A 110,864-nucleotide genomic window follows, 5' to 3' on the forward strand; every position below is an offset into this window, starting at 1 on the left:
CGGTTTTCTCCTATCTCAGTAAACAGAGCATACAATCGGGTTTTACACCGAGATGTTCCATTGCCCAGGGACGGGCAGGATTTTTAACCAGCAAGCTGCCTTCAGGTACTTGTTTAACAAAGACACATCCTGCGCAGCCCAAAATCCATTAAACCTTGAGTCACCACAGCACATGTCTCTTGCAAGGACAAGGTTGGGGGTAGGGTCACAGATTAATAGCATCTCAAATACAGAACCAAATGGAGTCTCTTATGTCTACTTCTTCCTATATAGACACAGTAACAGGCTGATCTCTTTCTTTTCCCCACACTTCCTATTATCAGGAAACAAAAATTAGCTGGGTGTGGTGGCATGCGCCTGTAATCTCAGCTACTCGGGAGGCTGAGGCAGGATAACTGCTTGAACCCGGGAGGTGGATGTTGCAGTGAGCCAAGATCACACCACTGCACTGCAGCCTGGGTGACAGAGCAAGACTCTGTCTCGGAAAAAAATTAAGAAAAAAGAAAATAAATCTGCACAGCCATCATCTTGTTGATTCCCTATTAAAAACTCCTCACTGGCCGGGTGTGGTGGCTCACGCCTGTAATCCCAGCACTTTGGGAGGCTGAGGTGGACGGATTGCCTGAGGTCAGGAGTTCGAGACCAGTCTGGCCAACATCGTGAAACCCCATCTCTACTAAAAACACACAAAAAATTAGCCGGGCGTGTGGCATGCGCCTGTAATCCCAGCTACTCAGGAGGCTGAGGCAGAGGAATTGCTTGAACCAGGGAGGTGGAGGTTGCAGTGAGCCGATATTGCGCCACTGCACTCCAGCCTGGATGACAGAGGGAGACTTCGTCTCAAATACAAACAAACAAAACTCCTCATTATGTACCTATCACTGACCAAAGGAAGTTACCCATTCTCAAAATACTTTCTTCATCCACTGCCTCCAGTTTTGGCTGGCAATATCTCCCATACCAAACCGTTAACACCCAGATCCTTTTACACTACCAGTCCCATAGCAGGCATTAAAAAGTTAGTTATTTAACTTTTTTCACCAGGGACAAAAGTCCTTAAAACAGGAAAAAAACTGGAAAGGATTACAAATCACCATGTGAAGTTTAAGTATTAGAGCACCTAAAGAGGATTTACAAGATAAGTTGTCTGCAGGGCAACCACTCAGACGACGAATCCACCACCAAGAGAAGGTTTTTAGTCAAATATCCTTTTTTTAGTAAAATATCCTTTTTTTTTTTTTTTTGAGATGGAGTTTTGCTCTCGGTGGCCCAGACGAGTACAGTGGTGTGGCGCGATCTCGGTTCACTGCAACCTCTGCCTCCCAGGTTCAAGCGATTCTCCTGCCTCAGCCTCCCAAGAAGCTGGGATTACAGGCATGTGCCACCACGCCCAGCTAATTTTGTATTTTTAGTAGAGACGGGGTTTTCGCCATGTTGGCCATGGCTGGTTTCGAACCCCTGACCACAGGTGATCCGCCGGCCTGGGCCTCCCAAAGTGCTGGGATTACAGGCGCGAGCCACCGCGCCCTGCCTAAAATACCCATTTTAATTGCATTTCAATGACGTTACTCGGTCATTGACCTCTTACGCAAGGAGGGCGGGGTTAGGGAGACAGCTGGACTTCTTCCTCGCCCTCCCTCCACTGGACTGGCTGGCGCAGGGAGTAGCCCTGCCCTTGGTCGATTTGGCATCTTCATTGGTCAATTTTTTCCTAGGAGGCGGTCGTGTGTTGATTCCGCCCACTATATAGGCGGGGTCTCTCCGCCACAGGGGCTGGGATGGTGGGGCTGCTGAAGCCGCCATCTTGGATTCCGCGGTAGCGGAGGCGCCGCTTCTGGGGAGTGGCCTTTCTCTTCCCCTCCCTCCCGGTTCGGTGGCGGCGGCTCCTCCCACTGGGGGGGGGGGGTGGCGCGGCGGCGGTGGCATCTACGGCCATGGCGGCGACTACTGCCAACCCCGGTGAGGAGACGGAGGACTGGGGCGCCTCTAAAGGGGAGGGGCTGAAGGGGCTGACAACTAAGGAGACCCAGGGCTGAGGGGACGCAGCTGGAGCTGAAGGCGCCGGGGCGGGGCGGAGGCCGCGAGGGACGGTGGGGGAGCGGTGACCTGGGGAGGGGCGCGATCCTGGGGACTTGGGTAGACTCAAGGTGGAGGGAGCGAGGGGGCAGGTGGGAGTTGGGGGCTCCCTCTCCTGACCTCCGTTGGAGCGGCGGCCAGTGGGGGCTGGCTCGCCCTCACTCCTCGGGCGGCGTCTGGTCTGTGATGTGGTCCTCTTTTAACCCTCTGCCCGCTGGAGCCGCTTGATGCCGAATACTGTAGGCAGAGTGGCTCCGTTTACTTTAAGAGTAGTTTGGATTCATAAACCCTGGAACATATTGCTCTTTAGTTGACGTGTTGCTTCCAAACATTTAAAGGTTTAGATTTTAATTTTAAAAATAAAAAATTGACGTTCTTTGATATATACGACATCTCTTTAGGCTGTTACCTCCCACCCGCAACCCCCGTCCCCGTCCCCGGACTATACTTTGAAACTTAGATCTTGTGTTAAGAGGGCCTGTCTGCCTGCTGAGGGCAGGGGTTTGTGTAATGGTTGTGGTTTCGGACAGGTCTTTAGTCCACAGCCCCAGGTTTAAATCTTGTTAGGCCTAGGTCCAGGCAGTTTCCAAACTCTTTCAGAAAAGTTTGATTCCACACCATTTCTCAGTTTCAAAAAATAATCAAATATCGAAAAGATCTAGTCTGTTTTGTCTAAGAGATGGAATAGGGTGTAGTGCAGTTCTAGAGAGATCAGATCTTCAAATTACTAGTCCCACCCTGCCCTCTTTCCTCTATGTTACAGTTATTTCTCCTTAGAAGGTATTTCATTTTAGGGGCCTAGTTTATCTTGCAGACTTTGGTCATTCTTGCAAAATAAAGTCTATCCGTTTCCAAAAACCAATATATTTGATAGCCTTAAAAAGAAAGGGCCTTGAGGTGTGTGTGTGTGTTGCGGAGAATTTCTTGAAAATACAACAGTGGGAGTGATTACCCCCATCCCCACATTGAAATTTAGATTTTTTTTTCCTGTTACTGAAAGGCAGTATTATTTTGCAATATCCAGATTTTGCTGGACAGTTGAATCACTGAAATTTCTTTTCTACCATGTTTCTGGGAACAGCTATTTTAAGAAATGATTAATTTGTCACATGTCATTATCTGTATTTAATTTTTAAAAATTTTTTTTAAAGGAAAGAGAGGTAAAATTAATGGCAAAAATTACATTGCGGGAAGTGCTGAGTGATAGAATAAAACTATAAAACAGGAAAAATGCCATTATGGCAAACCTGACCTTGTAGTAATATAACCTATCTGTGAACTATGGAATAAATAAACAAGATTTTTAACTGATCACACATTGCAAAATACTTATATAACCCTAGTTAAATTGCAAAGCATTTCTCTTATTAAGAAGTCGCCTGAGTAAACAAGTTTTAGTTCATATGTCAGGAGCTTTTTTCCAGCTGTGTGGGTGGGGTTGCTTTATTTTGTTTTGTTTTTTAAACAGCAGCAACCAGAATGACAGCCTCTTGACCATATCTTCATAAGCTGATCAATATCAGCTTAAATCTCAGCAGAAAATAGCATGTGTTTGTGTGTATGTGTGTATGCAGAATCCTTGTTAATGAAACGCTTTGTTTACTATGCTTTGGCTGCTTGGTTCTGCAATTTTTAGATTTCCTTTTTCTTTTTCTTTTCCTTTCTCCTCTCCCCTCTCCCCTCTTTTTCTTTTGATGCAGGGTCTTGCTTCTTGCTCTGTCGCCCGGTCTGGAGTACAGTGGCAAGATCACTGCTCACGGCATCTTCCACCTCCGGGGCTCAAGTGATCTTCTCACGATCAGCCTCCTGAATAGCTGGGACTACAGGTGCCTTGCCACCATGCCTGGTTAATTTTTAAATTTTTTTGTGGAGACAGATGCCTTGCTATGTTGCTCACGCTGATCTTGATCTCCTGGTCTCAAGCAAGCCTTGCCTCAGTCTCTCAAAGTTGGGAATACAGGTGTGAGACACTCTACCTGGCCAGATATCTTTTTTGATATTAAAAAATTCTTCCATCTCTTCTAACTTATCGATTCCATGTTCAGTTCAATCAAATCAGAAGATATGTTTTCTTTTTTCTTTTCTCCCTTTGCACTTTTATATCAAGAGGAAGAGAGCATAGATACATTGTGGATTTTTTCAGTAGTCTATTGCATTTTGGGAAATGAGATTAATGAATGGAGGGACATTAGGTGGAAATGTACTGTGCTTAGTGAAAGTAAATGTTTTCAGGTCAGAATTCTTTGCTATACTGTCATACCTTCTTTCCTTAGAGCCATTTTAAGGACTAGGGACACCATGCCTATTTCTTTGAGTTTTTTCTACTTTGTATTTTTGCTGGAGTACTAATTTTTTTTTTTTTTTTTTAACAATTCTTGTTAGTTTTGTCAAGACTATTTAAAAAAAAATTTCACTCTTTAAGCTTCACTTGAGTTAATCCTTTTTAAAAATATATTTATTTTTATTTTTGAGACAGGGTCTCGCTCTGTCTCCCAGACTGTAGTGCAGTGGTGTAATCACAACTCACTGCAGCCTTGAACTCCTGAGCTCAAGTGATCTTGCAGCCTCAGCCTCCTGAGTATCTGGGTCTACAGACACACACCACCACACCTGGATACATTTTTTAACTTTTTGTAGAAATGGGATCTTGCTATGTTGCCCAGGCTGGTCTTGAACTCCTGGCCTCAAGCAATCCGCCCACCTCACCCTCCTAAGCTGCTGGGATTATAGGTGTGAGCCACTGATCCGGCCAAGTTAATCCTTAGGGTTAGTAATAGCGCTTAAACATGTTAATTGTGCTGGTGGCCCTGCAGTGTTTTTCAAGGGGACCAGGTTCTTCTGCATTTTTCACTGTGGTGCTGCATTAGAAGAAGAGCAAAATATGGTTGATACTCTCTAAGAGTTGTGTTGAAGTAATAGTTCTAATGTGATTTTTTTTTGTCAAATTGATAATTCTTCATATTCTATCATTTTTCACTGGTTCTACTTATCACTGGCAAGTAGAACTCCGTGGGTAGGTGGTCCATGAAACTTTAGGCTATTTCTTTCTTGTCTATGGACTACTAACAGTTTTGAGGAACACATTTTTTTTCCCCATAGGAGAGGGTCTTGCTCTGCCACCGAGGCTGGAGTACAGTGACACAATCATGCCTCACTGCAGCCTTGACCTTCTGGGACCATGTGATCCTCCCACTTCAGCCTCCTAAGTAGGTGGGACCACAGGTGTGCACCACCATGGCTGGCTAATTTTAAATTTTTTTTAGAGACAGGGTCTTGCTATGTTGCCCAGGCCCGTGTTTAACTCCTGGCCTTAAGTGATCTTCCTGTATTGGGCCCCCGCTAAGAGCTGGGATTATAGGCATGAGCCACCATGCCCAGCCAAGGTGGAACACTTTTTAAATTGAATGTGTGATTTGTAATGCATTGGCTGAGGGAATAGTTGGGAGGAGATTCGGTATTTGATTTACAGTTCCAAATTCAGACTAGAGACGTTGAATTAGTTTGTAGTAAATGTAGGTTTTTTTCTCTCTTGATTCTGGTATTCTCATTAGTAGAGAATTCTTTTTGTGCTATTATGTATAAGTTACGGTGGATGGAGAATGTAGTAGAAGGAAAAGGGTAATACCGTTTGGGTTTGCAAGGCTGTCATTTAGGAAGAAAATTTTTTTTAGCTATTTTTCACCTATGTAACTTACAGTTTTAACTGCATCAATTAACAAAATTCTTTTTTTTTTTTTTTTTTTTTTTGAGATGGAGTCTTGCTCTGTTGCCCTGGCTGGAGTGCAGTGGCCGGATTTCAGCTCACTGCAAGCTCCGCCTCCCAGGTTTACGCCGTTCTCCTGCCTCAGCCTCCCGTGTAGCTGGGACTACAGGCGCCTGCCACCTCGCCCAGCTAGTTTTTTTGTATTTTTTAGTAGAGACGGGGTTTCACCGTGTTAGCCAGGATGGTCTCGATCTCCTGACCTCGTGATCTGCCCGTCTCGGCCTCCCAAAGTGCTGGGATTACAGGCTTGAGCCACCACGCCCAGCCACAAAATTCTTACCTGTTACCTTCATTTACCTTTTTCAGATATGGGAAAATAGGAATTCATACAGTGTAAAGTTAAGATGTCAAGATATTCTTTTATGGCCAGGTGTGGTGGCTTGTGCCTCTAATCCCTTTGGGAGGCCGAGGCAGGCAGATGGCTTGAGCCCAGGAATTTGAGACCAGCCTGGACAACATGACAAAACCGCTTATCTACAAAAAATACAAAAAATTATCCAGGCACTGTGGTGTACTTTTATAGTCCCAGCTACGTGGGAAGCTAAGATGGGAGTATCACCTGAGCCTGGAAAGTTGAGACTGCAGTGAGCTGTGATCATGCCACTGTACTCCAGCCTAGGTGTCACAGTGAGACCCTGTCCCCCAACAAAAAAAGAGATATTATTATATTGCAAAGGCCTTTTTTTTTTTTTTTTTTTTTTTGAGACAGGCTCTGCCTGTGTCACCCAGGCTGGAGTGCAATGGCGTGATCTTGGCTCACTGCAACCTCTGCCTCCTGGGTTCAAACAATTCTTCCGCCTCACCCGAGTAGCTGGGATTACAGGCACCTGCCACCACGCCGGCTAATTTTTTATTTTTAGTAGAGACGAGGTTTCTCCATGTTGGCCAGGCTGGTCTTGAACTCCTGACCTCAGGTGATCCGCCCGCCTCGGCCTCCCAAAGTGCTGGGATTACAGGCGTGAGCCACTGCACCTGGCCACCATCTTTTTTTTTTTTTTTTTTTTTTTGAGACAGAGTCTTGCTTAGTCGCCCAGGCTGGGGTGCAATGGCGCGATCTCGGCTCACTGCAAGCTCCGCCTCCCGGGTTCACGCCATTCTCCTGCCTCAGCCTCCCGAGTAGCTGGGACTACAGGCGCCCGCCGCCTCGCCCGGCTAATTTTTTGTATTTTTAGTAGAGACGGGGTTTCACCGTGTTAGCCAGGATGGTCTCGATCTCCTGACCTCGTGATCCACCCGCCTCGGCCTCCCAAAGTGCTGGGATTACAGGCGCGAGCCACCGCGCCCGGCCTTTTTTTTTTTTTTTATTATTATACTTTTAAGTTCTAGGGTACATGTGCATAACGTGCAGGTTTGTTACATATGTATACATGTGCCGTGTTGGTGTGCTGCACCCATCAACTCGTCAGCACCCATCAACTTGTCATTTACATCAGGTATAACTCCCAATGCAATCCCTCCCCCCTCCCCCCAACCACTGTCTGTTTTTAAGAATACTGCCTTGGCTGGGCGCGGTGGCTCATGCCTGTAATGCCAGCACTTTGGGAGGCCGAGGCAGGTGGATCACCTGAGGTCAGGAGTTTGAGACCAGCCTGACCAACACGGCAAAACCCCATCTCTACTAAAAATACAAAAATTAGCCGGGCATGGTGGCAGGTGCCTATAATCCCAGGCACTTGGGAGGCTGAGGTGGGAGAATCGCTTGAACCTGGAAGGTGGTGGTTGCAGTGAGCCGAGATCATGCCACTGCTCTCCAGCCTGGGTGACAGAGCGAGACTCCATCTCAAAAAAGAAAAAAAATAAATAAATAATGCTGCCTGATATGCCATAATGACTTTAGTAAGTAGACATCAGTGAATCTTCAGGTTGGAAATATGACAACGCCTATCATTTTACACTTAAGGAGACACCCAGGGAAAGGAGTGGATAATTAAGTTCCTTCTGTATGCCAGGTTACACTTTCCTATTTTGTTGACTAATCTTTATGTCTAGTCTGTAGCAACTGTCTCCAACTTTTCACATAAGTTCTTCAAATTTAGGTCACTTTTCATAATTTTGTCAATGTATTTTCTTACTTGTTTTAAAGTTTTTATTATTTTACGTAGTGTCTGGGTCTCACTATATTGCCCAGGCTGGTCTCAAACTCCTGGGCTTAAGCAATCCTCCTGCCTCGGCCTCCCAGTGTGCCGGGGTTACAGGTGTGAGTCACCCTGCCAGGCCCGTTTTATATTTTCCCTCCATCTTTTCATTGCAGTTGAATGGAGAAGTAAGTTTATGGGTTCAGCAGTATACTTAGGGCTGGACGTGGTGGCTCATACCTGTAGCCCTGGCACTTTGGGAGACTGATGTGAGTGGATTGCTTGAGCCCAAAAGTTTGAGACCAGCCTGGGCAACATGGTGAAACCCAATCTGTACAAAAAAATACAAAAAATTAGCAGGGTGTGGTGGCATCCCCTGTAGTCCCAGCTACGCGGGAGACTGAGATGGGAGGATGACCTGAGCCTGGGAGGTCGAGGCTGCAGTGAGCCGTGATTGTGCCACTGCACTCCAGTCTGGGTGACTGGGAGACAGCGTGAGACCCTGTCTCAAAAAACAAAACAAAACCAGCATACTTAGGATGTAAGTTCCATGAGAGCAGAACTTTTGCTTTCCTTGTTTGCCAAAGTACTGCAGTGCTTACAGTGGGTGCCTAGTATGTTGGATTAGAGTTCAATATATGTTTGTTGAATAAAAATGAATGTAAAACTCACTGTTAATATGAAATACCTTTGAAGGGATAAGACTAATTAAGCCATTGACATCATGAATTTGTACGAACTATAATAATATCTAATATTTATTAGTAATATGTACTAACTGTTCTCATTTAATTTTTATGACAATTGTATTAGGTAAGTATTATTATCCTTGTTTTACAGATGAGGAAACTAAGGCACAGAGAGTGAATATGTAACTTGTCTGAAGTCACATAGCTACTAGAAGGTAGAGACAGAATTTTATTGTTGGCAGTCCATCTACACAGTCATCATTCTTAATCTCTAAGTTATTATTTTTTCCATTGGGACCTAGAGTCATCTTCCTACTGAAATGTAGTACAATGGGTATCTTTTGAGAAGGAGGTAGGTGGAGTATTGTCTTTTTTGCAGATGAAAAGGGTGGAATACCACATTAGATAGCCTGGGGGCAAGGTATTGCTTGGTTGGAGAACCAAGTGCAAGGTGCTGAAAAAAGGAGCTAGAAGAGTAGTTTCCAGGCTGAGTGTGGCGGCTCACACCTGTAATCTCAGCACTTTGAGAGGCCAGGGTGAAAGGACTGTTTAAGCCCAGAAGTTGGAGACCAGCCTGAGCAATATAATGAGACCTTGTCTCCACAAAAATATGTATATAAAAAATTAGCTAGATGTGGTGGTGGATGCCTATAGTCCCAACTACTTGGGAGGCTGAGGTGGTGGGAGGATCTCTGAGCTTGCTAGGTCAAGGCTGTAGTGAGCCATGATCACGCCACTGGACTCTAGTCTGGGTGACAGAGTGAGCCTGTCTCTAGGAAAAAAAAAAAAAAGAGTAGTTTCTTAAAATCTTTTCTGTAACATTCTATATTTGTTTTGTTTTGTTTTGTTTTTTTGAGACGGATTGTCCCTGTTGCCCAGGCTGGAGTGCAGTGGTGCGATCTCAGCTCACTGCAAGCTCCGCCTCCCAGGTTCATGCCATTCTCCTGCCTCAGCCTCCCCAGTAGCTGAGACTACAGGCATCTGTCACCACGCCCCGCTAATTTTTTGTTTTTTTTTTTTTTTTTTTTTTGAGACAGAGTCTCGCTCTGTCACCCAGGCTGGAGTGCAGTGGCGCGATCTCCTCTCACTGCAAGCTCCCCCTCCCGGGTTTTATGCCATTCTTCTGCCTCAGCCTCCCGAGTAGCTGGGACTATAGGTGCCTGCCACCACGCCTGGCTAGTTTTTTGTATTTTTTAGTAGAGACGGGGTTTCACTATGTTAGCCAGGATGGTCTCGATCTCCTGACCTCGTGATCCGCTTGTCTCGGCCTCCCAAAGTGCTGGGATTACAGGCTTGAGCCACGGCGCCCGGCCAGTTTTTTGTATTTTGAGTAGAGACAGGGTTTCACCATGTTAGCCAGGATGGTCTCGATCTCCTGACCTCGTGATCTGCCCGCCTCAGCCTCCCCAAGTGCTGGGATTACAGGCGTGAGCCACCGCGCCCGGCCTAACATTCTATATTTCTTTCTCCTAGTTCTGTGTTTCAATTCTTTAAATACTTTTAAGGTTTTTTTTGAGACAAGGTCCTGTTGTGTCAGCCAGGCTGGAGTGCAGTAGCATGACCATAGTTTGCTGCAACACCTCCAATTGCTAGGCTCAAGTGATTCTGCCTCCTCAGTTTCCTGAGTATTTGGGACTGTAGGCATGCACCATCATGCCCAGCTAATTTTTTAATTTTGTAGAGACAGGATCTCGCTATGTTGCCCAGGCTGGTCTTGAACTCCTGTCCTCGAGTGATACTCCTGCTTTTGGCCTCCCAGATTGCTGGGATTACAGGCATGAATCATTATGCACTGCAGCTTTTAGGGTTGTTGTTAGAATCCTCTCCAAGTTCTTGGTACTCCACAATTGAGCCTCTCCTAGAAACTTGGTTTCAGAGACACTGTGTTGCTTGGTCTTTATCACTGATTGTTCCTTCTTTGTCCTTTTTGCTTGTTTTTCTGCTTCTTTCTTTTTTTTGTTCAGTGTGCTTCTACTTTTCTCTTCTCATGCTTGAGGCGAGAACTGTTTTTTGAGTCAGGGTCTTGCTATGTTGCCCAAGTTGGTCTTGAACTCCTGAGCTCAAATGATCCTCCTGCCTCGGCTTCCCGAGTAGCTGGGATTAGAAGTGTACACCACAGTACCCGGTTTGGGGCTAGAATTAATAGTAAACCAGGCAATTTCCTTCATTTCTTCCCATTTGCCTACCTACCTGCCTTCCTAGCTGCTTGCCTTCCTACTTCAGTTTGACATTCACTTGGTACCTACCATAATCCCCTTCGCTTTGTATTAGTCCATTCTCACACTGCTATAAAGAACTACCAGAGACTGGATAATTTATGCAGAAAAGAGGTTTAATTGACGAGCAGTTCTGCAGACTGTATGGGAGGCATGGCTAGGGAGGCCTCAGGAAACTTGGAATCATGGCGGAAGGCTAAGGGGAAACAAGCATGTCTTCATATGGCTGGCAGGATAGAGGGAGAGAAGGGGAAGGTGCTACACACTTTCAAACAACCAGATCTCTTGAGAACTCTATCATGAGAGAGCACTAGGGGGATGGTGCTAACCCATTAGAAACCACCCCCATGATCCCATAACCTCCCACCAGGCTGCACCTTCAACACTGGGGATTACAATTTGACATGATATTTGGGCGGAGACACACAGAGCCAAACCATATCACCCTTCATTTATCTTTTATGTATAAAAGACTCCAAAAATTTCATTCCTGGCTTCTCACATAAACTGCTTTCCTATATTTTTATCTATTTAAAAGATCTCTCTCTTTCTCTCTTTTTTTTTTTTTTTTTTTTTTTTTTTGAGACGGAGTCTCGCTCTGTCGCCCAGCCCAGGCTGGAGTGCAGTGGCGCGATCTCGGCTCACTGCAAGCTCCGCCTCCCGGGTTCACGCCATTCTCCTGCCTCAGCCTCCCGAGTAGCTGGGACTACAGGCGCCCACAACCGCGCCCGGCTAATTTTTTGTATTTTTAGTAGAGACGAGGTTTCACTGTGGTCTCGATCTCCTGACCTTGTGATCCGCCCGCCTCGGCCTCCCAAAGTGCTGGGATTACAGGCGTGAGCCACCGCGCCCGGCCCTCTTTTTTTTTTTTTTAAGTTGAGACAAGGTTTTACTATGTTGCCCAGGCTCATCTTGAAATCCTGGACTCAAGCATTCCTCCCACTTCAGCCACCTGGACTACAGGTGTGTGCCATTGTGCCTGGCTGCATCTCTGTTTGAATAGTTTTTTTTTTTAAATTTATAGAAACGAGGTCTCACTGTATTGCCCAGACTGGTCTTGAACTGCTGAGCTCAAGTAGTCCTACCGCCTTGGTCTCCCTAGTAGCTGGAATTGTAGGTGTATGACACCATGCCCGGCTCTATTTGAGTAATCTTTTTTTTTTTGTTTGTTTTTGTTTTAAAGACAGAGTCTCTCTGTGTTACCCAGGCTGGAGTGCAGTGGTGCAATCTTGGCTCGCTGCAGTCTCCGCCTCCTAGGTTCAAATGATTTTTGTGCCTCAGCATCTCGAGTAGCTGGGACTACAGTGTGCCACCACGCCTGGCTAATTTTTTGTATCTTTAGTAGAGTTGGGGTTTCACCATGTTGGCCAGGCTGGTCTCGAACTCCTGTCCTCAAGTGATCTGCCCGCCTCGGCCTCCCACAGTGTTGGGATTACAAGTGTGAGCCATTGCGCCCAGCCTCTATTTGAATAATCTTTAACATCCTATATATGTATGTTCTCACCAGTATTTCCTTCAAATCTGCTGTCTTTCCTACCTTTCGGTATCTTTCATGACTATCAAAATTGAGTTTTTCATTTCCCCAGTCTAAGGAACTGTAAGTGTTTGGATTTTACTTTTTATGTGTTTATCTGGGTTATTACCTCTTCTCAGGTCTTTTGCCAAATATTTGTGTGTGTGTGTGTGTGTGTGTGTGTGTATGTATGTATGTGTGTATACATACATACATAAAAATTATTTAAATCGGGCCGGGCGCAGTGGCTCAAGCCTGTAATCCCAGCACTTTGGGAGGCCGAGACGGGCGGATCACAAGGTCAGGAGATCGAGACCATCCTGGCTAACACGGTGAAACCCCGTCTCTACTAAAAAAACAAAAAACTAGCCAGGCGTGGTGGCGGGCGCCTGTAGTCCCAGCTACTCGGGAGGCTGAGGCAGGAGAATGGCGTGAACCCAGGAGGCGGAGCTTGCAGTGAGCTGAGATCAGGCCACTGCATTCCAGCCTGGGCGACAGAGCGAGACTCCGTTTCAAAAAAAAAAAAAAAATTATTTAAATCAAAACTATACATGCATATTTTAATATTTAAAGACTTAGTTTTATGTTTGTTACAAAAATATTATAAGGGAGTCCTCTGCTCCCTTTCTCTCATTTCCTTCTCTCCAGTGGCATCATTTTTATTTCTTTTAACATAATTCTTTATTTCTGTTTAAATAAAATGTCCCCGTGAAAGACATTAGTTTCCAGATCGAAGGGGCCATGCACACATCAAGGCCCATTATGCTGAAATTTCAGCATCAGATAGAAAGAGAATATCCTATACGCTTCAGAGAGAATAAAATTATTCACATTCAGAAGATTCAGGAATCAGATTGGTCTTTTTTCTCAGTAGTCATGCTGAAAAGTAGAAGACCTTGGAACAGGCTGGGTGTGGTGGCTTACGCCTATATTCCCAACATTTTGGGAGGCTGAGACGAGTGGATCACCTGAGGTCAGGAGTTTGAGACCAGCCTGGCCAACATGGTGAAACCCCATTCCTACAAAAATACAAACATTAGCTGGGCATGGTGGTGCGTGCCTGTAGTACCAACTGCTTGGGAGGCTGAGGCAGGAGAATTGCTTGAACCTGGGAAGCGGAGGTTGCAGTGAGCCGAGATCACGTCACTGCACACCAGCCTGGGTGAAAGAGCAAAGACACTGTCTCAAAAAAGAAAAAAAAAAAGACTTTGGAGCAATGCCTTCAAAATTCTGAGGGAAAATAAGTTCTAATTTAGAATTCCATACCTGGGCAAACTATCAATTAGTGAAATAGAGTAAATATTTTCATACCTCCAAGGCATTTCTTACACCTTTTCAGGAATCCACTAGAAGATAGGCTCCACCAGTAGGAGAGAGTAAACCAAGAAAGTGGAGATACGAAATATAGGAAATAGGCAGTATAACAGAAGAAAAATGAAGCATGTAGTATACATACGTTGGTGTTAGCTTTCCTGTTTTCAATATGGCTCCCTCACTTCACCTTTACCTGGTGTTCACTAGACTGTAAGACCTTTGATTTACACTCTCCACAGAGTAAATCTGTCTTTTGACAGAATGGTGAGGGGTAGTTGCCTTGGTTAGAAGGAATAGAGAAAAGGATCTAGGAATCCATCTCTGTAGTAAACAGATGCTGAACGAATTCTCCTTATTTTCACTACATTCACCCTACCCTGCATACCCAGAGTTACCTGGACTCACCAGCTTCTGAGACTTTGGGGGAATTCCATAGTGTAAATTAAGTTGGTTTTCTACTTTTTCCCTTGTCACTTTAGGATTTAGTTTTTGTCCATCTCCCAAGGCAATAGTCCATTTTATCTCTAGTTTCAAAAAAATTATTGCTCTTCCTTTCCATCCTTGTGGTTTTGTCTTATGTAAAAATTTTTTCTCTTTTAAAAAAAATTTTCCTGTGTATGAGTGAGGAGAGAAGAGAGTAGAAATAGATAGATACATTTAATTCATTATCCTTACTGAGAAGTTGCATAGTTTAAAATTTTAAAAGTAACTACCTTTTCGTCATGCCATCCTCATTTAGGCCTTTATCACTTTGTTTTTGATTAATCTTGTCTTCCTGCTTCTATTACTTCAAACTTTAAATCTGTCAGATTAATTTTAATTTATATTTTCATCTTGTTACTCAGACTTAAAGTTGTATGTTTGTCTTTGTTCAATCTGATCCAGGTGTTTCATCGTGGCATTCAAAGCTTTCTCTCAGTTAGCACTTCACATCTTACCTTTTTAGGTCTTTTTCTTTACGGCTCTTCACAGTTGCTGTTATGTGTCACCTAATGACGCCTTGCTCATCAAAGGACTGCATATATGAATGGTGGTCCCATAAGATTATAATGGAGGTGAAAAATTCCTTTTGCCCAGTGACATGTAGTTGTCATAAGGTCTTAGCACAACACATTACTTTTTCTATGTTTAGGTACATAAATAGTTACCACTGAGTTATAGTTGCCTACCGTATTCAGTATAGTAACATCTTGTTAGGACGGTTGGGAGTACTAGGCTATTACTGGGAGTAATGGGCTACATATAGGTATGTAGGCTATACACCTACATACCTAGGTGTGTAGTGGCTATACCATCTAGATTTGTGTAAGTATACTCAATGATATTCACACAATGTTGAAATCTCCTAATGACACATTTCTCAGAACGTATCCCTGTTGTTAAGTAATACATAACTGTATCTTCATGTCTCCCTTTAGACTTGCTTATGTACTTTTATCTATGTAGAATGCCTTTTTCTTCTTCTTTACTTTTTTTTTTTTTTTCCTGAGACAGAGTGTTGCTCTTGTTGCCCAGGCTGGAGTGCAGTGGCACGATTGGCTCACTGCAACCTCTGCCTCCTGGGTTCAAACAATTCTCCTACCTCAGCCTCTTGAGTAGCTGGGATTACAGGCGCCCGCCACCACGCTCAGCTAATTTTTTATATTTTTAGTAAAGACGGGGTTTCACCATGTTGTTCAGGCTGGTCTTGAACTCCTGACCTCAGGTGATCCACCCTTCTCGGCCTCCCAGAGTGTTGGGATTACAGGCGTGAGCCACTGCTCCCGGCCTCCTTTACTTTTTTTAAGGCCCAGCTTGATGTACCTTTTTGAAACTTCCCCATGGGCTGGTTGCCTGCCTTCCTTATTTCCTTCAGTTTCCTCTTCATATTAAACATCTTCTCTGCAAGGGACTATGCCAGGCCTTGATTTAAACCAGGATTACCTTTTCTTTCTCTGAATTTCCCTGGCACTCTTTTTTTTTTTTTTTTTTGAGACAGAGTCTCATTCTGTTGCCCATGCTGGAGTGCAGTGGCGTGATCTCAGCTCACTGCAACCTTTGCCTCCCAGGCGATTCTCTTGCTTCAGCCTCCCAAGTAGCTGGGATTATAGATGTGCACCACCACACCTGACTAATTTTTGTATTTTCAGTAGAGACGGAATTTTACCGTGTTGGTCAGACTGGTCTCGAACTTGATCTCAAGTGAAAAGTGCTGGGGTTACAGGCATGAGCCACTGTGCCTGGCCTCCATGGTAATCTTTTTTTTTTTTTTTTGGAGACGGAATCTCACTCTGTCAACCAGGCTGGAGTGCAGTGGCACGATCTCGGCTCATTGCAACCTCCACCTTTCGTGTTCAAGCGATTCTTCTGCCTCAGCCTCCCGAGTAGCTGGGACTACAGGTGCGTGCCACCGTGCCCAGCTAATTTTTGTATATTTAGTAGAGATGGAGTTTCACCATATTAGCCAGGCTGGTCTCAAACTGATGTCGTGATCTGCTTGCCTCGGCCTCCCAAAGTGCTGGGATTACAGGCGTGACTCCATGGTACTCTTATATCCTATATAAACCTATTACTAAAAGAATGAACTTTTTTTTTTTTTTTTTTAATAGAGGCAGGATCTCACTGTGTTGCCCAAGCTAGTTTTGAACTCCCGAGCTCAAGCAATCCTCATGCCTTGGCCTCCCAAAGTACTGGGATTATAGGCATGAGCCACTGCACTTGGCCCTGAACTTTTTTTTTAATGGAAAAAAATGTTTTTTCTTAGGAAAGTATCATATGCTCACTCAAATTTATAGGCTGAAATAGAAAAATTAGCAGTAACAAAAATATGCTCAGCCTTAATGTGTGCTAAACTAACAGCAATAATTGTCTTTCACCAAGAAAATGACCAGAAATTTGAAGGATTCCCAAAACACAATGCTGTTGGAGGTGTGGCTAAATTGATGCAGTGGATGAGGCTCTAAATTGGTATAACCTCCTTGGCAGGTAATGGGCAATCAAAGTTTTAAATGTGTCTACCCTTAGGCCCGAGGAGTCATTTTCAGAAATAATATGGAAGTACTGGTATGAAGTACTGTGCATGAAGATACACAATGATGTTCACTGAAGCATAATTTATGATAGTGAAGGTTTGAATGTTGTAGCTATACATTTATAGTACAGAGTACTATGTAACTGTTAAAAAGAATGATCTACATGTATATTTATTGCCATAGCAATATATTGTTACGTGGAAGAGAAAAAGTTCAGAATAAGTACAGATGCTCCTTGACTTATGGTGGGGTTATGTCTTGATAAACCCATTGTAAATTGAAAATATCCTAAGTCAAAAATACATTTAATACACTTAATCTATTACACATTATAGCTTAGCCTAGACTACCTTAAACATGTATAGAGTACTTATATTAGCCTACAGTGGGCAAAATAATCTAACTTAAATTCTACTTTATAATAAAGTGATCCTCCTGCCTCAGCTTCCCAAGTAGCTGGGACTACAGGTGGGTACCACCACACCTAGGTGATTTTATTTTTATTTTTATTTATTTATTTTTTTGTAGAGACAGGGTCTCACTATGTTCCCCAGGCTGGTCTTGAACTCCTGAGCTCAAGCAATCCTCCCACCTCAGCTTCCCAAAGCACTGGGATTACAGGCATGAGCCACTGAGCCCAGCCTTGAGTATATTTTATCTCTTATTTTTTAATCTCAGTTTATATATACCTAACTCTGTAATCAAAAAGAGGTGCAGGCTGGACATGGTGGCTCATGCCTGTAATCCAAGAGCTTTGGGAGGCCAAGGTGAGCAGATTACTTGAGCCCAGGAGTTCGAGACTAGCCTTTGCAACACTGTGAAACCCCATCTGTACAAAAAATACAAGTTAGCCAGCATGGTGGCCCATGCCTGTAGTCCCAGCTACTTAAGAGGTTGATGTGGGAGGATCACTTGAACCTGGGAAGTCGAGGCTGCAATGAGCTGTGATTGCACCACTGCACTTCATCCTGGGCAACAGAGCAGATCCTGTCTTTAAAAAAAAAAAAAAAAAAGTGCATTTTTTTCTTAGTGAAAATGGAGGCCTGATCTTCAACTTGCTCGTCATTTTAATATACGTCATGAATATTTACACACATATCTCATTGTTTTTTGTTAGTTCATACTGTATGATGTACAATATTTTGTGCATCAAATAACACTACCAACAGAGTGAAAAGGCAACCCATGGAATAGAAAAAAATTTTTCTTTTTTTTTTTTTTTTTTTGAGACAGAGTCTTACTCTGTCACCCAGGCTGGAGTGCAGTGGTGCGATCTCCACTTCCTGCAACCTCTGACTCTCAGGTCTAAGTGATTCTCAAGCCTCAGCCTCCCAAGTAGCTGGGATTACAGGCATGCACCACCACGCCCAGCTAATTTTTGTATTTTTATTAGAGATGGGGTTTCCCCATGTTGGCCAGGCTGATCTTTAACTCCTGATCTCAAGTGATCCGCTCACCTCAGCCTCCCAAAATGCTAGGATTACAGACGTGAGCCACCATGCCCAGCAGAAAAAAAAATTTCGAATCATATAAACAACACAGAGTATCCAAAGTATATAAAGAGCAGCCAGACACAGTGGCTTACACCTGTAATCCCAGCACTTTGGGAGGCCAAGGTGGGCTTATCACCTGAAGTCAGGAGTTCGAGACCAGCCTAGCCAACATGGTGAAATCCCATCTCTACTAAAAATACAAAAATTAGCCGGGCATGGTGGTGGGCGCCTGTAATCCCAGCTACTCGGGAAGCTGAGGCAGGGAGAATTAATTGAACCCAGGAGGTGGAGGTTGCAGTGAGCCAAGATCATACCACTGCACTCCAGCCTGAGCGACAGAGAAAGACTCTGCCTCAAAAAAATAAACAAAAAATAAAACAAAATATATAAAGAACTCCTACAACTCACTTGAGCCCCGGAGGCTGAGGCTGCAGTGAGCTGTGATCATGCCACTGTACTCCAGCCTGGGCTGGACAAAGTGAGACCCTGTCTTTAAAAAAAAAAAAAAAAAAGTACTCAGCTGTTAGTAATGGTTACTGCTGGGGGATGAGATTGAATTGGAAGGAGAGAGGAAAGGTACAGGGAGGCAGGAAAGGGAGACAATGATGAGGGACTTTCAGTTTTACTTTACATAATTTTCTTTTAAGTATTGGAATTTAGGTGATTTTTCCTTTTGGGTTTTTCTGTATTTTCCAATCACGATAAATAAAATAAATTATAAATATTTGTTGCATGAATGAAATGTATAAACCCATTTATATATGTTTTTTAAATTAGTGTATTATTAAGTGTATACAATATTAGTATATTGTTAACTATGTACAAGCTTTTTAACTTGAAGGTTGCAGAATATAGTACTTCCAAACTCTGTGATGTGGGGAGAACTGAAGTATGGGGATATCTTGTACCAGTGTAAGAATTCAAGAAGAGACCATGTGTGGTGGCTCATGCCTATAATCCCAGCGCTTTGGGAGGCCAAAGTGGGACGATCACTTGGAGCTAGGTGTTCAAGACCAGCCTGGGCAACATATCCAGACCCCATCTCTAAGGAAAAAAAAAAAAAAAAATTTAGCTGGGTGTGGTAGTGCGGGCCTGTAGTCTTAGCTACTCCGGAAGCTGAGGTGGGAGGATTGCTTGAGCCCAGGAGTTTGAGGCTATAGTGAGCTATGATTATACCAGTGCACTCTAGCCCAGGCAACAGAGTGAGACCTGGTCTCAAAAAAAAAAAAAAAAAAAAAAAAAGAAATCAAGTAAGAGCAATCTGGATATGAGCATTTGGGATTTTTAGCAAACTGCTGAGATTTTGTCTATAGCTTGAACATTTCTTTTAGCTAACTTGATACTGCTGATACGCAAGGACCATCTTTTTAAAAATGTTTACTTCATTATTTTCCTGACAGAAATGACATCAGATGTACCATCACTGGGTCCAGCCATTGCCTCTGGAAACCCTGGACCTGGAATTCAAGGTGGAGGAGCCATTGTCCAGAGGGCTGTTAAGCGGCGACCAGGGTGAGTTTGAGTGTAGTGTGTTATGAATGTCTCTCCTATAAACCAACTTTAGTTGCTGAATTTATTTAGTTGCTGAACTCACTTGGCTATTTCTGACCGTCTCACTTCAACTTGATTACTTACTACACTACTGTCATATAAGTCTCCTTAGTCCCTGAATTTTTCTTTATGAAGAATTTATGTTTTTATCCAAGTTTTCCATAAGCAGTTCTTTTTTTAAACCAAAATTTCTGTAAGGTAAAGGACTGTAGCTAAGCCGGGAGATTTTACTGTGCCTGAGAAAACTGTTTGCTGCTTTCATTAAGCTTTGTTTCTGTTTTCCCAAAATCATTTTGATAGGCTGCTTTTCTGAATTTAGAGAATGCTGAGCTCTAGAATAGCTGTCTTCTAAGTTATTGATATGTTGCTTGGTTTGGAATGCAGAGTCTATTGAGCTCCAAAAGTATTTATTAAATTCCTAATTAGCGTTATGGCATTGTGCTGATTGCAAGTAGGATGCAAAGATGAGTAAGTCACAGTCCTTCTTTCTAAGTTGGTTGTGTTCTGATAGAAATAATTATTATACACACGAATATATGATAGAATATGCCTAGTTTTGTTAGAAAGGAATAAATTTGGTGCTATGTTTTTCTGTGTGTGGAAATAATACATTTATTGGTAAACATTGAGAAAAGCTTCAGAAAGGAGGTTGCCTTAGAGGGGCCTTGAAGAATGGGCACTATTTTATTTACTTTCTGGTATTAAATTTTCCTTTTTCTTTCTTTTTCTTTTTAAAAATTGTGCAGCTAATTATAACCAGTCTTTAATTTTTGTCCCACCAATAGTAATGGAAGAGTGATGCCTAGGCTCAGTGGTAACATGAGTAACATATTAAGACTTGCTATGTGTTCAGTAGCTTTAAACATTTGAACCATTTGCTGAAGTGTAAGCTAAATAAGTAACTTTCTAAGATTGTAAAGCTGATAAATGTCAGATACAGGATATGAACCTTGGGGGTTTGGCTTTGTAGCTTACTCTTTAAACACTGTGTTATGGTTATGTATAGTAACAAACAATTAGAAGTATTATAAATACCAAAATTAGGGCATCACTTGAGAAAGTCATAGTATATTTAAAATGGAATGCTATGTAGTTAGAAGTGACAAATATGTTTCAGTATAGAAAAATGTTTACAAGCTATTAAGAAAGGTTACAGTATTATGGTATTTCACTGTCAAAAAATATGTATAATATGTACACAGGAAAAAACTGAAAGAATATATATCAGATTTCTGGGTAATAGTATTATGGGTAACTTATGGTTTCTTTTGTTTTTGATGTTTCAGATTTTCTGAAATGAACATTTATGATTGGTAATCAGAAAAAATATATTAAAGGAAGTCTTTAAAAATTTTCTTTTTGGTTTTTTTAGAGACAGGGTCTTGCTCTGTTACCCTGGCTGGAGTGCAAAGGCACAATCATGGCCCACTGCAGCCTCAAACTCCTGGCCTCAAGCAGTCCTCCTGCCTTGGCCTCCCAAAGTACTGGGATTACAGGCATGAGCCACTTCACCTGTCCTAAAAGAAGTCTTTTAATATTTCTTTTATTTATTTATTTATATTTGAGATGGAGTCTTGCTCTGTTGCCAGGCTGGAGTGCAATGGTGTGATCTCGGCTCACTGCAACCTCCGCCTTCCTGGTTCAAGGGATTCTCCTGCCTCAGCCTCCCGAGCAGCTGGGACTACAGGCGTGCACCACCACACCCAGCTAATTTTTGTATTTTTAGTAGAGATGGGATTTCACCATGTTGGCCAGGCTGGTCTCGAACTCCTGATCTCAGGTGATATGCCCACCTTGGCCTCCCAAAATGCTAGGATTATGGGCATAAGCCACCATGCCTGGCCTAATATTTCTTTTAAAGAAAGATTGGAAAATACCGAAAGTTAGAAAGAACAATACAAAGGCCAAAATCTACCGTTTTTAAATTGTATTTCCTTCAGTCTTTGTATGTAAATTGTTTTTAATAGTTATGTAATTATATAGTTTTATATAGCCTAGTCTTTTCACCTTATATAAATAATAAGCAATATACACACACACACATTTTAAGCAATACACATACACACATTTTGGCACCTTATATAAATAATAAGCAACACACACACACACACACACACACACACACATTTTGGAGACAAGAGTCTTGCTCTGTTGCCCAGGCTGGAGTGCAGTGGCACGATTATGGCTCACTGTAGCCTCAACTTCCTGGGCCCAAACAATCCTCCCACTTCAGTTCTCCAAGTAGCTGGGACCACAGGTGCATGCCACTATACCTGGCTAACTTTTTTTTTGTTTTTAAAGACAGGGTCTCACTACATTGCCCAGGCTGGTCTAAAACTCCTGGGCTCAAGCAGCCCTCCCATCTCGACGTCCTGAAGTGTTGGGATTACAGGCATGACCTACTGTACCCGGCCCTTTAAAAAAAATATTGTTACATATTCTATATAAACATACTTTTTTTTTTTTTTTGAGGCAGAGTCTCGCTCTGTTGCCCAGGCTGGAGTGCGGTGGTGCGATCTTGGCTCACTGCAAGCTCCGCCTCCGGGTTCACGCCATTCTCCTGCCTCAGCCTCCCGAGTAGCTGGGACTACAGGTGCCCGCTACCACGCCCGGCTAATTTTTTTTTTTTTTTTGTATTTTTAGTAGAGACGGGGTTTCACCGTGTTAGCCAGGATAGTCTCAATCTCCTGACTTCGTGATCTGCCTGCCTCGGCCTCCCAAAGCACTGGTATTACAGGCATGAGCCACCACACCCAGCCATAAACATAATTTTTAATGGTTGCATGAAAGGATGTACTTAACTTCCTATTTTGTGACATTTAAATTGTTTTGAAGATTTTGCTGTTATATATAATGCTACAAATAACTTCTTTGTACCTAAACCTTTTTTTCCTATTTCATATTATTTCTTTAGATTCTTAGAATTGGAGTTATTGGGCTGAGCACAGAGGCTCATGCCTGTAATGCCAGCACTTTGAGAGGCTGGGTAGGAGGATTACTTGAGCCCAGGAATTTGACACCAGCCTGGGAAAAATGACGAGAGTTTTTTTTCTTTGATTTAGAAATTATCTTTCTTTTCTTTACTTCCTTCATTTTTTTTGTTTGACTTAGCAATTACCTTTCCCTCCCTCCTTGCCTCCCTTCCTCTCTTTCCCCTTCCCTTTTTTTTTTTTTTTTTTTGAGACATAGTTTTGCTCTTGTCACCCAGGCTGGAGTGCAGTGGCGCAATTTTGGCTCACTGCAACTTCCACCTCCAGGGTTCAAGCGATTCTCATGCCTCAGCCTCCTGAGTAGCTGGGATTACAGGTGCCTGCCACCATGCACAGCTAATTTTTGTATTTTTAATAGAGACGGGGTTTCACCATGTCAGCTGGGCTGGTCTTGAACTCCTGACCTCAAGTGATGCACCTGCCTCAGCTTCCCAAAGTGCTGGGATTACAGGTGTGAGCCACTGTGGCTGGCTCCTTTTCTTTTTTGAGACGGGGTCTTGCTGTGTCACTCAGGTTAGAGTGCAGTGGCCCAGTCTCAGCTCACTGCAGCCTTGACCTCCCAGGTTCAAGGCCTGCAGCCCCTCCTGCACCCCCCAACCCAAGTAGCTGGGACTACACATGTGCCACCATGCCTGGCTAGTTTTTGTATGTTTTGTAGAGACGGGATTTCACCGTGTTGCCCAGGCTGGTCTTGAACTCCTGAGCTCAAGCAGCCTGCTCACCTTGGCCTCCCAAAGTGCTGGGACTACAGGTGTGAGTGACCATGCCCAGCTGAGATTTTTTAAAATAAAAAAATTTAGTTGGGTGCAGTGGCGTGCTTCTATAGTTCCAGCTAGTTGGAAGGCTGAGATGGGAGGATCCCTTGAGCCAAGGAGCTCAAGGCGGCAGTGAGCTATGATCATGCCACTGAACTCCAGCCTGAGCAACAGAGTGAGAGCTTGTCTCTTAAAAAGAAAGAAAGAAGGAGAAGAAATAAATAATTTGAGATACTGGGTAGATAGGTAAGATTTTACAGGTGATCAGATTAGGGGATTCAGGAAGGAGGAAGAGGAACAAACACTTTCAGGATTGATGCTATATGTGTACTTCAAATGCGACCCATGTAGAGGCCCATAATATCAAGGTATCCCACTAGTAAAAGTAAAAAGAGTGATCGCTAGGTTAAGGTGGTAACATGAGCAATATTTTAGTTCAGTAGTGTACAGAGATCAGCCTATTTTATTATTATTATTATTATTTTTTTTTTTTTTTTTTTTTTGAGACGGAGTCTCGCTCTGTCGCCCAGGCTGGAGTGCAGTGGCCGGATCTCAGCTCACTGCAAGCTCCGCCTCCCGGGTTCGGGCCATTCTCCTGTCTCAGCCTCCTGAGTAGCTGGGACTACAGGCGCCCACCACCTCGCCCGGCTAGTTTTTTGTATTTTTTAGTAGAGACGGGGTTTCACCGTGTTAGCCAGGATGGTCTCGATCTCCTGACCTAGTGATCCGCCCGTCTCGGCCTCCCAAAGTGCTGGGATTACAGGCTTGAGCCACCGCGCCCGGCCTATTTTATTATTTATAATCCTTCCTAATCTCCTTAAATGAAATTCACTTCTTTCACTGAATGTCTGTAACATGTTGATTGTACCCCTTATGTGACACTTTCCTATTCTCACTTGTTTTATATTTGTATTTCTCTAGGTGAAGAGCCCCTTGAGGGCAAGGTTCTAGTTTTTACCTCACCTAGCACAGTGTCTTGAATGTAGAATATATTTCATGTTTATTAGATCAATGAAGGAAAGAAACATTATCTAACAATCTTCGTAGTTGTTAAGTTACTCTTTTATGTAAGATCACTGCTTTGAAAGATGTTTCAGAAATTCGGTAACATGGCTTAGAGCAGGCTATAGAAATGAAACATGGATCTGAATTATTTATGTTAATTTTTTTCTTACCTTTTCTGAGTGGATTCCTGCTCCCTTTATAGAGGTTGTAGTCTGATGCAAAACTTTGGCAAAAATTGACTGCTACTCTAGGAAAGTGTTAGGGTAGCAGAAGGTACTTTTTTCTATTACCCAGTTTTGTACTTTTTTTTTTTTTTTTTTTTTGAGACGGAGTCTTGCTGTTGTCACCCGGGCTTGAGTGCAATGGCGCGATCTTGGCTCACTGAAACCTCCACCTCCCAGGTTCTAGCAATTCTCCTGCCTCAGCCTCCTGAGTAGCTGAGATTATAGGTGCCTGCCACCATGCCCAGCTAATTTTTGCATTTTTAGTAGAGACGGGGTTTCACCATGTTGGCCAGGCTGATCTCGAACTCTTGACCTCAGATGATCCACCAGCCTCAGCCTCCTAAAGTGCTGGGATTACAGGTGTGAGCCACCACGCCCGGCCCCAGTTTTGTTCTTCTTTGCTTAGTTTGGGACTATGAAGAAGAGGTAATGTAGCTTTGTTTGACTTCTGCGCTTCCTCTTTTCATTATTCCATTTGGGTGGGTGTACACGTAGCTTGTGTTGAGAAATTTTAACTTGTTAATGTTTTGTATTATCAGCAGGCTTAAAGTATTTATTGTTGGCTTTCCTCAGGCTGGATTTTGATGACGATGGAGAAGGGAACAGTAAATTTTTGAGGTAAGAGTCTGAAAAACTTTCCTTAGATGTCTGATATTAAAAATTAGTTTATGATCTTTATACTTCTGACTTGTAAATTTTTGTCCTTAGGTCTAAGAAGAGTACTTCATCACAAAACTATAAATATTCCTATATCTCAGAAAATTTTTAAGCATTCTGTTAATATATCTAGAGAAAGGATCTCAGTGAGAGAAAGGATCTCAGTGAGGATAGGACAGCATTTACAAACCCTCTGTATCAGTTCTGTATTACTTCATAGCTTAAAAAGAACAATAGTTTGTTATTTCTCAATTCTGTGGATTGACTGCACGTTTATTCTGCTTATCTCACCTAGACTCATAAGACTGCATTCTCAGCTGGTCTGCTGAGAACTGGACTCAGCTGGGATGGCTGGGTATTTCTGTCTATGTGGTTTTTTTATCCTCAAGGAGGCCAGACTGAATTTTTTCATGTGGTGATAGCTACAATCTACAGCACAAATCCCAGTGTGCAAGTGCTTATCAAACCTCTGCTTATATGACATTTGCTTATGTCCCATTGGCCAAAGCAAGTCATATGTTCCAGTTGTGAGTGTATGAGGGTGTTACACAAGGGAGTACATACTGAGAGGTGTAATTCATTGGTTGAGGTGTCATTAATCTCTGACTCTGTCATACCCTCTGACACTGTTGACTCCTCTTATAGGTAGCAGGAATTGGAATTTGTATTTTTTTTTTTTTTTTTGAGATGGAGTCTTGCTCTGTCACTGGGAGTGTAGTGGCACGATCTCGGCTCACTGCAACCTCCCCCTCCCGGGTTCTAGCGATTCTCCTGCCTCAGCCTCCCGAGTGGCTGGGACTACAGGTGTGTGCTACCACACCGAGCTAATTTTTGTATTTTTAGTAGACACAGGGTTTCACCATGTTGCTCAGGATGGTCTCGATCTCTTGACCTTGTGATCCGCCCTCCTTGGCCTCCCAAAGTGCTGGGATTACAGGCATGAGGATTTTGTATTTTTGAGTAATTAATGTTCTGTAGTTTTTAAAATGGACTATTTGTTTGTTTTTTTTGAGACAGTCTTCCTCTGTCGCCCAGGCTGGAGTGCAGTGGTGCAATCTTGACTACTACAACTTCTGCCTTCCAGGTTCAAGTGATTCTCATGCCTCAGGCTCCTGAGTAGCTGCGACTACCACACCTGGCTAATTTTTGTATTTTTAGTAGAGACGAGGTTTCACCATGTTAGCCAGGCTGGTCCAGAACTCTTGGCCTTAAATGGTCCATGCGCCTCAGCTTCCCAAAGTGCTGGGATTATAGGCGTAAGCCCCCATGCCTGGCCTATTTTCTTCTTCTTATTTTTTTGAGACAGGGTCTTACTCTGTCATCCAGACTGGAGTGCAGTGGCATAGTCTTGGCTCACTACAGCCTTGACCTCCAGGGCTCAAGCAGTCCTCCCACCTCAGTCTCTTAAGTAGCTGGGTCTACAGATGTGAGCCATAATACCTGGCTAATTTTAAAATTATGTTGCCTAGGCTGGTCTTAAACTCCTATGCTGAAGCGATCCTCCCACCTTGGCCTCCCAAAGTGTTGGGATTACAGGCATGAGCCACTGTATCCGGCCTTTTTAATGGACTTTTTAATGTATTGATGAAGGAGTTCTTTCAGAAAAGGGGGATATTCTTGCTGAAGACCGATTGTTTGTCTTGTTTTCAAGTAAGGAAAACAGTAAGACTCAAAGAAAGGAAGAATATTACCCCGGAAGCCTGTACATTGCTGAGTAACAGACATTTGATAAAGGAGCCCAATTCAAAAAAAATGATTTGATTATGTGGGTGCCCAGATTTAATATCATTTATTTATTTTCCTTCCTTCTTTCTTTTTTTTTTTTTTTTTTTTTTTGATTTTTGCTCCTGTTGCCCAGGCTGGAATACAATGGCGTGATCTCAGCTCACCACAACCTCTGCCTCCCGGGTTCAAGCGATTCTCCTGCCTCAGCCTCCCGAGTAGCTGGGATTACAGGCATGCACCACCACGCCCAGCTAATTTTGTATTTTTAGTAGAGATTTTTAGGGGTTTCTCCATGTTGGTCAGACTGGTCTTGAACTCCCGACCTAAGGTGATTTGCACACCTCGGCCTCCCAAAGTGCTGGGATTATAGGCATGAGCCACTGCACCTTAAACTTATTTGTTTGTTTTATTAACTAAGTTTTTTCTTTAATTGGGAAAGTAATATAAGTGTATTTTATTATAGAAATTTCAGGCTAGGCATGGTGGCTCACACCTGTAATCCCAGCACTTTAGGAGGCTGAGGTGGGTGGATCGCTTAAGCTCAGGAATTCAGGACCAGTCTGGACAACATGGCAAAACTCCACCTGTAAAAAAAAAAAATTACAAAAATTAGCTGGATGTGCTGCTGTGTGCCTGTCGTCCCAGCTACTCGGAAAGCTGAGGTGGGAGGGTGGTTTGAGTCCTGGAAGCAGAGTTTGCAGTGAGCCGAGGTTGTGCCACTGCTTTCTAACCTGGGTGACCTTGCTTCAGAAAAGAATAAAAAAACAAAAACAAAATTTCAAATAGTACAGAGTTATATACAGTGAAAGCACATCTTCTTTTCACTTTGGACCTTCGGAACTCTTTTTTTTTTTCTTTTGAGATGGAGTCTCGCTCTTGTTGCCCAGGTTGGAGTGCAATGGCATGATCTCTGCTCATTGCAACCTCCGCCTCCCGAGTTCAGGCTATTCTCCTGCCTCAGCCTCCTGAGTAGCTGGGATTACAGGCACCTGCCACCACGCCTGGCTAATTTTTGTACTTTTAGTAGAGACAAGGTTTTGCCATGTTGGCCAGGCTGGTCTCAAACTCCTGATTCACCTGGCTCGGCCTCCCAAAGTGCTGGGGTTACAGGTGTGAGCCCCTGCGCCTGGCCTGGACCTTCAAAACTCTTCAGACAACTGCAGTTTCCAGTTTGTTGAGTATCCTTCCAGAAATATTTAGTGTATACACCATTATATATAGATGTGTATATGTGAACATACACACACTCATCTCAGTTTTTGTTTTTACACAAAGGATGTCCATACTGTAAATTGCTTGCCATTGTTTAGTTTTATAATGCTTCATACAGTTAATAGCATCTATCTTCTTTTTTTATAGTAGCATTTAAAGTTAAGGCTCATATTTCTGGCTACTGACTAGATGAACCTTGCCAAATACTCTTGAAAACAACAACCGTGACTTGGCCATCACAAAGAAATAGTTGCAAGTGGAAGTATAATTCTCTAAGAGGTCTCTTGAGACTTAATGAGTCTCAATAAATGTGAAGAAGGGAAGAGATTTCAATTTCTGGAGAAGACAGACTTTTTCAAACAACTTTATTGAGAATTCCTCCTATTTTAATCCTGAATTATAATGATATATGCTATTAGTGGAACTTCACTGTGTGTATGAAAGATATGAGGGTAACCACTAGTCTTTTTTTATACCTGTGAATTAGCTCTAACCATGAGTCATTGCTTCCACAAAATCCAGTAGTCACAACTACATGCAGATCCAAAGAGAAGTTCATTTATCCTTTTCCTAGTCATAAAAAAAGACTATCATAGTTTATCTTACCAAGTCGGGTTGTTGTGCCTGAGAAAAGCACCACCAAATTCACTTTCCCCCTTCTCTTTTTTTTTTTTTTTTTTGAGATGGAGTCTTGCTCTGTCACCAGGAGTGCAGTGGCATGATCTCAGCTCACTGCAACCTCCGCCTTCAAGTGATTCTCCTGCCTCAGCCTCCCGAGTAGCTGGGACTACAGGCGCGTGCCACCACGCCCAGCTAAGTTTTGTATTTTTAGTAGAGATGGGGTTTCACCATGTTGGCCAGGATGGTCTAGATCTCTTGACCTGGTGATCTGCCCAGCCTTGGCCTCCCAAAGTGCTGGGATTACAGGCATGAACCACTGTTCCCAGCCTCCCCCTTCTTTTTTCTGGGTATATATATACAAAATAACTGAAGGCAGAGTCTTAAAGAGATATTTGCACACTCATGTTTATTGGCCCATTTTGTGCAATAGATAAGAGGTCGAAGTAACCCAGATGTCCACTGACAGATGAATGGATACAGAAAATGTAGTATGTACCCACAAGGGAATATTATTCAGCCTTAAAAAGAAAGCCTGTCATATGCTGCAAGATAGATGAATCTTAAGGACATTATACTGAAAGAATAAGCCAGTAACAAAAAGACAAATGCTGTATGATTCCACTTACATGAGTTATCTACAAAGTAGTCAAATTCATAGACACAGAAAGTAAAACGGTGGTTGCTAGGGGTTGGGGTGAAGGAGAAATGAGAAAATGGTGTTTAATGAATATAGAGTTTCAGTTTTGCACGATGAAAAACTTCTAGATATCTGTTGCACAACAATGTGAATATGGTTAACACTAAACTGTACACTTAAAAATGGTATGTGGTAAGTTTTATGTGTTTTTTGCCATAATTAAAAAAAAATCCAAAGCTATCCCTTACTTTAGAATTGTGCTGACAGACCAGTCAGCTGTGTTGTCATTAGATCATCATCTTTTTTTGGTGTGTCTGGTAAGGGTAATGGAAATACCAGAAACCTGACAAATAATAGTTGTGGGTCTTTTAAGTTCTGTGGGGTGCTGCTATTTCTATCACTTTGTGATGCTTTTCCATTAGCTTTTTTTCTATTGAATAGTTTCATCCCTTTCTAGTTTTCATTTCAGAGTGAAATAGATATAACAAGTGCAATGCTTTGAAACAATCCTTTTTTTCTCCTTCAGGTGTGATGATGATCAGATGTCTAACGATAAGGAACGGTTTGCCAGGTAATATAGTAGTAGGTAATATATCATATAATATGATCCATGTTGTAGAACCAGACAATCCTAGCATATTAACTTTTAATTTTTTCTGGATGAGACTGAATTTCTTTGTCCAATCTCTTTCCTGTTTGGAAGTATGGGAAACTTAGTATTGTAACTATCATTTATGTTCAGGTGACATGGCTTCAGACTGGCAGTATATTTTATACAATGTTTTTCTGTGTATGTGATAACTAAAGCAATGTGCTTGCAAGGTTTCCATAGGAACACAAATTATGGATTTTGTGTTTGCATTTATTATTAAATAGATTTACAAAAATAGGAATACAGATAATGGTTCTGTTATTTTATTTAATTAATTAATTTATTTTGAGGCAGAGTCTTGCTCTGTTGCCCATGCTGGAGTGCAATGGCGCCATCTCGGCTCACTGCAACCTTCACCTCCCAGGTTCAAGCGATTCTCCTGCCTCAGCCTCCTGAGTAGTTGGGATTACAGGTGCCTGCCACCACGCCCAGCTAATTTTTGTATTTTTAGTAGAGATGGGGTTTCAACATGTTGGTCAGGGTGGTCTTGAACTCCTGACCTTGTGATCCGCCTGCCTCAGCCTTCCAAAGTGCTGGGATTACAGGTGTGAGCCACTGCACCCAGCCTATTTTATTTTTTTGAGATAGAGTCTCACTCCGTCGCCCGTGCTGGAGTACAGTGGTATAATCTCAGCTTACTATAACCTCTGTCTCCTGGGTTCAAGTTGTTCTACCACCTCAACCTCCCGAGTAGCTGGGAATACGGGCATGTGCCACCATGCCTGGCTAATTGCTAATTTTTGTAATAATTTTTTTTTTAGCAGAGATGGGCTTTCACCATGTAGGCCAGGCTGGTCTCGAACTCCTCACTTCAAGTGATTCACCCATCTCAACCTCCCAAAGTGCTGGGATTATAGGTATTAGCCACTGTGCCTAGCCTATTATTTTATTTTAATATGTGTATATTTTTAGAGACATTTAATATATGTATATTTTTAGAGACATTTTAGAGACATTGTTTTCACTGTGTTTCCCAGGCAGGAGTACAGTGGCATGATCATAGCTCACTGCAGCCTCAAACTCTGGGGTTTCAGTGATCCTTCTACCTCAGCTTCCCAAATATTGGGATTATATGCATAGCCACCATGCCTGGTTGGTCCTGTTCTTTTAAAAATGACAGTAAGAGGCCAGGAGTGGTGGCTCATGCCTGTAATTCCAGCACTTTGGGAGGCAGAGGCGGGTGGATCACTTGAGGTCAGGAGTTCAAAACCAGCCTGGCCAACATGGTGAAACCCCATCTCTACTAAAAATATAAAATATATAAAAATATAAAAATTAGCCAGGCATCGTGGTGGGTACTCTTAATCCCAGCTACTCTGGAGGCTGAGGCATGAGAATTCCGTGAGCCTGGGAGGCGGAGGTTGCAGTGAGCAGAGATGGCACCATTGCACTCCAGCCTGGGTGACAGAGCAAGACTTTGTCTCAGAAAAAAAAAAAAAAAAAAAAAACGACAGTAAGGAAACAGTTTTTGTGGCAAGTAAAGTTTTGAGTGAAAAAACTTAAATTTGTTTAAATTGCCTATCAAGATGATGAAATATACTGTTTTTTATTAAATTCTTCTTAACTCAACTTAAATTTGTTTAAATTGCCTATCAGGATGATGAAATATACTCTGTTTTTTATTAAATTCTTCTTAACTCAAATGTCAATTTTCTTTTTAGAAAGTTTTTATTAAATATTAGGCAATAAATTATTTCTTTTTTATAAATTAAGTTTGCAGCTACCTCAGAAAAATGAATAATCTGTTATTTCAAAATCCAGTGATTAACTGAGCACTTAGCATTTAGTATTTATTCATTGCTGATGCTCCTGGTCTCGGGAACATACTTTGAGAACCATTGATGTAGAGACATAAGAAATATCAGGGGAAATAGTTAAAAACTATTCTGAAATGGTGAGATGCAATCTCAGGCTTTGAATTAGAGGATATTATATAAAATGCATTGTAGGGATATTTCTCTGGTAGCAGTTATAGAATTGATTAAAGGGATGGACTGTTGGACTATAAGGAGATAGATAGGAAGCTGCTGAAATAGTAAGACAGCTATAAAATCTTGAGGGCCGGCCGGGTGCAGTGGCTCAAGCCTGTAATCCTAGCACTTTGGGAGGCCGAGACGGGCGGATCACGAGGTCAGATCGAGACCATCCTGGCTAACACGGCGAAACCCCGTCTCTACTAAAAAATACAAAAAAACTAGCCGGGCGAGATGGCGGGCGCCTGTAGTCCCAGCTACTTGGGAGGCTGAGGCAGGAGAATGGCGTAAACCCGGGAGGCGGAGCTTGCAGTGAGCTGAGATCACGCCACTGCACTACTCCAGCCTGGGCAACAGAGCCAGACTCCGTCTCAAAAAAAAAAAAAAAAAAAAAATCTTGAGGGCCTGGGCTAGATTGGCAGTGGCAACAGGAAAGGAGTGAAGTTAAGAGGTTTTTGAAGAATAATTTGTTTATCAAAGTTAATTGAAGTAGACACTTGTCTTTAGAATGTGAACCATCTCTAAAATGAGAAGTTAATCATAGATATTTGGAGGATAGTTTTTCAACCTTCATTAAAAAGTCAGACCATCAATATTATTGGTAGTAAAGGTCCACAGTATCTTGATGAAATTTCAAAAAGCCATGAAAACATGGCGTGAATGATTTTAGTCTTCGTTTGTCCTGCTTAATGTGCATATATTTCATTCAGAAATACTGGGGTGGATAAGGGATTGTGGATCTGTAGTAGTAGGGGCAGTAGAAATAGGAATTTTAGATGCTTAACTTTTTTTCAAACAACAGAATTCATTCATATGATTTGTTAAGGTAGTGCATCTCACATATCCTCCTTGGGAATTCAATAGAGGGTCTTTTTTTTTTTTTTTTTTTTGAGACGGAGTCTCGCTCTGTCGCCCAGGCTGGAGTGCAGTGGCCGGATCTCAGCTCACTGCAAGCTCCGCCTCCCGGGTTCACGCCATTCTCCTGCCTCAGCCTCCCGAGTAGCTGGGACTACAGGTGCCCACCACCTCGCCCGGCTAGTTTTTTTTTTTTGTATTTTTTTAGTAGAGACGGGGTTTCACCGTGTTAGCCAGGATGGTCTCGATCTCCCGACCTCGTGATCCGCCCGTCTCGGCCTCCCAAAGTGCTGGGATTACAGGCTTGAGCCACCGCGCCCGGCCAATAGAGGGTCTTAAAAGCTGAAAATTGCTCAACTTTTTGAAAAAAAGAAGTTTGTAGTTTGTTAAGGAACTATCTAGAAGAAATAACCCAAGGAATGTAAAACTCTAAACTGCTGAATATCACTTATTTCTCCTTCTCTTGTCCTCAGAATATATGCGTAAATTTTTACATTCTTCTTCCTTGTTACTGTGTTATTTTCTGTCTATTGACCATTTTATAAAAACATTCCCATATATTGATAAGGCTATTGTATTCGTCATTTTTAATAGCTAAATAATCTTTTAGCTTGTTAACCTGTCATACTTAGACATTTTATTCGAGGCTTCTTTATCTATATAAATGTATTTAAAATGGAATTGACACATTCCTGATACATTGGCCTGCTAACACCTTGCTATTTCTTCAGTTGCCACCTATCATTACAGTATCTCAGTTTTCTGGAAAAATTTAGTGATGGTTCTTTGTATCCTTCTCCAGTGGAGGGGGAATTGTTACTTTTGATCCATTCCTGTGTGGCTATACTGCAGAGAAATGGCAAAGGGACTGAATCAAAGTTAAGAATTACTTTAGGAACAAATCAATAATAGAAGACATGCCAGAAACCTAGTTCTTAGAGTTATTTATATAATTTCTCTAGTGAAGTCTGGTTGGTTATTTTGTCATTGTGTGGCACATGCATGTGTTGTTTGTGTGAGAGACAGAGAGACTGTATTTGTGATCACTTGTTTGATACTATCATCTTTAATTTACTCTGTCTTTAATTTTGTCATTATAGAATAGCACATGTGGCTATCATTTTCTTTCCAGATTGGGAGCAGTGTATGAAAATGGTATTCCTGAATTCCCTTTGTTTGTTCTTGTTCAGACTCTGTATATCTTTGGTTCCTACAGAGATCGATTGGCAAAATGCTTCCTGTGTTTAGATCATGTTAATTTACAATATATATTGGCTTTGCTTTTATGTTGACCTTTATCTTGTAAGTTACTTTTTCTTTATCCTAACAGATGACTTTGTAGAGTTACAGGCAAGGTTCCTGCCTATAATTCATTTCCCTCCTCTCTTCTCTGCATCTGTTTAGTTCTATATACTTTTCTCTCTTCTTTCTCCTTTTCTTTTTTTATCCTCCCTCCATTTCCTTTCCCTTCCTCCTTTCTTTTTTCCCTTCCTCCCTCCCCCCTTCCTTCCTTCTTTTTTATTTTGATTTTAGCTTAGTTCATTAATTCTATTTTTAGGTCGGATGATGAGCAGAGCTCTGCGGATAAAGAGAGACTTGCCAGGTAGGAGAACAGTGTCTTTTAGCATGATGAAGCAGATGCTGCTGCTTTTTCTATCCTTTTTCTTACTCTATCTTTTCTTCCCCTTTCTCTTTGTATTTTTCCTTATCTGTGGCAAGAGAGGACAATATTTTTTAGAAGTTTGAGTGTAACAGGAACTTTGGCTTTCCCCATCAGAAAGTGGGTGAGTTGAGGGAACTTTGCTTAGGGATTTAAGAAATTGCTATTAAGTTTTTTTCTTTTTTTCTTTATGTCAGTACTAAGTTTCACAGAACAAAAAGCTCTTAGAAGTAATGCAGCTGTGCCAGTTGGTGCTTTAACAGGGAAATACTCTTTTTATCAGAAAACCACAAATATATCTGTATTTGTGATTAGCTCCCAGTATTTAGGCCTCAGCATTTACTCCACACCTCTAGGAAACTCACACCTATTTTCTTATGAAGACTCACAGCCTAGATTATTCTCACAACAGAACTAGTGTTGCTTTGGTGATCTAATCCTTTCTTGTGGTAGTTTTCTAGAAAAGTTTTAGTTTCCTTGATGTGGCTATTTAAAAGACCAGGTTTCTGTACTTACGTGTCAGAAATCTGTCAGATACTAGGAAGATGAGTGCTTTATGTTTGAGAGTAGAATTTTATGTCTTAGGCAAAGTGTAACTAAATATGGGCCTATGTGTTGAGACCCTTTTTGCCATTTAGAAAGGAGACTCTGGAATTCTCTTTGGAGACTGTTGTTTGTAATGCAGAAATACTGCAGAAGAAATATGCATAGACTTTTCTGTTTTCTAGTATCCGTGATTTGGGGGTGACTTAGGAAATAGATCATTGATGCTGATACCTATTTTTACTATTTTCCCCCTTTTTTCTACTATTTCCTCTTTAATCTGGGCCACAAACTCATTTTGCTGCCAGTTTAACTCGAGCTTCTTACTAACCCTTTCACTATTCAGAAAATGGATTTGGCATGATGTGGTGGAGAAAACATCATATTGGGAAGAGAGTAGCCTAGGGCAAGTCACTTACGTACTTGACCTCCCTTTGCTCTTCTCAGAAAAAAGAGATTTATGTTAGATTTTTAATTTTCTTTTTTTTTTGACAAATAATTTTTGTTCAAGTAGAATTCTTAGGTGGTAACAGAAATAAATAAAAGAGATAAAGCAAGCCGGGCACAGTGGCTCATGCTTGTAACCCTAGCACTTTGGGAGGCTGAGGCGGGCAGATCACGAGGTCAAGAGATCGAGACCATCCTGGCCAACTTGGGGAGACTCCATCTCTACTAAAAATAAAAAAAAAAAAATAGCTGGGCGTGGTGGCGTGCACCTTTAGTTGCAGCTACTCTGGAGGCTGAGATAGGAGAATTGCTTGAACTCAGGAGGTGGAGGTTGCAGTGAGCCGAGATCCCGCCACTGTACTTCAACCTGGGTGACAGAGCGAGATTCCATCTCAAAAAAAAGAGAGAGAGAGAAAATATTTCTAGCAAATACTTGAGTAGAAGCAGAAATGCAGCATGTTGCTTGGTTATCTCCTTGAGGCATCCTGATGGAGGACACTGAGAAATTTAATGGGCTTTAAAAAATTCCTGTTGGAAAACTACTGGATTCCTGTTAACAGTGATATCTTTCTGTCTTAATTTTGAGGAAGTCAGTGTTGGAGCTGTGGTCTGTTTACCTGGGTGAGATTCAAATTGTCTCTTGCCAGACCTTTAATCATCCTCCTCTCCACTCTACTCCTGCTCTCCAGTTAACTTCGTCCCAGACGGGGGACCCATATAGGACTTTTAGTAGATGGTGTATCTTAAGTCTTGTAAGAAGTTGAGTGCACTGGCAGCACACCCAGATAAAGAAGGTAGGACTTTGTGCATTAATGGGCCAAATAAAACTTCAAAATCTTCAAATTCTGCCTTTTAATGTTGCAAATAAGAGAGAGACTTACCATATTTTATAGACCAAGGAAATCTATACCATCAATTCTTGTATCAGCTGTGGAGCTACATACTGGAGTTGGCAAAAATTGATCCTTTTATTTTCTGGCCTTTAAATAGTTGAATTAGTCAACATGGGAGTTAACCAAGCTGAGGTTATATGTTCCAATGGAACTTAAGTGAGTAAAATCAGCATTTAGAAATATTGTCATTTCTTTCTTTCTTTCTTTTTTCTTTTTGAGATGGAGTCTTGCTCTGTCACCCAGGCTGGAGTGCAGTGGTGCAATCTTGGCTCACTGCAACCTCTACCTCCTGGATTCAAGTGATTCTCCTGTCTCAGCCTCCTAAGTAGCTGGGATTACAGGGGCATGCCACTGTGCCCTGCTAATTTTTGTATTTTCAGTAGAGACAGGGTTTCACCATGTTGGCCAGGCTGGTCTTGAACTCCTGGCCTCAAGTAATCCACCTTCCTCAGTCTCCCAAAGTGCTGGGATTACAGGCGTGAGCCACTATGCCTGGCCTGTCATTTCTTAAAACAGCTTTTTTTCTGAGGGAGTGGTAATTTGCAAATGATGTGAAGTTTCCAGGAAATAGGGGGAAGGGAATTGTATTATCTGCTTGTTCTCTGTCTGCCTTATTAGTTCTGTTTCATGCTTGCTTTGCATGAGAAGGTTGGCAAACCTTATTTTAACTGCTGAGACTTAAGCATCACTAAATCTGAATACCACATTCTTCAGCAGCACACTTGGTGTCCATATCACTCTCCCTGCTACCAAATGACCAGATGTGACCACCTGGATGGGGCTTCTCTCTCTTTCCATGCAGGGAAAATCACAGTGAAATTGAACGGCGGCGACGGAACAAGATGACAGCCTACATCACAGAACTGTCAGATATGGTACCCACCTGTAGTGCCCTGGCTCGAAAACCAGACAAGTTAACCATCTTACGCATGGCAGTTTCTCACATGAAGTCCTTGCGGGGAACTGGCAACACATCCACTGATGGCTCCTATAAGCCATCTTTCCTCACTGATCAGGTCTCTGGGACTTACAGTTCTGAGAAAGTCTAGAATCTGGGTGAATCTCTTGAAAGTTTTCGTTTTTTGGACAAGAATTCAGCTTTTCAGGAAAAAGTCAGACAATGGGAAAATGAATTTCAGTTCTTAGTTATAACATTAATTAGCATTGGGACAATGAGAAGTAGAGAAGAGTTGTGAAAACCATTTAACAAACTAATAAGTATTAATATTTGAGAACTTGACTCATGAATATAGCATATAGGATGGAAGAAGAACAGTGGACTCACAGAGGGAATGACTATGTCCATGGAACCAGTTTTCTTCCTTGCCTTTAGGGTTATAGAAGATGGAAGAAATCTATTTCTTATCCCTGAAGCAGCTTCTAGTTTTAGTAATAGAATGAATCTGTCCCTCTTTTGGTGATACAATAACTGAGAGTCTAATTGTTGCTTGGGATGTGCTCTGTTACATTTGATGCACTATGAAAAACAGAAGGCATAAAGATTTTCTGCCTTTTAGGAGCTTCATCTGAATATGAAGTACGTGAGTGGCAGGATACAACAGAAAATGACAGAAAAATGCATAAAGAGAGGAATTGTATTTTTTTTTTTTTTTTTTTTTTTTTTTGAGACGGAGTCTCACGCTGTTGCCCAGGCTGGAGTACAGTGGCCGGATCTCAGCTCACTGCAAGCTCCGCCTCCCGGGTTCCCGCCATTCTCCTGCCTCAGCCTCCTGAGTAGCTGGGACTACAGGCGCCCGCCACCGCGCCCGGCTAATTTTTTGTATTTTTTTTAGTAGAGACAGGGTTTCACTGTGGTCTCGATCTCCTGACCTTGTGATCCGCCCGCCTCGGCCTCCCAAAGTGCTGGGATTACAGGCTTGAGCCACCGCGCCCGGCCAGGAATTGTATTTTTTAATTAGTAATTTTATGTGGGACTAGATAGACATATACCAAAGGGATGGCTAAAGTGAATAGAATGGCTAGACTTGAGTGAGGATGGTTAGGGAAGACTTCTGAGGGTAAGGAAGCCATGTTCTATTTTGGTTATTAAAATAACATGATCATTACAGAAAAATTTGGAAAATGTAGGAGGTATAAGAAAGAAAAAAATTTACTTCAGTATCAATCAAGTATGCCCTTAATGTCACCAATTTAATCAAATGATTAGAAAGGAGGAGAGAATATAGTTTGAGAAAATGGAATAAGAATTTTTCCAAATAGGATGGTCTACTTAAAAGTACATGCTTTATAGTTACATACATTGAAATAGTTAATATGCTTTAACAGTACATGTGCAGGTATTCAACAAACTCCAGTTACGCACCTTTTGTGGGCAAACCAGGTGTGTTGTGCTGTGAGAAATAGAAAGAATGGTAAGAGAAATGGTTTTCTGGTGGAAACAGACATGTAAATAAATAAATTAAACATAGAACTAGTTCTATAACGGAAGTGCAGTAATGAATCCTGTAGAAATGCAGATATGGAAAATGAGTTGGGGAGTAGTGTTGAGGATTTTGGGAATCACTTGAGCAAAAACTTAGAAGTGTGGAATAGGGCCGGGCGCGGTGGCTCAAGCCTGTAATCCCAGCACTTTGGGAGGCCGAGGCGGGCGGATCACAAGGTCAGGAGATCGAGACCACAGTGAAACCCCGTCTCTACTAAAAATACAAAAAATTAGCCGGGCGCGGTGGCGGGCGCCTGTAGTCCCAGCTACTCAGGAGGCTGAGGCAGGAGAATGGCGGGAACCCGGGAGGCGGAGCTTGCAGTGAGCCGAGATCGCGCCACTGCACTCCAGCCTGGGCAACAGCGTGAGACTCCGTCTCAAAAAAAAAAAAAAAAAAAGAAGTGTGGAATAATTGGGTTGTGCAAAGAAAGTCAAGTGTTTTAGCATGTTTTTGGGAGGTAATAGGAAGGCAGGCTGGGATCTAATGATGGAATGTTTAGGTGTTAAAGAATTTAGATTTTAATTTTTATGCAGTGGGGAGACATCAAAAATGTATTAGCAGATCTGGTAGCATTTTAAGGATGGATTGAAAGCAGGGCAATTACTTAATTAGTTTTGGCAAAAGATGACTAGGACAGTGACAAAGCATTGGAAAGTAGAATTGATAAAACTGAGTTATCACTGGAATGTGAGAGAATAGTTAGATTTTGAGGCTTCCAGCTTGGGAGGGTGCTGTTAAGAAAGAATATTGGAAGAGCGTGGCAGGTTGTTTTTTTAAGAGGGAAATAATGATTCAGGTTTTGGAATGTTGATGTTGAGTTGCTAGTAGAATATTTATAAATGTTTTGCAGATACTTGAAAGTCAAGTCTGCTGAAAGCTCAGGAAAAAAAAATTAGTCAGGTCTAGGGATATAGACTTGGATATTATTTCGTAGTGGGGAAGAGTGAATATGATTTCCCAGGAAGAAAGTATGGTGTTAATAAAGAGAACTTAAGATGAACTTTGGAAATGTCTACATTTAAGACTTGAACAAAGGAAAGGAAGTCTGAAACAGAAGAGGAAGCAAAAATTGGAATACAGCCTCATAGAAGGAGGTAGGAAAAAATAAAATGTAAAGGATAAGATGGACAAGATTGTCAGATTCTGCAGAGAGGTTGAATAAAGTGATGAAGACCCAGGAGAAGGGACTTGAATTGGTATTTAGGAGGACATTAGTAACCTCCTTAAAAATATATGTATGCTGTTCCTGGCAGAACAAAAACCAAACCGAACAGGAAAACAGTAGTTTAGAGTGCAGATTGACGTGGGATTGAGAAATAATTGAAAGGTAAGAGGATAAAGCCAGTGAATATAACATTATTCTTAGTATAAGCTTCCTGCTGAAAAAGAGAGATGAGATGGGTCAAAGTGAGGGAAGATTTACATAGAATTGAGAAAACCTGATCATTTTTATAGGCCTCAGGGGAAAGAGAGAAAGTTGGAATATTTGTCAAGCAAGGTCCTAAAAAGAGACCAGACAGTATGGAATTAAGAAGTCAATTATTGTTCATGGTAAGCCTTTTTTTTGAGACAGGGTCTCTTGCTCTGTCACTCAGGCTGGAGTGCGGTGGTGTGATCTCAGCTCATTGCAACCTCTGCTTCCCAGGCTCAAGTGATCCTCCCACCTCAGCCTCCCGAGTAGCTGGGACTACAGTCATGTGCCACCACACCTGGCTAGTTTTTTTTGTTTGTTTTGTTTTGTTTGTTTGTAAAGACGGAGTTTCGCCCTGTTGTCCAGGCTGGTCTTGAACTCCTGGATTCGAGTGACCCTCCCACTTTGACCTCCCAAAGTGCTGGGATTACAGGCGTGAGCCGCTGTGCCTAGCCCAAGCCTTTTTATTCTTCTTGAATCCTGAGATAGAGAGGAAGAGGTGGATAGTGACAGAGAAAGTGAAGAAATATGTATTAGAAAAAACTTTCTTATTTTTGAAGGTAACTACGTTTAGGGTGGAAACCTGTGACTGTGGATCAGGTGTGAGCCAGCAGTTGCTTATGGAGAGATGCATATGGCCTGAAGTGTCTTACTTCTTCCTGTGAATAGAAATACTTGTTTTTTCAGAGTTCAATATTAACTTCTATTTCTTTTTCTTGGGCAGGAACTGAAACATTTGATCTTGGAGGCAGCAGATGGCTTTCTGTTTATTGTCTCATGTGAGACAGGCAGGGTGGTGTATGTCTCTGACTCCGTGACTCCTGTTTTGAACCAGCCACAGTCTGAATGGTTTGGCAGCACACTCTATGATCAGGTGCACCCAGATGATGTGGATAAACTTCGTGAGCAGCTTTCCACTTCGGAAAATGCCCTGACAGGTGAGAGTTATGTGTATGGGAAATGAATGAGAAGCCCTTTCTTCTTTTTTTCCTGAGGCTTAAGAGATGTTTTAGCCTTTAAATTGGTTTGTTGACTCTGGCAAGACTTCAAGAATTTTCTCCTTTAATGAATATAAAGGAGTTCTTTTTATCCATATGAGATTATCTACTTTGTGGCTCATCCTTAGAAAATATTTCATTAATGATAATATTTTACATTTATCTTAATATTAGTGTAAATAGAACAGTAAAAGCCAAACTTACAGTACTTTTTTTTTTTTTTTTTTCCATACTAAGGGAATTACCCATGCTTTTATCTCATTTGTATGGATAATTATCTGGTATTTTTTCTACCTCCTAGTGCTTGGCTTTGTGCTAGGTTCAATGATAACAGCTTTTTATTCTATAGATATGGTCATTGGTCGGTGTACAAGGTGTTTTATGTTGTTGTTTGTATCTGTACTGTTGTTCTTTTTTTCTCCCCTATTTTATTATGTTCAGTCTTTTGGCCAGAGTTTGGCTAGAGGAAACAAGTCATATCTATTCTTGAGCAACTCTAGAAAAAAATTTAAAGTGGAAGCAGATAAAAACTGGTAGTTAAAATGCAAGAAATTTCAATATACTCATATTAGTGTTGTTGATCTTTAGTTTTTCTCCTTTTTTTTCCCCCCAAAAAGAAACAGGGTCTCACTCTCTTGCCTAGGCTGGAGTGCAGTGGTGCATCATAGGTTACTGTAATCTTGAACTCTCCTGGGCTGAAGTGATCTGCCTTCTTACAGCTTCTTGAGTAGCTAGGAGTAGTTCATGTCACCACACTTGGCCAATTTTTAAATTTTTTGTAGAGACAGGTTCTGTCTGTTGCCCAGACTGGTCTCAAACTCCTGGTCTTCAGCATTCCTCCCACCTTGGCTTCTCAAAGTGCTGGGATTACCGGCATGGGCCACTGCACTTGACCAGTTTTCCCCTCCTGTATGTTTTTATGATTTCATTTTTCTAGTTCTTCCTTTTCCCCAAAAGTTGTTCTTCGTTTCTATATAATAAAGAAGACAAACAGATATATATGTTTCTATAACATATAAAATTACTTGGTTTTTTTATTTGTAAAATTTTTTATTTTTGTTTTGTTTTGAGACAAGGTCTTGCTTTATTGCTGAGGCTGGAGTACAGTGACTCTTCACAGGCACAGTCATAGCACACTATAGCCTCAAACTCCTGCGCTCAAGCAGTCCTCCTGCCTCAGCCTCCTGATTAGCTGAGACTACAGAAAATTACTTGTTTTTCAACCACTGACGTTTACTCTGTATGTATGTCTGTATGTGTATACAAATAATCAGGCATGAGAATATAGCCTTGCCTCTTGTTTTCTAATACTACTTTCCACTCCTACTTTTCCTTGCACAATGTTATTTTCAGTGCTGCCTTTGAACTTAAGAGTGAGATTCATTGATGATAATTGAAGTATTTTAGACTTAAAAAAAAAATCATCTCCTGCTTGGTCAGTTCTAAGCAAGGAGATTAAGGGCATGAATAGGATGCTTACTTATCTTTGCCTTCAGTGTCTCTCCCCCTCTTCCCCACACACAAAAATGCACTCCAGACTGCTCTTCACATCCTCCTTCAGGGCGTATCCTGGATCTAAAGACTGGAACAGTGAAAAAGGAAGGTCAACAGTCTTCCATGAGAATGTGTATGGGCTCAAGGAGATCATTTATTTGCCGAATGAGGTGAGTGTCAAGCTGAGGATTGTGATTTGGTATAGGAAGGATCAAGAGCTGAGAGTTTTATTTCTGTTGGAGTTAAGTTGGATTAGCTCCAGTGGATTAAACTTAACTCTCCCTACCCAGATGGATTGTAACACAGAATAAAGTATTTGGTAAAGGAACTAATGTTTCTGAACTTGCCAGACACTATGATAGGTGCTTTCTGTCATCTTATTTCATCCTCACAATTGCCCTGTAGTGTAAGATTGATGGTTACCGTTTTGCAGATGGAAAAACATATATAAAGAAATGAACTTGGCTGGGTGCGGTGGCTGAAGCCTCTAATCCCAGCACTTTGGTAGGCTGGGGAGGGTGGATCACCTAAGGTCAGGAGTTCGAGACCAGCCTGGCCACCATGGTGAAACCCCGTCCCTACTAAAAAAAAATACAAAATTCGACGGGTGTGGTGGTGTGCACCTGTAATCCCAGCCACTCGGAGGCTGAGGCAGGACAATTGCTTGAACCCAGGAGGCAGAGGTTGCAGTGAGCCGAGATTGTGCCATTGCACTCCAGCCTAGGCAAAAAGAGTAAAACTGTCTCAAAAAAAAAAAAAAGAGAAAAAGAAATGAATTTCCCACTATTACATAGTGTTTGATACAGGATTTTGTTTTAATTCATAGTTGTCTGACTACAAAACCTGTACTTTTTCCCCATTAAAACACAAGGCAATATCCATTTACTCAGACCATTTCTTCTTTTTGTTTTTGGTTAGAAATTTGAGACTTCCTATGTCTTTCAGTTAGTGTTTAGTGTTTATAAATGATATACTGTATATTTTAGGATTCTGTAGAAAAGATGGTGGTCCTTTCTAAACAGGTACAAAAGACATCTTGGGGTCACAAAATTCAGGTTATATAATGGAAATTGACTACATTGTACTAAAAGGATGGTTGCTAGAAATTATGGGTAGGATATTAAAGGTTTGCTTGGAGAGGCACAAAATTGAACATTATGTGGTTTAGTGATTTATTTTTATTTTTATTTATTTATTTTTTTGAGACAGAGTCTTGCTCTTTTGCCCAGGTTGGAGTGCAGTGGCATGATCTTGGCTCACTACAACCTCTACCTCCTAGGTTCAAGCGATTCTCATGCCTCAGTTTCCTGAGTAGCTGGATTGCAGGCGCATGCCACCACAGCTGGCTAATTTTTGTATTTTTAGTAGAAACAGTGTTTCACCATGTTGGCCAGCCGGCCTCAAACTCTTGACCTCAAGTGATTCGCCTGTCTCGGCCTCCCAAAGTGCTGAGATTACAGGCCTGAACCACTGTGCCCAGCTTGTAACTTAGAGTAGCTTCTAGACTCAGACTGCTGGATTTTGTTTTAATCCATATTCTGTGGATTTGAATTCTAGCTTTGATGCTATCTTCTGAAACCTTGGATGATTACATGACTATATTGTGCTTTGATTTAATCATCTCAATGGCGATAATGTTAATACTGACTTTATAAAGTTGTTATGAAGATTAGATGAATTAATATATGTAAAGATATTTAGAACAGAGCATGACATGTATTAACCCTATGTAACTTTTATTTTTATTTTATAGAATGGGGAGAGGGAAAGTAGCATTGGCAGGAGTATCCCAATATGTGGACATGGCTAATGCAAAGACATAGGCAAGAGTGAGATAATAATGAACTATAGCAATTACATTAAGTTGTGGTTAATGTAGAGCAGGAGTAAGCAAACCACAGCCCTTTGTTTGTAAATAAAGTTTTATTGGAACATAGCCATGCCCATATTTTTACATATTATCTATGGCTACTTTCATGCTATAATGCTAGAGTTGACTAGTTGCAACAGACCTTCTGGCCCATGAAGCTGAAAATACTTACTATCTGGTACTTTACAGAAAAAGCTTACCAACTCTTGTTGTTGAGAATATTTGCATTTGAAGAATATATGGAACATTTTGACTTCAAATTCTAAAAGTTCTAGAAATACTAAACCTGACTTACCTTTATCCTTCATTCTTAGAAGCATTACCAATTTTCTATGTCTAATTGTATCCAGAGCCTGTTATTCTGCTATTACTGTGGAAAGTTCTTTGATAGTGCAGCCTGATTGCTTTTAATCTCTTTGTTCTTTGAAACAGGTGTGGCAGTAGCTCTGTGGACCCAGTTTCTGTGAATAGGCTGAGCTTTGTGAGGAACAGATGCAGGTGAGATCCTAAGTGGTGAAAACCAAAGGGATGGCCAAATACCTGTAGAGATCATCACATTTTTACCTATCTTACTGTAGTTGTTCCTTCAGCAGCCCTCACTTTCATCCCTTACCTCCCAGTTACTTTTTTTTCTGGCAATATTTTCCTAAACTTCTAAAACTTCTCTTGAAAATCCTGTTTAAGGAAGTTGCTATGCTATTTTACCTGCTTTCCTCCTACTGCATACCTTTTGGTTACTTTACTTTGGCAAGGGTAAAAATGTGGTGGTCATTTTTGGGTGGGAAAGCTGATTATCCTGTTTTGTAAACTCCTAAGAGCCTAAACTTAAAGGTACTAAGCCAGCATTGCCCTTTGAGTTTTACTGGGTAGATTTTTTTTTTTCTAATTCCTGTAACTCTTCTAGGAATGGACTTGGCTCTGTAAAGGATGGGGAACCTCACTTCGTGGTGGTCCACTGCACAGGCTACATCAAGGCCTGGCCCCCAGCAGGTAAGAAAGTGAAACAGTAGATATTTCCCCTTAGAGCCGTTGGTTTCTCACAGAGTCCATGAAAACTAATATTTATTATATACCTGGTATATGAAATGTACTTTTGTATAATATGAAAGAAAATAGGAAAGTAAAATACACAATCTTTCCCTTCCGTTATTGAGCTTTTATTCCAGTTGAGGAGATAGATAATTCAGGCTGGAAAATGATTCAGTGTTGGCTATGTCACAGAATGTGGTCTTTAAATGCACAAATTTATACTGAACGTATGTGTTCTAAGCATTTCTTGCAAAGAAGCATAGACATTGAATGCAGTTAATTTGAGAAAGCTTTCTAAACTAGGAACAAGACTTTGAGGGAAAAGGGGGAAATGCCTTTATTGTAATAACTTATTGAGGATATTCTCTGCAAAGGCTTTAAATCAAGCTTTGAGCAGATTGGCTTTACTAGAACTTGAGGTCAAACACGGAATGTGAGAAAGGTGATTGGGTTGCAGGGATCAACGTTTTAAGTTGGCTTGTCAGAGTTTCCAAATCTTAGCAACTTTATTACTTCCCTGCCGCATGGATATTATTGGAAAGTAGGGATTTGGGGGAGACAGAAACTAAGAGAAAAGAGAAGCAAGGTGATGTGTTTCAGAAAGAGGTTAAACTTTGGACGTGGAAAAACCTGGGTATGATTCCTGTCATTGTTATTTATTAGTGGCATTGCCTAGGGTAAGTTGCTTGACCTTTATAAAGCTCAGTTTTCTCATCTGTAATTTGGAGTTAGTACATCCTGTATAGGGGTTTTGTGAGGATTAGATTTAATTTAAGGAAAGCATCCAGCCCAGTGCCTGGCATGTGGCAGGTACCCAATAAAAGTAGTTAATGTAATTAAAAAAAATTTCACTGAAGTAGTAATGACATTTGAATTAGTCTATATACTACATAATCCATACATTTAAAGTATGTTATCTTTCGTACCTCTGTGTAGCATCAAGGAGTACTATTTTTCTGGATAAAAAGAAACTGTGCAAACAATAGGGGAGAAATGCAGTCTTCTTCCTTTTCTCTGTAAAACATTGGTTTCTCTCTTTTCCAAGGGACATGAATAACTATTGATGGTTGGTATAACTTCATTTTGGGTTGCTTGCTAACTTTAAAAGTCACAGATGAGGCAAAGCATACATTTTCTGCCTATAACATGGTCATAGAATGGATGTCTTCATATATGCCTTATTTGGCCAGCATAGTTTTTTAGAATACTCTGGGTAGGACTTGTATTTCCAGTTTACTATAATTAACATGGGTAAAAGGTAGGAATCAATATATATGTAAATACTTAAAACAATGACTGGCATATATGGTAAATTTTACGTAATTGTTTATTTTTATTCTTATTTATCATTCTCTATTGCTTTATGCTTAGCCTCTTCATAACTGGATGTATTTTGTTTTGTTTTGCTTTTTGTTTTTTTTTTTTGAGAGGGAGTCTCACTCTGTCTGTCACCCAGACTGGAGTGCAGTGGCGCAATCTCGGTTCTCTGCAGCCTCTACCTCCTGGGTTCAAGTGATTCTCTCACCTCAGCCTCCCAAGTAGCTGAGATTACAGGCGCATGCCACCACGCCTGGCTAATTTTTGTATTTTTAGTAGAGATGGGGTTTCACCGTGTTGGTCAGGCTGGCCTCAAGCTCCTGTCCTCAAGTGATCTGCCCACCTCGGCTTCCCAAATTGTTGGGATTACAGGCGTGAGCCACGGTACCTGGCCCATAAATAGGTCTATTTTGAATCTTTACTTGTCTGAGTTTTGAAGGCATTTGAGTTGGAGGTCCCTGTTAAACCTTTTAACCTCACCTTTCTGAAGGTGTTTCCCTCCCAGATGATGACCCAGAGGCTGGCCAGGGAAGCAAGTTTTGCCTAGTGGCCATTGGCAGATTGCAGGCAAGTATGAATTTTCCATATGTATATCCCCTTTCAATTAGAAAAAATCTTCAGGACTCATTCCTGTTAATTTTCTTTTACTTTCTGAATACAAATGAAGAATTCCACAAAACTGTAAAAATTTGAAGGAATATGGCATTTATAGTGACCATTGCTATTCTTGGACTTAAGTAGAAGTTGAAAAGCATGAGAGGAGGGAGATCTTTTTCCCCTTGTCTTAATTTTAGCTTTACTATGCTTAATTTTCAATTGCCAGTTAATCTCCTTTCCCCCTGTACAAAAGAAGAAAGATCCTTTTCATTTTATCATTACCTGACTAACATTAGAAAAGTGGAATTATTTTGATTTTTTTTCATAAGTATAGATAAGTTTCTTGGTTACTTGTACCATATCAGCCTGAGTAATGAGCTCAGCCTAGCTAGATGAAAGTATGTGGATTTTGGGTTGAATAAACTTTATTCTTACTTTACTAACTTGGTAAAGTGTAAATGTTTGGGAGTAGAGCTAGACCTTATGCCTTGTCTGATTGTGATTGTCATTTTTTTTCCTTTTTGGATAAAATGTGAACGTTTAGAAAGTCCTAAAACGGAATCTTATGTGTATGCAAAAGACCATGAGGAGATAGGAAATACATCTGTAAAGACTGGTGTCATTTTACCTCATTTTTATCTCTTCACTCTCAGGTAACTAGTTCTCCCAATTGTACAGACATGAGTAATGTTTGTCAACCAACAGAGTTCATCTCCCGACACAACATTGAGGGAATCTTCACTTTTGTGGATCACCGCTGTGTGGCTACTGTTGGCTACCAACCGCAGGTGAGGAGCTGGAGCTATTACATCACTAATACCTAGGCCTCCATTTTCCTTTGGCTGTTTTGAGATTATGTAATCATGTAGTTCCTAAGATAGCCAAAACATACCAACCTCAGTTGAGAAAAAGAGATCATCATATTCTGTTAGTACCTAACATTATTTTCAGCTTCCTATTAGGACTGTCATCTCATGTAGAGAAATACGGCTTGTCAAACCAGGTGGGAGCAGCAGGTACAAATATGTATTTATTTTTTGTTATTCATATTAATACAGATAATGATTCAAAGGTACTCATATTAATTAGTTACACCAGTATAGCCACATTTAGATAATTCACGTAATTACCTAAATGAATAATGGCCCATAAAACATGCAGATTTAGCACCAGTTATTATAATTTACTCATGCAACAGACCAGTTAGCCATCTCTGAATTGACTCATCATATAAACTTTTAAAAGGGTTGTGGGAAGGAAAGACTTCTGGCTGTGGCTATGTGAAAGAGGTTGGTGAAAAAGAGGTCTTGAAAACAAAGAACAAAGAGAATGTACACTACCTGATTCAACACTAACTATAAAGCTATTACCAAGACAGTGTGGTGTTGGTGTAAGGATAGATACATAGATCAATAGATCAGAATAAGGTCTATTCTTATACTTGTCAACTAATTTTCAGCAAAGGTGCCAAGACAATTCAATGGATAAAATAAATATTTCTAACAAATGGAACAATTCGATATCTGTATGCAAAAAAAAATAAACCACACCCAAAAATAAAAACACATAGATCTTATCTTATACAATTTACAAAATCAGCTCAAAGGCCTAAATGTGTAAGAGCTAAAGTTACAAATAAACTCCTAGGAGAAAATCTCTGTGATTTTGAGTTAAGCAACAGATTTCTTACATGACACTAAAAGCATGATTCACAGAAGAAAAAAAATGATAAATTGGATTTAATTGTAATTAAAGTTTGCCGTCTTTAAAGGATATTATTAAGAAAATGAAAAAAACCAGACATAAATGGAGAGAAAATAGTTACAAATCATATATCTGAAAGAGGCTTTGTACCAGGAATATATAAATAACTCATTAAGACAAACAGCTGGTAAAAAAGGGCACAAGACTTGACATTTGACCAAAGAATAAATATGCATTTATGCACATGAAAAGATGCTCAACATCTTTTTACCCTTAGGAAACTGCAAATTAAAATCACAATGAGATACCCACTAGAATGGCTATAATCAAAAAGTATTGTTGAAAATGTGTAGAAGCTGGAAGGAACCCTCATACATTGCTAATAGACTTGTAAAATGGTATAGCTACTTTGCAAAAGCATTTTGGCAATTTCCTACAAAGTTAAACATACTCTTATCCTATAACCTAGCAATTTCATTCCTAAGTATCTACCTAAGAGAAATGAAAACATGTTCACACATAGATTTGTACATAGTTGTACACAGTTCATATCTGTATTATTCATAATAGCCAAAAAATGGAAACTATTTAAACGTCCATTAACATTTTGTAAATGAATACACAACTGTGTTGTATCCATGTTAGAATACTACTGAGCATAAAAAGGAATAAACTACTGATAATGCAACCATGTAGATGAACTTCAAAAATACCATGCTCAGTGAAAGAAGTTAGACCCAAAAGACCACATACTGTTTTGTTTTATTTATATGAAATTTGTAGAAATAGCAGAACTAGAGAGGCAGAAAGCAGATTTGTGGTTGGCTGGGGAGGGGAGTGGGAACAGAGAGTGACTGCAGATAGTCCAAGGGAACTTTTTGAGGCAGTGAACGTGTTCTAAAACTGGATTGTGGTAATCATTGCACAATTGTATAAATTTAGTAGAAGTCATCAAATCATAAACTTAGAAAGGCTGAATTATGAATATAAATTATACCTAAAATTTATAATCTCATTAAAATAAATATATAATATTCTGAAAAAGAAAAATGTTTTAGAAGCCAGCTCCTTAACAGATTCTGTCTTCTTTTAGCATATTTCATCTTTTGTTTATTGTCTTATTTTTCCCTCCATGCTTAACTATAATCTTAGGATCAAAACAGAAGAAATAAAATCCAGGTCCGCAGCTGATGGGCCAGGCCAGTTAGATGACCATAAAAGTATATGTCTTGGCTGGGTATGGTGGCTCACACCTGTAATCCCAGCACTTTGGGAGGCCGAGGCAGGTGGATCACTTGAGGTCAGGAGTTTGAGACCAGCCTGACCAACATGGTGAAACCCTGTCTCTACTAAACAAAAATACAAAATTAGCCAGGTGTGATAGCACATGTCTGTAATCCCAGTTACTTGGGAGGTTGAGGCAGGAGAATTGCTTGAACCCAGGAGGCGGAGGTTATAGTGAGCCAAGATCGCGCCATTGTACTCCAGCCTGGGCAACAAGAGCAAAACTCCATCTTAAAAAAAAAGTATATATCATACTTTTCTTTCTCTCTTCTAGGAACTCTTAGGAAAGAATATTGTGGAATTCTGTCATCCTGAAGACCAGCAGCTTCTAAGAGACAGCTTCCAACAGGTAACTTTTTTCCTGGTTTGGTTCCGAATAAATATGTATCATATTCACTCCATAAATATTGACTACTGATTAACTGAACACTGTGGCAAGCACTACAGTTTTATGTTCTTTAGTACTTAATCTGCATTTTTAAGAAATAGAAAAGGATTAGGCCGGGCGCGGTGGCTCAAGCCTGTAATCCTAGCACTTTGGGAGGCCGAGACGGGCGGATCACGAGGTCAGGAGATCAAGACCATCCTGGCTAACACTGTGAAACCCCGTCTCTACTAAAAATACAAAAAATTAGCCGGGCGAGGTGGCGGGCGCCTGTAGTCCCAGCTACACGGGAGGCTGAGGCAGGAGAATGGCGTAAACCCGGGAGGCGGAGCTTGCAGTGAGCTGAGATCCGGCCACTGCACTCCAGCCCGGGCGACAGAGCGAGACTCCGTCTCAACAAAAAAAAAAAAAAAAAAAAAGAAAAGGATTAATACTTTGAAATTATGGATAATCCCCAAGGTATTTCTGTTTGGCTTTGGCTATTTACTGTCTTGTATTCAATTAACTGTATCCAAGGAGCTGTCTTTAAGGTATTTAAACTATTGGGCCAAGCATGGTGGCTCATGCACCCAATCTCTGTAGATGCTGTGAAAATAGATGTTCTCATCTGGGTGCCGTGGCTCACACCTATAATCCCAGCTCTCTGGGAGGCTGAGGCAGGTGGATCACTTGAGGCCAGGAGTTCAAGACCAGCCCGGCCAACACAGTGAAACCCCATCTCTAGTAAAAATACAAAAAATTAGCCTGGTATGGTGGTGCATGCCTGTAATCCCAGGTACTCGGGAGGCTGAGGCACAAGAATCACTTGAACCGGGGAGGCAGAAGTTGCAGTGAGCTGAGATCATACCACTGTACTCCAGCCTGGATGGCAGAGCTAGACTCTGTCTCAAAAAAAAAAAAAAAGAAAAAAAAAGAAAACGGTATACTTCACTAAGCTTGTAGTAGAAAAATTCATTTTATACAGTTAATTTTTTTTTTTAGGAGTCTAGCTCTGTCGCCAGGGTGGAGTGTAGTGTGTGATCTCGGCTCATTGTAACCTCTGCCTCCCGAGTTCAAGCGATTCTCCTGTCTCAGCCTCCCAAGTAGCTGGAATTACAGGCATGCGCTGCCACGCCCAGCTAATTTTTGTATTTTTAGTAGAGACAGGGTTTCAACATGTTGGCCAGGATGGTCTCAATCTCCTGACCTTGTGATCCACCCGCCTCAGCTTCCCAAAGTGCTGGGATTACAGGCATGAGCCATTGCACCCAGCCTAGACGGTTCTTTTATGGATCAGTGAGAGTTGTAATGAATTATATAAGCTGACTGTTATTGTCATTCTCAGGCTTCAGCTTCTGAAAATATCTGGTGAATTTTATAGACGGCTTTCGATAACGGTTTTTACTTTGTATTAGACAAGTTAATTAACCTCTTTAAGTCTCAGTAGTGTCCTTACTGATACAATGAATATATTAATAGTACCTTAATTCAGATGGTTGTTGGGAAGATTAAATAAGGTAATGAATATAAAACACATCACCCAGTATTTGATACATAGTATTACAAAATAGGTGGTTGGCTTCTAATACTGGTTTTTTATTTTTTATTTTTTAATTTTTAGGAATATAGAGTTAAAAGATTATTTTCTATTCCATGAGACTAGTATGTAAAATAACCTAAAATTGGCTGGGCATGGTCACTCACGCCTGTAATCCCAGCACTTTGGGAGGCTGAGGCAGGTGATCACTTGAAGCCAGGAGTTTGAACCAGCCTGGCCAACATCTTGAAACCCTGTCTCTATTAAAAATACAAAAATTAGGCCGGGCGCGGTGGCTCAAGCCTGTAATCCCAGCACTTTGGGAGGCCGAGACAGGCGGATCACGAGGTCAGGAGATCGAGACCATCCTGGCTAACACAGTGAAACCCCGTCTCTACTAAAAAAAAAAAAATACAAAAAACTAGCCAGGCGAGGTGGCGGGCGCCTGTAGTTCCAGCTACTCGGGAGGCTGAGGCAGGAGAATGGCGTGAACCCGGGAGGCGGAGCTTGCAGTGAGCTGAGATCCGGCCACTGCACTCCAGCCTGGGTGACAGAGCGAGACTCCGTCTCAAAAAAAAAAAAAAAAAAAAAAAATTAGCCAGGTATGGTGGCTCATGCCTGTAGTCCCAACTACTTGGGAGGCTGAGGCACGAGAATTGCTTGAACCCAGGAGGCAGAGGTTGCAGTGACCCAAGATTGCCCCACTACACTTCAGCCTGGGTGATAAAGCAAGACTGTCTAAAAATAAAATAAAATAAAAAGTAGAATAACTTAAATTACTTTTAAAAAGCAAAACAAGACTAAAGCCAACTTAATTTTATTTATGGAAGCCTCTGTAGATACTGTGAAAACAGATGTTGTCTGGGCGCTGTGGCTCATGCCTATAATCCCAGCACTTTGGGAGGCCAAGGCAGGCAGATCATTTGAGGTCAGGAGTTTGAGACCAGCCTGGCCAACATGGTGAAAACCCATCTCTACTAAAAATACAAAAATTAGCTGGGTGTGGTGGGGCACACCTGTAGTCCCCAGCTACTCAGGAGGCTAAGGCAGGAGAATCACTTGAACCCGGGAGGCGGAGGTTGCAGTGAGCCAAGATTGCACCACTGCACTCCAGCCTGGGCAGTAGAGTGAGACTCCATCTCAAAGAAAAAAAGAAAAAAAAGAAAAAAAATGAAAACAGATGTTCTCAGATTTCAGGGGAAAAAATAGGACTGAAGAGCAACATGTAAGCTATATTCAGTGTCATTAAACTTACCAAATTTCTGGTATAGACTTGTAAAGGTAGCTCAGAGTATTTTTAATGGATTTCCCAAGGGAAGTAGGGAAACAGTCTTTTCCTTCCTGGAAATAAGTATTATTCCTTTTTGACTAGAATAGTAATAGGTTGGTGGAAAAGAAATTGTGGTTTTTGCCATTTTTTTTTTAATGGCAAAAATGCAATGACTTTTGCACCAACCTAATAAGAAAGCTTGAGTCTCTGGCCGGGCTCAGTGGCTCAAGCCTATAATCCCAGCACTTTGGGAGGCCAAGGCAGGCGGATCACGAGGTCAGGAAATTGAGACCATCCTGGCCAACATGGTGAAACCCTGTCTCTACTGAAAATACAAAAATTAACTGCGCATGGTGGCACGTGCCTGTAATCTCAGCTACTCGAGAGGCTGAGGCAGGAGAATTGCTTGAACCAGTGAGTCGGAGGTTGTAGTGAGCTGAGATTGCGCCACTGCACTCCAGCCTGGTGACAGAGCGAGGCTCCGTCTCAAAAAAAAAAAAAGGCTGGGCACAGTGGCTCACGCCTGTAATCCCAGCACTTTGGGAAGCCGAGGCGGGCAGATCACGAGGTCAGGAGATCAAGACCATCCTGGCTAACATGGTGAATACACCGTCTCTACTAAAAATACAAAAAATTAGCCGAGCGTGGTGGCACGTGCCTGTAGTCCCTGCCACTTGGGAAACTGAGGCAGGAGAATCGCTTGAACCTGAGAGGTGGTGGTTGCAGTGAGTAGAGATCGCACCACTGCACTCTAGATGAAAGGAAGCATGAGAAATATGCTTCCATATTGAATCACTTAGTTTTTACTCTCGTTTTGTTTTAATATTGAAAAATACTGGTGCCTCAAGGACAATGACAAGAGTTTTAGGGTTGTAGAAATGGGAAAATTTTTATTTATTTTTGTAATGAAAATTTTCTGAGTTCCACTGATGGCATGAAAACTTTTTCAGGTGGTGAAATTAAAAGGCCAAGTGCTGTCTGTCATGTTCCGGTTCCGGTCTAAGAACCAAGAATGGCTCTGGATGAGAACCAGCTCCTTTACTTTCCAGAACCCTTACTCAGATGAAATTGAGTACATCATCTGTACCAACACCAATGTGAAGTATGTGTTATACAGGAGTGTGAAAAAACTGTTTTTCCTCTACTCTCCCAACACAAAATACTTCTGATGCCCTATGTGAGGGGTAAACAATCAAGCAATAACACAAAAATTAGCCAGGCATGGTGGCATGTGCCTGTAGTCCCAGCTACTCGGGAGGCTGAGACAGTAGAATCGCTTGAACCTGAGAGGTGGAGGTTATAGTGAGCTGGGATCACCCCACTGCACTCCAGCCTGGGCTACAGAGTGAGATTCCGTTTCAAAAAAAGATAAAAAAGAAAAAAAAAATCAAGCGATCAGTTCTGCAGTGGACACCAACTGGGTGTCCTTCCATTCAATTCAGTTCACTATCTACTCGGAGATAGCATCAGATCCCCCAATTTGTGGATGCAGTACCACAAGACTGCTCCCACTTCCGATGCCGGTTGCAAGCCCCAGGTTGTTTTACCTGTGCATCTGACTGACCAGCTGTCTCCCATGTCCCCCTACTTGGGTTCAGTCAATTTGCTTGAATGGCTTGGGGAACATTTACCTATGTTTACCAGTTTATTATAAAAGATATTACAAAGGATACTAGTGAACATCAGATGAAGAGATAGATAGGGCAAGGTAAGGAGGAAGGAGCACAGAGCTTTCAAACTCTTTCTGGGTGGACTACCCTCCAGGGATTTCCATGTGTTTACCTATTAAGAAGCTCCTCAAACCCAGTCCTTTTGGGTTTTAATGGAAATTTCATTATGTAGGCATGAGTGATTAAATCATTGGCCATTGGTGATCAACTTAACCTTAGGTCCCACTCCCCTCCATGAGGTTGCAGGTTAGGGCTATAAGTCCCAACCCTCTAATTTTGCCTTGATCTTTCCATGGACGAGCCCCCATCTTGAAGCTACCTAGGGGTTGCCAGCCCTCAGTCAACTCATTAGCGACAGAAAGACACTTATCACACTGAAGATTCCAAAGATTTTAATTGGTAAAAATCCAGGTCCACTTATACATGGATTTTTTTCAGTAAATATTTTGGAAAATTCTTTTGATATTTGTGACAATTTGAAAAATCTGAAAATAAGCTACGTAGCTTAGATGTATTGAAAAAATTAGAAAAAGTTAGGCATGTCATGCATGAATATATTAAATACATATAAATTCTAGTCTGTTTTATCATTTACTACCATACAACATATACGAATCTATTATAAAAAGTAAAAATGCTGGCCAGGTGCAGTGGCTCACACCTGTAATCCCATCACTTTATCACTTTGGGAGACCGAGTTGAGCAGATCACTTGAGGTCAGGAGTTTGAGACCAACCTGGCCAACGTGGTGAAACCCTGTCTCTACTAAAAAAAAAAAAAAGGGGCCGGGCGCGGTGGCTCAAGCCTGTAATCCCAGCACTTTGGGAGGCCGAGACGGGCGGATCACGAGGTCAGGAGATCGAGACCATCCTGGCTAACACGGTGAAACCCCGTCTCTACTAAAAAAATACAAAAAACTAGCCGGGCGCGGTGGCGGGCGCCTGTAGTCCCAACTACTCGGGAGGCTGAGGCAGGAGAATGGCGTGAACCCGGGAGGCGGAGCTTGCAGTGAGCTGAGATCCGGCCACTGCACTCCAGCCTGGGCGGCAGAGCGAGACTCCGTCTCAAAAAAAATAAATAAATAAAAATAAAAATAAAAAAAAAAAAAAAAAAAAAAAAAAAGAAAATACAGAAATTAGCTGGGCATGGTGGCATGTGCCTATAGTCCCAGCTACTTGGGAGGTTAAGGTATGAGAATCACTTGAACCTGGGAGGTGCAGGTTGCAGTGAGCTGAGATCGTGCCAGTGCACTCCAGCCTGGGTGACAGTGAGACTCCATCTCCAAAAAAAAAAAAAGTAAAAATGCATCACAACGTATACATACACACCATTTGTACAATGGCACCATTTGTAGTTGAGAGAAATGTAAACAAATGTAAAGATGCAGTTTTAAATCATAACTGTGTAAAGTTAACGGTAGTATATACTATACTATTGTAATAATTTTGTAGCCACCTCCTATTGCTCAATTGTTGCCAGTTTGCTTAAAATTCTGTGTGATGCTAATCATCTCTTCATGAGCAATTCACTCCCATAAATTGCATATTGCAGTAAAAAGTGAAATCTCATGGTTCTTGCATATTTTTCATCATGTTTAGTGCAATACTGAAACCTTGAATAACATTTGGGAACAGTATGAAGTGCCACTAGTGATGCTGGAAGTCTTCCCAAGAAGCAGGGAAAAGTCATGACATTATAAGAAAAAGGTGAATTGCTTGATATGTACTGTAGAATGAAGTCTGCAGCTGTGGTTGCTTGACACTTCATATAGATGACTCATCTTGTAAGTCATCTTGTAAGATGATATAAGCTTATGATAAAGATAAATACAGTACAGTGCTGTAAATGTATTTTCTCTTCCTTATGATTTTCTTAATATTTTCTCTTTAACTTTATTGTAAGAATACAGTACATAATACATACAACATACAGAACGTGTTAATCAACTGTTTATGTTATTGGTAAGGCTTCTGGCCAACAGTAGGCTATTAGTAGTAAAGTTTTGGGAGAGTCAGAAGTTACAGTCGAATTTTCGACGGCACAGAGGTGGGTGCCCCTAGCCTCCATGTTCAGCAATCAGTTGTATTTCATAATATCACACAGGCATTTTCCAATGTTGGGATTTCTAATGTACCAGCTCTTCTTAGTCTTATCAAGCTATTCCCTTCTCCTCACTTTTCTAGTATTAAACACCATTAGTTTGAAGTTCCTCATTTTCCAACTTACAGGATTTGGGATAGCTGATCAGAGTAGAGTGAGGTTTTTTTGTTTTTGTTTTTGTTCTGTTTTGTTTTGTTTTCAGAAAGGGTCTGGCTCTGGAACCTAGGCTGGAATGCAATGGAGTGATCATGGCTCACTGCAGCCTCAACCTCCCAGGCGCAAGCGATCCTCCCACCTCAGTCCCCTGAGTAGCTGCGACTACAGACATCCACCAAGATGCCTGGCTAATTTTTGTATTTTTTGTAGAGATGGGATTTTTCCATGTTGCAGAGTCTGGTCTTAAATTCCTGGGCACAGGCAGTCCGTCCTCCTCCCAAAGTGCTGGGATCACAGGCATAAGCCACTGCACCTCGCCAGAATAAGATTTTACAAACAATAATTTAGAGACTAGGTCCTGAGATGGAAGGGTTTATGTTTCAATTCTATGTATCAACTCTTTCTGGAAAAGATTATGTTTTGTACACCAGTTTATTGCTCTAGTCTGACAGGATTTTCTTCTGGAGCAGGGGTAGGCAAGCTCTTTCTGTAAGGGGGGCTAGATAGTAAATATTTTAGGCTTTGTGGGCCATGTGGTCTTTATTCCACCTACTCAATTCTGCTGTAGCATGAAAGCAGTCATAGACAAATGAAAGAATGTGGCTGTGTTCCAGTAAATCTTTATTTAGAAAAACAGGCAGTGGGCCTGATTTGGTCAGTTTTCTTTAGAGCATAGCTACGTCCTACTCTTTCATTAGTTACTGTTCCTCTCTTTTGCACTTTTCTATTTGACCTTTCTTTCGCAGCTGCTTTTTAAAAAAGTTTTATGAGATGTATTTCACATACCATACACCTCACCCATGTAAAGTATACAGTGTTTTTTAGTATATCACATAGTTATGTAACTCTTACTGCAGTCTAATTTCAGAATATTTTCATTCCCCCAAAACAAATTCTAGATCAGTTAACAGTCATTCCCTGTTCTTTCCCCCCGCTCTGAAGTTCTATATAACTATGAATCTGTTGTCTTTATAAATTTGTCTATTCTAGACATTTTGTATAAATGGAATCACAGACTATGTAGTTCCTTTGTAACTGGCCTCTTTCACTTAGTATAATGTTTACAAAGGTTATCCATGTTGTAGCATGTATCAGTACTTCATTTCTTTTTTTTTTTTTTTTTGATGGAGTCTCTCTCTGTCACCCAGGCTGGAGTACAGTGGCGTGGTCTCAGCTCACTGCAAGCTCTGCCTCCTGGGTTCACGCCATTCTCCTGCCTCAGCCTCCTGAGTAGCTGGGACTACAGGCACCCGCCACCTCGCCCGGCTAGTTTTTTGTATTTTTAGTAGAGACGGGGTTTCACTGTGTTAGCCAGGATGGTCTCGATCTCCTGACCTCGTGATCCACCCACCTCGGCCTCCCAAAGTGCTGGGATTATAGGCGTGAGCCACCGCGCCCAGCCTACTTCATTTCTTTTTATTGCCAAATAAGATTTCATTGTATGGATATACCACATACTGTCTGTGTGTTCATTAATGGACATTTGGTTGTTTCTACTTTTTGGTTATCAAAAATGCTTCCATCTGTAAAATAGGGATAAGGAGCTGAAAAAATGCTTTCATGAATATTTGTGTACTAGTTTTTGTGTGGATATATGTTTTTATTCTCTTGAATTCCACCCAGGAGTGGAATTGCTGGCCACATAGTAACTCTGTTTTACCTTTTAAGGAATTGCCAAACTGTTTTCCAAAGCTGCCCCATCATTCTGCATTCCCAGGAGCAGTGTACAAGGGCTCTGATTTCTCCACATCCTTGTTAACACTTGTTACTGTCTTTTTGTTTATTATAGCCATCTAGTAGGTATCAATTGTCAGGTTACCACCTTGCCATTTAATCCTTTTTCTGTAGAATTGGCCTTGAATCCAGCTCTTTAGATTATGACTACGTAGCAAGTATGAATAATACCTGGTGACAACAGTATTGTCCAATTCAGTCTTTAGAACTTGTAAAGTTTAATTCTTTGCTAACTTTGTATAACAGAGTGGATTGAGTTAGAAATTTTTATTAACTTAGGACTCAAGTGGATGGTCATGGTCATTGTAGCTCTTTATTTTTGTCTTTTTGCATCTTTATATTACACAACAACCATCATTTTTGTGTTTCCATTTTGTTTAAGTTTTTAAAAATTTAAGCCGTTTTAAGGACTTGAGTTTCTGGAAATAATTGCTTTCTCCATGTTTATGTATCATTTTCCCTGCCATGATTAATTTTAATTAGCTTTTAGGGATTTGTTTGTTTGTTTGTTTCATTGAGACAGTGTCTCACTCTGTCACCCAGACTGGAGTGTGGTGGCGCTCTCTCAGCCCACTGCAACCTCCGCCTCCCAGGCTCAAGCGATCCTCCCACCTGTCTCCTGAGTAGCTGGGACTACAGGAGCCCACTGCCATGCCTGCTAATTTTTGTGTTTTTTGTAGAGACGGGGGCTTCACCATGTTGCCCAGGCCAGTCTCAGACTCCTGAGCTCAAGCAGTCCACCCTGCCTCAGCCTCCCACAGTGCCAGGATTACAGGTGTGAGCCACCGTGCCTGTCTAGTATTTTATTTTTAAATAAATATTCTTTTTTTTTTTTTGAGACGGAGTCTCGCTCTGTCGCCCAGGCTGGAGTGCAGTGGCCGGATCTCAGCTCACTGCAAGCTCCACCTCCCGGGTTCACGCCATTCTCCTGCCTCAGCCTCCCGAGTAGCTGGGACTACAGGCGCCCGCCACCGCTCCCGGCTAATTTTTGTATTTTTTTTAGTAGAGACGGGGTTTCACGTGTTAGCCAGGATGGTCTCGATCTCCTGACCTCGTGATCCACCCGTCTCGGCCTCCCAAAGTGCTGGGATTACAGGCTTGAGCCACCGCACCCGGCCTAAATAAATATTCTTTATAGAAAATGTGGAAAGTATGGAAAAATACAGAGAGAAGGAATAAAATTTTCACACTCCAGATAGTCTTTGTTAATGTACAGTGTACGTACTTTCAGTTTTTTACCTATGCTTTTAAAAAATACCTTATATGAATATGTACACACATCCACAACAACCAGGTTTTGAATACCTAGAAGGAGTTAGAACCCAACAAGATGACCCCTGTGTCATAGAACATAGTTTCTGTTTGCTGAAACTGACACCCTAGATTAACTGTAGGATTGGACTTTAATGAAGGATTTATTGATTGTTCCACCTACAGATTAATCTATAGAGCTTTACATACAAAATCTGATTCTTCTCTTTCTCTCTCTCTTCCCCCTTCCTCCTCCTCCACCCCCGCTTTACTGTCTACTCTGTTTTCCTAGGAACTCTAGCCAAGAACCACGGCCTACACTCTCTAACACAATCCAGAGGCCACAGCTAGGTCCCACAGCTAATTTACCCCTGGAGATGGGCTCAGGACAGCTGGCACCCAGGTAAGAAATGGTCAAATAATCATCTGTTGAGCAGTCACCCAGGGGGTGGTCATTTGCAATCCCATATATTTTTTGTTTGGTTGGTTGGTTAGTATTTTATTTTATTTTTTTTTTGAGAAGGAGTTTTGCTCTCATTGCCCAGACTGGAGTGCAATGGCATGATCTAGGCTCACTGCAACCTCTGCCTCCTGGGTTCAAGTGATTCACCTGCCTCAGCCTCCTCAATAGCTGGGATTACAGGTGCCTGCCACCATCCCCGGCTAATTTTTTGTATTTTTAGTAGAGACAGGGTTTCGCCATTTTGGCCAGGCTGGTCTCGAACTCCTGACCTCAGGTGATCCACCTGCCTCGGCCTCCCAAAGTGTTGGGATTACAGGCGTAAGCCACCATGCCTGGCCTGTTTGATTTGTTTTAAGGTTCTTTCTCCAGGTTCTTTAAAAAAAAATTTTTTTTTTCTATTCTCAACTGGCCTTTGACATATAGGCAGCAGCAACAGCAAACAGAATTGGACATGGTACCAGGAAGAGATGGACTGGCCAGCTACAATCATTCCCAGGTAAGTTGTGTCCTCTTCGCTGAAGAGGATAGGGAGTATTTACTTAGGAAGTGTTCTCCAGTACTAGTTAGAATGTACTTATGTTTTATATGAATTTTAGGGTTATTGAATCATCATGTTAAATCTTTAATGGTTATTTTTATCATTGTATTCCACAGGTTATTCAGCCTGTGACAACCACAGGACCAGAACACAGCAAGCCCCTTGAGAAGTCAGATGGTTTATTTGCCCAGGATAGAGATCCAAGATTTTCAGAAATCTATCACAACATCAATGCAGGTATGTTTCTTTCTCATTATCCTTTTAAATTCTCATTTAGATCACTTACTGATGGGCATGCCACTGCCCAATCAGTAATCTTCCAGTGTTTTTCCACTTAATTGTAATACCACCTGAGTAAATAGGAACTTGCTGAACTAATATACTACAGCCCCTTGACTGGCCCTCCCCCAACTCCTTTTGGTCCACAGATCAGAGTAAAGGCATCTCCTCCAGCACTGTCCCTGCCACCCAACAGCTATTCTCCCAGGGCAACACATTCCCTCCTACCCCCCGGCCGGCAGAGAATTTCAGGTGAGCCCCGTATATATGTGCTGCTTTACAGGGCCCTAAGGGATTCAGCTGCTGAATCCAAATTTTATTCTTCCCTTGCTTTCTCTGGTTATTTCAGAAAAAGCAGTGAAGCTTGCAGGGCCTAGCGTAAGGCAAACAAGCTGCTTTTCCTCCTTCTATTTCTTTGCACCTGTCCTATTGCCATGTTCTAGGCTCCATCTCTGTGTGTCCTGGTCAGTGTGTGACTGTCAGTCTTTCTTGTCTTTTCCAAATTGTTATCAAATTTTCCCTAACCTGCAGGAAGTCAGAGGGATCTAGGGATAGCACTAGATTGTCCTTTGATTCCTGGCTTCTGTGATAAATCTATCCCTTTAATCCTTTACCTCATTTATTCACTCCTAGGAATAGTGGCCTAGCCCCTCCTGTAACCATTGTCCAGCCATCAGCTTCTGCAGGACAGATCTTGGCCCAGATTTCCCGCCACTCCAACCCCACCCAAGGAGCAACCCCAGCTTGGACCCCTACTACCCGCTCAGGCTTTTCTGCCCAGGTAAAACCTATCATCTGTTTGTTCCCTGTGTATTATTTTTTGTTTGTTTGGGCTTTTTTCCCATATGTAAAATCAGTGTTTTTTATTTTAAATACCTTCTCCACAACCCCTGTTCTCCAGTTTCCAGTTTCCATCTTTGTTGAGAGTAGCTAATTAAAAATCACAGATAATTAAAAAATCTCAGTAGAGTCTGTGGTTTTTATCTTAAATATTCACCTTAAATCATAATTGCTCACTTGGAACATTTTGAGCGCGTCCGATTTTCAGATTTGTTTTGGAGTAAATTCTAAGATGTTTCCTCTTTGTTTAGGACTCCATAAGGCAGGAAAAAAGGAGAAAATTAATGACTAACTTACAGTGATGTCTGTTTACAAAAAAGTTCAAACATTCTTTTTCTTTTTTTTTTTTTTTTTGAGATGGAGTCTCGCTGTGTTGCCCAGGCTCTAGAGTGCAGTGGCGCGATCTCGGCTCACTGCAAGCTCTGCTTCCCGGGTTCATGCCATTCTCCTGCCTCAGCCTCCCGAGTAGCTGGGACAACAGGCGCCCGCCACCATGCCCGGCTAATTTTTTGAATTTTTGGTAGAGATGGGGTTTCACTGTGTTAGCCAGGATGGTCTCAATCTCTTGACCTCGTGATCTGCCCGCCTCGGCCTCCCAAAGTGCTGGGATTACAGGCGTGAGCCACTGCAGCTGGCCGAAAAATTCTTATATAATATTCATATATGTAATATAATGCACAATAAATACATTGTCTAAAGAAATATTCTTTAATATTACTATATATTTATGTTATACAAGTACTAGTTTTAAAAAGTGAAAACCAAAAGCAGGCTGCAGAATGTTATATGCAATCTGATCTCAATTGTGTACAAAATGCACGAGAAAATAGAAACTGGAAGAAATTATCCAAACATGTTTACCATGGAATTACGAATGATTCTTATTTTCTTTATATTTTCCTTCACTTTCCAAATAGTCTATAATGCATATACACAACTCTTGTGAGAAAATAGTTTTTATAAAAAATACATCATTAGGAACAAATGAATGCAGAACAGACTGAATAATGGTGCAGAATATTTTTTCTCTGCATATAGTACTTTTTTTGTTGTTGTTATTTTGAGACAGAGTCTCACTCTGTTGCCCAGGCTAGAGTGCAGGGGTGCAGTCTTGGCTCACTGCAACCTCTGTCTTCCAGGTTCAAATGATTCTCCTGCCTCAGCCTCCTGGGTAGCTGGGATTACAGGCACATGCCATCATGCCCAGCTAATTTTTGTATTTTTAGTAGAGACAGGGTTTCACCATGTTGGCCTGGCTGGTCTCGAACTCCTCACTTCAGGTGATCTGCCTGCCTCGGCCTCCCAAAGTGCTGGGATTACAGGCATGAGCCACCCCGCCTGGCCTGCATATAATACTTTACTGTTACGAATGCCTCTAGTTTTGTATAACTTCACAGTTTATAAGATGCTTTCATTTAATTCTTACAACTTTTATTAATCCCATAGTTCATTGCTTTTTGTACCTTTATCTCAGCTGCCTAAAAATTAGTGTCAAGAGAGATTGAGAGTTAATTGGAAGAAATATACAATAGGAAATAAGTGATGAGCTTGGTTCAGAAGGATGCAGTGATTGGCAGTGTTGACTCTCATAGGCATGGTATGTGCAATGATGTTAATGCTGTATTTGTTCTGTATCCCCTCTCCATCTCTTTTTAGCAGGTGGCTACCCAGGCTACTGCTAAGACTCGTACTTCCCAATTTGGTGTGGGCAACTTTCAGACTCCACCCTCCTTCAGCTCCATCTCCCTCCCTGGTGCTCCAACTGCATCGCCTGGTGCTGCTGCCTACCCTAGTCTCACCAATCGTGGATCTAACTTTGGTGAGTCCAGACCACAAGGAGAGTAACAGTTTGAAAATCGCACTGCTAAAGAGAAAGGATTTGGTAGTTAAAGTTGTTTACCTGTGTTCTGGGCACACTGACCTAATTGTAGGGAAATGCAACGTGACAGTCTATTTAGAAATTTTTTTTTTTTTTTGAGACGGAGTCTCGCTCTATCGCCCAGGCTGGAGTGCAGTGGCCAGATCCCAGCTCACTGCAAGCTCCGCCTCCTGGGTTCATGCCATTCTCCTGCCTTAGCCTCCTGAGTAGCTGGGACTAAGGCGCCCGCCACCTCGCCCGGCTAGTTTTTTGTATTTTTTAGTAGAGACGGGGTTTCACCGGGTTAGCCAGGATGGTCTCGATCTCCTGACCTCATGATCCGCCCGTCTCAGCCTCCCAAAGTGCTGGGATTACAGGCTTGAGCCACCGCGCCCGGCCAGTCTATTTAGAATTTGAAACCTACCAGCTGGGCATGGTGACTCATGCCGGTAATACCAGCACTTTGGGAGGCTGAGGCAGGTGGATCACCTGAGGTCGGGAGTTCAAGACCAGCCTGACCAACATGGAGAAACCCTGTCTCTACCAGGCATGGTGGCACATGCCTGTAATCCCAGCTACTCGGGAGGCTGAGGCAGGATAATCGCTTGAACCTGGGAGGTGGAGGTTGCATTGAGCTGAGATCGCGACGTTGCACTCCAGCCTGGGCAACAAGAGTGAAACTCCGTCTCAAAAAAAAAAAAAAATCTACCCACATGAAAAATACTTTAGCACATATAACAAAAATCATAACAAAAATCATGTACATTTTTATACATTTAATAGTGTACACATTTAACCTAAATGAGTAAAAGACTCTATGGAAAGGCTGCCTGGAGAAGAATAATTAATTTAGGGCTGAGTTTTGAGATAGAAAAGGCATTGATTGGTGGAGAGAAGAACAGAGTTATCCTAGGTAAATTAATGGCTTACCTATAGTTGTTTACTTGTGGCATTAGTACACAGTGGAATTGTGTAGATTGGCGTTGTTTATTCTTCCTTGCTGTAATTCTAGCTCCTGAGACTGGACAGACTGCAGGACAATTCCAGACACGGACAGCAGAGGGTGTGGGTGTCTGGCCACAGTGGCAGGGCCAGCAGCCTCATCATCGTTCGAGTTCTAGTGAGCAACATGTTCAACAACCGTCAGCACAGCAACCTGGCCAGCCTGAGGTCTTCCAGGTAAGAGAGTAAAAAGACTTTCGAGCCGGGCGCGGTGGCTCAAGCCTGTAATCCCAGCACTTTGGGAGGCCGAGACGGGCGGATCACGAGGTCAGGAGATCGAGATCATCCTGGCTAACACGGTGAAACCCCGTCTCTACTGAAAAAAAAAAATACAAAAAACTAGCCGGGCGAGGTGGCAGGCACCTGTAGTCCCAGCTACTCGGGAGGCTGAGGCAGGAGAATGGCGTGAATCCGGGAGGCGGAGCTTGCAGTGAGCTGAGATCCGGCCACTGCACTCCAGCCTGGGCAACAGAGTGAGACTCCGTCTCAACAGCAACAAAAAAAAAGACTTTCGAAAATTAGAAGCTGGGAGAGAAAGGGTCAGGGAGGAGGAGAGACAGTGAAGGAAGCATGCCTGGATTTAGGTGTTTGGTTGGAAGTATATGTGAGAAGACAGAGAGGGATAAATGAAGGGATCACTGTCAGTTATTGAATATATTGCGGAAGCTAGAGGCAGTAGTGCTTGTGTCTATAATGTCAGCCCCTTAGAAGGCTGAAGCAGGGGATCACTTGAGGCCATGAGTTCAAAGCCAGGCTGAGCAACTAGCCTGATCCTGTCCCTGTCAAACAAACAAACAAAGAGTATGAATTGAGTGTAATGCATACCATTTAACCAGAACAGACAAATTTAGCACTATAGGAAGATGCCAAAGAAAGTTACTTTAGCTCATTCAAATAGCTCCACATACCCAAGTCATAGTAGCTTTGGGTTTAAAAGAGACAGAATGATTAAAAATAAAAAGTAGTGCTCACTTCAGCAGCATATATACTAAAATTGGAATGAATATAGAGAAGATTAGCACGGCCTCTGTGCAAGGATGACACACAAATTCATGAAGTGTTCCCTTTAAAAAATTATAAAAAGTAAATGAAATAGAACATACTGATTATAGCCATAATGGTCTATTCACACAATTCCTGAGGGACTGCATGAGTGAATGGAGTAATCTTAGGCAGGACAAAGGAAGAGCTGGTTTGAAGCAAAGATTGAAAGAAAGCAAAACAGGTCTTGGTGGAAAACAAATAAGATAAGAGACTCCATATATGTCTATAGGGGGTTATATGAAATACAGCAAGCAGATTTTTCTCCCTTTGAAAATATTGGGAACTAGGAAAAGGAAAAAGGTGGAACTCTAGGAGGAAGACAGAAGGGATTAGGAAAAAAGGCTGCGATCTAAAGGAGTCAAAGTTGTTGGAAGTAAGGAAGGCTAAGAGAGCACAGCAAAGACTCGGGGTCAGGGATGGTAGTGCAGGGGAATGGTGGAGTAGAACTTGGTAAGTTTAAGAGATCAGGGTGTGTGACCCAAACTTAATCTTTTTCTTTTATCAGGAGATGCTGTCCATGCTGGGAGATCAGAGCAACAGCTACAACAATGAAGAATTCCCTGATCTAACTATGTTTCCCCCCTTTTCAGAATAGAACTATTGGGGTGAGGATAAGGGGTGGGGGAGAAAAAATCACTGTTTGTTTTTAAAAAGCAAATCTTTCTGTAAACAGAATAAAAGTTCCTCTCCCTTCCCTTCCCTCACCCCCGACGTGTACCCCCTTTCCCTTCTGGCTGTTCCCCTGCTCTGATGCCTCTCTAAGGTAACATTTATAGAAGAAATGGAATGAATCTCCAAGGCTTTTAGGACTCTCTGAAAATTTGAGGCTGGGTAAAGTTAAAACACCTTTCCTTATGTCTCCTGACCTGAAATTGTATAGTGTTGATTTGTGCTAAGATCAAGGGGCAGGTTAGAAGAACCTGACATCCACTGTTTGCCTTGGATAGTATGGCTTGTTTTTGGAAAGAAATTCTGAAGAGAGTGGAGGAGAGGAGAAATGTCCTCATATTTGAGGACCATGAAACGTGGTAGGTATATATGGGGCTTTAGCAAGTGAGCATAGGCTTTTTTTGCTGCCTGTGAGCAATCCCTCTGGAAAGAAACGTAAGTGAGAGAGTGTGTATGTGTGTGTATGTGTATGTGTGTGTGCGCACGTGCTTCTGTATTTCACTCTTTCTCCCTATTAGGGAGTTATGCAAAATTTGTCCCAGATTTTATCTTTGTCTTTCTGTGTACTTTTCAAAGAGTCCTAAGGAGTTAAATCTTCCAGGTATTTTCCACTTAGTATTGCAGCCAAAGAATATTTAAATAAATGTCTTTGCTGCGCTCACATCCATGCCCAGCCAATATACAACTGTAAAGCAAATATAGAAAGTCAGCTGTTGATAGTTGTCTGTTATCGAACACATTCAGTGATAAAGCTGGGTTACTCCTGCTTTTGGTGCTCTCACCTTATCTGGAAGATCTGCAAACATTACCTAAATAGACTGGCAAGATAAACACTTTCTGAAACCCAAGACTTGGCCATAAAGATAATGCTGCATTTTTCTGTCAGAATCACATATGATGTGTGTTCTGTAGAGGTTATTTCTGCATGGAAACTCAACTTCTTGGATTAGCCGTCCCAGTGAAAATCCTCACTGTTGGAGTGTAAACCAAATACGAAGCCCTCTTGCAAAGTAGCCTCTTTCATCCCGTACTCAAAATACCCAGTTTAGCAAGAAACTGAGATTTAAGTCTTTCGGGCCCTAAGAGGTTTTTCATCTTTGCTCCCTCCAATCTTGAGATTGGGTTTTGCTTTAGTGCAAGTATAATAATTCCGTATGATAGATGGGGCCTGGACACCCATCTCAACAGGGTCACTTGGTAATTAACAATAGCCATATAAATGCGGATACAGGTTACTACCCTCACCCTTTACCTTCCTCAGGTAATAGTCGAAGATACCAGCTTTTTTTTTTTTAAATTGGCTTTGGCCAGTAGCTAAAGTGCAAGACTGAATTAATGAGAAGATATATTAAATGTAGTCATAGGGGACTGAGGAGCAAGGATGGCCTTGAAGAGGCCAAAGTAATGTCCATTTGCTGGGTTTCCCTTCCTTTTGTCTCCAGTCCGGTGCCAGGTAGTGGAGTAAAAAAGGAGACAGTTTATTTTTTTATTCTATGTGCACACTTACAGTATACATATATATTTATATCACAATTTATGAAACCAAAAAGTTGAGTTTCCAATGGAACCCTTGTTTTTTAATAATCGACTGTTTTTAAATGTGATCAGGACTATAATGTTGTACAGTTATTATAGGGCTTTTGGGGAAGGGGAGGATAGCAAGAAGATGCTCTGGGGGTTTTGTTTTTGCTTTTCCTTCAGGGTTTTATTTTTGATTGTTTTGTTTTCTTGTTGGCCATTTCTGTATTGCTGGCATCTGTGCTAAGCCTTACAGTGGCAAAAATAATGACATGTAGCAAAGATTTTGAAACAAAATATTTTTTTCCTTTTGTAAAATTTATTGTGTTGTGTGATCTTGATTGCGGCTTTATCATTCCTTTCCAGTTCATAAACAACAGGCACCCACAACTAGAGGAATCTATAGTTTAAGCTCCAGACATACAAACATAAGGCACATTGTGTCTTTAATTTCAGGAATCAGAAATCATAGGGTTCTGATCACACTGCACGCCTCCCCCTCACTTGTCCTCCTGATCCTGACACATTCTGAGTAACATCAGCAGGAATGCTCTGATCATAAGGTGGGGATTTTGGGGTGGGCACTGCCTGGGTTCTTGGGAGAGAGGGAAAGAGTTGGGACTTGAAAACCACCAGGGCACATCTGGATGCCTTCCCCCAGTATGTCCTCTTCTGGATTAAAATGAGTGAAATTTAAACTGTTTAAGTCTGGACCTGGTTTCCCTCTAGGAGACTATGTTGGTTCATTAGCAACATATATATATATATGTTTTTTTTTTTTTTTTTAATGAGAGAGAGAATCTCACTCTGTCACCCAGGCTGGAGTACAGTGGCATTATCTTGGCTCACTGCAACCTCTGCCCCTTGGGTTCAAGCAATTATTCTGCCTCAGCTTCCCAAGTAGCTGGGACTGCAGATGTGTGCCACCATGCCCAGCTAATTTTTGTATTATTTTTAGTAGAGATGGGGTTTCACTATATGTTGGCCAGGCTAGTCTCGAACTCCTGACCTCAGGTGATCCACCTGCTTTGGCCTCTCAAAGGCCTGGGATTACAGGCGTGAACCACCGTACCTAGCCCACTAGCAGCTCTTAAAATCCAGAGGCATAAGCCTCTTGAGGGTTTATGCATTGAATCCAGCTAGAAACTGAGTCTATTACAGATCCCATTTATTATCCTTTCTATTCCAAGAAGCCTTTTTTCCTCCTTCCCCACATCTGTTTATGGAAGAAAATGAAGTTTGGGGTGTGGTTTGAGGACTCAGCGAGATTCTTATGATCTGTCACATGCCTGGATGTTGGGGAAGCATTTGGAGAAGCTCATGTGACTTGTCCTAGATTGGGGATTTTAATTGAGACAGATGATGTTTATCGGGCATCCCACCACCTGAGGGTTTTAGCAACAGAGTCACATGGGAGTCCATCAGAACTTATGGCACTGATTCAAGTGCTGTCATAGATAACCAGGACTGCTGTTTTTGGTTACTTTTAAAGACAGTTTCATCTGGACTTTCTGGGTATATCCTTCAGCAAAACCACATTAGGCTGGGAAAGCTATTCTCCTTCCTGGAAGTAATGACAACTTGCAACCAACAAGCTTACAAAAATACAAAGAATTCTGGAGCGTATGGCTTCCATTACATTATTCTTTTATAGCCTTTTATGTTCATTCCCGCATCCCAGAGGTGAGGGTCAGACACAAATTTGAAAATAGGTTTCAATGTTGGAGAGGTAAATCATAACAGGAAAGGGGTAGGAAAAGATGTAATCCCCCAGTGTTATAATAAAGATACTGAAGAAGAAGGATGGGAGAGACTAGGGCTGTGTCCTTCCTTTTACTCACCAAAAGAGAAGGTAAGCTCCTATTTGAGTCAATAGATACTGAGGTCTTGTTATTTGCCACCAAAGACAGTCTTGTGAGATTAAATACCTAGCAACTCCCTACCCTGGCACACATGCTGCACACATACACAAACACTACAAATCCACTGACTCCTTCCCTCCTCCCTACCCTTCCTTCTCTCAGCATTTCTATCCCCGCCTCCTCCTCTTACCCAAATTTTCCAGCCGACCACTGGAGCTGACTTCCGCAATCCTGATGGAATAAATCTGGCACCCCTGATGGTCTGCCCACACTTCGCTGCCGAAACGAAGCCTGACAACAGTTCCATCAGCAGGTAACATTTGCAACTTCCTAGATCTTTTAGCTTTTCATTCCTGTCAATTCTCTAAGAGTATTAGGGATGTAGTGACTTGAGAATCACAATGAACTTTTAGCCTTTGCAGATGAAAACTGAGATGCACTTCTTAGATCATTCCCTGGCTAAATAAAATCTGCCTGGAAGTCTGTAGAATTCCTTGTATGATTTATATATATATATACATGGTTGTAACTAAAAGCAAAGTATATAGGGAATCATTTGCCTATCCTTCAAGGGTAGCCTTTCTGCAGTGTTTTCTACTTTGGCCAACAAGGATCAAAAGGGTTAACTCCCTAGTGAGGAGGAGGAGGAGAGTGGTATGGGGAGGTGGTAGCTCAGTGCTTCCTGTTTGCTGAAACATCTCAAAGCCCTTAACACTCTAACTTTTAAGTGTCCTACTGGACATTTTGCCAGTTTGAAAAAATTACATGTAAATGGACTATAAGCAATTGTGTAAGCCATATGACATGCTGCAAGCTGCAAATTGTTCTTAAAATGGAGGAGTTGTAATTAAGCAAGCCAATGCAAGAAATGAGTGAAGCTAGCTAAACTTATGAAAAGCTGTGAATTTAATAATCATAGAACATTGCTTTTCAGTCTGAACATTCTTCTAACAAACCTTGGATCTGAGGCTCCTTGTCCTGTGCGGCAGCCACAGTGGTTTTTTGTTGTTAGGGGAAAAATAAAAAACCTTGCCCGCAGCATCTGGTTAAGATTAGGGCAGTTTCCTGCCTAAGGAGGGAGGGGAGAGCAAAAGGAGGAAGAAATGCATAAGGAGAATGAGGAGATAGAAAATGTCTCAGAAAACAGGAAACATTGTCATATTTTCCCTTGTCCTCTTCTGACAAGATCTGGGAAAGTACCAGAATTTAGGCAAGAAAGAGAAAAATGCCTCGAAGAAATGATCAGGAAGCAAAACTTAGATGGAAATCTCTCCTTTGTGTATTCTGAACCCCACTACCACCTTGCTCTTTATCTGTCTCCAAGCCTGCTGAGGACCCTGGAGGAAACAGGCACTGAGCCCATTCTGATTGTCCAGTTTCTATCCTATTTCTGGTTGTGTAAGTGTGTGTGTTTGTGTGAGAGAGAGAGAGAGAGACAGAGAGTGTGTGTGTGTGTTGGTTAAATCTCCCGAGAGAGAGAGAAATGGCTACATCTGCCTAGATCATAACTTGGAACCAGATGTACCAGCACCCTATCAAAACACAGGTCCCTCCTGACTATCATTGATTTATCACCCTTTCTCTGTCTACCTTCCTCTTCCTCATAAAGCCTAGTTTTCCTTGGTTTCCCTGCCAAATGGAAGAGTTTTCCCTAATTACATTCTTCTGCAGGATGTGGGGGCTCAAGGTTCTGCTGCTACCTGTGATGAGCTTTGCTCTGTACCCTGAGGAGATACTGGACACCCACTGGGAGTTATGGAAGAAGACCCACAGGAAGCAATACAACAGCAAGGTGCCTGGGGTCCTGAAGGGGGCATGGCAGGAGGGCTGAGACTTGAGCTCTCTCATCTTAGCTGCAGACTCCCTTCTTCAATCCAAATGCTTTATTCCTAGCAAATCAGTCCCTCTTTCCTAACTCACGTTAACATACGGTTTTCATTCCTATGCTTCAAATCATCCTCTGTCAAATTGTATCCTTCCTTTGCTTTATAAGTGTGTTACATTTCTCTTTTGGGAAGATTTCTAAGATTAATGCTATTCATCTATAAGCATTTTTTCTGTCTCTCCAGAGCTTTGTGTTGTATTTCTTTATGTATTATCTCTTCTTGCAGGCCTTAATAATTCCATGGTTAGTTCCCCAACTAAACTGTAAAGTTTTATGATTGTGAGTTTCCTTTATTCTCCTAAAACCCTTCACAATATGACATATGTAACTGTACACGGTCTATACAAGTACTGACTATGCTTTGTTTAGGTGGATGAAATCTCTCGGCGTTTAATTTGGGAAAAAAACCTGAAGTATATTTCCATCCATAACCTTGAGGCTTCTCTTGGTGTCCATACATATGAATTGGCTATGAACCACTTGGGGGACATGGTAAGTACAGCCTCAGCTCCTGTCCCACCTGCACCGTTTGCTTTAGTTCCCTGCTGATGCCTGGCCTCTTTCTTCTTTGTCTCAGACCAATGAAGAGGTGGTTCAGAAGATGACTGGACTCAAAGTACCCGCCTCTCATTCCCGCAGTAATGACACCCTTTATATCCCAGACTGGGAAGGTAGAGCCCCAGACTCTGTCGACTATCGAAAGAAAGGATATGTTACTCCTGTCAAAAATCAGGTACTCTCCTTTCTTCTGGGTGTGCATATGTAATCTGGCATGACCTTTTCCTTTTTCTGCTGCTTTGTTCTTGAGGTGAAAGGGCACCAGGAAGAGAGGGCAAGGGATTAAGGTACATCTCCCCATTCTGTTATTTAACCTCATTTGTTTCTGTACATTTGGGTTGTTTCTGGTTTTTCTTTTTCCTTTCCTTTTTTTTTTTTTTGAGATAGAGTGTCACTCTGTCGCCCAGGGTGGAGTGCAGTGGTGCAATCTTGGCTCACTGCAACCTACACCTCCCGGTTTCAAGCGATTCTCCTGCCTCAGCCTCCTGAGTAGCTGAGGTTACAGCACGCACCACTACGCCTGGCTAATTTTTCTATTTTTATAGAGATGGGATTTCACCTTGTTGGCCAGGCTGGTCTTGAACTCCTGACCTCAGGTGATCCACCTGCCTTGGCCTCCCAAAGTGCTGGGATTACAGTCGTGAGCCACCGCGGCCTGGTTTTTCTTTATTACAAATAGTGTTGCAATAAGCACCCTTGTGCATATATTTTTGTGCACATGTACAAATATTTATGCAAAACAAGTCCTAAAATTGGAATTGCTGGGTCACAGTCCTTTCTCCCCGCAAAAAATTATTATTATTGTTATTTTTTTTTTGAGACAGAGTCTCTGTCACCCAGGCTGGAGTCCAGTGGCGCAATCATGGCTCACTGCAGCCTCAACCTCTCAGGTTCAAGTGATTCTCCAACCTCAGCCTCTCTAGTAACTGGGACTACAGGCACATGCCACCACACCCAGCTAATTTTTAAAAAATTTTTTGTAGAGACAGGGTTTTGCCATGCTGCCTAGGCTGGTCTCAAATTCCTGGGCTCAAGCAATCTGCCTGCCTCGGCCTCCCAAAGTGCTAGGATTACAGACATGAGCCACAATACCCAGCCCCAAAAAGTTTTTGCAATCTTACATTCTTACTAGCATGAGAATGTCAGTTTTTTCACAACCCAAACAACACAGGATTGTATCAGCAAGATAAACAATTGATTTAACGTTCATATAACAAACACTTTTTGACCCCCAGAACCAACCAGGTGCAGTGTTAGGCAGCAGAGATTCAAGATGACTAAGACACAACCTGTGTCCTCAGGAAATCTCAATCTAAAAAAATAGAATAGGAAAGAAAGAAAAACCTACAATCTAGCTGCATGAACAATAATAGCTAATACTTCTTGAGATTTTATTGTGTGTCAGGAACTTCTTAGCTCTTTACATGACTTAAATATTTTAATCTTCATAACAATATTTTATACATAGAGAAACTGAGACACAGGCAAGTTTAGTAACTTACCCAGGGTCACATAGCGACTGGGTGGCAAAGTCAGGGTTAGAACCCAGGACAACTGCCTCCAAAGCTGGTACTGTGCACTGCTTTACTGTAGCTAATAGTAAAAATGGTAGCAAAAATCAATAGCAGTAGAACAATGCATCAGATGTTAAGGGGAAGAGAAAGACTCACAACAAAGACAACATTTGTGCTGAAATTTTTAGAACACATGGAATTTCTTCAGGCAGGTAGAGAGAAGATATAGAAAATATAAACAGCAAAGATTGATAGTTTCTCTGTATGCCTCTCAGGGTCAGTGTGGTTCCTGTTGGGCTTTTAGCTCTGTGGGTGCCCTGGAGGGCCAACTCAAGAAGAAAACTGGCAAACTCTTAAATCTGAGTCCCCAGAACCTAGTGGATTGTGTGTCTGAGAATGATGGCTGCGGAGGGGGCTACATGACCAATGCCTTCCAATATGTGCAGAAGAACCGGGGTATTGACTCTGAAGATGCCTACCCATATGTGGGACAGGTGAGATTGCTCCACACAATTATACAGCTCTGTCGGCTCCTCCTTCCCCAGCATGATATTTTGTACTAGAAACAATTCCAGAAATACTGTTTTCTGTTACCCTACCCTGCTTTCTTGATGGAATAATTTCCCACAGAAGACTAAGAAGATTTCCACAATCTGGGGGAACTTAGGGAGCTTAAGCTACTATAGTTCCTATTTGCCTCTCTGCCATGGAGAGAAAATAGAGGCTAGGCCACCTACCCCATAGACTTCTGAGCAGGGTTCTATAACCCTTTGCTCAATTCCTCACTCCCACAACAAACCCACAAACCCACCATGCCATTGTGTGGCTTTATTTTATATGATCTCAGTGTGAGTTTTCAGAACATTTAAGGAAGTTATGTAAGTTTACATGCTAACATGTAAAAAATGAGAGAAAAAACAAGTTGCTTCATATTAGAGATAAGGGATTAATTCAGTTCCTCCTGCATGATCCTCTAGTCATAGGAAGGAAATCGTATCTGAAAGGGAGGCAACCTGAGGGTCTTTTTATACACATAGGGCTGGGACTGATAGATAATATAATGTGGGGCCTTCACAACAGAAACCTCTGAAATAGGCATAGCAAGTTTGAGAATAAAAATGATGGCTACTGTGTTCTAAGCCATGTCCTTAGTGCATTTTTTCTTTTTCTTTTTTTCATTTAATCTCATAACAACTCTGTAAGGTAGACTTATCTTCAATGTATATGTGAGGAAATGGACACTTAAGGAGATAAGACACTGTAATTCATACCAGTAGTATGTAGCAAAGGTAAGATGTATCTACTAGGGATGTTTATCTTTAGCAAACATTCCTAGGTATGTCTCCCATACACATGTGCAAGAATTTCTTACTAGGATATAATGACTTGGAACTGAATTGTCTGGGTCTTAGGGTATATCTATTTTCAACTTTACTACATAATGTCAAATTGTTTGCCAAAATATTTGGAAAAATTTATACCTGCAATGTATAAGAAATCCCATTGAATCACCTTTTTATCAGTGTGTTTATCTGGCCATTTGCATTTCTTCTTCAATGAATTAACTGTTTTTATCTTTTGCTCATTTGTTTTTCTTTTTATTTATTTGAAACAGGGTCTTACTGTGTTGCCCAGGCTGGAGTGTGGTGGTACAGTCATAGTTCACTGCAGCCTCCACTTCCTGGGCTCAAGCAATCCTGTCACCTCGATCTCCCAAATAGCTAGGATATAGGTGTATGCCGTCATGCCCACCAATTTCAAAAATCGTTGAATTTTTTTTTTTTGTTGAGGCTAGGCATGTAATTACAGGCTCATGCCTGTAATCCCAGCACTTTGGGAGGCTGAGGCGGGAGGATCACTTAAGCCCAGGAGTTCCAGATCAGCCTGGTACAACATAGCAAGACTTCATCTCTACAGAAAATCTTTTTAAAAGCAGCCAGGTATGGGCCGGGCGCGGTGGCTCAAGCCTGTAATCCCAGCACTTTGGGAGGCCGAGATGGGCGGATCACAAGGTCAGGAGATCGAGACCATCCTGGCTAACCCGGTGAAACCCCGTCTCTACTAAAAAATACAAAAAACTAGCCGGGCGAGGTGGCGGGCGCCTGTAGTCCCAGCTACTCAGGAGGCTGAGGCAGGAGAATGGCGTGAACCCGGGAGGCGGAGCTTGCAGTGAGCTGAGATCCGGCCACTGCACTCCAGCCTGGGCGACAGAGCGAGACTCCGTCTCAAAAAAAAAAAAAAAAAAAAAAAAAGTAGCCGGGTATGACGGCGTGCACCTGTAGTCCTAGCTACTCAGGAGGCTGGTTGGGAGGACAACTTGAGCCTGGGAGTTCAAGGCTGCTGTGAGCTATGATCATGTCACTGCTCTCTAGCCTGGGTGACAGAGTGAGACCCTGTCCCGAAAAACAATAAAAATTTTTTTTGATAGAGACATTGTCTCACTACGTTGTCAAGGCTGGTCTCAAACTCCTAGGCTCAAGCAATCCTCCCACCTCCCAAAGTGCTAGGATTACATATGTGAGCCACCATGCCTGGCCTACCTCTTTTTTTTTTTTTTGAAATGGAGTTTTGCTTTTGTTGCCTAGGTTTGAGTGCAGTGATGCGATCTTGGCTCCCTGCAACCTCCATCTCCTGGGTTCAAGCGATTCTCCTGCTTCAGCCTCCTGAGTAGCTGGGATTATAGGCACCCACTACCATGCCGAGCTAGTTTTTGTATTTTTAGTAGAGACAGGGTTTCACCATGTTGACCAGGCTGGTCTTGAACTCCTGACCTCAGGTGATCCACCCGCCTCGGCCTCCCAAAGTGCTGGGATTACAGGTGTGAGCCACCGTACCCCACCTCTTACCCATTTTTAATTGGGTTGTTTTTTCTCTTTCTTAGCAATTCTTAAAAAAGACTATTTGGATACCAGTACTATGTATTTAAAAGTTGAGGTTTGTCTTTTCATTCTCTTTATGTCTTTCAATCTAGAAAAGTTAATTTTAATATAGTAAAATGATTAATTTTCCTTTGCAATTTTTGCAATGTGTTTTATTCATTTATGAATGGAGAAAGGTAAGAAAAAACAAAATTTTAAAAAGAAGAGATCTGGCCCCAGGTATGGTGGCTCACACCTATAATCCCAGTACTTTGGGAGACTGAGGCAGGCAGAGCACTTGAGGTCAGGAGTTTGAGACCAGCAGGGATAGCATGGTGAAACCCCATCTCTACTAAAAATACAAAAATTAGCCAGGTGTGATGGCATACACCTGTAATCCCAGCTACTCGGCAGGCTAAGGCAGGAGAATTGCTCGAACCCAGGAGGCAGAGGTTGCAGTGAGCCAAGATCATGCCATTGCACGCCAGCCTGGATGACAGAGACTCTGTCTCAAAAAATAAAAAGATAAAAAAGAAGAGATCTGATAGGGCAGCAGCCAGATAACATTTTAAAGGGATGGTATTATAAGTTTGTTCCAGCTATAATGCAGGTTATTCTGACTTTAAAGTATCATCACATAACATCTTTTTGAGTCAGTTTCCAAGATATTCTGTTTCACTTGTAATTCTGTGTAGTTTTTGGCACCAGGAGGCATCAGGGATTTGGAGCACATGGCAGAAACAAAGGCATATTGAAAAATATCAAGGCAGTAGACCACTGTAATCTTAAAATAGCACAGCAAATGCTGCTATTGCTGTTAATATTTAGATAATGTTAGATAACGTATTTTTTTAGAGGATATTTCACTATCTTACACAGGCTGGAGTGGAGTGGCTATTCACAGCATGATCATAGTACACTAAAGCCTCAAACTCCTGAGCACAAACAATCCTCCTGCCTCACCTGAGTAGTAGATAGTATATTCTTGTGGATGCAACCTTAGGGTTCTGAAGGGGTAGTCTGTAGGAAAATGAATTGCTGAAAAGAATACACCACCTTGACATGGGCTATTATTCGATTCCATAATTGTGGCTTCCCAACGAAATATTGCTAACTACCTGTAAAATATAGTGTTGGAAGTCATAGGCTAAATTGCTAAGTTCTTTAATCTATTTTAGCGTCATGTTATGTACTTTCATATTTCGTCTTTGATGAGAGCACAAGGATCACACCAGTTCCCCTGATATAGGTGCAGAGGGCCCAGGTCTTCCCTCTAGCTAAACCTTGACCTTGGCCTCCTGTCCACACAGAAGCTGGTGCCTTCCTGCCCCCTGAGGCTAATACATACTATGTGGCCAGAAGATGGTTTATGCTTTTAAAAAAAATCTTATTTCAGAAATCTTTCCCTACTGTTTTACAGGTTTTCCTCCCACATTTATGTCTTAAAACACCTGTAGTTGATTTTTTTTTTTTTTTTTTTTTTGAGCTGGAGTCTCGCTCTCACCCAGGCTGGAGTGCAGTGGCACGATCTTGGCTCACTGCAAGCTCTGCCTCCCAGGTTCAACGCCATTTTCCTGCCTCAGCCTCCCGAGTAGCTGGGATTACAGGCACCCACTACCGTGCCTGGCTAGTTTTTTTGTATTTTTTTTAGTAGAGACGGGATTTCGCCGTGTTAGCCAGGATGGTCTCGATCTCCTGACCTCGTGATCCACCCGCCTCGACCTCCCAAGGTGCTGGGATTACAGGCGTGAGCCACCACGCCCAGCCTGTAGTTGATTTTTATGTGTGGTGGAAGGCGGGAATCCTCTTTTCATATTCTTTTTTGTGAGGAAGAACAGACCCTCTCTAGAAACCCTAGACTGCTGCCTCTGTTAGTTCACTGGCATCACTCAAAATATTGGTTGAGTTTCTCACTCACTGACTCATTGCCTATTGCTTTGTCCTACTTCTATTACAATCTTGTTTCTTCCAGGAGGAGAGCTGTATGTACAACCCAACAGGCAAGGCAGCTAAATGCAGAGGGTACAGAGAGATCCCCGAGGGGAATGAGAAAGCCCTGAAGAGGGCAGTGGCCCGAGTGGGACCTGTCTCTGTGGCCATTGATGCAAGCCTGACCTCCTTCCAGTTTTACAGCAAAGGTAAGAAGCTGCTGATCCTATAGATCACTGTCTTTTATGATACAAGCTTGATGGCTTCTCGAAGGACCTTGGGTATTTTCAGTACTAGTTTTTGTATTCAGATGGAGGCAGCCAGAGAGAAATTAACAACTGCTGCAGTACGGAGCAGCATCTCTGTGGTAAACCCTCCTGACAGGGATGGAATTCTACAGAGAGTCTCCTGGACTGGGAGATCCCACAGGGTGACCCTTGGATTGCATAGAGCCTCACACTGATAGTTTGTATTCTAGGTGTGTATTATGATGAAAGCTGCAATAGCGATAATCTGAACCATGCGGTTTTGGCAGTGGGATATGGAATCCAGAAGGGAAACAAGCACTGGATAATTAAAAACAGGTAATGATGGGAACACTACTTTTGTTATTCAATCACCCTTTTAACACTCAACCTCACCTCCAGCTTCCCGATATTCCTTTCTCTGTCCCAAATCAAGAAAAAATTATCTCAGGCTTCTCACTTCTGTCTTCTCAGTCAGAGGCTCTTAATTCTGAGTCCAACACTTAATGGCCAGTGTGTTAGTCCATTTTGCATTACTACAAAAGAATACCCGAGACTGGGTAATTTATAAAGAAACGAGGTTTGTTTAGCTATACGAAGCATGGCACTAGTATCCGCTCAGCTTCTGATGAGGCCTTGGAGCTTTTTCTCATGGCAGAAGGCAAAAGGGGGAGCAAGCATGTCACATAGTGAGAGAGGGAGCAAGAGAGAGAGGGAGGTGCCAACTCTTTAAAGAACCAGCTCTTGCATGAACTAATAGAGTGAGAACTCACTTATCACCAAGGCGATAGCACCAAGCCATTCATGAGGAATCCACTCCCATAACCCAGACACCTCCCACTACACCCCACCTCCTACATTGGGGATCACATTTCAGCATGAAACTGGGAGGGGACACACATCTAAACCATATCCGCCAGACAATAGTGCTCAATTATGTGCTGGGCAGATACTCCCTGTGTGCAAGATGCTTAGTGGCATACACAAACCAATGAGCAGGTGACACCTTCAGTGAGCTCAGAGCCCAGTAAGATAGACGTAACTAACCACGAGATAAAGCAGTACAGAGAATCAGCAGGAGCTTTGAAATTACATATTTTTACTTTCTTTTGTCTCTAATATGATCAGTTTCTTAGGGTGGTTTCCATTAGCAGTCTGTCTTTAACAACAGGGCAACAGCGTAAAGGTTTAATACTCCTTTGAACAGTTTTTTCCCTTCAAGATACACTTAGGATACACGTATATAAGAACTTGCCAAAGATTGTGAAGAGAAACATTTTTTAGAAATAAGATATAAACAAAAAAAGTTGGTATTTACTTTCCTGTGTTGGGGAACAAAGAAAACTCCAGGGTACCTTGTTTTCCATTTCTCTTTAGCACCTTGTGACTTTTGGGGAGGGGCAGATTGATAAGAATTATAGTTTTCCTTTCCTGGCTGATCACCATTAACCTGGCAGCAGCACTGGCTAAATCTGCTGTCCTTAGTGCCCTCCAAGGAACAGGAGCCCTAGACTCTGGGGAGCTCACAGACTCACGCAGTGGTGTTGTTCAAACCTGAAGCAACTTTTTATATCACAGTTCCAACTCAAGATGAACCCGAGCATCTTCCCAAGTCTCCCACAGCTTCTGTCCTGTGTTGTCCCTTCTCTTGACTCCCAGCTCTAAGCACTTACCCTGTTCTTTCATGATCAGGTGCCATGTGTGGAGATACTTCCAAGAGAGCTGGGAGGAAGAAAGGACATACCCGGGCAGGATCAGGAACACTGGGGGCCCCTAGAGAAGGGGAGAGTGGGGATAGAGTACAGGTTTTAAATAAAATGTATTGGGTAATGAGAGAAGTTGCTGCTTGGGGAAAGAGGACTGAAAACAATTCAAGAAGATATACAGACAGTCTCTCCTCTCTCCTCTTTCTCTCTCCTGTGTCTCACGTCATCTCTCATGTCTTCTAGTCTCGCCACTCATTTCCTTAATAATCTCATCTACTCTCATAGTTTCATCCATCTCTTCTATAGGGTTTACTCCCCAATCAAAAGCACCAGCTACAGCCTCTTTCTTATGCTCTAAACTTACATTTTCAAGATTAATCTTCCCCAAATACAGCTCTGATCATATCACTCTCCCACTCAAAATCCCTTACTGGCTCCTCCACTATGATGGGTCACAGAGTAAAGGTGAAGCTGTTTAACCTTGCAGTAAAGGTAATTCAACCTGGTCTCAATCCGCCTTTCCAGACATCTCTCCCACTACACCCTGTTAGGCACACTGTTTTTCAGCTACATGATCCTAACAGTGCCCCACACTTTCCTGCCTCTATTGTTCATTTCACACCCTTCCACTGGCATCCCCTTCCCACAGGTCGAAATTCTACTCAGCCTTTTGGCTCAGCTTAAATGCCATCTCTTACATCAAGCCTCTGAGATTCTCTTGATCAGAAGGAATCTTCCCTCCTTTGATACCTGTAGTATTATGCCTTCTTCCTATTTCTTGACTTTAAACTCTTTAAAGGTAAAAACCATCATATTCATTTTTGTGTACCATCAGTATCTCGCACAATACTCAGTAAATATTTTAATGAATAAATAAACTAAGAGTACTAAGTACTTTTCTTGATTGGTCTTACAGCTGGGGAGAAAACTGGGGAAACAAAGGATATATCCTCATGGCTCGAAATAAGAACAACGCCTGTGGCATTGCCAACCTGGCCAGCTTCCCCAAGATGTGACTCCAGCCAGCCAAACCATCCTGCTTTTCCATTTCTTCCGCAATGGTGCAGTGTAACGATGCACTTTGGAAGGGAGTTGGTGTGCGATTTTTGAAGCAGATGTGGTGATGCTGAGATTGTCTGTTCAGTTTCCCCATTTGTTTGTGCTTCAAATGATCCTTCCTACTTTGCTTCTCTCCACCCATGACTTTTTTCACTGTGGCCATCAGGACTTTCCCTGACAGGTGTGTACTCTTAGGCTAAGAGATATGACTACAGCCTGCCCCTGACTGTGTTGTCCCAGGGCTGATGCTGTACAGGTAGAGGCTGGAGATTTTCACATAGGTTAGATCCTCATTCACAGGACTAGTTAGCTTTAAGCACCCTAGAGGACTAGGGTGACCTGACTTCTCACTTCCTAAGTTCCCTTCTGTATCCTCAAGGTAGAAATGTCTGTGTTTTCCACTCCAGTTCATAAATCTATTCATAAATCTTTGGTACAAGTTTACATGATAAAAAGAAATGTGATTTATCTTCCCTTCTTTGCATTTTTGAAATAAAGTATTTATCTCTTGTCTACAGTTTAATAAATAGCATCTAGTACACATTCATTTTGTGTTGGATACTGTGCTAGGTGCTGGAAGAAAAAAGATGAATAGAACGTTTTCTCTGTACTTGTTGCACTCACGGTCTGGTTGTAGAGACTGTCACATAAACAATTCATCCCAATTCATTTATTTGTTCATTCCTTCAGCCAATATATATTGAGTGCTTACTCTGTACCAAGAACTGTACTACATTTCTGGGATTAAGTGGATATAAGGAAATCTCAATGTTTAATTCTGCCTGAGGGGAGACATGAGGCGTGACATGGAAACTTGAGTCTTGAAAAACATTGTAAGGTTAGTTTTTCTTTTCTGTCTGTCTCGCTCTGCCTCTTTCTCTCTCTGTCGTCAGGGTCTCCCTCTGTTGCCCAGGCTGGAGTCAGTGGCACTCATAGCTCACTGCAGCCTTGATCTCCTGGGCTCAAGAGTTCTTCCCACCTCAGCCTCCTAAGTAGCTTGGACTACTGTGAACACCGCCATGCTTAGCTGATTTTTAAAAAATTATTTTTTGGGAGACTAAGGTGAGAGGATCACCTGAGCCCAGCAGTTTGAGACCAGCTTGTCTCCCTATGTTGGCCGCCTCGGCCTCCCAAAGTGCTGGAATTATAGGTGTGGGCCACTGCATCCAACATGACACTGTTGTTAATATGGCTATAATCCCCAAATTGATCTACAGAATCAACACAATTTGTATTAAAATCCCAGCTGGCTTCCTTGCAGAAATTGGCAAGCTGACTCTAAGATTCATATGGACATTCAAGGGCTTCAGAAATAGCCAAAACAACCTTGAAAAAGAACAAAGTTGGAGGACTTGCACTTCTCAGTTTCAAAACTTAACTTCATACCAATAGTAGTCAAGACAATGTGGCATAGGATAGGCATATAGATCAATGGAATAGAATTAAGGGTATAGAAATAAACCACATTCAACTGACATGGGGTGCCAAGACAATTCAAGGTGGGAAAGAATAGTCTTTTCAAAAAATCATGCTGGACAACCAAATAACAACATGGAGAGGAATGAAGTTGGAACACTACTCCATCTCATATAAAACATTAATTCAAAATGGCTAAAAACCTAAAGGTAAAAGCTAAAACTCTTAGAAAACACAGGGGTAAATCATCCTGACCTTGAATTAGGCAGTGGTTATGACACCACAGCACAAGCAACAACAACAGAAAATTAGGGCTGGGCGCCGTGGCTCATGCCTGTAATCCCAGCACTCTGAAAGTCTGAGGTGGGCAGATCACCTGAGGTCAGGAGTTTGAGACCAGCCTGGCCAACATGGTGAAACCCTGTCTCCACTAAAATACAAAAATTAGCCAGGCATGGTGGTGGGCCCCTGTAATCCCAGCTACTTGGGAGGCTGAGGCAGGAGAATCACTTGACCCTGTGAGGCAGAGGTTGCAGGGAGCTGAGATCACACCACTGCACTCCAGCCTGGGTGACAGAGCGAGTGCTTAATAAAAAAAAAGAAAAATTAGGGTGCTTAATAAAAAAAAATTAGGGTGCTTAAAAAAAAGATGATTGGACTTCATCAAAATTAGAATTTTTTGTGCACCAACGGACACTATTAAGAGAGGATAAAGACAATACAGAATGGGAAAAGATATCCACAAGTTATATATCTGATGAAATAATTAATATCCAAAATATGCAAAGAACTCCCACAACTCCACAATAAAAATAAAAAATAAAAAATGGGCAAAGGACTTGAATACATATTTCACCAAAACAGATATACAAATGGTAAATAAGCACATGAAAATATGCTCAACATCACTAGCCTATAAGGAAATGTAAACCAAAACCACAATGAGATACACTTCATACCCATTAGAATGGCTGTTACGACAACCACAAAAATCCAGAATGTAACAAGTGTTGATGAGGATGTGGAGAAACTGGAACTCTTGTACATTGTTAGTGGGAATGTAAAAGGGTGCACTTGCAGTGGAAAACAGTGTGTTGGTTCCACAAAAACTTAAACATAGAATTACCATATAATCCAGCAATTCCACTCCTAGGTATAGATCCAAAATAATTGAATGCAGGGATTCAGATACTCATACACCAATGTTCTTAGCAGCATTATTCACAAAAGCCAAAAGGTAGCAACAACCCAGTGTCCATTAACAGATGAATAAATAGCTTAATGTGATAATATTTTACACAATGGAATATTATTCAGCCATAAAAAGAAAATCCTGGCTGGGACCGTGGCATGCCTGCATAGTCCCAGCTACTAGGGAGGCTGAAGTGGGAGGATCGCTTGAGCCCAGAAATTTGAATCCAGCCTGGGCAACATGGTGAAACCCCATCTCAGGTAAAAGAGAAAGAAGAAAGAAAGAGGCCGGGCGTGGTGTCTCATGCCTGTAATCCCAGCATTTTGGGAGGCCAAGGCGGGCGGATCACTTGAGGCCAGGTGTTCGAGACCAGCCTGGCCAGCATGATGAAACCCTGTCTCTACTAAAAATACAAAAATTAGTTGGGTGCAGTGGCTCATGCCTGTAATCCCAGCTACTTGGGAGGCTGAGGCACAAGAATCGCTTAAACCTGGGAGGCAGAGGTTGTGGTGAGCTGCAATTGCACCACTGCACTCCAGCCTGGGCGACAGAGTGAGACTACATCTCAAAAACAAACAAACAAAAAAAACCACTTTATTACTTAGCCTTGTGATTCCAAATTAAATATTAATCATTTTGTTGTTACTCTTCTCTACTTCTCTTATGGTCCATATTAGCAAATTCTGTCCCTGCCTCTTCAAAATATAATATGAATCTGGACATTTCTCTCTCCCTTTACCATGACCACACAGTTTAAGTTCCCTTCGTTGCCCCCTAGTCTTATGTAATAGTCCTATAACTTCCCTACTTCCACACTACACTCTGCCCTACAGTCTATTTCTCCCTGTACAAAACTCTCTGTTACTTTTTCATTTATTTAACAAATATTAAGTCTCTACTATGAGGCAGGCACTGTTCTGGTAATTCAACAGTGACAAAAATTCATGACCTCATTGGGTTTATATTTTAGTGAACTTAGAATATAATACAAAAGTCTTAAGTGGCCTACAAGCAGAATGATCTGGTCCCAGGCTTTTTTTTTTGGGGGGGGGGGATGGAGTTTTGCTCTTGTTGTCCAGGTTTGGAATGCAATGGTGTGATCTCAGCTCACTGCAACGTCCGCCTCCCGGGATCAAGCGATTCTCCTGCCTCAGCCTCCTGAGTAACTGGGATTACAGGTGCCCACCACCACGCCCGGCTAATTTTTGGTATTTTTAGTAGAGACAGAGTTTCTCCATGTTGGTCAGGCTGGTCTCCAACTCCTGACCTCAAGTGATCACCCATCTCGGCCTCCCAAAGTGCTGGGATTATAGGCGTGAGCCACCAGGCCCAGCCGTTTTTTGTTTTTTGTTTTTTGTTTTTTTAGGATAGGGTCTCATTCTGTCACCTAGATTGGAGTGCAGTGGAGCAATTACATCTCACTGCAGCATCGACCTCCTGGGCTCAAGCGATTCTCCCACCTCAGCCTCCTGAGTAACTGGGACTATAGGCACATGTCACCACGCCCAACTAATTTTTGTATTTTTTGTAAAGATGAAGTTTTGCCATGTTGCCCAGGCTAGTCTCGAATTCCTGGACTCCAGTAATCCACCTGCTTCAGCCTCCCAAAGTGCTAGGATTAACCACCGTGCCTGGCCCAGGCCACCTGTCTGACTTCATTTCAGCCTGTGGTGTTATGGAAAGTGGTTCCCTAAACAAAATTAGAATGCTGTTAGAAATAAGGAGTTGTTCAGAAAATGCTCCTGCCTGTATAAAAGAGTGCTTATCAACACCTCTTCCCCAGTGAGAGACAACCCAGGGCCTCATTTGGTTACTGTGTTCAACTCTAAGACCAGGATTTCTGGCTGATGATTTCTTTCTGATTTCTTTCTCAAATTTGGATATGGCTCCTTGAGGCCTGGCAAGCAGATGCTTAATATTTGTTAAATAAATGAAAGAGTAATGGGAGAGTTTTGTACAGGGGAGTGATGTGACCTGGGGTACAGGGAAGAATAGACTGTAGGGCAGAGTGTAGCATGGAAGTAGGGAAGTTAGAGGGCTGTTACGTAAATCTAGTGGGAACTTAAACTGTGTGGTCATGGTAGAGGGAGAGAGAAGTGGTCAGATTCGCTTATACTGGGTAAAACTTAAACTATCTTAGCCAATATATCTTAAAAAAAAAAATGGAGAGGAACCGAGTAATTATAATGAAAACTCTAATTCTGGAAAGAGGAGAATGGATGAAAAATAGCACACAGTTATCGTTGATCTGTAGCATAAATTATGTCCTGCTAGGCAGGAATATGGAAGACTTCCTGCCTGGCAGTAGAATGAGTTCCTTGGCGAGGTAACTGGGAAACTCGAGGCTCGCTTTCTATGAGGATCTTCTTTATGGTCTAGCATGGCTCCTGCTTCTTCCTGCTAGAGGATCTTACTTGTCTCTTATTCTTCATGGCTATGCCAGAGATGGGCACATGGAAATGCCCTTTCTGGGCATGCCCTATTCAACTTTAGCTGTGGTACAAATTGGAAACCTAGAAAGTACAATAGATTGCCGGGCCTGGGGTTTCTTTGGCAATACGTTCCCATAAAAGTTCAGTAGCTTTTGGTCTGAGTTGTCACACCCAAAAAGTGTTTTTCTAGATAAAATGTTTAAATCTGAGAATTTCAAACTCCTAGGAATCAACCTCAATGCGGTGCCATCCCCCTAACCTCCATTTAATGGTACTTGTCCTAAGAAGCTCAAAATAAAAGCCGTAAGAGCAGACGTATACCCATAATCTGAGCTATGCCCTCTTTTCTGGGAAAATGCTTAGCTGGAGGTGCATGACAAAACCCTGGAACTCTGGTCTTATTTCTTGCTGAATCTTTTGCCTCCTTGCCTCTGCATTAAGTTTAGTTTGGTGCTTTTTATTTTGTACTTTTTTGAGATGGAGTCTTTCTCTGTTGCCCAGGCTGGAGTACAGTGGTACAATCTTGGCTCACTGCAGCCTCTGCCTCCTGGGTTCAAGCAGTTCTCCTGCCTCAGAGTAGCTGGGATTATAGACTCCCACCACCACACCCGGCTAATTTTTGTATTTTTAGTAGAGATGGGGTTTTGCCATATTGGCCAGGCTGGTCTCAAACTCCTGATCTCAAGTGATCTGCCCACCTCAGCTTCCCAAAGTGCTGAGATTACAGGTGTGAGCCACCATGCCTGGCCAGTTTGGTGCTTTTTCTACCCTATAGGGCTCTAAACGATGGGATTTGATATTACAGGCTATAGGCAGAGAGAACTTCACTTAGCAAAGTGATATATTATTCTTTCTATGCTTTTAGATAGAACACTTTCAGATTAAGTTACTAAGTAACTTTCTTGTATCCTTTCTTTTTTCTTTCTTTCTTTTTTTTTTTTTTTTTTTTTTTTTTTTGAGACTAAGTCTTGCTCTGTCGCCCAGGCTGGAGTGCAGTGGTGTGATCTTGGCACACTGCAACCTCTGCCTCCCGGGTTCAAGCAATTCTCCTGCCTCAGCCTCCTGAGTAGCTGGGATTACAGGCGCCCGCCACCACACCTGGCTGATTTTTGTATTTTTAGTAGAGACAGGGTTTCATCATGTTGTCCAGGCTGGTCTTGAACACCTGACCTCAGGTGATCCACATGCCTCGGCCTCCCAAAGTGCTGGTATTACAGGTGTGAGCCACTGTGCCCGGCCACTTTCTAAAGCCTACAAAAGAAGCCAACATATGCCAATATGCTGAATTTTTCCTATCATTTCTTTTTCTTCTTCTTCTTCTTCTTTTTTTTTTTTTTTTTTTTGAGACAGGGCCTCATTCTGTTGCCCAGGTTTGAGTGCAGTGGCACAGCCCTGGCTCATTGCAGCCTTGACCTCCTGCACTCAAGTGATCCTCCCATCTCATTCTCCCGACTAGCTGGGACTATAGGCGTGTGTCCCACACCCAGCAAGTATTTTGTAGAGAAGGGTTTTGCCATGTTGCTCAGGCTGGTCTCTAAATCCCAGGTTCAAGCAATCCGCCTGTCTCCCAAAGTGCTGGGATTACAGGGGAGAGCCACTGCGCCGGGCACTATCATTTCTTCTCATACCACACTCCAGTGGGCCTGTGGTCTTACCCCAAAACAATAGGCAACAGATATTTCAGGAATTCATAATTTCCAGTTTGGACTAGAGTCCTCATTGCCCTATCCCCACGCCCTCCATTCAGCCAATTCCACATTTTAGAGTTTGTAACTTGTACCAAATTTTGAGTCAGCCAAAACTGACTACTCTTCTTTGCAACAAAGAACCTCGTGATACAGGTCTTGCAGGCTGTGATTGTGTCACATGCTCATTCCCCAACCAGTCATTGTAGCCAGAGGGATACAAAGTTTTGACAGGCTGACCTTGGGACCTATGCCCACTCTTGAAGCTAGGGGTAAGATTGGTTCTATCTTAAGTCCAGGAGTGTCGGGGTTTCCCCATTTTAAAATCAGAGTGCTGTTACTACGAGGAGGAGGAATGGAAGCTGGAGAAAAAAAATATATATTTCCAACATCTTTTAGCTTAGCTATTCTCAACTTTCCCATATTACTATAGAGAGGACAGATTTTGTTCACATTTCCATGGACACGCTCACAAAATAATGTCAGTCGCTGGTAGCTACCCATAATTCTCTCCTTCTCTCTCCCAGAAAGCATGCTGGAATGCACATACATCAACATAATATTATTATAGGGATCATCTGCTGAATCGGCTCTAATTGTTAAACATATCACTTTCAAATGTTGGTACTTTTTTATTAGTAACAAATTTCTCGTGACTTACCTTGTAATTAATGTAACACATCAAATATGTCACACCAATTGTTGTTATTCATTTGTTAGGGGAGGGAGCTTATCATTGGCTTCTAGAGTACTCACTAATCATGTCTTATTTTGTTCTCTTGGTAAAATTAAGCTCCTTCTTTGAGCACACATTGCTAGGTGACAGGGAGTACTTGTAGGATAATGGGGGATGTCTACTAGGATCAAATAATGCACCAAGCAGATAAGCTATACAGAATATCAGAAATAATATATATTTCAATTCAGAACATTCCTATTTTCCCTAATGACTCAATAATTCTGTTTTCTTTCTTCAGAAATAGTTATTGCATAATATTAACATAAAGTTAATTGAGGGGGAAACTCAACATTATGGTAAAATTATCTTTTCTAGTCCCGTATTCTCCTACAGTCCATGAAGGGTATTCCTCACCTCACCTCCGTCCTTTTCTTGGACAGTGGGGTCAGTAAGAAGTGAGCTATTTTATTACGAAAATAATGTCTGTTATTAAATTCCTAGCACACTTGGGTAAATTAACAGAGACTAGAGCTAGCATCGGTATCATCCTAAAATTCAAAATCCTCTTCTTTAAGACTAAATAAGGATAGGGCGCAGTGGCTCACGCCTGTAATCCTAGCACTTTGGGAGGCTGAAGCAGGTAGATCACCTGATGTCAGGAGTTCAAGACCAGCCTGGCCAAAATAGCAAAACCCCGTCTCTACTTAAAAAAAAAAAATAGAAAAATTAGCCAGGCATGATGGCGTGCCTGTAATCCCAGCTACTGGGGGGACTGAGGCAGGAGAATTGCTCGAATGTGGAGGTGGAGGTTGCAGTGAGCCAAGATTGTGCCACTGCACTCCAGCCTGGGCAACAGAGAGAGACTGTCTCTCACACACATGCAAAGACTAAATAAGATAGAGAAACTTTAAGCAGCTGATTTTCAGGGGGCATGAAGCTAAGAGATGGTGACTTCAAAAGCTGGAGAAGGCACAACTGTAACAGGTGGGGACAAAGCTTCCTTATTTTGCTTTCATTTCTCCTTTTCCACGTTATTCAGGAGATGTTTCCTTGTTTGTGATAAAAGGGAGTCAGCATTCCCAATAAGACTTAGTGTTGCACAGCATTCTGGATAAGACTTAGTTGTTGTGCAACTCTTGTGCAAAACATTTGCCTTGTTTTTTTGTTTTTAATTGCTACCAAAATAAATTTGCAACAAGTGTGCCCCATTTCAGGGCAATTTACTGTGCAAAAATCCAATTTGCAGCTTTGGAATGTCACAGGATGATGTTTAAGTTTATAAAATACCTTAAGTGATACAAGAATAGATTATCTAATGACATGTTCCCCTAATGTATTCAAACACTGTATGTGTTTACAGACTTTTACATACCAGGAGGAGATTCAAAGAGAAACATAAGGCTTAAAGCCTCAGAAGCCACTGCCAAATCATGATGAACCAGAAATGAAGACAAACCATATAGAATATTATAATTAGGAAAAGTTAATTCAATAAATGTTTATTGGTTATTATCTAAATATGTGTTAAGCCACAGTGCAATACAAAGATAAGTAAGACAAGATCCTGTGTTTTCAAGTTAGCTAGTGAGATAAAACTATCTTATGTGCTACAAATACAGAATCAGAATTTCGTGGTACAATTTGTGTCATGAAAGCGTAGCTGGAGGGAAGAGGAGTTGGGGTAGTTAGAGAAGGCTCTGTGAGGAGCAGTACTCAAGTGGATCTTGCAGAACAAAGAGGCCAAGGAATGGAGAGAGCCATTCTAGAAAGGAGACAAGAATGATTGGGCAACTGGGGAGGTCCATGGGACCAGCCTGGCTACAGCAGAGGCTGAGTTTTCAAAATCTGGGGTTTTGTTTGTTTGTTTGTTTTTGTTTTTGTTGTTTTTTGAGACTAGTCTCGCTCTGTCACCCAGGCTGTAGTGCAGTGGTGCGATCTCGGCTCACTGTAATCTCCGCCAGCTGGATTCAAGCGATTCTCGTGCCTCAGCCTCCCAAGTAGCTGGGACTACAGATGAGGCATGAATTTTTGTATTTTTAGTAGAAACGTGGTTTCACCATGTTGGCCAGACTTGTCTAAAACTCCTGGCCTCAAGTGATCCACCAGCATCGGCCTCCCAAAGTGCTGGGGTTACAGGCATGAGCCATCAGATTGCCTGAGCTCAGGAATTCAACACCAGCCTGGGCAACATGGTGAAACCCTGTCTCCACTAAACTACCAAAAATTGGCATGGACACGTGTGCCTGTAATCCCAGCTACTCGGGAGGCTGAGGCAGAAGAATTGCTTGAACCCAGGAGGTGGAGTTTGTAGTGAGCTGAGATCGCACCACTGCACTCCAGCGTGGGCAACAGAGCGAGACTCCCTCTTTAAAACAAAAACAAAAACAAATTGAGTAAAATGCTCAGGAAAGGGGGCCAGAGCATGGGGAAACAGCCTTGGAAGGCAGGGTCCAGGACTTCATGCAGCAGGCAACAGAGAACATTTCTAGAAAACGGCATGATAAAAATGTGTTTTAGGAGCACAGTTTGGCAGTGATGTGCAGGATGAGATTACACAACAGACTGGATTGAAGGTGCTGAAATAATTTAAATCATCAGAAAATACTTATTTAGTGTCTGCTTACCATCGCATCATATACTGTGGAGGATACGAAGAAGAGTAGGGCCTACAGGGACCCTGTACTTTATGGGCTAACAGGTAGTTACATAATGCAAAAATACAAATAGTTATCATAATAGGCAGAAAATTAAGAGGATGGTTTTTCTGCACTCAGTCTATGTGTCTGCCACAAGGAGCCTCAAAGCCTCAAAGCTTGGTAGAAGCTCAAAAAGTGACATCAAGTTGGGGATAAAGAAAGTCTTTTTGTTTGTTTGTTTTTGAGATGGAGTTTCACTCTTGTTGCCTAGGCTGGAGTGCAATGCGTGATCTCGGCTCACTGCAACCTCTGCCTCCTGGGTTCAAGCAATTCTCCCACCTCAGCCTCCGGAGTAGGTGGGATTACAGGCGTGCGCCACCACACCCGGCTAATTTTGTATTTTTAGTAGAGACGGAGTTTCACCATGTTGGTCAGGCTGGTCTTGAACTCCTGACCTCAGGTGATCCACCTGTGTCAGCCTCCCAAAGTGCTGGAATTACAGGTGTGAGCCACCATGCCTGACGAAGAAAGGCTTTTTGTAAGAGCTATTTTCAAAAATGGTCCATGAAGGAGGAGCAGAATTTCAAGAGGCAGAAATGAGAAAAGGAAGTTCCAGAAAGAGGGAGGCAACATGATAATTTTAGAAATGCACTACTTTAAAAACAAGGTTGGTTCTCTTCTAGGTCAGTGGACAGTTCTGTCCTCTTAAACAACTTAGCCTCTCAGAACTTTAACTTCTCCCCTGTAAAATGAGGATAATAATATCTACCTCATAGAGTTGTGAAGATTAAATAATAATGCACAAAGAGTCTAGCACACTCATTGGCATATAATTGGCATCCAACTAATGTTAGCTAGGATTATTATGATCATTAAGTGAGTCAACAGTGCAGAGGGTGACAAGCATAGATGATCTGGAAATATGAAGAAAACTAGTTGCTTGGAGTATAAGGTTCTTGTGTGAGGATAGCAAAGATGAAACTGTAAAGATACGGCAATGCTTTTGTACAGCATCTGAAATACTGGAATAAGGACTTTGGTTCAAATTAGTAGGCAATATGGAATTATTGGAGAGTTTTGACACAGAAAATATTTTTGTTTGTTTTTATTCTTTTAGAGAGAAGGTCTTAGTCTGTCACCCAGGCTGGAGTGCAGTGGCAACCTCCTGAGCTCAAGGGATCCTCCTGCCTCAGCTTCTCAAGTAGTTGGGACTACAGGGGTATACCACTGTGTCTGGCTTTTATTTTTTGTAGAGACAGGGTCTCACTATGTTGCCCAGGCTGGTCTTGAGAACTCCTGGCTTCAAGGGATCCTCCCTCCCTTGGCCTCCCGAAGTGCTGGGATTACAGGTTGTGAGCCACAGTGCTGAAACCGGAAATAGATAATTGTATTATAATATATTTTAAATATATTATTCCATCTCTCTCTCTCTCTCTCTCTCTCTCTGTCTCTCTCTCTGTATCTACCTCTATATCTTTTGAGATGGAGTCTCATTCTGTCAACCAGGCTGGAATGCAGTGAGTGACATGATCACGACTCACTGCAGCCTTGACTTCCTGGGCTCAAACAATCCTCCTACCTCAGCCTCCTGAGTACCTGGGACCACAGGCACATGCCACCACACCCAACTAAATTTTGTATTTTTTGTAGAGATGGGACCTCACCATGTCACCCAGGCTGGTCATGAACTCCTGGGCTCAAGCAATCCTCCTGCCTCAGCCTCCCAAAGTGCTGGGATTATAGGCACGAGCCACTGCACCTGGCCAAAACAGGAAATCTTTTGATCAGAACTCTGCTTTTGGAGAAGCGATGAGGGCTTAGACCTGAGTAGTCTAATACAGTAGCCATTAACTGCAAGAAGCTATTGAGCACTTGAGATGTGACACTGAAAAGTTCAAATTGAGATGTGCTATAAGTATAAAATACAAAACTGGATTTTTTTTTTTCCTGAAACAGGTTTTTATTAAATGGCAAAGCAGAATTGCAGCACAATTTAAATGCCTGTAAATGAGGTCACAAAAGGGATGCAAAATGTTTGCAGTTTGAATATTATAATTCATACAGGTAAAGTCATTCATCAACTCTTACACCAATACATAAGATTATTCCATGATTAAAAGTAGCCCAAATCTAATAACCATAGGCTATATTAGTGGATCTCTTTTCCTATTATAAGATTTTAGCATTACTTCTGACACTGATTTCTTTACCAAATGGAACCTACAAATTTTTAAAATTTGAGGCCAGGCTGGGCGTGGTGACTCATGCCTGTAATCCCAGCACTTTGGGAGGCCACAATGGGCAGATCGCTTGAGGCTAGGAGTTTGAGACTAGTCTGGGCCACATAATGAAACCCCATCTCTACAGAAAATAAAAAAATTAACCAGGTGTGGTGGCACGTGCCTTTAGTCCCAGCTACTAGGGAAGGTAAGGTGGGAGAATTGCTTGAGCCTGGGAGGCAGAAGTTGCAGTGAGCCGAGATTGTGCCACTGCACTCCAGCCTGATGACAGAGGAAGACCCTGTCTCAAAAAATAAATAAAATAAAATGTGTTAAAGGATAACAACAAAGGATGACTACAAATTAAGTAGTTGAGTTTACAGAAAGTTCTGAGAGAACAAGTAATATAAAATACTGAGCAAGATTGTCAATAAGCATATATGTGAAAGGCTCCTATTTCATTCATAATTCTTTTTTTTTTTTTTTTTTGAGACTGAGTCTGGCTCTGTCGCCCAGGCTGGAGTGCAGTGGCGGGATCTCAGCTCACTGCAAGCTCCGCCTCCCGGGTTTACGCCATTCTCCTGCCTCAGCCTCCCGAGTAGCTGGGACCACAGGCGCCCGCCACTTCGCCCGGCTAGTTTTTTGTATTTTTTAGTAGAGATGGGGTTTCACCGTGTTAGCCAGGATGGTCTCGATCTCCTGACCTCGTGATCCGCCCGTCTCGGCCTCCCAAAGTGCTGGGATTACAGGCTTGAGCCACCGCGCCCGGCCCATAATTCTAATAATACTGCACTGCAAAGGAATTTTGCAAAAGTTGATCTGCTGGGTACAAATAAATCTAGAGACCAAAGTCTTTGTAACTGTTTTCTTCTAGATGTGGCTTACATAAGGTAGTCAAACTTAATCCACTTTCACATATATTTCCTAAAAGATCTGCTCTGTGCCAGAGATAACAAAATCTGGAGTGAAAATATTTCCAGTTCGTTGCTACTGTTTACCAAGTACTTTTTCACCCTGTTTCTATTTTTCCTCCAAATTTTCTATTTTAAACATACACATGACCAACTTATCTTTCCAGATAAGAGGAAGTGAGTTACTTTGTGCAAAAACAAATTTTTAACAACAAATCTTCCTAAGTTGACAATTCAGCTTCAAAGAAAAACCTTTATAGCTTCCCTCTGTTTTAAATGGATTAAAGAAAGACCAGCATTCCTGTCTTAATACTAAATATCAAATATGACAAGCCCTAGCTGTTTCTCAGATACAGATATTTTCTGTATCTTATTTTGGTTAAGTTTCAACAATTAAAGCACAGGTTACTCTCTGAGATGATTAACTATTAAAATGACTTTTACAAATGTGAAGCCAATTTTTTCCTTCGAGGAAGGGAAAGAGGAAGAGGCAAGTGGAGAAGAGGTGTAAGACGGTGGACAGGGTACATGAGGCTGTGCATTCAGTGTGTGATTCCGGTTACCTTTTCACAACATGTGGTTATTTTTCTTGTATATTTTAGTAACCCTATAATAAAAGACAGTGCTAAATCTACAAATCAAGGCAAATTTGATCAAACATTCATCTTTAAGTTTCATAAATATATGCAATTCTTTTTTTTTTTTTTAATGCAGTCTCACTCCATCGCCAAGACTAGAGTGCAATGGAGCGAACTTGTCTCACTGGAACCTCTGCCTCCCAGGTTCAAGCAATTCCCCTGCCTCGGCCTGCCGAATAGCTGGGATTACAAGCATGAGCCACCACGCCCGGCTAATTTTTTTGTACTTTTAGTAGAAACGGGGTTTCACCATGTTGGCCAGGTTGGTCTCGAACTCCTGACCTCAGGCAACCCGCCTGCCTCCGCCTCCCAAAGTGCTGGGATTACAGGCATGTGCCACTGCACCTGGCCAATATGTGCAACTGTAATGATAAAGTCTCTACAATTCATTTGCATGTTTTCATAGACTAATATAATATACAAACTTAGGGAAGTCTCCTGTTAATGCTGTTAATTTTGGCTACACCTGACATTTTCTTCATAAATATTCAATGAAGCCACAAACAAAGGTGCTGTAACTTTTTGGAATCTGTCCAAGTTTTAAAGAAAAAAATTATCAGCAGCGATTCTATAAAACAGAAGTGTGTCAATTCCTTATTTTCTTTTGCTTTCTGTGTCAGTTGTTTGAAAAACACTAGAAGCTGATACGAGATTTTCTATGTTGTCCAACAAATTGGTTTTCTGATTTTAGCTTCAGATTTTCTTCCTTACCTGCATTTGCTCTTGCAGAGAGATCTTCAAAAAAACACAACTTATTAATCAAGTGTGGAAATATATATATATGTGTATATATGTGTGTGTGTGTATATATGTCTCTGTGTGTGTGTGTGTATATATTTTTTTTTAGTGGAGACGGGGTTTCACCATATTGGCCAGGCTGGTCTCAAACTCCGGACCTCGTGATCTGCCTACCTCAGCCTCCCAAAGTGCTGGGATTACAGGCGTGAGCCACTGCGCCCGGCCTAAAATGTGGTTTAAAATCAATGTTACCTCGCTTTTTTGTTTTGTTTTATTTTGTTTTGAGATTGAGTCTCGCTGTTACCCAGGCTGGAGTGCAGTGGCGCGATCTCGGCTCACTGCAAGCTCTGCCTCCCGGGTTCACGCCATTCTCCTGCCTCAGCCTCCCGAGTAGCTGGGACTACAGGCGCCCGCCACCACGCCTGGCTAATTTTTTGTATTTTTCAGTAGAGACAGGGTTTCACCGTGTTAGCCAGGATGGTCTCAATCTCCTGACCTCGTGATCCACCCACCTCGGCCTCCCAAAGTGCATGTTTTGTTTTACATTTTTTTTTTCAGATGGAATCTTGCTCTGTTGCCCAGGCTAGAGTGCAGTGGCGTGATCTCGACTCACTGTAACCTCTGCCTACTGGATTCAAATGATTCTCATGCCTCACCCTCCTGAGTAGCTGGGATTACAGGTGCCCACCACCATGCCCGGCTAATTTTTGTATTTTTAGTAGAGACAGGGTTTCACAATTTTGGCCAGGCTGGTCTCGAACTCCTGACCTCAGGTGATCCACCAGCCTTGGCCTCTCAAAGTACTGGTATTACAGGCGTGAGCCACCGCGCCCGGCCCGTGTTTTACTTTTTAAATACAGCCACTAGAGAACTTAGATTTACTGTGTGCCTTACACTGCATTTCTGTTGGATGGCGCTGTTTCAGAGGTTATGGAGGATGGTAAAATCGTCAATCAAGGACTCAGGGACTTGACCTTCCAGCATAGTGAACTACATAATTCAGACCAGCCTTCCCACTGAGGACAAATAGAAAAGCTGGAAAATACATCAAAAGTATCTGCTTGAAGCCCTCAGAGACTTAACAAAGTAGCAAGGACTTACTGGGACAGATTGAAACCTTACATGGTATTGCAGATTGTAAGTGTAAAGATGGAATATATAAACAACCAGGGAAAGGCTAGCATCTTCCTAGCCGCAGTAGAAAATTCCATCTGCATCTTTATTTTATTTTTTTCATACCTGCTTCTGGATACCTTGCGTCTTTCTACTGAATACCTTTTTACTCTAGCTATCATAAAAGTACAAAAATGAATTTGTAAGACCCCCATCACTCAAAGCAATAATAGTTTATTACTTATATTCAATAAAAGAAAAATTTCTGAGTATCTACTCTATAGAATTGCATTATTGCCTGCCATACCAATACCCTCAGGAATTACTTTCCCTTTCCTCTCTATTGAATTAAAGGTTGATATCAAAGAAGTCAATTATATTTTAGTGAAAGGCAACGTAACATAGTGGTTAAGAGCATGAACTCTGGTGCCAGGCAGCCTGGATCCTGATCCTGCCTCTTCCATTTAATAGCAGGGTGATCTTGGGCTAGGGTTAGGGCTTTTGTAAAATAGAGAAAAATAATGCCTACCTCGCAGGATTTTTGTGGTGATGACATGAGTCAATATATGTAAAGTGCTTAGGACAGTGCCTGGCCAGAGTCAGTGTCTGCTACATGAGAGTTGGCTACCACTGTTTAATCAGAGGGAATGAAATTCAGGCTCATTCAATAGAAGCCCAGTCTCAGGAGCTGCTGGAACAAGTCCAGTTGGGTCAAGTCTATTATGTTTACAGCAATATTTCTAGTACAGTTTTCTATTGCATACACATACTTTTTCAGCTACATTATAGACTAAATCATACTAATTTTATTGACATGTTTAAGAAACAAATAACCACTTTATAATACTTCTTTCTTAGGAGAGTATATTTTTGGTTTTTTGTTTTTGAGATGGAGTCTCTGTCGCCCAGGCCGGAGTGCAATGGCGCCATCTTGGCTCATTGCAACCTCTGCCTCCCAGGTGCAAGAGATTCTCTTGCCTCAGCCTCCTGAGTAACTGGGATTACACGCATGTGCCACCACACCCGGCTGATATTTGTATTTTCAGTTTCACCATGTTGGCCAGACTGGTCTTGAACTCCTGACCTCAGGTGATCCGCTTGCCTCAGCCTCCCAAAGTGCTGGGATTACAGGCGTGAGCCACTGCTCCCAGCCTCTATTTTTGGTTTTAAACAGCCTCTTTACATGTGTTTTAGAACACAACCCTTTTACAAGTTGGAAACTGCTTGTATGTATAGGACTTAAAATACACTGGTTAAAGAAGGCTATTACTGGCCTGCACTTGCACTTTACAAATAAAACGAAGCAACCATAATTCATCTTCAGCCTTAGCACCACCTTAGGTATCTTCACTTCCTCTGCCTCTTCTGTTATTGCTGCCATTGGTAACAGGTGCCTGTACCAAAGGGCTGGGCTGACTTACCAGGTAGATGTAAGAAAGAGAAATGATTTGAAGGAAAGTTGTTCTGTGCTCATGTTTCCTGTTTTTAATGTTTGTGGCACTATGCCCACACTTCCACCACTTCCTTCCACAATGATCTTGCTTAAGCCTCTCTAAGTTCCGGTTTCCTCATCTATAGAAGAGGGACACCGTTGCTACCAACACCATCTCATTGGTACAGTTATAATTGATGTTTGCAATGTCCCTGACAATACAGTTAAATAGAAGCTTCAGAATTCTGCCTCATCATCGTACGTTCAAAAGCTTTCATTCTCATTGGTTCTGCAGATTCCTAGGGAAAATTAGTGAACCATGAAAAGACTCTCCCAATTTCTAGCAAAGGCATTTCTAATATCTTGAATAAAGGCACGACATAGTTCTCTTAAAAGTAGAGCAACTATTTTGATAATAGTTGTCCTTGAGATTAAGCCATGTTTAGGCATCCATCTTCTATAACTCCCAACTAGATTTTCGCAACCTAAGACAGGATTTGTGCATTTTTTTTCTTTTTTTTTTTTTTTTTTTTTTTTTTTTTTTGAGACGGAGTCTCGCTCTGTCGCCCAGGCTGGAGTGCAGTGGCGCGATCTCGGCTCACTGCAAGCTCCGCCTCCTGGGTTTACGCCATTCTCCTGCCTCAGCCTCCTGAGTAGCTGGGACTACAGGCGCCCGCCACCTCGCCCGGCTAATTTTTTGTATTTTTAGTAGAGACGTGGTTTCACCGTGGTCTCGATCTCCTGACCTTGTGATCCGCCCGCCTCGGCCTCCCAAAGTGCTGGGATTACAGGCGTGAGCCACCGCGCCCGGCCTGTGCATTTTTTTTCTTTCATATTTCTTAAATAATTCAAATATGTTAGCTGACTGACTAGCCAAGATGCCAAGTTGGGTAGCTTACACCACTCGTGGCCAAACTTTGGTCACCAGATTCCTGCAAATCTTTCATTCTTTCATCAAATATTTACTGAGTGCTAGATACTGTGTTATAGGTGCTTGAGATACATCTGAACAAACAAAAATCCCTGTTTTGTGGGATATTTGTCCTTGATAATATTTTCATTAGTCTTCAGTTAAATGATTAAAATATAGACAATAGAGTGAGACTTTTTTGTTTTGTTTTGTTTTGTTGTTTTGAGCCAGGATCTGTCTCTCACTGTCACCCAGGCTGAAGTGCAGTGGTGCCATCATGGTTCACTGCAGCCTTGACCTCCAGTGCTCAGGTGATCCTCCCACCTCAGCATCCTGAGTAGCTGGGATTACAGGCACACACTACCATGCCCAGCTAAAGTTTTTGTATTTTTAGTGCAGACGAGGTTTCGCCATCTTACCCAGACTGGTCTTGAACTCCTGGTCTGAAGTGATCTGCCTGCCTCGACCTCCCAAAGTGCTGGGATTACAGGCGTGAGCCACCACGCCCAGCTGGAGTGAGTTTTTAACAAAACCAAATATAATCGACTTCTAAATTCTGAGATTATTTCCTTTCTATCCTTTTTTCGTGTTAAAATGCTCCTTCAATTTTGAAATGATGATGAGTGAAGATAATACATTTTAAATATCCTTATTTGATAAACTAAAAAAAAAAAAAGCCTTAAGTTGGCCCTCTAATATTTTCTTCAAGTTTTGCTATTCCGTAAAATCTGAAACTGAGAAACTATAGTAATTCAAGCCAGTATTGCCACTTCTTACAATGCCAAGTCTTGAACAAAATAAGAAAGATGCAAAGAAGACGAACTTAAGCGGATGCTGTGCCTTCTGAGTCCAGCCCAGTTGCATGCTGGTAAGTGTTTAACAACTGGCTCTCCAGATTAAAACAATAAATAGGCCAGGCGCAGTGGCTCACATCTGTAAACCTAGCACTTTGGGAGGCCGAGGCAGGCAGATCACTTGAACTCAGGAAGGTGGAGACCAGCCAGGCAAATGTGGTGAAACCCCATCTTTACAAAAAAATACAAAAAATTAGCCGGGTGTGGTGGTGCATGTCTGTAATCGCAGCTACTCAGGAGGCTGAGGCAGGAGAATTGATTGAACCCTGGGGACGGACGTTGCCGTGAGCCGAGATCACGCCACTGCACTCCAGCTTAGGCGACAGAGTAAGACTCTGTCTCAAAAATAAAAATAAAAATGAAAAAAATTAGCCGGGCATGGTGGTGGGCGGTTGAAGCAGGATAATCACTTGAACCTGGGAGATGGAGGCTGCAGTGAGCTAAGATCACGCCACTGCACTCCAGCCTGGGTGACAGAGTGAGACTGTCTCAAAAAAATACAATACAATACAATACAATACAATACAATACAATACAATACAATACAATACAATACAATACAATACAATGCAATAAAATAAAATAAACCTGATTTGTGAAGTTTGCTTATTTTAAACTACCAATGCAATGCTACTAAAGATGGAGTGAGGATGAAGTGGGTATAAGTAGTTTTCGTGAACGAGTGTCAATACAAGCCAGCTCCAAGACACCACTGCTCCAGCCTGGTAAGAAATACAATATCTAGCCCAGGCAGCAAGAATGTTGAAAATGGTGTGGACTTCAAGTTCCAGTTCCACCACTTATTTCCACAATGGTTTTAGACAAGCCTTTCTAAGTCCCAGTTTCCTAATCTATAGAATAGGGATACTATTGCTACCACTACCACCTCACAGGTTGTTGGGAGGATCAAATAAAATAATGGGCGGGAAAGAGCTTCAGTGCCCTGTACGATGCCTGGCACAGAAGATGCATAATATTTAACTCATTAAAACATGTCAATTTGGGTATTTCCTCTTTTCCATATTTGCTAGAAACTTCTTATTTTGAAAACAAACAAAAAAAAACCAGAGTTTGAGAGTTCAAAGATAAAATGCACAACCTAATATCATTTATTGAAAGCACAATTTTGCTACAAGTGCTTTTCTAAAAAGAGTACTGCCAGAGTAGCTCAACAGTCTTTATTTAGTCCAAAAGATGGCCAAGCGCAGTGGCTCACGCCTATAATCCCAGCATTTTGGGAGGCCAAGGCGAGTGTATCAACTGAGGTCAGGAGTTCAAGACCAGCCTGACCAACATGGAGAACCCCCCCATCTCCACTTAAAATACAAAATTAACTGGGTGTGGTGGTGAACACCTGTAGTCCCAGCTACTTGGGAGGCTAAGGCAGAAGAATCACTTGAACCCAGGAGATGGAGGTTGCAGTGAGCCAAGATTGTACCACCGCACTCCAGCCTGGGCAACAGAGCAAGACTTCATCTCAGAAAAAAAAAAAAAAAAGGGGGAGGGGGGAAATATAGAACATCAAAACATCTCCTCTGATGTTCTTCCTTTTGCTTCTCAAGGTGGCAGCTTAGACCACTGATTTTTGGCCATTTTTCTTTTCTAATATATGCATTAAAAAGTTATAAATTTCTTTCTAAGCACTGGTTTAGCTGGATCTCACACATTTTTATATGTCATTTTAAAAAATTATTGCTCGGTTCAAAATATTTTCTAATTGCCATTATGATTTCTTCTTCTTAATAACCATAGTTATTAAGAAGTATATCACTTTAAATGGGAGGTTTTCTAATTACCTTTTTGTTATTGGGCCTAGCTTAATATCACCGTGGTCAGAGAACATACTCTAAATAATCTGAATATTTTATGGCCCAGCACATACAGAGTCAATTTTGTCAAATATTCTGTGTGCCCTTCAAAAGAAATTTTCTGAGCCCAGTGCAGTGGCTTGGCGCTGGGGTCCCAGCTACTTGGGAGGCTGAGATGGGAGAATCACATGGGCCCAGCAGTTCAAAGCTGCAGTGAGCCATGATCCTGCCTCTGCTCTCCTGCCTGGGTGAAAAAAAAAAAAAAAAAAGGATTCTGTTGTTGAGAACAGGCTGTATAAGTCTTAATTAGGACAAGTTTGTTAATTGTGTTATTCAGATCTTCTATATCGTTATTAATTTATTCCATTTGCTTATTCTACAAGCTATTGAAAGAGGTATCTCAAAGCCTCCCACTATGATTGTAAATTTTGTCCATTTTTCCTTTTAGCTCTGGCAATCTTTGCTTTATGGAACTCTGAGGCCGTGTTTTGAGGAGCATACAGATTTAAGATTTTAATCTCTTCCTGGTGGATCTCTTTATCATTTATTTCTTTATCATTATGAAAGTTCCCTCTTTAGCCTCATAATGCTTCTTGCTTTAAAGTCTACTCTGACTGATATTTGAATAATTATACCCGCATTTTGCTGTTGCTTGCGTTTGTGTGATCTAGCTTTTAGCTTCCTATTATGGTCAACCTTTCTGTGTTTTTGTATTAAAGATGTTTTTCTTGGCCAGGTGCAGTGGCTCACGCCTGTAATCCCAACACTTTGGGAGGCTGAGGCGAGTGGATCACCTGAGGTCAGGATTTCAAGACCAGCCTGGCCAACATGGCCAACATGTCTCTCCTAAAAATACAAAACTAGCCAGGCATGGTGGCACGCCTATAATCCCAGCTACTCAGGAGGCTGAGGCAGGTGAATCATTTGAACCCGGGAGGCAGAGGTTGCTGTGAGCCGAGATCGCACCACTGCACTCCAGCCTAGGCGACAGAGCAAGGCTCTGTCTCAAAAAAAAAAAAAAAAAAAAAAAATGCCAGTAGCATTAGTATTTCAAATGAATATCCTAAATGGTAGCACTTGCTCATAACCATCTATCTTAATACTGAGTACTTTATTAGAAACTTGTTCTGCAAAAGGAACGGACTTAGGAATAATTAGTTGGAACTGTAAAATCTTACATTTTACAGGGAGCAATATTATAATTACATTCTAATGCTGGTGTCTTCTACTGTTTAGTTGCCATTAAGTCAGCATTCTCTTACTTATGCCTAGGGAAAGTGAGCCACGGGCATGTTAACTTACTTGTTCCAGGCCTTATAACCAATAGATGGTAGAACCAAGACATGTGCAAAAGCTTTTAGGCTTTTTACTCAGCCCACGTCCTGACAATAGAAAATACAATAGCAGTTAATATGTCACTTGTTCTTTTTCTCACAAAAGGTAATTCATCTCTATTCTCCCTGCCTTCCATAAGTAAAATTTTTGTTTCTTCTACAACCTACATATTAACCAGGGGTCATGTGTATCAACAGTCTCTGCTTACTTACTGAGTCTGAAGGCAGGCTGGGAAGAAGTGGGTATGTCCCTGAGAGCCCTGTTCAATTTGGGGACCAACTCAACTTAGTTTCTTGGTAAATTTAGAATTAATTTATGGATTTAGAAATAAACAAGGGAAGACATTTAGATGGCCATTGCCGTCCTGAATCCGGTTTAGAGTACCACTAGAAAACACAATTAACCTCGAATTTTTTTCCCACTTGGTAGAGGATTACCGGAAACAGCTAGAGACATAATTTCATACACAATTCCATGTAGGCAATACCCAGGAATGGAGGCAGAAGGTGTGCCGTTGTCTAATCACCACATTTATGCTCTGTACTAAGTGTAGATTTACAGACCTCGTCAGACAGAGAAATAATGACTGGAAAAATACATGATCCCTTGTAAAAGCAGTTGTCTACCATTTTAATCTTGATGGAAAGAAATTTGTTCCTCTGCTAATTTCCTCATTAAGGAAATTGAACTATATATTTCTGTGGTTAGAAATACATATAAAGGAATCAAGGCTAAAAGCAAAAAACATCAGATATGAGATGAGACATGTAAAGAAGAATAGCGAAGGCAATCTGAAATTATTGAGAGCTCCACAATAGCTCTCTTCTTGACTTTCCTGTTTGCAGCCTGAGAAAAGCACCTTCCCCATTCTAGCTTCTGGCACTCCACCCTTGTTTTTCCAAACTCAACACAGCTGTGGATGTCATTACCGGGTTCATCTAGCTGGGTACTACAGTTTATTTAAAATGTGCAGGAAGTGGCCGGGCGCGGTGGCTTGTGCCTGTAATCCCAGCACTTTGGGACGCCGAGGTGGGCAGATCACCTGAGGTCAGGAGTTCCAAACCAGCCTGGCCAATGTGGCGAAACCCCATCTCTACTAAAAATACAAAATTAGCCGGGCGTGGTGGCGCATGCCTGTAATCACAACTACTTGGGAGGCTGAGGCAGGAGAATCACTTGAACCAACCTGGGAGGCGGAGGTTGCAGTGAGCCGAGATCGTGCCATTGCACTCCAGCCTGGACAACAAGAGTGAAACTCCGTCTCAAAAAAAAAAAAAAAAAAAGAAGTGCAGAAAACTCAAAGAATCTATGAAAGGCCAGAAAGTCGGTGAGGTTTGTTTATTGTATAACCACAAACATCACCAAAACCACACAGAGAGGACTGCTCAAGCTATGATGCCACTGAGCACACACAATATTTGACATAAACACTACAGCTTGAACCGGTGACACTGGGGACCAGATGTTAGAATATCTGCTGCTGCTGCTGCTGCTGCTGCTGCTGGGAGACATCGCTACTGCCATTCTCACCAAAAGGAGGATTTTACATACTTCTGGTTCATCACTTACCCACTTGCAAAATGGTGTTCTATACAGGTGTGTCTGACTGGCAAAGGCTAGGTCTCATGTCTGTGCCTTAACTGCATTGGAGCCTTGAAGATGGAGTTTTGGCTTCAATTTGGAGAAGCAAAATTTAGAACGTGGGAAATTCTCCAGACATGGGAATATTGTTCAAAAGATGCAAGGTGGCCATAAAAATAAATGAACACTGTATACTACTGTGGAGTTATCAGGATTTAATTGCTAAAGTATAGTTTCTAAAAAGTTGAGAACAAATATACAACTAACGCATCAAAGATTTTCTTTACCTCATTAATTAATAAGGGATCAGTAAGATTAAAGTCAGTTCAAATAAGAATTTGAGGCCAGGTGCAGGGGCTCATGCCTGTAATCCTGGCACTCTGGGAAGCCGAGGCGGGTGGATCGCCTGAGGTCAGGAGTTTAGGACCAGCCTTGCCAACATGATGAAACCCTGTATCTACTGAAAACGCAAAAATTAGTTGGGCATTGCGGTGCATGCCTGTAATATCAGCTACTGGGGAGGCTGAGGCAGGAGAATCACTTAAACCTGGGAGGCGGAGGTTGCAGTGAGCCGAGATCCGAGATCACACCACTGCACTCCAGTGTGGGCGACGGAGTGAGGCTGTGTCTTTAAAAAAAAAAAAAAAAAAGAATTTGACTGACAGAGATCTACATTCTCTATATTTCTCTATTCAGTAAAATCTACAATACAAAATTTATTTGCATTGCCATGTATAGGTATCATTTGCATAGTTATCAGTTTTTTACAACTTAACTTTAAAAAGAATCAAACAAATCCTATAAAGGTCCACTAAATAATACCCAGCACATCACTGAAAGGACACCTGATAATCTCTTTTGCCTGAATAATTTTTCTTAATAAAATGTTAAGTGATTGACTGAAATAAAAAGAAATGCTAAGTGAAAAAACAAGATAAAGTATGTATAATATGTTAGTGTTCACTCAAGATGAAAGAATATTAATATATAGGCATATTTGCATAGTTTTAAAAATGGGAAGATAAACCATAAATTGTTTAAATGATTACCAATTAAGGAAAAAAGGAAATAGTGTAAAACAAAAGGAGAAAGGCTGGAGTTCTTTGAATATACCTCATTGCGTTGATTTCACTTTGGATCCACATAAATGTTTTACATAATTATAAAATGAAATTACATAAGTGTAAAAAGCAATCCCTAAAAGGAAGAAGTAAAATGAAACAAATAAACCTGTGTATGGAGGTGGAGCATAACCATACCGGGAGCTATTCCAGGTGACTTCAAAACACAGTAATTGACTTACATCCTCAGCAGAATATGGCTTAATGGAGAAAAACCTGTCCCCCTCTACTTTAAAATCTCTAATTTGTTTTCATTAATAATCTTATTGGTCATAGGCTTGTTGTTGTTATTCTGCAATTTTACAGGATAAATCAAACAAGTACTTGAGTTGATACTTTAGAGAACCCAGATGTTTTAAGCATGTTTGAAAAGAAGTGTAGATACAAGATTGATGGGGTGAGTAAACCCTATAGTCTTGAATTTGAATTTGAAGTATCAGTGTCAGCTTGTTATCTATTTAATTTTTTTTAAAAAAGATATTTCCTAGTTCCATCTACTGAAAAGGCTTAGCAACAATGGTCAATCTGCTATCCCAAACACTGCTAGTTCCTAGATGATGGTATTTAAACATTGTTTCCACTAAAAGGAACCAGACCTCCTTGGAGAAATGGCTGATTCGAGGTCTGGGGCAGGAATTGTTCAAGACAAACCTGCAATAGTCTGTCATTATTAGAAAGAAAGGAAGCTTTTAAAGAGTGCTAATATTATGCCAAACATACAAACTCTGTCTGCAATAAAGAGCCAATTTGAATAAATTCCTACTGACCAAAAATGAGACAATATGAGTATCAATAAGGAGAAAACTGGAATGGATTGAAACACATCAAATATGTTTAAATCCATGAATTCATAATGATATAAACATAACTCAATGGTTTCACAATATATGGCGTTTATTTAAATCTCAATTCAAACAAGTAAAAAATGTATAAGACAGGGAAATGTGAACATTGATAGGATGTCTGATGACATTAAGAAATTATTGTCATAATTTCTTATGACAATAAAGTGGCTCACGCCTGTAATCCCAGTACTTTGGGAGGCTGAGGTGAGTGGATCACCTAAGGTCAGGAGTTCGAGACCAGCCTGGCCAACATGGTGAAACCCCATCTCTACTAAAAATACAAAAATTAGCTGGGTGTGGTGGCACACGCCTGTAATCCCAGCTACTTGGGAGGCTGAGGCAGGAGAATCACTTGAACTTGGGAGGCAGAGGTTGCAGTGAGCTGGGATCACACCAGCGCACTCCAGCCTGGGCAAGTGAGTGAGACTCTGTCTCAAAAAAAAAAAAAAAAGAAATTATTGTTCTTTTATTTTAGATGTGATAATAGTATTGTGGTATTGTATTTGTTTAATAGTCTCTGTCTTTTAAAGACACACACAGGGACATTTACATATGAAATGATAGAATGTCTGGAATTTATTTAATATAATTCAGGTAGTAGGAGTGGGAAGATGAATAAGATTGGCCATGTACTGATCCTTGTTGAAACAAGACAATGGTTTCATGGCAGCTCATTTTACTACTATCTTTACTTTTACATGTGTTTTAAATTTTCCATAAGAAGTATCTTTTTTAAAAAAATCTGTATGGTTACAAACACAAACATGTCTACTATAGCTGAGATGAATCAACATAATGATGCTACTTCTCCCCAAATGTATGCATATATTCAAATAAAAACTCTAATAGCCAGACTTGGGGGCTCATGCCTGTATTCCCAGCACTTTAGGAGGCCAATGCGGGCAGATTGCTTGAGCCCAGGAGTTTGAGGCCAGCCTGGGCAACATAGTGAAACCCCTTATCTACAAAAAATAAAAAACAAAATTAGCCGGGCATGGTGGTGTGCGCCTGTAGTCCCAGCCACTCCGGAGGCTGAGGCGGGAGGATCACTTGAGCCCAGGAGGTCAAGGCTGCAGTGAGCCATGATTGCATCACTGCACTTCAGCCTGGGTGACAGAACGAAACCCTGTCTCCAAAAGAAAAAAGCAAAAAACTCTAACAGAGTTTTTCAGGGAACTTGATAAACTGATTTGAAAAGTTCATATAAAGAAGACAAAATGCAAAGACAATGTTTAAAAAGAAGAACAATGATGGGGTGACCTAGATGACTTGCATCACCAGACATCAAGACATATTACAAAGCTGGTTTTTTTTTTTTTTTTTTTGAGATGGAGTCTTGCTGTGTCGCCCAGGCTGGAGTGCAGTGGCACCATCTCGGCTCACTGCAAACTCCGCCTCCTGGGTTCACGCCATTCTCCTGTCTCAGCCTCCCGAATAGCTGGGACTACAGGCACCCACCACAACGCCTGGCTAATTTTTTGTATTTTTAGTAGAGACGGGGTTTCACCGTGTTAGCCAGGATGATCTTGATCTCCTGACCTCGTGATCCACCCGCCTCAGCCTCCCAAAGTGCTGGGATTACAGGCATGAGCCACCGCGCCCGGCCTACAAAGCTGTTTTAATTAAAACTGTGTGATACTGAAGTAGCAATTGATAAAAAGAACAACTTCATGAGCTCAGAAACTGACCTATCTATGTATGAGAATTTGGTGTATGATAGAGGTAGAATCAAAATGGGAAAACAAAGAAAATAAGTTCCCTACCTCATACCATACACAAAACTAAATTCCAGGTGAATTAAACACCTAAAAGCAGTAGCCATAGAAAAGATAAATAAAACGCTTTCTAAAAGTATAAAAATGAGTGTATCTTTATTACATTTGGATGAGGAAAACTTTCTTATATGAAACACAAACAGTATAGATTACACAGAAAAGCTGCATAAAATGTTCTACCTCAACACACAAAAAAATTTCATATAGAAAAACTCACTATAAACAAGACTAAAAGACAAGTGGAATTTCATAGGCTTATTCAAAGGAAGAAAAAACAAAATAAAAGACAAATGGAAGACTAAGGGAAGATGTTTTTAAGGGTATATAACTGTCAAAGATTAGAAGCCAGGATATATTTTTAAAACACATACACCTTGGCCAGGCATGGTGGCTCACACCTGTAATCCCAGCACTTTGGGAGGCCGGGGTGGGTGAATCACGAGGTCAAGAGTTCAAGACCAGTCTGGCCAAGATGGTGAAACCCCGTCTCTACTAAAAATACAAAAATTAGCTGGACGTGCTGGCAGGCGCCTGTGATCCTAACTACTTGGGAGGCTGAGGCAGAGAATCGTTGAACCTGGAAGGCGGAGGTTGCAGTGAGCCAAGATCACGCCAATGCACTCCAGCATGGGAGATAAAGCACAGCTCCATCTTGGAAAACACACACACACACACACACACACACCCCTCCCACAAATCCCTAAGAAAAAGCAACAATACAATAGAAAAATGAGCAAAAAAGATGAACGGGAAATTCACAGAAAATTCAAACGGTCAATAAATGTGTGAAAAGATCCTCAACCTCATTAGTAATTAGGAAAATGCAAATTTAAAAGATGATAGTTCATCTTGCTCCCACTCCACCCAGATAACCATTCTCAATTGGATATATTTGAGTGTATTCTTTTTTCCATGAATACACACACACACACACACA

The 110,864-nt window shown here is 41.7% G+C and overlaps 2 protein-coding genes and 1 non-coding gene across 36 annotated transcripts; all 3 read left to right on the forward strand.

Annotated features, from left to right (window-relative positions):
* Nucleotides 1-1,801: 1,801 nt before the first annotated feature.
* On the forward strand, nt 1,802-69,309 carry ARNT (aryl hydrocarbon receptor nuclear translocator). 33 transcript variants are annotated; one of them, XM_077948176.1, is made up of 22 exons: nt 1,802-1,959; nt 19,551-19,662; nt 25,215-25,293; nt 30,054-30,098; nt 34,566-34,610; nt 37,353-37,566; nt 41,130-41,343; nt 42,965-43,067; nt 45,200-45,265; nt 45,672-45,757; nt 47,604-47,680; nt 48,364-48,498; nt 50,973-51,047; nt 54,820-54,971; nt 61,073-61,183; nt 61,667-61,739; nt 61,898-62,018; nt 62,210-62,312; nt 62,694-62,841; nt 64,557-64,719; nt 65,771-65,937; nt 67,310-69,309. In XM_077948176.1, the coding sequence occupies exons 2-22, from the start codon at nt 19,563-19,565 to the stop codon at nt 67,397-67,399; spliced, it is 2,367 nt and encodes a 788-aa protein (XP_077804302.1). In that variant the 5' UTR covers nt 1,802-1,959; nt 19,551-19,562; the 3' UTR covers nt 67,400-69,309. The 33 variants fall into 33 exon arrangements, with proteins under 33 accessions (XP_077804302.1, XP_077804275.1, XP_077804308.1 ...); XM_077948149.1 differs by having other exon boundaries at nt 25,218-25,293; nt 42,941-43,067; nt 64,560-64,719; XM_077948182.1 differs by having other exon boundaries at nt 25,218-25,293.
* On the forward strand, nt 66,725-66,832 carry LOC114674894 (U6 spliceosomal RNA). Its single transcript, XR_003725988.1, has one exon. It is a non-coding gene; the product is annotated as a U6 spliceosomal RNA (small nuclear RNA).
* Nucleotides 69,310-71,154: 1,845 nt separating the features above from the next.
* Nucleotides 71,155-83,134, forward strand: CTSK (cathepsin K). 2 transcript variants are annotated; one of them, NM_001032812.2, is given in 8 exon segments: nt 71,155-71,166; nt 72,525-72,645; nt 73,108-73,230; nt 73,316-73,471; nt 75,086-75,304; nt 79,641-79,806; nt 80,076-80,181; nt 82,465-82,579. In NM_001032812.2, coding segments are annotated over 7 exon segments (990 nt in total). In that variant the 5' UTR covers nt 71,155-71,166; nt 72,525; the 3' UTR covers nt 82,565-82,579.
* Nucleotides 83,135-110,864: the final 27,730 nt, after the last annotated feature.

Source organism: Macaca mulatta, chromosome 1, assembly GCF_049350105.2.
Source record: "Macaca mulatta isolate MMU2019108-1 chromosome 1, T2T-MMU8v2.0, whole genome shotgun sequence".
NCBI lineage: Eukaryota > Metazoa > Chordata > Mammalia > Primates > Cercopithecidae > Macaca > Macaca mulatta.

Coding starts and splice junctions, on each gene's coding strand:
- ARNT (XM_077948113.1), top strand. CDS start 15,875: ATGGTAATCTTTTTTTTTTTTTTTTGGAGACGGAATCTCACTCTGTCA. Junction 61,740..61,897: donor CCAGCTACAATCATTCCCAG/GTAAGTTGTGTC, acceptor TGTATTCCACAG/GTTATTCAGCCTGTGACAAC. Junction 64,720..65,770: donor CAATCGTGGATCTAACTTTG/GTGAGTCCAGAC, acceptor CTGTAATTCTAG/CTCCTGAGACTGGACAGACT.
- CTSK (XM_077990934.1), top strand. CDS start 72,526: ATGTGGGGGCTCAAGGTTCTGCTGCTACCTGTGATGAGCTTTGCTCTG. Junction 73,472..75,085: donor TTACTCCTGTCAAAAATCAG/GTACTCTCCTTT, acceptor TATGCCTCTCAG/GGTCAGTGTGGTTCCTGTTG. Junction 75,305..79,640: donor CCTACCCATATGTGGGACAG/GTGAGATTGCTC, acceptor TGTTTCTTCCAG/GAGGAGAGCTGTATGTACAA.